General features: G+C 41.2%; 1 protein-coding gene across 7 annotated transcripts; it reads left to right on the top strand.

The window, feature by feature from the left end:
* The first annotated feature begins 48,942 nt into the window (after positions 1 to 48,942).
* On the top strand, positions 48,943 to 117,474 carry IKZF1 (IKAROS family zinc finger 1). Of its 7 annotated transcripts, XM_075704714.1 has the most exons (9): positions 48,943 to 49,239; positions 61,124 to 61,177; positions 68,451 to 68,570; positions 95,993 to 96,052; positions 98,183 to 98,443; positions 104,134 to 104,301; positions 106,295 to 106,420; positions 110,857 to 110,991; positions 115,425 to 117,474. In XM_075704714.1, the coding sequence occupies exons 2-9, from the start codon at positions 61,138 to 61,140 to the stop codon at positions 116,129 to 116,131; spliced, it is 1,617 nt and encodes a 538-aa protein (XP_075560829.1). In that variant the 5' UTR covers positions 48,943 to 49,239; positions 61,124 to 61,137; the 3' UTR covers positions 116,132 to 117,474. The 7 variants fall into 7 exon arrangements, with proteins under 7 accessions (XP_075560829.1, XP_009485646.1, XP_075560831.1 ...); XM_009487371.2 differs by lacking the exon at positions 95,993 to 96,052; XM_075704716.1 differs by lacking the exon at positions 95,993 to 96,052 and having other exon boundaries at positions 110,857 to 110,961.
* The last annotated feature ends 846 nt before the right edge of the window (positions 117,475 to 118,320 follow it).

Genomic DNA, 118,320 nt, shown 5'->3' on the forward strand with positions numbered 1-118,320 from the left:
GACCTGAGAGTTAGGGCTTTCCAATTTACCTACATCATGCTCTCAGTTCTCTTTATATTCATCAATTACACACACACACTCTTTTAGTATGGGATAAGAGCACCTTGCTTTGTAAAGAAGTAAGAAAATCAAGGAGGAAAAGGGATAGACAAAACCTAAATTCTCTCGCTATTATTCTGTATTGAAATTAAAATGCAAGCTAATTTCTTTTCCTGCAAGCTCCACATTGCTTTTGCTGTTTCTCCATTTGTCTAATTCCAGCCCTAACCTGAAGAGCTGTTAGTGTGAAATCTCACAGAACTTCTTAGGCTCATTTCCATATTTTTTTGCTGACAGCCTTGCGTGGGACAATTAAATAATTTGGGTAAGCAGTCACCCCAATCAAAATATTTTCCAGTTAATTAGCAGATCAGATATCAGTGAAAAAAGCATATAATTGTATTAGCCACCACCAGTTTGACACAGTAAATATGCTAGTATGTACACATCTCAAATAATGACACAGTCAGCAGGCTGTAAATCAAACTAATTTACACTTAAAATAATTAGAGAATAAAGGAGAAATGACGGGAATAACTGAAGATTTCATAGAAGGCAAGCCACATCACAAATGTAAGTGATTAAAAAGAAAAGCCTTAATGACAGCCTTGATTAAAGCTGCCTAAATGCAAGGTAACTCAAACTATTTACCTTATCAGCAAACTGGACAAGCTCCAAGCAAAAAAAAAAAAAAAGAAAAAAAATTTTAAAATGTAAAAACATCCAGTGACTTCAGTGCTATGTAAATCAGGCTGCAGCTTTCTAATGGCTAAGGATCAGGTGGGTGGAGGGCAATATATGCCTAAAGCAGAAGTCAGGTGGGATTTAATTACTTGAATCAAAAACTGAGATCTCCTCCCCACAATATACATCAAGCTGCACAACTGCCAGCGCATCCTGAAGTTGACCCTTTGGCCTGAAAGTTCCCTAGGCACCGAGGCTGTGTCCACACTGGTGAATTAAAACACATCAAGGGCCACTTGATGGCACTTGGGTCAAGGAACAGCCAATATCAGTACTGTTAACTTGACGAGACACCAAAACAAGGACACCACCGGTAAGAAGAACTGGTAGCTCCTGCCAATTTCCAAATTTAGTCTGAGATGTTTTTGGGTGGGTGGACAAGAATGCTGTTCAGCACGAACCAAAAATACTCCAGATGCCACGCTAAAATTTTAATAGTATAGCTGGTCCAGTTGTAGACCCAGGAACAGTCCCCAATGGTGTTTAATTTGCTCACATAGACACAGATGCAAAAATTTGCTTCAGAGCTTGCACAGAATTACCTGACATGGTGCACATGTAAGCCAGATCAAGCTCCAGAAACCAACAGTAACAATAAAGAAACAGTTTCTCCAAGCAGCCTGTCCCCTGTGAATCAGGATACGTCCTTGGGAAGAAGAGATATGGGTAGGATTCACAACTGCAATGGGAGTAAGATGGCCCTAAGCCTCAGAAAAGAATCATGGAATCATAAAAAAATGTAGTTTGGAGTGGAGCTCTGGAGGTTGTCTGTATAAACCCCCTGTTTAAACGGAGACCAACAGTGAAGGCAAAGCTAGTGGCTCTGGGCCTTGCTCAGCTGGGTTCTGAAAAATCTCCAAGAATGGAGACTCCACAGCCCCTCTGGGCAACACATTCCAGTGCTTCCCATCTCTCCATGTGAGCATCTTTTCCTTGTATTGTCTTTGCTACAGTTTGTGACCATTGCCTCATGTCACTTGGTTTTGCACCTCACAGAAACATCTGGCTTTGTCTCTTCTGCAACCCTTATTTGGATAGTTGAAGACTGCAATTACACCCTCCCGTCTGACTCCTTTTCTTCAGGCTAAAGTAACCCAGTTCCCTAGTCCTTAGGTGATGTGCTCCAGCCCCATGACCATCTCTGTGGCCCTCCTCTGGACACCCTCCAATTTGTCAGGAGCAACCTCCCCTATCTCCAAGCAGCTTATGGTTTGTCTGGCCTTGGTGAATCCTTATAAAGGAGATGTGGGAAAGAGGGAGGAAAGAAGGGAAAGTAGCTTCCCCAGGTTGTTTTTTATTAGAAAGTCTCTTGCAGAATTTTTTTTTTTTTTTTTTTTTTGTAAATGCTGTAGTCCTCTGTAAACAATAGGGCTTTATACAGACACAGTAAATATGCTGGGGTGTGGGGGTGTGGCGGTGTGTTTTATATATGGATACATATGTGTGTATCTCCCACTGGCTGGGTTAAGAGTGGCTACACACCAAGTGTTTCAGACAACCCAGCTGCAGGTTTTCACCTGCACCTGCAGCTCCTGCCTCTCCTTAGGCACTCTTTCCCACATTGCCATTTTCTAAATTAGGGATGTGGTTTCCCTATGAGATGGGGATACCTCAAAATTTTACCCTTTGCTACCTTTAGGGCACTTACGCTTTTGTTTTAGTTTGGCCCCGAGTGACTGCTCATTATAAGAGAATTTAATTACATATTCATTTTTGCACTGCCCCAGGAGCAGTATGTTACCTTGCAACCCTAAACCCCCCTCCCCAGAAGCAGTTCTGAGGATGGATGCTATTTTTCAGCCCAGGACAGGGTATCAATTGACTTGCAACAACTAACCTGCTTCCACACACCGCTCGCTGGCAGCGTGCTATGAATTTCCTTTGTACCAACTACGCCTCACTCTAATTTACCTTTCAAATTGCCTAATGAAATGCAGTGCTACAGTCCAGCCAAATTAAAAAATAATAATAAAAAAAAGACCCCAATTCTGGAGTAGTGAATAGCAGAGAAGAAGAATCTAATACAACAGAGACAGGCTCCCATCATATTTGTAAAACTTTCCCAGGAAGGAAATCCTGTCAACTTTCAAAAGTTCCTCATCTATCCAGACATTTCAGTTAGAGCTGTGTTTTTGTGTATAATAAATTGCTTCTAGTTGGCTGAAAATCATTTTTTAGCTCTTATCTCTGTGATCAGTTACCTCTGCTGTTCTTTAATGGCCTTCACCTCATTATGCAACTAGTCATTAAAAGCTTAGTATCCAGTACAATGGTAGCTTATGTAAAGTGATCTATGAGAGCTTTATATAGGCTTACCAGCCGCAGCCTTAATTTTACTCATTCGTCTTAATTTTTTGTAATCATTTTTTGTAAAAAGGGTATAATGTCAGGCATGCTTCCCTGCTACTGACAGATCCAATCTAGCAGATAATTACCATAAGGAAATTGATGCTTTAGTGTGCAGGGGAGAATTTAATTTACTCAGACATCCTACAGTACAATGCATTCCAAAAGATATGAGGATTTAAGTTTTTAAGAAATTAAATTTCACTATTTAACATGATTACTTATGTTGAACATCATTAACTAGTTTTTTTTTTTTTTTAACTGTTTGATATAATTACAAGAACAGTTATTTGGTCTAAAATCCAGAGTCATCTTTAAATAAGGGTTAAGGATCCATGAAGTACAAAAAAGAAGGTTGCATTCTTTCTCTCCCCCTGTCCAACACCAGCCTTCCAGCAACAGCATTAAAAAAATCTATAGAGATTAACTGAGCCAATGCATGAACTATAGAGCTTTTTCCAATGATGTTTTAATAGATCCTTTGTTATCAGCCCATTCCACCTCAGTTCCATCGGTCAGGAAACCCTCTTTAGTCCTATTCACAAACACAAATTGCTTATAATGTTTCAAAAATGATAGAACCACGAGGGAGTTGCTGAGATCCCAATTAAGCAAGGTGATTAACTTATGTTTAATTTTGGACATTTGATTACTTCAAGAGAAATTCATGGGATTTAGAATTAGATTAATTTAATTAATCTCTAAAAAACTGTTTACTCTTCATGAGAAAGCATTCTTTCTAACCTACAGCATATATACCTTGCAAGCAGAACACACAGAGCACAGCCTGGAAGGCCCAAAAGGTTGGGTCTTTTGAAAAAAAAAAATTTTAAATCCCAGAAAGCCTTCCTCTATGAAGTCCATAAGTTTGCTTTGATCACTGAACTTCCTTATTAATAGTACTTCAACCAGAGAATTAGAGCAACAGAATTTTGTAAGCCCGCTCTTTTATCTTCTTTTTATTTTTTTAAGTTTTGTTAAACATTTTCAGACAACTTTTCCTTCTTTCTATTTGTCATGAGGTTGTACAGTCGGAGACCAAAAATACAAAACTGTCAAGAGTGTATGACAGGTATCTGTGAGTTGCAGGATCTATCAATAGAATTTGAATAGCATCTGCAGCTACCTCATCCTCGTAACTGTTGCACGAACAGAGCTAATGCTGATTTAAAATATTCTCTTAGGACACTTTTTTCATTCTGGATTAAAGTGCCCTCTCCAAGGATAGGAAGCCCCTATCACATGACACTCTAGAAATTATGCTGGCCAGAACCTTGACTCACACCGCATTAGGAGCATGGTGAGGATGGGGAGGTCTTTGGTTTAGTGTGGAACTGGAGAAAGCCCATGGGCTCCTGACCACCCACAGTTTGACAGGCATTTCTAGATGGTACAGAGGACTTCTGATCAGACACTGCTTTCTCTTATGCTCTTTATGATTTTTAAAAAAAAGGCATTAAAAATAAAGAAAGAATTATTTCAGTAGGGATAGAATAAGGCCAACTGTTGGTGCCTCAGATAATCTACTCAAAAATAGCTTCTGTCTGTCTTCTTAAAACAGCTTTGTCAAAGGCACACTTTTCATATTTGCAGAAGAGAAGCTAAGAAACTGTAAACAGGAGGAGGGAATTATATGACTCAGTATTATTTCTAAAATAAAAGATAAAATCATGACATTTTTAGTTACAGCCATAGATACACGATGTAAAATGGAAAGAGCATAACGTCAGCAATGACATCAGCACTTGCTTCGAAGTAGTTGTTTTTTAGAAGAACTGCACTTGTAAGAATGCCCCAAAATGCAGAAAAGGGCCAGTCAATAACAGCAAAAGCACAGAGGATATGATGATGCATTCTTATGCAGTCTGAAGGGACTGCATGTCACTGGAGTCAGCACCTCTTCCCAGGTCACAGCTTACCTGGGGGGGACGGCTAACAGGGATGGAGCAAGTAAGAGGGAGAGTCAGTGGCTATAGCAGACATTGCCTGCTGTGGTGCTCTACTTGGGTTATTTCTCTTCCAAGTGAGTAGATCCACTTACACTGGAAAATATTTTCTCCTCAGTTTTTAACCATGATCAAGCTTCTGCTAGCAAAAGTCTTCTACAGAATTTCTTAAGAAATTAAAACAAACAGAAAAGCAATAGTTTAAAAGGAATTATTTCACTTTATGAAGCTTGCCAAAAGTCCACCAGCTTACGTAAAAATCCCTTGCTCTGAGAAGAGATCCTGCCTGGTAGATATTTGCCTAAACACTGAGCTTGGCTTGTCTGTGCTTCAGAAAGGAGGGCCTTGGCAGCTGAGCAGATGAGCAGTTGGGGAGGGTACATTTATCATGTGTGCAAACACACCAAGGCTTCTCTCCCACAGGTGTTTGCAGTCTTTAAGAAATCACATTCCTAAAACTTCCAAAAGAAGTAGAGGAAAAACTATTAAATTCAATGGGCCCTCAATCAGTATCTCTAATTGTACTTTCTGAATCATTTTCTACGTTAGACAGTCGGGACAGGAACTTGGCTAGTGCATGACATCCTAGCTGTACCTTTGCCGGGCACTACATCGCCTGCTCTCAAACTTGTGATTCTCTATAGGCACCTTACAAACTTGTATTTATATATGCAGTCTCTGTATGGAGCACAGTGCGCACTTACACAGTTATACACATATTTACTATATATGCATAAACATATAAATAAAGCTATACATAGTGTAAAAAGTATATACTTTAGACACTACATATATAAAAAAGTATATAAACACACACTTCAGCTGTTCACTAAGGCATGCACAGACGCATGTTGCTGTCAAGTCCAACCCAGCAGCCTTTGAGCCTAGGAAATATTCTGGTCTTTTACAAGATTCTTTTTACAATGATTTTTTTTCATCTTACACCATCCCCAGAGCTGTGAAAAAAGCGGTGAGATTTTTTTATTCTGTTTCTGGGGTTTTTTACACACAGAGAGCTGTGTTTTCCTTTCCCCTTATACTCAGAAGACAGTTTTACCTCACATTTCCAAAAAGTTGTAGCTTCACGCAGAGGCCAGGCATGGAAATTTTTAACCTGAAGGGTGAGAGTTTGAGTGAGCGGTTTAGGTGGGTGACAGAGAAGAGTGGGTTAGAGTGGAAATTATTGCACAACTTTAACAGAGACACGTAGGGGGATACCAGCCCTGTAATAGACTGGTTTATTAATGAGAATATGTAACGGGGTATGCTGTACCCTTTCAGCATCTAACAAAAAAACGAACTTCCACTGAAAAATAATCAGAGACCATTTTTTAACCTGGTGGGTGGCCTTGTCTTCTTTCTTCCTTTTTTATTTTGGCTAAAAGAGTGAGCAGTTCAATGTCACTTTTTTTAGTCAGAGGAGGAAAGATGACATCCCCTACACGTGCGCAGAGCCAGGACCAGAGTCCCAGGGATTTCCCTGGGATAGCCAAGTCTCACTTCTCTGCCTGAGGTCTTTGGGCTCCTGGCATTCAGAAGACATGAGGATATCATTCACAAAACAATCCAACAAAGTAAAAACCCATGGTCCAGGATACTCTTTGGCTACAGCTGCGTGAGGCAGAGCCTGTCATTGCACACTGCGGGCAGACAGGGTCAGGTTCGGTGGGAACACTGTTTCGGGTGGAATATGGATTTGAAAGGCAGATTTGGAAACTATGAGAAAGAGAGTTGCCTCTCACTCAGGGGAGAAGGGCAGACAGCTTCTCATCTTGCTTCTTTATAGGGAGACAGCAAATATGCTGGATCTCGGACAAGCTCCATCCCTTGGTGGAATGGTGGAAATGGCAGGCCTCCCTCCTGCCTTTCTGCTGTGCCACAGCCATACAACTCACCCTGCAGGGCCCTGGCTCCTGTTGGTACAAGTGCACAGCCATGACAGTGCCATTTCACCGCTGCCATCTCCAGGGCAGTACCTTAACCGCGGCACTGCGAGACCCCCTGGGCTCTCCTGCCGCCCTGGGAGGCGGCCATTTTGCAGCAGTTCCAAACCCCACGCTGATATTCAGCCCTCGGGGGAGTCCCTATAAAATGATGTCAGGGCCTCGAGAGCACTACTGGGTCTTCATGGCCCTGAGCAGCCTCATCTGGGGCCTTCACCCACCCCTACACCCACAGGCTGGGGCTCCATTGCAGGCACCCAGCCTGCCCGGCGCTGCTGCCCCACAGTGAGCTCAGGCCTGTGGGGCCCGGCCTCCCTCCATAGCGGGCCCTGACAGGGCTGCCCCTCGGAGGTCTGGGCCCGGCTGTGTCAGGCACAGCCGCCACCGGGCCCTGAGTGGCCTCATCCTCCACAGCTGCGCAAAGCCAAGGCGCAGTTTGGGCGGCAGCAGGTGACTCCATGCCAGTCCTTGCTCAGGTGCGGTGGCACTGGAAGCAGAGGGTGGGAGGCTTCATCCCCAGCGGCACAGATCTTCAAGCTGTCCAAAGGTATGTGTATTTTTTTTTAAAGTATGGGGCTGTGAAAAGGTTGCTTAAAAGTTAATATTAAGTTAGTCTTAAAAAAAAATTACCCTATAACAGGTTTTTCCTTAAGGCTTTCTCTGAGTTAAATTCATTTCAATTCTGGTTTTCTTGTCATTAAGTAAATTAGTTTGTGGCTTTTGGTTTAATAATTATGTTTTATTGTAGCTGAGGCTGTCTAATATGATAGAGGATGGGCTGAAGTTTTTTTCTTCAGCTGTGAACCCTGTGTTTTTCCTGGGGTCTTCCGTAGCAGTCATGCCAGGGAAGCGCAGGGCAGCGCCACCATTTTCCAGAGAGGCAGCAGTCGCTGGCTCCCATTCTATGAATGATTATGCATGTGCCTACCTTCATCACGTTAGAGGTTTCTGTTAATTGCAATAATGTTGCTCGTTTCAGTAAATATATACATAAGCAGGCCTAGCAAATTGGCTAGATAATGCCCTTTTCTGATATTTTGATTTTGCTGGAGAGGAAGAGATGAGGGAGAGGGGTGGCCCCAATGAGGCTGCAGGGTTGCATGAGGGAAGGGAGTTTTCCCAAGTGCTGGGGAAGCTCGAGATTGGGACCCGTTGCTGCTTTCCTCCATGACATTATCAGCACAGCCAGGCTGACAAGCCTTCCCGTGCCATACCATACGGTTACTCTGGGAAAAACCCCTGGAGTGGAAAATTCAACTGTGCCCCACATTTGACATAGCCTTCATCACTGAATCATAATTACTTGTCTGCAAATTCCCTACTCAAGGAAGAAACAGTAAGGGAAGATCGAGGTTTGGGGAAGGACAGGAAATGAGCACGCTGACGGTGTGGGAAAGATTGCAACCGAAGCGGCGAACCTTGACAACTTTGAGAAAGAGGGAGATGTGGTTGGAAAATACAATGACTGGAGGAAGAAGTGGAGATGAGGATAAAATGGCTGGTGACAGCAGGGGAACGGTCAAGGGAAGGGGTGTAGAGGTGCACGTGAGTTAAGGGGCAGAGCACAAATATCTGTCAAAGAAGAGAAGCAAGTGCCTGCGTGTGCAAACAGGTAGGAAATAATAGGTGTATGAGGCTATTAGGCAAAAGTTTCTTTCTACTAAGGGCAAAGCCAAAATTCTTATAGCTCTATAAATAGATGGTCTTGGTTTTGCAGAAAAAACAAGAAAAGCTATGGAGAAATTTTGCTACTACTGAATTCATTGATAACCATTGAGTGCAGAGTTGGGTAGATAATAACCACCTGAAAATCCCCCACACATTATCTAGAGACAACTCTACTGAAAAATTTAAGAGTGTCGTCCCCCCCCAAAACCAAAGTAGAAAAAAACCCCAAAACCCCAACCTCACTAAGCTGTCTGAAATGTCATGAAGCTATACACAGGAACTGTTTTGGGATTTTGTTTTGTTTTCTACTTTAGACATTAGCCTCAAAAGGCAGAGGAAAAAAATGTCATGCATATAGGAACTAAAACTGGAAGAGAGTCTGCTTCTGTCCCAGTAACCACCATACTGTTTGGTATGAACATCTATAGTAACTTGTATGCTTACTGTTCTGAACTCTGCCAGCTGATATGAGCAGAGGGTTATTTGATTACCACCTTGCTATTTTTAATTATTCTTTTTCATGAATCAAAACAAAGGCTGTTAAGGACTGAGCAGTCTTTACTTCTAAGCATGCACTGTAGTTAGGAGCTGGAAAAAGAATTGTTTGGATAACCTCTATGACTAATACTTGTATGTAAGGTAGACTTACATTGTTGTGGCCTAAAGCCTTACATCTTCTTCGAAAGGCATGACTTTAAAATGATGATAAAAAGGCCTCCTCAACAGAAGTCTGTCCTTATTTAGCATTCTTACGTCCAGTTAATTATTCTCATTTATTTGTGTTAGAACTTGATTTAATTGTGATGTGGGCAACCAGCAGAAAGGCTGTTGCTGACTTCAGCGGTCTTGTAACAGGCCCATTTGCTGGCAGGTAGGTCAGGTACTTGAACCATGTTTGCATTGAAATCAGAGTTTATAATATCACACTATGATACCAATTGACAAAGCAGACTGCCCAGCTAGTTTCTCACTAAAGTCACAGAATTCAGGCAGTAAAATACCTGGAGCAGTCAGTCTGCTGCAAGCTGTGCAGGTAAGTGCTGTGGTTTGATATTGAGTGGGTGAAAAAGAATCAAACTAGTGGATCGGTAGCTAGATGCCAGAGAGTAAACAGATAACTGCTTAGGATAGTTCTTCCATGGAAAACTCAGTTAATTTTTAAAGTAAATCCATCTTTGTAGCCAAATAAAGGAAAAGATTAAAAAATGTACTAAAATTCTCCTTGCTTTCTATTTCTCCTACGACTTCCCTTTTATATGGGAATTTACTCACACATTCACTTTCTTCCTCTTCTATTACCAATTTGATATCCCAGTGATCTGTTCTTAGATGTCTTATTTTCCAAGAAATTTCCTGCAAGGGAAGACATTTAAAATGAATCATCATAGTCTTCAGCTTTCAGGTACCTAAAAGCACACGGAAAGGTTTCTTTTGTAAACTTAAGTTGACAGTTTAGAGCTTGATAAGAAAGGATATAGTAAATGAATGTTTAATCATTTTATATTTAGTAGCCATTGAGATTTCTCCCCAGCTTGGAGACAGAGGCTCCAAGCTGGGGAGACATCTTTTGACCCACAAATATTTCCCTAGTCCATTGAAAATGGAACATGGAATTAAGACAGCTTTAGATACAAATTGACCTATGGTCTGATCAATAAGGGACTTTCACCGGAGAAGCAGGTTCAAGTCCTCACAGATGAAGAAAAACCTCCACATTCTGAAAGAGTACTGTAAGCATTTAGTTACAAGTAAGGTTGCTCACCTTCTGCAGAGATGCTTGGCTTAGATCCTTAATTCACTACTAGGTAGTGTATTCTCGGGGCAGGGGGAGAGGTTTCTCCTTGTAGGAAAAATGCCTCATGCTCTCCTAGCTGGGGCTGTAGCTGCACTCCCCTCATTGGCAGTTTATGCGTGCTCTAGACAGCTGCTGGTTCTTGGGGGGTCCCATGCTTGAGCACTTAACTTCTCTGCATGTATTGTGTAGGGATTTTGAATGCCCAAGTCAGAGCAGTAAACTCTGCTAGATTGCAAGGTGAATGTGTCAGTGCCTTTGTTCTGCAAATCTAGCCTTTGTCTGCATGTCCTAATTCTCCATCTAGGGATAGACGTACTTTCTGGCATTGGGTATTTTTTGGAGAGATCCTGATTTCTTCCTGGGGGCTTTCAGACAAAAACTAGACTACAGATGTAAGATAAATGTCCCAGATAGTGACTCATTCCAGTTAGGTACACAATGAGGAGTAGCATGCAGTTTTAAATATCAGTCCTTTGTATCTAGTAATGAATATTTCTAGTTTCAAGATGACTAGCATAAGGGCATCTGTGTTTCATTCTAGAGCAAAGAGAATCAAAGGAATATAAAAGAACAAGATAAAAACTGATATATTTAGCAATAATCATCTGTGTTCATTTGACTATGAAAATACTACGTATTTATGCAAAGCACAAATGGCCAGGGCCACCCGGCTTCACAGCTGGCCTAAGCTGGCAGGGCTTCCCATGAAGCTGTTTTGAGAAACACCTTGCCTTCACATGGAACGCAAGAAGGGATCATATGGGATCAAGCTGGTTTGCACCCCCCTGCACCAGAATGCCAAAGAAAGCCTGCAACTCAGCAGTTGACACCAGGGGAATCCTAGGTTGGAGTGGAGCCAGCAAAGTAGCTCTGTTGTGCTATCTGTCTGGCAGAAGCGGGCCATGGCTGGAGAAGTGCTGTATAAAGAAGATTTCTTCCTACTAGCAGAATCAGTCGAGCCCAGAGCAAGCTGCATGCACTCTGTGCACTGCACTTGGGACGTGCTCTGCGTGATCACAGCTCTAGCTCTGCCTTGATTCAGTTGAGCTCAACTTCCATAACCAAGTCAGCAAAACATCAATTGACATAGGTTGTACAGATCTGCCTGAAGTCCCAGGGGCAGCCAGAGCAAGCCTGCGCTGGAGGCTGTGCTGTTGTTGCGGCACTGCTAGGCTGAAGCTGTCTTGGTTAGGTCAGTCCATGCTAGAGGGCTGTATCTCCATCTGCAAATGCAAACACGCCCTGGAAGTTGTTAGAGGGGCGGACAAGCTCCCTCATACCAGCAGATCTGGCTTAATGTCAATGTTCCTCCCAGCTGTACTCCAGCACGAGCTGACCAAAGGCCAGAGCCTGCACTGCAAAATCTCAGGTGTGCTGGAAACGTACTGCTGTATCAGAATGAGGTGTACTCTTATCTTTTCTTTTATTATCTCAATTTCAGTGTTGAAGAAATCTAAAATTTTTGGTTTATCTCTGAGGTTTGTCTTTCTTCTTTGTCATTGTGTTTGTTCTTGATAAATCATAGGAATAGAAACTCTTGACAATGAACTTATCCTTCCTGACTTTTAAATACCAGTTTCCTCAAACTGCCTCTCTTTCTAAGATCAACTTGACATAAGTTCAGAGCTCGTAGTGGACGGTGTAGTGTTTTCTCTCTGTATATATTGAACAGGAGAGAATTAATGAGGAAAAGCATATCTAAAAGTCTCACTGGGACTTTTATTGGAACCCTATCTAAATTTTAATAGTAGAAATCTTTCAAAATCCTGCTACCTACTGAGATTATTACTACTTCCTTCTTTCAAACAGCCCTGATATATTTCTAGAAAAATCTTTCCCACCGTATTTTTTGCATACACTTCCTATTCCAAACCAAAAAGAACACAGCACAGATTTCTTCTCGATAAGTATGTGTACAGGCTAGTTCCTTTGCCTCCCTTTTCAGGGAAATCTCTGCCTTTGTTTAAAAGCACATGTTCTCTAGGCAGATAGTCAATTACATTTTCGGGGTGCCATCTGCACTTTATCTCATATTTCCAGGAAGGGATGAGGTACACTTAAATGTTTGTGTTAAACTTTCAAAACTTTAACATATAAAAGCATCAGGCTGTTCTGTCAGTGAAAATTTGAGATTTTTCCACTCACAGAAAAATGCATTTTATCCTAGGGGTCTGTAATAAAGTTTGGTTTGGGTTGGTTTTTTTTTTTTTTTGTCATGTAGATAAGTATTAATGATAACCAGAAGTAGAACCGAACAAAGAAATAGATTCATATCTCGGCACTCGGAGTACTTGATCTGAATCCAGCAGATTCAAACCCTGTAGTCAGGCCTTTGTCCCTGGTTAGACTTACATTTCATCCACAGTTTCTTGGTGCTCTGTGTTTATGATAGAAGGGTGATAAGAACCTCTGCCTCTGATACTGACCTACCTCTGCAAAGCAGCTGTTTAAAATAGTAAACTCTCACAGCACGTGATTTGGGGGGGGGGGGGGGAAATAGAATGGTATCTTATCAGTTGAGAATTTGATTTCTTTTATTTAAAGAAGGCTTCACTGTTGTTGAACCTATATATACATATATAAATGCAATTTCACAATGCTTCGGACAATCGTTGGCTTTAATGCACTGAAAAAATGTGATTTAATTCAAAGGGGGTTTCTGTTTATGAAATAAACTCATATTTCCCTCTTCTGTGTGTTTTAACATCCACCCTTTGCAGCACAGAGACAGTTTTCAATATTGTGATTTTCCTATTGTTAACTCTCTCACTCAACAAAACTACTGTATGTGAGAATGCTTACTGTAAAATAGAGGTTTCTGAGCATCATCATATCCAAGAATTAGGCATGCCTATATAACGAATGTCTTTTAGTGATCTGATGACCATTACTGTTGCAATGGAGGAAATTACTATATTCCTTACTCAAAACATTCCTATGAAGTCAAGCATGACTATCAACCGTACATTTATTTGTGCAAAAGAAGCCTACAAAATGTAGGTGTTCCCCTTACATCAGCTTATATCCTGTTGACAACTCAAATGACACTAGGCCCATTCATTAGTTTCTAGTGGTTTAACTGACAACTTTTGGTCTCATAAAATGTACTATAAATACTATCTGTAACACAGTTTTGATGTTCAGTGGTACACCAAATGTTCAGATGGTTGAGAATGCTGTTTCCCAATGGGAAATGTGGCATTTGGCAATCATTTGTTCCGGTTTCCTTTGAGGATACGAAGGAAAGATTTTACCAAAGTAATCCCTGAGTAAAAAACAAGCAACAAAATGATTAATACCAAAGCACTGGACTATGGAATGAATGCTAAAGTGCAAACTTTATTATAACTTAAAAGTAGATAGGGTGATTGCATACTTCTACCTCTACAGGGAAATACATGTTTGTTCTTTCCATGCATGAGGTTGGTGGGAAAATTGCATGGGATTGATTTCATGAGTTTGGAAATGAGCCCTGGTGTTGAGAATGACTTCACAGCCCCAACTCTGAACTCACTTGGCAGCGTGGATGTAGGAACCTCTTGCTCCCAGCGAAGTCAGTCCTGCCAGTGGTTTCAACACAAAGAGGGTTTGGCTTGGAAAGGACAAGTCGTGATATAATGAAGTCCCACCGTGGGGTGAAAAAACCTGGATTTGTTTTCATCTGGAACAGGACAGTTTGTAGAGAGGGAGGGAAAAACAGCCTATTCACTTATTTCTCTTGGTTCTTCTAGAGCTATGCTGTTCCTATCTTTGGAAATGAAAAAAACCTGTAAAGTGCAGGTTTAGCCAATGTAAGGTTAACACATTTGCTGAACTTTAATCTCACTTTTCCAGTACCTAAGTTACCATGTTCCTCATCTGCAGAGTGTTTATAGTTGATCTTTTTTTCTTCTTGGCCTTCTTCTTAAGGACATGAGTGTCCTTTTACACCACCTTAGGCAGCAGGCAAACTGGTTGGTGTCTTTCAGCTAAATTTGACGTAATGTAGGGATCACAAGTATATTAAGTTCCTACCAGCCTTCCTAGAGAATTCATGTCTGTATGGAGAAAAGATCCTGAAGTGAGAGAAAGCAAAGAAAAGTTGGCCCATGCCTAGCCTGATGGCAGAGTGCGCATCGCCAGGCTGCCAACACGTGTGTCAGCTGGAGGCAGCCACCGAGCACACCACCTCCCTCTTGACTTAGTGTGCAAGGGATGTGGGAAGAGAGCAGGGGGAGGAAAGAGTGACAGAGAGGCACACGGGAAGGTCAAGGAGGCATATGGGGGGGCTGGGGTTTTTAGGAACAGGGCATGTGAAGAATGGGGTATTTCATTCTAGAGGAAACAATGCTTCATACTCAAAGAAACTTTTTTTTTTTTTTTAAATCTAAACTAAACATTCTGTTTCTTTTTCACAGTTTCTTTTTTACATGACCTTTCCCTGCCCACACTCATTAACCTAGCCTGTGACAACATGGAGTTAGCAGTTTGGGTGGGCTGTACGTTTTCCTCAGGAAGATTTTAACCATCACTCAGAAAAATGAATTAAAACTCTCATGTGAAGGTGCAAATGCAATGAACTGAAACAGTTAAATGCTGATCTCAGAATAAGACATGAGACCACAAAACCATTTTTTTCAGCCTCAGAATAATAGCCTCCCTGCTGAAGCAAACAGAAAATGTGTTGCCTGTGCAGATAAGAGAACCTTAGAGTACCTTTGAAACTGTGATTCAGCACACTGAAGTTACTACTGGTTTACAAGAGGGTGCTGACTCATCTACCAATTTCATGTCGACGACAAAACAATCAAAAAGTGTCACTCTTTTCCTCCAGAAAATTGTAGACATTACTCTCAGTAGTGATCATGAGCAAAGAAAGACCAGAAATGGCTTTTGGGAAGGCAAATGATTCTGTGCTCTCCAAAGCTGACTGGCCCATGTTGGGAATTACAGACAACTTTCAGTAACAAATCTTCTCACTGGTAACAAGCGAGGTGCTTGTTCTTCCATGACTCTAGATGCTTGGTCTCTGGTAGTGTGATGAGGAAGATCTTCATCTGAAGGGGATCAATCCAACTTTGAATGTCATCTTGAGGAACCATTAGAGACAAAGAGAGAAGGCAGTCAGAGACAGGTTCAAAAGGTTCAAAGTTATTCTTTCTCCTGTTTCATGCTTTTTAAGGCAAACTGACAGGTTAGATCAATGATCAGCTTTTTTTTTTTTCTTCACAGCAGCAGAGTCTGTCCCTGTAGAGATCTACTGAATTCAGTAAATGTCCATAACAATGTATTTCTTAAGGTCTTTTTTTATCTGAGGCTAATATTTTTCCATCAAAAATAACATGCTAACTGAGAGTTAATTTCGTTCCAATTTCCTAACAGTGGATGCAGTAAAAATCAAGGAAATGCCAGTTAAGCAGTCATTAGTATCCGGACAGTCAGCCACAGTTGATGTAACATTCAGCATTGCACTCTGATTTTAGCCAGGTCAAGTGATACTGCACTTCCAGCATATGACCACCCGTGCTGCAAACCTCCAGTTACTTCCACACACACACAAATTGACTCCAGCTTCAGTAATGTGAGATGTTGTATAGAAATATGGGCTTACGCTGTGTGAACACACAGTGTACCTGGAAGTTTTGAGCTCAGTGTTCAAATCGGGAGGCAGTGCTTTGGAGTCGTCCCATCACCTGTGCCTTGCTTCCTGATTTCACACCTTCTTACAGGTTAAATACCTGTTCAGTAATTTTGAAGCCCTTCTGTGGCCCCCTTTTACTAGATAATTTAGTAGAATGGATGCCAGAGCAGCACTGTAGAGAGATGCTGGTTATACATTTCTGGGTTTGTAGAGTCGGTAAGGGCACTTTCTCAAAACTGACATTGTGACCATGTGAGACATCTGCGATTCAGTTTGTGTACAATGATGTGGCCCTAACTAACTCCAAAATTGCTTTGGAGAGAGATGAGCTTGATTTTATAGATAACTCTTTTGGCTGAAATGCTTCAGGAATCTGAAAGCAAAGACACAGGTTAAACTAGTATTGATATAACCTTCTCAAAACTCTCAAGATGGGAACAGATGGTGAAACTGCCCCATGCTCCTCTCCAAGAGTGATATATATTTACATCAAACCCACTTCTCTTTCTTGTAAATTAAACCAAGGCAGGGCAGGTATGGAAACCATGAGCAACGACCAATTTGCAAATGTCGCTCTCATTCTTCCTCTAAACCAACGTATGTGCCTCACACCCAGGGAAACTGTCTCCTCAGCAGACCTGGGCAGTGGATTCAAAGTGCTTGCTCTGCATGTCTCAGAGTAGGGTCCAGACTTGCATTTTCTGTATTCTAGCTGAGCAATTTATTTAATATGTGTAAAATGATCCTACTACTGCCATTTGTTCTTTTGTATGGGACTTGCTGTACTAAGAGCCGGTGACCTAGAAGTAATATAAATCCCACCATGACTTGGCAGGAGTGAAGTGCTTAGCTGCTCAGAGGAATTGGGACTCTAGTAGTTCTATGGTGTGCTTGGAGATCAGGGAGCTGCCTGGAAGAAACAAAAGTATCTGTAGGGTTAGGCAGCTGTTGAGTGGAATGGATACCTATAGCACATACATGCTGGATTCATGTACCCCAGTAACTCTTGTGAATCTAGCCCAAAGCTTTCCTGCATTGCCCTGCCAAAGTGCTTCAAGTCTAACCAATTGAGAGATGAGAATCTAGGTCACTTTTTATGCTTTTTGCTTACGGTTCCCTGAAGGGTTAATTAGTATATGGCAATAATAGCTCCTTAGTCTATTTACAGTCCTTTTCATCAATAGAGCCCAACATTAGTTTTAGGGAAACTAAGGCAAAAAGCAGATATTTGCCCAAATTCACACATCTTCTGAGGCTTAACACTAAAGGCAGCTCTGCTTTGTGTATTGACTTTTCTTTCCACGTGCCCCCGAAGTCTGACTTTGGAATTCAACACTTAAAATTTGCCTGTATTGCAAATTCCTGAAGACTTGTACTAGCTAAAAATGAGAAATACCACAAAATATTGCAGAAAAAAAATCCCTCCATTGACATTGGAAGGAACTTGGACAGCAAATTCATTGAAGCAGGATTTTAATCCAAAATAAAAAAAATGCATACTTTCCCATGAGTCTGTATATGGTATATAATTGTAGCTGTATAATTGTCTGGCATTACACAGCCACATGATACAGTGTATAATCACCTAATCCACTATAGGAAATACATAAGCAGAGGACAGTCTCCATTGGAAGTATTTCACACTCAGGTATTTGGTAATACAGACATAGTGGTGCACACAGTCTCCTCTGCACTTGGTTTTTCGTGGGGTCTATTAAAAGACAAGACAGTGGGGAATTGTAGCCCTCCTCCACGTGCTCAGGAGAGTCACAGAAATATTAATCCAGTATTAAATCTGTAGCATAGTGACTTAATTTTTTTGGGGGTTGGGGGGGTAAGGTTGATTTGGAGGTGCATCAATGTCCTCTTTCTATCATTTATTTTGAGAAAACTTATTAAGCACTGATTTTAAAATCTGACTTGTAACTAATTTCTCAGGTGTATGGCTATAATGAAGCTTACTGCATCGTACCCTTGGTCTTCTCTTCCTATGGCAAATTTACTTTTTCTTTTTAATTCTTTGCCCATCATGTAGCATTTCAATATTGTCTCTTTAAATACATGAGCCTGTTGTGGTTCTTATGATGCTTTTAATTCTGCTAGCTGCCAGGAACTGCTCTAAACAGCAGCTAAAGCCTGATTTTTTTCTTTTTTTTTTTTTTTTTTTTTTTTTGTCTGTGCCTTGAAAACAGTTAGTTACAGCTGTGTGGCTTCTGCACATTGTTTTTATCATACAAAGACCTAAAGGTACAGTGTATTTTCTCCTCTAGTGATCTGCTACCTGGCCTTTTCATTCTCTCTTCCTTTGAAAAGCTTCTGCTGCTGCTTCCTCCTGAAGATGCTTCCTCGACACATCCCCGGCAAGTAGTTTCCCACTATGCCTTGTAGCATTTGATCCAGCACAGGAGGCAGTAAAGCTGCTGTAAGGAACAGGAGAAGCTGTTGCCAGCTTCCCGCCTGTGGGGGATCTCTGCGGGGAGGGGGATTCTCTGGGGAGAAACAGCAAGCACCAGTGGCTCCATCTGTGCCGCACAAGCAGTACCAAAGGATGTAGCTGGATGGACAACCCAGCTAAATTTTATCTTTTTGGAGGAATATCTGTTTGAAGAATAATCGTAGAATCATAGAATCGTTTAGTTGGGAAAGACCTTTAAGATCATCAAGTCCAACCATTAACCTAACAATACCAAGTCCACCGCTAAACTAATTAAGAGTAGAGACATAATTAATTTCATGTCTCCTGGCTTGGTGGCTGGATTATTTTTAATGAAAGTGCAGTGGTGATTCAGAATGTACCTCACCCTATTGAGCTGCTTTGGCTGATGCTTCACTGTTGAGTTTTGCTTTCCCTACTGTTTCACATGGTCTCTGTGTGACACTTACACAGGCAAAAGTGAGGTGTTGCTCACAAAGAGTTTCCAGAGCAAGAGTAATGGGGGGGTTTATTTCCTGGAGATTAGTTTATAGTTGGTGTGACTCAACCCTGAGAAGATCAGTTTGTAAGAGGGTAGCTGGTCATGATTTCTGGTTAGGTTTTAATTTTATTTTTTAAAAAAAAGGTCTATTTTTGACCCAGAGTTCTATTTTGTGGCTTGAATTTGTTCCTAGAGAAGCCAGAATGCTATTGTGGTCAACAGCTGAAGGGTTAGATTTTAAAGGATGAGTCTTCATAATCTGTGTATTGCCCTCTCTTTGTCACATGGCTCACTGAGGTGATACTGCCAACATGCTCATATACATACTGTATCTACGCTTCAGAGAAAGTCTGTGTCTGAATGTCTTTGGTCTGCAGGTCACTGGATAGACTTTTGCTTTCTACCTCAAGGAAAAGAGTTGCATTCAGAGGCAAGGGTGTATTCTCAAGCTATGTAGGACCAGTAGCTGGGTACTCTCAAAATCCAGGCTAGGGCTCCTTCTTCCTCAGTGTCGCTTCACATACGGCTGTATGTATGAAGTGGAGGAGTTAAAGGTCTGTGTGTAACGCTTAGAGGAGGACTCTTAGACTGGGAAAAGATTCAGTGAAGTTAGAGCAGAACTGTTTCAATGGGAGCACTTTCAGGCTGAGCGCGCCATCATCACCAAATTTTGCCAGTATTGCTGCATTCGTTAAGGGTGAGAAACTAACCACAGCACTGCCACATATATATGCCAGGGTGCTGCAAACAACCACCACAATCTTTTTTCTGGAAATGTATGTGGTGTTTGAGGAAGGCAGTTTAGGAGTGCTAGCATAAGGGCTCTGTCAGCAGAGACTTTGTAGTGCAGCCAGAGGATTTAAAAAATGTTCAAAATAATTTTGGACAAAGTGGTTAAAAAAAAAATGTGGATTTCTGTTCCTGAAAGAAAATATGTTCAAAGTGTCCATTTCTGGTGAATATTTGGAGCATGGAGTAGGTGGGAGAGAAGGGCTGAAAAAGTAAAAAGACAACTACAAAAAAATCCAAATTTTGAAATCTTTTATTAAAAAGCTTTTGGTTTATGGTGGGGTTTTTTGGTTGGTTGGTTTGGGTTTTTTTATTAGTTCCTCAGGAGGAAAACAGTTTTCCCAGTAAGGTCTGTAGTTGAGTGGTACTGTGAGAATTGGCATGATATGTATAGTAAATGTTGTTTAAGATATGCTCTAAAAAGCAGTTTCAAATTTAGAGCAATATGTAGTTTTTGTTATAACTGCCTTTTCCCTTTGGAGATAATAAAACATTGCATTCATAATTAAAAGACCATTCAGAGATGCATAATGGTTCAAGTTTAAGAGTCGCTCAGTAGATGAGGGTATACTCTGAAGAGTTTACAGTAAAATTGTTGATGCTTAGGTAGAGAAACTTTCTGAGGCAAGTCTGAATGTGCTCCCTACCCAGCAGTGTGCAATGGTCACTGTTCTCTTCTCCCACCCGCTGCCCACCCAGATTATGTGAGAAATGTCTGAGCACCTTACTATATATAGTTAGGACTTTATTCTCTCCTGCCGAGGTCAGTGGGAGGAGCTGAAACTGAGATGGGGGAGTAAATGAGCCATGTGGGAATGAGCTGGTGCATCCTGAAGCTGGGAGGCACTGGGAAGAGATGGGTCATCTTCGGCCATCACATCCAGCAAACCTGTCAGTGGGAGTGCAAGGCAAAGAGATGGTGCAAAAAGAAAAGTCACTAAAGCTTATGTGGAGGTGGAGTGGGGCATTTGTTTTTAAATGAGAAGCTTGAGCTGCATGAATGAACCTGCAGGGGAAAGAAAGGTGGGGCTGAAAGACATGCGTTAGAGGAAATTGTGAATATGCCTGCAGCTCCCCTTTGTGAGCTGGCAGAACGTGTGCTGGGACAATCTCCATATGGGTTGTGCAGGAATGACATAGAAAGAGTCATATATTCCACTAGCCATATGTGATAGGAAAGTTCCCATGGCTGAAAGCTTTGTCATGGCTGGGTTAATCTGTCACTTTTAATAGGCGTTATTGTTATAACCTATATAGTTGACCAAACAATATTCCTCTGAGAACTTTCCTCCCCTCAAGTTGAAATCTGGTAATGGAGAAAGACACAAATTTCAAGTGAATGCTTTTTTTTTTTTTTTTTAACAGTTTTTTTGGTTTGGGGTTTTGTTCGGGTTTTTTTAATAAAGTAAGGTTTTTTTTAAATTGAAAGTTTCTACCTGCACTAATGATTCATTCTTACTTGCACTGAGATCTCCTAGCTGGAAGGGCTGAGTTCTTCACAAACAGGTGCAAAGAAGGAATCCCTGCTCTGAATGTCTCTCAGCCCTGGAGGCACAGAGACAAATGGTGCACCTACTTTGGGGGGAAATGAGTGGTGTGTTAACATTTTTTTAAATAAGGAGTTTAAATTAAACAGTGAAACTGCAGGGGAAAGCTAACACAGCTTTGAATGGGAACTGCAATTTATTCTCCCTGTAGATGATAAGTAAAGTTTGATGGCTAACCATGACCACTGAACAAGGATTAAAGCAACTTCTACATAACTTGGCATGCGCTTTTCAAACAAAAATTCTTTTTCTTGGGTAGATGAGATTCCTTTTGTGAGGAAGGAATGTTCATCATCTTAATTTTACAATGGGAAAATGCTTGTGGTCACAGAAGGAAAGCTAAATGAGGAATTGGACACAGGTTTTCTTAGCTGAAAAACCTTTCTTTTCTGGTTTCTCTTAGAATTCAAGGAACATCTGTGAGTTTATATATGAACCAGGCTCCACTGGGTTGGGAAGTACCCACTTCCAGCTCAAGGACTCTTAAGCAGCTTTAGGATATCAAACAGGCAAAATTTACGTATCATTCATATTTCAGAAGAATACATGTGACTAGTATATTCATTGGGTGAATTTTTCTTTCAAACTCAATGAATGAAGAAAGAGTTGGTGTATTGGACAAAACACTGTGTTTTGGAATTAGAAAAGAAAAAAGGAAAAGTAAGGTGGAAAAGAGGAACTATTTTATTAGGCTGCAACTTGCATTCTTTATTTGGCATCTATTTCATTATCTCCTATTTCCTGATGATAACGTAATGTCCTCTCTTTTCCTGTTACCCAAGCAGTTTGCAGAACATGTGTTGCACGCCTATTGGCAATCATGGACAATTTGACATTCTCAGCTTCTTTTTACATGACTTGACATCAGTTCTTTTTCAAAATATGGCCTCCTCCCCAGCAGAATACATCTCCCCCTTCCCATCACTGCATTACACACTGAAGAACAGTAGATGTTGTCTGCAACAAATTTTAAGGCTACAGATCCATTTGTGTGCACTTGGACTGAGCTACCGTCCTTGGCCTTTACGCTTTTGGAAGTCAAGGGGTGCTCTTGGTGGTCCTGGGGACATGGGGCAGCCTGCACCTTTCCAGGCATTATGAGCAAATGACTCTGTTCCAACTTCTTCCCAGGGTGGGTTTTAAACAGCAGATTTAGACAAGCTGTAAGGCCTTCTGCAATCACTGTTGGTGTCTCACAGTGTTTCACGGGCAGTCTGGACAGGTTCTTTATGCAAGACCAAGAGACGTGTTCCCTAGCTCATGTCAGGCACATTTCCATATGTAAATATAATGCCGAGCTGATATCTGCTCTTAAACCTGCTGAGATGGGTTCCTCCTCACCTTGGAGACCCTATTGCCTCCCAAGCACAGGCCCACCCCTGCTGGGCAGCAGGCAGCTCCCTCCATTCAGCAGACATGGATCTTGGAAACGTCACCAGCTCTGAACCGCTCTGATTCTCCTCTCTCACCTGGTGCTTGGTCGCGCTGTCCGTCCTGGGCCCTCAGCAAGAGACAGAGACATGTTGTCGCAAGGTAACACATCCACTCTCCTTTCCCACAGCCATCTGTTTCTTCGTTGGGAAAGCATGCCCTGCTCAGAGTGTCAGTCATCACTGCTGGCTTGGCTTGACATGGCCTTACCCCTGCATCACAGCATTTTTGTTTCAAATGTGTGGGTTGTTGCTGTGTGGATCCACACCACAGGGACTTCTTTACAACACTTTCTCATAGGTAGTGACCCAATGAATCATCACTTCTGAGGTCAAAGGCAGGACTGCTGAAACTATTACCGAAATGTATCCCTTCCCTATCTTTTTTTCAGGGTGTGACCAAGCAGATGCTTGGTATCTCAACCTCTCATCTCATCTTGTAATCTCCTTTGATGTAATAGGGAAGATACAAGTATCTTATCATCGGTAACAATCAGTGACTTCTTTTCAGTAATTGGTGGCTTTGAATCAATGCAGGTTCATAGTCAACGTCAATATTTTCTGACTAATGAAAGTTTTCTGAGTTCAGTGACACATTTTCTTGTCAGGTTTGACAGTTCATTCTGCAGGGACTCCCGTGCAGGCCGTGAAGTGGTCAGATTTCCTCTGTCACTTCCACTTCTGCCTTATGTCTGGGCATTTTTCTTTCCTGTTTTCATTATTTGTTCTGCAAGGTATATACTGGATTGGGATTGTCATGCACATGTTCTTTGCTGGTCTTCATTTGTCCTGCTACCAGGGTTTCTTTTTTTGCCTGGACTGAACTAGTAGTTATTACGGTTTGATTTGCAGCTTCTTGATCAGTAAAGATGAACGTGTTACCCGGAGTTTCTCTAGAGTAAGGCTTGTTTTGTGTGTGACTCCTCTTTTTAAGAGGAGTCTTTCTGACATCTCCAGTGATGCTGAGTGGGGATCTGTGTGGAAGCTAGCATCCTCAGGTATCTAACATAAGTATCTCATCTGCTTTTTTTGCTTTGGTTTTCAGGCTAAAATAACAAACCCAAAATCCTATATTGCTCAAATGTCTAAATCTGCCAGTGGTCTCTGTACTGGTCAAACACAGCTGCCATGATTTCCTGCTTTTCAGGCATTAATATTGGCAGCGTTCACTACGAAACTACTATGGATGGTAGTTATTTAACTAACTGTCAGTAGGCGCTGAGTGGGCTGCTGAAGACCACACTTCCTATAAAAATGTTTTAAAGAATTAATATATGGCTATCAGATATTACTATGCAGAGCAAGAAGCTGATGTACCCATAGCCAGAGAAAACTGATATTTTATCTGTAATGTATAGAGCACCTATTAATCAGCAATGGTTCCTGAATTGCTAGTAGGTAGAATTTAAATATAATTTAATATACAGTGGGTTCTACTAAATCCCCCAAATTCTCCCTCTTTTAAGCTACTTTCAGGGAGGAACTGCAGCATACACTTACTTGGGTAAGTCCATACTTTTATTTTGTTTATGTAGATATTAACACATACCTTCTCATTTATGTTTCTTATTAAAGGAAGTGATTAGATGTGAGAAACACTTGTGTGGGAATGTGGAGAATGACTTATGATCTTGACTGTTTTCCAGGCAGAATCCTAGGGAAAAAAAATGTTGTATTCCATAAATGGTATCACTTTGCAATATCACATTATGTATCAGCTAAACTACCAAACCTTCCTTTAAAGTGACTTACATGCATATGTTGGGGTTTTTTTGTTAAGCATCATCTTGGATAAAAGTGTTGTAAAGAAACAATTCTTTCACCTTATGATTGTAGGGTTTGTAAGATTCCTCTTGTAATCTTGCTGCACATGAAAACTGCAGTGTTTCAAGGCACGGGCCTTAGCTGAGGGAGATTAATGTCATGATGGTAAGGGTGGTAGAAATGGCCCTCTAAGAGTACGTCCAGCCCTTGCAGCCAGAGTGGCTTTCACGCGTGAATCCTCCATTGGTTCCTAAAGCAGCAAGTGGGCGTGAGTTTGAGACAAACTAGTCTAAGAATAGAGACTGAAGAACAAGAAATTCCTGTTCATCGGAGTTTTCTGTCTCATCTGGAACATCTAGTGCTTCAGAGGGGGAGAAATACTATGGCAATAAGGGGGTGGAGGAGGAGGGCTCTAGCTGCCTACGCTTTTCCCCATAAAAGTATACCAGCCAAGTGCAATGATAGGAATGCGGGAGACCTGAATAAGAGAACCTCTCTTGTCCCTTTTGAACTGTGTAAGCATGGATCTTTGGCTAGAGCACCTATTGTATTGAACAGTGAGCAGCTGCTGCTGATTTGCAATTGAGAACTGAAATCTATTTGGAGAAATAATTGCTTTAGTTTCCAAGATGCTCCTGGAAATAAGATCTAAATTTCTCATTATAGTCTTACCTGGCAAAACACAGTATGTTCTAAACAATAATTAAAAATTCTTAAATTAAAAATTCTTAAAGAAGGTGAGTTAGTCTTCTAGGTTTGTAATGGAGAAAAAAAAAGCAGGAACAAACAATCCTCTTGTAAAGGGGAGAATACTAATTGTGTCCTGTTCTCTCATCGGAGTGAGAAATGGAACACCTGCGCTCTTCCTCTCCCAGGTAGTGCTTGGGACTGTATTTTTCACCTGGAGTATTTTTCCTTCAAAAGAAAAAAAAAAGAAAAAGAAAAAAAGAAAGAGAAAGAATCTGGATACCTTTGTTTTTCCAGTTTATCCACAGGATATGATATAGAGTGCTTTATTGCCAAAATTTATTCCAGATTAACTAGTACATTTGGGTAATTCTTTTTAAGTTGTCCCTTCTTAAATTGCTTTCAAGGGATAGTGCTTTTAAAATGCAGGCAAAATTACAAGTAACTTTTAAAAGTGTAGCCAGCTAGCATATTTCTTGCATCTTGCTGTTAAGTGCCCTTGTTCCTTTCTTATGCTGATGATGTTCAGGATAGTTTTTCAGAATGGCAGAACTGAGAGCACACACAGTGGAAGAACACAGGTAAGGCCCTAAATACACAAAAAATTGTTCATATAAATATTGTCTTAGAGTCACTTCCTAAATACTATCTAATACTGGGAATCAGGACATTGGTTAAGAGGTTACTAATTCTGAGAATTCATCTCCTGCATTTTATAGTTAAGATTTTCTTCCCTTTTTTTGTACTTCACAACAAAGATTGTAACACTTGCAATCTCCCTTTTAAGTGTAGTAGCAGGACTAATAATCTTCTCTAAGGTAGTTCAGTTGAAACCCAAAATTTCCTTACATGGCACCCAAGTTCTGAACCAACCTTATATGCACTATCTTTTCTATATCAAATAAAAATAGATGGCTTAGCATTATAGGGCTTCACATCCTACCTTTTTTTTTTTTTTTCTTTTTTTTCACCCTGTTCCTACTAGCCCAGCTGGGTAAGAACTGAGAACTACAGGATTAAACCATCAGCAACAAAAGACTTATTTCCAGAATTCTCATTTTTTTTGCACAGCTGTCCTTTTAAAAGTCTTTATTTTTAAATTAAAATCTTACAGTGACGTCCTGACAATCCTATCTTACAGTGAGTGTTTGTCTGACTGTTTCCAGAAGTATGGATCACTCACAGGTCTCATGGTTCTCAGCTGAAATGAAGCCCTGTGTGTGATTTTTAAAAAACACTGGTTTTGCCAAGTGAGATAACAAATGTTTAGCCTTTATCTCAATCCACTGGCTGATGCCATGCAAAGATGTGAATATCAAGGGAGAGCACCGACTGGGCTTCTGCCTCGTGAAGCGCAATTGTTACCTTTGCTGTTTATCCCACGGGAGTAGTAAGAACCACTGTACCATCTTTGTCTATGCAGTGAGCCTCCTGATGTGCTACCAGCTGAACACTGGTGCTGGCAGGGTCCTTTGCGGGCTCCTGTACCATAAAGGCTAACTGTGGAGAAAGCATTAACATCTGCTGTCTGGATTCAGACATTGTGCTGAGATGCCTTCAAGTGCAAGGGGACTAATCCTGCAACCTTGTTTCAAACAAACCATATCTTCTGAAGGCAAGAAAAGTGCGGATAATCTCCAAGTAGACTAGGTAAAGTAAATATATGCCTTACTAATGACACTGGAAAAACAGCCTCCCACTACAACACAGCCTGTTCCTGTGACACTGTCTTGGGGAAGGATAGTGACTATTTCTCTTCAGCATCATCAATGTTGAGTGTCAGTAGAGCTGAAGAGTTGTTGCTCACCTGTGTTATGTCACAAAGCATAATTAAGTTATTGGAAAAAGAGAAGGAAACATAGAGGATAATTGATAGCACATTTTAATGGGCCATCTCAGTTATGAAATCTGTTTTCATGGCTTAACTGGTTTCCACTATTGCAGACAGATGAAATGGATGGCTCACAGCCCGTTTTAAAAATTGCTGGGGAAGTACTTCCTTCTGTGAGTGAAATTAGTCTTCTCAATGACTGAACAAGTCCAAGTCTAGCTAGGCCAAACAAGGCAGAAAAAGATGTGGAGGCCTGATCAGTTTCCTGCCATAGTAGTACGGAGGTCTCCTGTGCCTGAAAGTTCCTAAAAGGAAAAATGTGCAGACAGTTATGGGGGGCTTGTTCTGAACAGGGAAAATTGAAGGAAACAGGGTCTTAAACTAGCAACAGGAAGGTAACCTACTGGCTCCCTGATCTCTGGTTAGGTTAAAATCTGTTAGCTTACCAGGCGTTAAACCTGTTCTGTAATTTTTTATTATTCCCCCCATACACACAGTTTTTCATCTCTCAAACTGTTGGAGCATTTTGCAAGGGTGTCTGCAGGCATGGTGAGTTACATCAGCTAACAGTGAGAAGAGTGGGTGATCAGCACCTCATAGGTTTGGGCTCTTCTAAGACTTTAATGATCAGAGGCAGAGAGCAGGTGGAAACCACTTTCACCACAACCTGACACACAGTGCTGACTGCTCTAAGTAATGCTGATAGGGGGCAGAAAGCTATAAACCCACTCTGTGCCTCACAACCCTAGTAGCAAAATTGCATCAGTTTACCTGTGAGCTAAGAAAGACTCAAGAGTAGTTAATGTATAAGCAAGCTGATCTATAATTACCCTAAGAACTAGTTTGAGAGCATTATTACTGTTACAAAATGTAACAGCAGTATTACATAAGCAGAATAACAATAGTACATCTCTAAATGGTTGCAGACTGCCTCTTTTGACAGCTGTGGTAGAAAATGGATCACTGGATGGTCATGAAATGAATATTTTCCCTAATCAGAATGGAGAGCTTTATTACCCTTATAATTACTTGTTTAGCAGCCACTTATTAATTTTTTTTTTAGTCCATGAGTAATAAAATGGGCCTGTTTATTAAATAACATTTTAATTAGGAATCATTTTTAACATGTGCCAAGTTCTTAATGTTTTCTCCTATGCAATTACTTAGATTAATGCTTGTAGTTCTGATAACTCCATTGACACCATCAGCCAAACTAAGCCTTGCCTGGTATACAGCTCATATAAAATAACAGGCTCCAGATGCCTCAGCTTCCCCAAACAACTAATTTTTAACATATTGCAATAGAATATTGCTTATTTTACTAAATAGCTTTTACATACTCCTGCTAGATACTGTGTATTTACAGCTCATTTGAATTCAAATGTACTATTTTTGCTCAGCTGAATTTCTTATTGACTGCACTGGAAAGCTTGCATTTAAACATTTTTTTAGGAAATTTCACATTTTCATTAAAACACACCTCAGAGGCAGTGTTGACAAATTGTTTTGCAAATGTCTACATACTATTTGGCCATGCATAAAACTTGTTTAAAACATTATGAATGTTGATGTAATGTCGAGTAAATATTTTAAGTGTTGATCTCAAAATGAAATAGTCATGATCATTCTGATGAAATTAAAATGTCTGTCTTTTGTCTCTTTCACAACAGCTGAACTTTTTTTTTTCTTTTTCTTTTTCCTTCTATTTTTTGAATGAGGATCAGCAGCATCAGAGTGCCTGCTTGTTTACACATGAGATATTGGCACAGATTCTTCTCTGGTCCTGGAGTTGCTTCCTCTTCTGTTTACAAAGAGCAGAAAAACTCTGTTTCCCTTAAAGAAGCAGAGGGGTTCTCCAGCCCCCTTTTCTGTGAAGTTATTCAGCAGTTTGACTGACATGAGGTTTATTCACAGACTTTGAGGTCTAGGATTGCAGGTACCAGAGACTGAAACACTTGCTCAGGTCAAGAAGAGAGATGGCTGTCTTTTCACTAACATGGAACATGAGTAGGTCAAACACCCTGTGCTTGTTTGTGCAAGTAAAGCCCTATTTTGCCAGCTAGTACACCCAATTTTGGCATAGGAATTAGGCTAATAAAGTATGAATTCTGGTAATAGCATGGGACCTACAGATTCCTTGCACAGTGCCAGCTGATTTTAGTAAGCCTTTGCTGATTTGTGCTCACCAAGTTTTCTTTCTAAATGCATAGTTTCCGCATGCTTACCTACTGCTTCTCTAGCTCTTCTGTACAGGTTTGAGGCTAAAACTGGCCATCATAGATAGCAATACAAATTGTCTTACGTGATTCAGTTTCAGACATGGGCTTGTATTTCAGTCCTTTGTCATTTTAGGAGTTTCAACCTTGTGTCCCAGAGTTATCTGGAACACTAGCCATTCAAAAGTCAATGCAATTTCACCAGGACAATTTAGCCACTGTGAAGCATCCCTATATAAGGGATGCCATGTGTTCCCTGGTTTTCATTAAAACCTTTTCTTTGGGATTATTCTAGTAAATGCTAGTTACCATTTTTCAGTAAACACTGGATGCATAAATCCTTGTTTATAAGTTTAAACCCAGCTTTGAAGGTAGATTGAAGTGGGCTAAGGGTTCAAGCTGACTGTAAATGAGAAACGCATTCTGTTCTGAAATTAACATTTCCCTTCACACACAGGAACAAAGGAAAGAAAAGAAGAAATTGTCCTTTCTTCTGGAAAATTTCTACAGTATTTTTCACCATATGACATCATCAGTGATAAGAACATAAATCTGGGAAAGATCTACATTTAATTTTTTTTTATTTCTGGATTTTGGAGGGCTCTAAAGAAAGCAGTCTTAGCTCACACGTATACCTCAGATCCTACACTTCAGTCACTATGAGAACAAGACTGAAAAAAAAAGTCAAAAAAAAAACCATCCCATGATCACTTCTCCAGGTAGCAAAAAGACTTTGGAGAATGAGGCTTCCCAAAAATGTAAGAACCAGGTGGATTTGACTGAGGACTGGTTTGTGGACCCAACTGATGGCTTGTCTGCACGTCAGATAGATGAAACAATTTCCAAAAATGGAGGAGCTTTCCTTGATTTTGTGCTGCAGATCCTTATTCCTGCAGCTTGTTTCTTCTCTGTTTTTGCTTGGGTTGGGTTCTAGCCAGTCTTGGGTGGTCAGTCTCACCATCCCATGGGATTTAAGATCCATATCTGGATCCTGGGCCTTCTTTGGCCTTGTTGGAATTTGTCTCCAACACAAAGATGTTGCAGTGTTGAATTAAAATGACAATTCAGAAGTTCCCTAGACTGCTGCCACATAGGGCAAATATTATTGTTTCTCGGTCATGTTGCCTAATTCCCAAGAGTAAGGAATCATAGAATCATAGAATGCTTTCACCATCATGTTCTGGTACCATCAGGGCTCTTTGGAGGCTTTCTAAGTTGACTCAGAGGTTAATCAACCTTAGTTTTAGGGGAGATCTGTAGTGTCACTTGAGTGGAAAAGCCACAGATGACTTGGGCAGTGTTGCTAAACTTCTCAGAACAGGATCCACCCAGGTCAGTTCATGAGGAGGGAAGCACCTCAGCTCTGCTCATACTGACTAGCTTATGGTCCTCTTAATCAGTCACATATATAACTCTAGCCTTCTGGGAAACACAAACTGGTACTTGATAGTCACACCCCTGAAATGTCCTTTGATAGTTTAGTTTTACCCTACAATGTCTGCTTTTTTTCTGACAAAAGACAGCAGAAGTTCCTCCTCTCACCCTGCTTCTGCTCTCCCCACACAAATTTTTATCTGATAGTCCTTGTTACAGCTATAGGAGACCTGGGTTCAAGTTCCCCATCTCCCTGTAGGAGGGAGCCTATATTTGCCATAAGAGAGCATTGCCAGTTGATTGGACTGCTGAGGTATTGACCATTCTGGGTAATGCTGTCTCTGTCTTGCCTGTTAAATCCTAAGAGCTTTATACAAGTGGGGAAGAGACTTGAAGCTAGGTCCTGTAGCTGAGTGCTTTTCGTGACTCCACAGCAGTGCATGGGAGTTGCAGAGATTCAACCAGCAGGGTGCACAAGTAAATCTGAGTTTGCTCAGGCAGAGGAGAGATGTCTATGTGGATGTACAATCTGTGTGCATGATCTAGCTGCTGGCTTGTGGGGTAAAAGCAGAGTGCTGACTTCACTGGGGAAACACAAACTGAGGGGCTGCCAGATTGAGGTGGCAGATGAGTCTTGGTTTGAGACTCTGGATTGTTCTACCAAGATACCTAAGCCTATAACAGCAACATAAATGTCAGTTTAAGACCTTTTGTGCATCAGCTTCCTTGACAGTTGGACCTGAGGCTTGGACCCTGCCTGTATCTGAGCTTCTTCTTCCTCTCTGAAAAAGCCTCCTGATGTGAAGATTGCCTTATCATGACAACCTCAACTCAACTGAGTGTTTGGAAATGTTCTTTAGACAAGATAAGTTTCCTTTTTACAAGAAAAAAAAAAAAAGAAGAAAGAAAAATGAGGAACACTGGTGCACTAAGGATTAATAGAAGCTTTTCTACTTAATCAGTTTTAAAGTCTAAGAGGCTGCTACCATGTCTATGTTCTGGTTTCAAGGAGAGAGGCAAACAATGCCTGTCAAACTTGACTCTGAAAAGACACTAGCTTTTTCTGTGGTGGTACCCCTCAGTTTCCATTGCACTGGCTTGTCCTATTTTAAATTTGTAATGAAAGAAAAAATTCTAAAGCTGGTAATCATGTGCTTTCCTTGTATAAAAACACATCTTGTTTTTATCATCAGTAACCTGTACTACACAAGAGCTCTGACACATACATTTCAGGATAGATTAGGAATTGCCTGCTGCATTTACATAACATTAAAATCACTGTCTAGATACACAAAATAAAATTAATACCTTCCTGATGCTCTAGTATGGGCTTGCATGAAAACGATTTTTACCTTCCCCCCCCCCCCCCCCCCATGAACGCAACAGCCCCTCTCTTTATTTAGTAGGTTGGAAGGGAAAGATTTGATAGCTGAATGAGGGGACACCTATGTAATTCATTTTTCTGGCAGACTTGGACTGCAGGCTTACTGCATTTAAGAAAGGGTGGGGGGGGGGTGGGGGCGGTGGCAGGGGGGAAAGTGTTGCAAAAAAGTATATGGAGTGTGTGACAGCCTGGCCCTATCTGACTCCCCATCATTCCTTGCAGCTGCCGGAAGCCAACCGCTCGTCTTTCCAAACCACATGCTCATGTGGGTAATGATATGATTTCCTCTGTCTTGTGTTTTCTGTGTGTGCTTCAAGAAAAGTAACCCCCCAAAAAACTCTACACACCCCAGTTATTCAAGACAGTACTGGCATCTCTCATCCTCCTGAAGTGATTCTTGCAGTGCTGGGACAAGCAGCTGGAGTCTTCATCTTCTGTCCCAAGCAGAGTGTTCACCATCATTCATGTTTTTCTTGATTGCTTTGGGCTTTATCCTTCATCTCACTAATAAATAGTGGCCCCGCCAACTGAAAAAAAAAGGAAGTGGGGTTCATATAATCTGGTTTCAGACTAGCATAAAATCTTTAGTATTTCACTTTGTTGGGAAAATCATTCACATATTACAAGAAAAAAAAAAGCAATATCAAGACTTTTTTGTTGCATTTATCATCACTGTTCTATATTGAGGACCTTTAAAATGCTGCCTGTATGTCTATAAATGTTGGAAATAATAGATGTTTTACCAAGAGAAGTAAGACCACACTAATCTTGTTGGAAGTATCCATATACCAATTTCTTACGATAGGAAATAACACACAGTTTATTCTTCAGACAACTATCTTGTAGTCCACATGAAGCCTTTCCCACTACATTATAACTACAAATTTTGGTGCTTTTATGAGTATTAAAAACAGGCTGTTGGTTTCCTGCAAGGCCATAGATGAGAACTTTGAGACAGTGAAGGAAAGGGTAGAATCAGGAGCTATTCTCAGTGAGAAGCAGCATGGGAGAGACAACAAAGGTTCTTGTTTAAAAAATAAACTGCTGAATGGTGGAGGCAAGTTTCAAAGGCCCACTGAATGTCAGGGCTTACATTTTGATAGGCAATGTGAGATTATAGGCCAGAAAGGGCTCACCTCACCTCCCCTTCCCGCCCCCCACCCCCCCCCCCCCCCCCCCGATTCCTTCCTTTTTTAAGTGATAGAATGAATATCTGATGGAGGTATCTAGGAAAAGATCTAATTTGGTCAAAAGGACAGGCAAGCATAATGATCTCTGTAGCCATATTCTGAATGAACATGACTGCAGCTAGATGTTTTTGTCATGATTAGAAGAAAGACTATTGCCATAACCAAGATACAAGGGAATGAGAACTTGGAGTTAGCTGTTATAACTGTTGGATGTATAGCCGAGAATATTTTTAGAAATGTTCTAAAATAGTTTTCAAGTACTGGCAATAGTCTGAATGTGAAAACCATGGGAGAGTTCTGAGCTGAGGATGAGGTTTTTGGGTGACAGTCTGAGTAGAGAGGCAGGATGCTGATTCGGTGTACTATGATTCAGAAGGAGGTCACGGTCAGAACTTGAAGGAGAGGAATGACACCTGTTTTGGCACTGTTGAACTTGAGCTTAGAGAAATATTCACAAAGACGTGTTAGAGAAGGCTGAAATTTCAGTTTGGACAGAAAATGGCAGAAGCCAGACAGGAAAGTCTGGTTGATAAATCTGTCAATAATCGACATGGAATTGTTAGCTGAAATTGTAATTGCAAAAGCATCTTGCATCTTCTTATTTGGGGGCAGGAGGAGAAAAGGTCTAGGACAGAGCCTATAAGCCTCCCCAGAAAAAATGGTTAAAGAACAAGAGGGGCTTCCAAAAAGCATGATGAAGCTAGGAGGAGGACCAAAAATCAGCACTGGTTTTGAAGTCATCAAGAAAAAGGAGATTATGTAAAACAACACAGACAGGACAAGAAGGAAAAGAGTGAGCAAGTTCTGGCTCTGAAACTTGACTGGAAAGTCATCATTAGAGATTTTGACCAGAACAGCTGGGGGTGGTGGGGAGAATGTCACTATATCCTTGCCCATGCTGGTAACACTTCACAGGCATCTGTTTTCAGCCACTGTGTAAGACAGAATATTAGGTTAGATGGTCCTCTGGTCTGACCAAGTTCAGATCTTCTTAATTTCAGTGGAGTAAAAGGTGCAGAAACTAGATTAGACACTCTAGGGTGGAAATGGAATACAGGAAATGTTATCAGTGCTTGCAGACAGTACACTCAATGTGTTCAGATATGAAGGGGAAATGTAGGAGGTAACTGGACAGGCAAGGGAAGTCAAGGATGGGAGAGACTGCGGCAGAATTGGCATGGGAACGCGACAGATGGGTTATGCAGAAGAGTAACGAAGGAGGTGAGAATGGGTGTGAGTGAGATCAAGGGATCATAGGGTGGATGCAATTACTGGGAAAACTGGAAGAATTAGAGAAAAATAATTGCAAAATTCCTGTGCCTGTGGGAGTGGTGAGGGAAAGTTGCAGGACATGAAGGAGGCAAAGTGGTGCTATTGGGAGTGTAGAGGTCATACTGGGCCAATTTGCAACTGTTACTCCTTTGCAAATTGTGAACAGGAATAGCACAGCGAAGTGCAATTGAAGTCATCTGTTACTTTTCGTACTTTTTATTAATAACAGTGAAATTATGCATGCAATATAAGGAATCTTATGCACTTATAACTTGCAGTGCTTTGGTCAAACAACCAGAGGTGACCAATTGCTGCAGTGGCCTCAGAATATGTAAAGAAAGCATGATTCCTTCAGTGCTTTCCCGTTCACCCTGGGGGCTGCCAGATGGGTTCCTCTTCCTTCACCCCCACCACAGCAGCAGCAGCCAGATTTCCCTCCACTCAGTCCCCACCTCCCTGGTCACTGAGGGACTGGGTGTGTAATTTGCTTAGTCCTGCTCAGTTTCACTCAGAGCTCAGAAATCCAGGGTATAAAAGGGATTGACAAATGCTCAAAGATGTGTATTATATTTTGCTCTTCCACTGCAAAAAAAATTGGGGGGGGGGGGGGGCGGACTATTTCCCCTAAAATGTCCTAAGTGATTTAGGAAGCCTGTGCCACCGTACATTGGCCTTACTTCAGACAGTCTGAAAATTCCATCCAAAATGGCAATGCAATGGCAGACTAGTCATAGAATCATAGAATCATACAATCGTTTAGGTTGGAAAAGACCTTTAAGATCATCCAGTCCAACCATTAACCTAACATTACCAATTCCACACTAAAACAATTAAACCAATTAAGGGTAGACTAGACTAAACCATGTCCCAAAGTGCCACGTCTGCCCATTTTTTGAACACTTCCAGGGATGGTGACTCCACCACCTCTCTGGGCAGCCTGTTCCAATGCCTGACTACTCTTTCCATGAAGAAATTTTTCCTAATATCCAATCTAAACCTCCCCTGGCACAGCTTGAGGCCATTTCCTCTTGTCCTATTGCTAGCTACTTGGGAGAAGAGACCAACACCCACCTCACTCCAACCTCCTTTCAGGTAGTTGTAGAGAGCGATGAGGTCTCCCCTCAGCCTTCTCTTCTCCAGGCTAAACAACCCCAGTTCCCTCAGCCACTGCTCATAAGGCCTGTGCTCCAGACCCTTCACCAGCCTTGTTGCCCTTCTCTGAACACACTCCAGCACCTCAATGTCTTTCTTGTAGTGAGGGGCCCAAAACTGGACACAGTATTCCAGGTGCGGCCTCACCAGCGCCGAATACAGGGGCACAATCACCTCCCTGCTCCTGCTGGCCACACTATTCCTGATACAAGCCAGGATGCTGTTGGTCTTCTTGGCCACCTGGGCACACTGCTGGCTCATGTTCAGCCAGCTGTCAACCAACACCCCCAGGTCCTTTTCAGCCAGGCAGCTTTCCAGCCACTCTTCCCCAAGCCTGTAGCGTTGCATGGCGTTTTTGTGACCTAATGAGTCCTAATGAGAGCACCTTTATTTGCCACATAGCAGTCAATCAAAACTATGTAAAATCCATTAAGATCTCAACTCACTTGGGGAATACAAATTTCAGTATCGTAGCATAAATGTATCAGATGAACTGGAAGGTGTTTTCACCCAGTAGTACTGGAAATTGAAAATTGACATTTTCCTTCAAAAGCCATACTTAGTTACGTATTACTACAGTAGGAGAGAAATGAGAACCCTAATTGCAGTTCTTTAGAAAGTAAAAGTAGGTTTTTATTATTTTACTTAGTTATACATTTATTCATGAGATATATTACAAGATGTGTATGTTTATGAATCTTTTTACTTCCCCTGCCTTAATGTAGTTAGTAATCTTAAGTTACTTTATTTCTGTAAAGCATTTCTGTTCTTAAATTTTCAAAACATAGCAATGATTCTGATATTTAGTTCTTTCTCTAATTCTTCATGGGGAAAAAAAAAAAAAAAAAGGAGCTGCCAGAATAGCCATAAAGATTTTTTGTTACTTTGTTTGAGTTTGTGTATTTAAATAGTATTCTTAACTTTGTTTCCCTATGCATTTTTCCATGAAATATTACCATTTTCAGACTGAGATCTACTAGGCCAAATTCTTACTTAGTATAGATCAAACTAGCACTTTCACAGCTGGCTAGTTTGCCTTATTGAAGTGTGGAATTTATTTATGTGATGGAATTTGGGAGTAGCAAATTTGAGTTCTGGTTTTGGTTTTTTACTAATAATAACCTGTAGCAGCAACCACAAGAACAACAAAGTGGCAGGAAAAGCTTTTGTAGTAAAGGATTTCTGCATGTATTTGGAATAAAGAAGAAAAAAGATGAAAAATCCCAGATTCTGAAAATGCTGAGGTTCTGAAATAATGGTCAAATTCTCATTTCCTCTCTTATTTCAAAAGCAGGCTATCAGTTGCAACTGAACAATAGTTAGGATGCAGAGCTTGAAGATATAAAATCACAAGACAGGTCCCAGGATTTCCTGGATGTTCACACCAGTCATTAAAACACACACACAAAGAAATATTCCAAGAAGTTAAAAATAACCAAAAAAGCAGAGAAATACATGTGGAATATTGACTGCTTCAGCTGAGTTCAGAGAGCACCATTGTTCTCTGATTAGAAAACTGGGTCATACATGTGGATGTTTATTGTATTAGCTCAGCAGATGTGAGTGATAGTATTTTCTGAACCTCATATGCAACATTCTACATGTTCAGTCTGACATTTTTTTAAAACCCTGAGCCCCACAACTGTTGGAGGTAAGCAAGAAAAATGTTCTCATTTACTATATACCCAATTTTGTCCAATTATGAGCCGAACTTTTCCTCTATGTAAGAATAAGTACTTATTGATTTAAGAAGAAACAGGCACATTGATCCAAAGGGAAAATACACTGTACATGTTGATCAATATTTACCTTGCAGGACAAAACATCCTGATATTCACTTCAAGGCAGCAATATATACATATTGCTGCATGTTTGTGTCATTAAGTCAGGTAACTGGGCTAGATTTCCATCTAACAATATAAACTCTTTTAATGATTATTTTTCTAGTCAAATATTAGTCTCTAAAGGGAAGAAGGAGTTAGAGGACCAGAAAAAGAATAATTGTTCACCTCCCTTGAGGTAAGTAATACTTTTCATTAAACTCAGCTGATGCCTATCAAGACTGATTATATAGTATAAGCAATGAGAATTCCTCCAAATTCCTCCTAAAAGTATTTACCTATACCAAGGTAAAATTGGAAATCTAAGCATACGTGTCTGAAGATATTTACATGCCTAGCTTGTAATTAGTTTGATGTCAATGAACTTGTACAAGAAGGAGCTCTTTCCTTTTAATTTCTGAAGACGGAGTGCATCTGAGTTCCCAGAATACCTTTAAAAATTCTGTGCAATCCAGGTGTCACTGGCTCTTCTCTTGCAGTCCTGCCACAGGGCAGGGGTTTCTTCTTGCTGGAATTCATTGACATAGAGCTAACCATAAATTATACAAAGATAAACTAATTATAGTGTAATGGGGCAGTCATGGTACACATTTTTTTTCTCTGACATTTCTTTTCTGTCCCATAATAGCTCTAACACTGGGTTAATCATTTTTATTTAAATGTTTTCTTTATGGCTAATTTCACCCTAATATCACCCATCTCCATCTTGAGTCTCCTGAGGCACTCGCTATGAAGGACACACCCAGGGAAGGGGCAGGCATGGGACAAAGAGAAGCTGTGACAGGTACGCAGTTAATATCTATTCTTGACATGAACAACTCCATGATAAAAGTGTATAATACATGTTGCTTCAGACCACAATAAATAACATGGCCCTCCCTTCAAATCGCCTTTATTGTCTCCTCCTCCAGAGAATATGCCTGAAAGCTGTGGATCCTTTCTGCATGACTTTGCCCAGGTGGGGCCCTTTCTAAGCCTGCCCATAGCTGAAATTTATGTTTAAATTCTCATCACCTTGTCTCTCAGTCACCTTTCACCTTGTCTCTCACCATTGGCAGAGACAAGCCTATCCTGTCCTGTCCTGTTCATGTCCATTCAAAATGCTGGAAACATCATTGCCTTAGCACATGGTTTGGGAGTTTGTATCTACCCCCGGCTCTCCATCCTCGGTTTAATCTACGATTTACTTACAGTACTTCTGCTGGGAAGCTCTTGTATCCCTGACTGCTCTCCCCAGCCTGCTCATACCCTTAATTGGTTTAGTGGTGGACTTGGTAATGTTAGGTTAATGGTTGGACTGGATGATCCTAAAGGTCTTTTCCAACCTAAGCAATTCTATGATTCTCCTTTCAAATTGGCACTTTCTCTGGTTACTTGTGGGGCTGGGAACAATGCGTCTGTATGTACCATCTTGGCTACCTTATTTTGTCCCTTGAACCTGTTCGTAGCTGTTATCCTTACCAAACTTGATAACAACTACAATGATGTTGTGCTTCAAGCCCTGGCCTATTGATTTGCCTGATAATATCTCACTGTTTCCTTAAGTTCCCTGTGTGTAGCTGTTGGTTATCCATTGTCTGATTAATGTGGCACACTGCCACACATGATGGAGCCCTAGACCCTGAATGGCATCTGCTTGTTTCCAGGTAATGCAAATAATAAAAATAATCTGAAGTACAGCTTTTTAGAAGCCCAGGTTGTAAAAGGCTGTTCACCTGCCAAATGGGCATGCCTGCACCTGGATGAAAGCAAGAGATATGATGTTCCCTACCTATGCTGTGCATCTGCTGGAGTAAACAGTTCTACACTAGGAGTCAGACAGACATGCTGGTATCTTCACGCTAGCATCAATGTGGCTATTTGTCTTTCAGCTCATTGGGTTTACATGGCAAGTTTTTGGTAGGGGGGGGGAGATGCAGGGATGCCTTCTGTGAGCTGCCCCATGTCGGACAGAGCCAGTTACAGCCAGCTCTAAGATGGACCTGCTGCTGGCCAAAGCTGAGCCCATCAGCGATGCTGGTGGCACCTCTGTGGTAACATATTTAAGAAAGGGCAGAAAATGCTGCGCAGCAGCTGTGAGCAAATGTGAGAGAAACAGCCCTGCAGACACCAAGGTCAGTGAAGAAGGAGGGGCAGGAGGTGCTCCAGGTGCTGGAGCAGAGATTTTCGTGCAACCCGTGGAGAAGACCATGGTGAGGCAGGCTGTGCCCCTGCAGCCCATGGAGGACCACAATGGAGCAGATATCCACCTGCAGCCCATGGAGGACCGTATGCCTCAGCAGGTGCTGAAGGAAGCTGCACCTCCATGCTGGATCAGGATCCTGGCAGGAACTGCAGTCTGTGGAGAGGAACCCATGCTGGAGCAGGTTTTCTGGCAGAAAGTGTGACCCCATGGGGGACCCAAGCTGTAGTAGTCCATTCCTGAAAGACTGCAGCCTGTGGGAAGGACCCATGTTGGAGCAGTGCATGAAGGACTGTATCCCATGGGAGGGACCACTCACTGGAGCAGGGGAAGAGTGTAAGGAAGAAGGAGTGGCAGACATTAAGTGTTATGAGCTGACCACAACCCCCATTCCCCATCCTCCTGCACTGTTCAGGGGGAAGGATGTAGAAGAGTCAGGAGTGAAGCTGAGCCTGGGAAGAACAGGAGTAGAGGGAAGGTGGGTTTTGGTTTATTTTTTTTATTTCTCGCTATCCTATTCTGTTATTAATTGACAAAAAATTAAATTAATTTCCCCAAGTTGAGTTGTTTTGCCCATCATGGTAGTTGGTGAGTGACCTCTGTGTCCTTTTCTCAACCCATGAACTTTTTCTTCGTATTTTCTTCCCCTGCCCTGCTGAGGAAGGGGAGTGAGGGAGCAGCTTGGTGGGCACCTGGCAGCCAGCCAAGATTAATCCACCACAAGCTCACAGCTGTCTTGTCATCTAGCCAGCTGAAAAATGAAGGCAGAGAATCTTGAGTCTGCCCTGTAGACATGCCCTTATAATGGATTCTTTTATCACACTTCCTGAAATATTCAAAATGTTTATGGTGTCCTCTGTCCACCCTTGTGAAATAAAGAAGTGTTAACATTGCCGTTTTCTCCATAGAACTATGGTACAAGGAGACTGAATGGTTCACTCAAAACTGCACAGCAAACACTGTCCAAGCCTCTTGCTTGTAAACTGCAGCACTAACCTCCTAACCAGCTTGCTTTATTGCTCTCTTTGTTCTAGAAGAAAGCTCCCCTTTGGATTCCTTAACAGAAACTCTTAACTGCTGTTAAACAAAAAAGGTTTCCAACAAGTGATAGAGATCACAACGGCACTTTGACCACAACGGCACTCTGACCACATACCTGTCATCATTAACTATAAATAAGATAATCCAGAAAGGAGATGTACATTCTCAGCTATATTGAAATACATTGGAACAGGAAGGCACAAAGATAAGGAATATAGTTTACTTAAAATGGGTTTGTTTCTCCAGACTCAGGATATTTGGCACATGTGTGCAGCAAGAATCACAAGTTATAATTCATCACTAACTATATACAGGGATCTTAATGGGCAGTCTCCTGAGCCAGGTGGGGCCTGTAGAAGATGGCAGACCTCAGAGACAGGAGTGTTGTTTTCTAGGGCCAAATAAGTATACTTATTGTAAAGCTGAATTGAATTTTATTAATAAAAATGTTCAGTGAAAGCAAATCTCTCACAGAACAAATACTAGATTCAGTAGAATCTGGATATTCTTGCCACTTTCTGGCAGTTCAGAAATGACATTATATGATTCACGTAATCAAATAAAACAATTGAATGTTGAACCACCGTGCAATGCAAATGTTCAGAAATCTTGACTGAATAATTATCAGTAATAAATTAACTTGGAAAAATCAGGATTTGTTATTGAAGTTTTTGTAAGCAGAGAAGTTGGATCAATCCTTCAAGTATTAACAGTACTATTAGTAGCTTACTCTTTTCGAAAATCAAGGATAACATACTTCTGAACCTTTCTAATCTGACTTCATTAAAGCTTTGTGATTTGAAAAAATAACAAGAGACTTTAAGAGACAGATTTAAAACAAAATGAAAAAGCAAACCTCTATGGCCAATACATTGGTTCATTAACACAACTTTCCATTGCTTCCTGTTTCTTAGTAGAGAGCATTGAAACAACAGCGGACTTGTTTCATTTCACCTTTACCAGACAATCAGACAGATGTCTACTTTCAAGTTTTTTAATCTGTCTATATGAATTTTTAAGGAGTAATGATAGGAGTAGTTGAAGAAGAGGATGAACTACCCATTTGCCAGTCAACTATCATTTTGAATTTCTAATGTCTTCCTTATCTTATCAAGTCAAGATTAAGGCCATACAAAAATGGACCTATAACTTTTTCCTATTTCCAGCTACCTTCTCAGGTAGGATTACTTTTGGCAGTAGTCTCTCAAGAGAAACATTTGTCAGCTCTTACACAACTGGAGAACAATTAGTGGAGAAATGCCTGATTAACGATGTGGATCTTGGAATAGATCCAGTATCTGACTAGGCTCAGGGACATCTTCATCCTTGCCTGGCTAGATCAGGTCCTAACCACTGTGATATTCACCCTGTAGACAGACAGGCATAGCACCTCCATGATATAATATGTGTGCAAAAAAAAAAAAATTAAAAAAAAAATTAAATTCTTTGAACTGCTGATGCAATGGATAGCACGAAGGAATTGTGATAATCCCTTGTAGTTCAGCCTCTTTTGTATACATAGAAAAGTTTAACCTCTCTTTTCCAAAAGGAAAATTACTTGAGAAATTTTGACTGCAGTACAGCTATACTTTATGAATTCACAAGTTTAGAAGGGATCAGTAACAAGACAACTACCATGATAGGACATTTCTCTTTTTAAATTTATACATAGATTTAATGATATCTGAAAAGCAGATGATTGCCTTTTTCTAATCACAGGCTCTTGACATCATCTTGTTCAACTCCCCCTTCTCAAGCAGGGTCAGTCAGAGCTAGTTGTCCAGGACCACGTCCAGCTGGGTTTTGAATATCTCTACAGATGGAGACTCCACAACCTCTCTGGTAAACCTGTTCCAGTGTTTGAACACCCTCACAGTGAGCACCACTGAGGAGAGCATGGCTCCCTCTTCTTCATTCCCCCCCATCAAGTATTTAGACACATTGATAAGATCCCCCCGAGCCTTCTCTTCTCCAGGCTGAATAGTCCCAGCTCTCCCAGCCTTTCCTCATAGGAGAGATGCTCCAGTCCCTTCATCATCTTTGTTGCCCTGTGCTGGTCTCAGCATATTTTCCCTCATGTCTGATCAAAGAGTTCTGAAAACCTTATGGATATGTATTAGTACAGAAATTATTGTGGTCCTGTTCTGAGGCATTTTAAGTAAGAGAAATATCAATTAATTTTAAATCTGTAACTCTGACTAAAGAATTTCTGTTCTCACTTTTAATGTTGGAAATCTAGACTAACTATTGGACTTCAGTAGCTGTCTCCAGATGTAACTGGAAGTTGAATTTTGTGTATATTCTATGTAAAACTAGCTATGAAAGGAAGCATAAACTAGACCTATCATTTCAAATAGCTGAAGCAGCAAAACTTTTTTTCCATAGGCGACAGGGGGCATTTCAGAACAAAGTGCCAGAATTTTGGTTTCAGTTACATTACACTAAATCCTACATGCCATGTTCTTATATGAAGAGTAATTGCTGGGTGGTCTTCAAAGCAAGAAGTGTGGTTCCTGCAACTCTTTAGTTGTATCCTAGCTGAGGCTGCTGTAGCACCCTAGTCTTCCATAGTCAGAACTTTCATATTGTAGAAGGAAATTGTGTCCTTCCCTCGTCCCCCAACACACAGGTATTATTGTGTGTAACCAAGTCCCTGACAGGACTGATTAGCCTGTGATCAAGATCCCATTTTGGTAGATAGGCTAGGTAATTCACATTGCCTGAGGAGAAAGCAAATTTCCTTGGAACAGCTTGTGGTAAAGTGACACCTATTAGCTAGAACCTCTGTGCACTACCTAAACATAACTAGCAATAATTACAGTGCGTCTGCCCTATGAAATGGAGTAGTGGTGTGCCTGGTTCCCATCTCCACTGTACTTGTCCTGCAGACAGACCCACTGGCCAGTTGTTCCACTGACAGGTTCTTCACATTCCCAGAGGCGTCTGAGCGAAAATGCCAGAGATCAGCCTGCAAAACAAGGAGATAACAGGCTGGATGCAAGTGAGGACTCTTGGATTTGTCCTGGGTCCGTGTTTAGCTTTGGTCCAGATGTGACTATGAGCAGCAAGTTCTAGAAGGGATACTTTTCAACCAGTGATATGATACAAAGTATAGGAATGATGGTGTCTGTGGTAGGTCCCTTCCCAAGTGTTTTGTGTATGTGTGCATGTATGTGTGCATGTGTACACCCATAACCAGAGTATTTAATTCTGCTAAAATTGTAAATATGTATAAACTTGAGATGCTGCTTGCTGAATAGCAAATGTCATTCAACTTCATGGTTCCACTTCAGTCAGTCAGTCACAGGTCATACAATATGCACCCATCGTTGATGCCAACAAATGTCTGCAGTCATATTCAGACTATTACATTCCCTTACTGTAAAATATTCTTCTACCTTTTTTTTAAAAAAAAAAAAAACACCAAACCAAAAAACAACAACAAAAAAAACCCCCACCTCTCTTTGCATTTACTATTCCTAAAATGGAAAGAAGTTAGCAAAGACACTGATGAAAAACTGTTACTTTTTCTCTCCTTTCACCTACATACAGATTAAAATCTCATGTATCTGATCAGCTGTCATCCACATTTCCTTGCATTATTACAATTATCTATCTTGTGTTTGTGGCACTGTCCATAAGGCACTAAGAGTTTCTCTGGCCTCTAGATAAGAAGCTCACAAAGAAAGAATTGAGAGGCTGAGGTATAGAAAACAACAAGAAGGACTTTCTAATTGTACACAGGTGACTCAAAAACAGTCGTACAGTAGAAGTCAGTGGAAAATACACAGACTGGACAGACCAAGGGACTTAAGTAGTTGAGTTCAAAGAGGTCAGTCAGTGGAGAAAAGTTATGTGGGAAAAAAGCCTAGAGGCAATTGCCTGAAATGCTTATATGTAAATGACAAACGAGAATGATGGGAGAGATCAAGTAACAGACAGTGGGAAGTGGATGCAAGATGAGTTAGGAGAGAGGTGAGTAATAAATACGTTGCAACAGTGGCTGAGGAGTCAGCACAGCAATGCAAAGAGGAAAATGACGTGAACAGATTGATGGGAACGAAAGAAGATTTTGGTGGTGGTATTTTGTATTTATATGTTAGTAGCATAGTTGGTATTTCCCATGATGTGTAAGGAGAGGAAACCATGGACCTTCAAGATGCTTTTGAGGTAAAAGCATAAGAGCTTTGCTAAAAGGTGACAGAGTTCTTTCCTGAAGTCAAAAAATCTGAGACTACAGTTTAATGGATCAAAAATTAGAAACAAAAGAAGATCTATTAAATGTTAGACATTATGTGGAATGGGAACAGCAGTGTGTATTTCCTATGTTATATTCAAATAGCTGCCAATCAACTGTTTAGTGTGAGGTCCATGATATTTTCTTAAGCACTTCTGGCACTGGAAAGTATGAAGAGCCATCTGAGAGCAAAATAGCAATGTGGGGGGTGTTTCTCAGGGTGGGTGTCCTGGTTTCTGCTGGGATAGAGTTAATTTTCTTCCTAGTAGGGGAGTGAGCGAGCGGCTGCGTGGTGCTCAGTTGCTGGCTGGGGCTAAATCACGACAGTGGGGGAACTAGGTACAGCAAGGATTGTGAAACAAAGCCGGTCACACTTAGTATTATAGTAGAAATCATGGTTTGGGGGAGATTTCTGGCTGTACAAAACAATATCCATTACCCTTTTGAGCCTCTGGAAATGAACCACGCTTCAGGTGATAAATCTTCACCATCCTCATGTTGATCAGAACTTCCATTTTCCAAACTGGATGAGAACTACTCACCTGACAAGTTCACAATCCTGCAAGCAAACCCTCTGGACCCCGTGCCAGGGCCATTCTCTGAAGAACTAGGATTACAACATAGATCTTGCGGTGGAAAGGCACTCCAGCTGTTGTAGAGATTATGCATTTTCTGTGCTTAAAACTTTTCTGTTGATTCTCAATTTGCAAAACTTTTCTGTTGTATTTTTGTATTTAATTATCATCATCTGCCTGGTAATGGACTGAAGCAGCATGAATGTGGCATGTTGTCCGTTTTGAGGATTCGGGTTGGCAAGACTGCTGTAGGAAAGCAATAAATGGGAAATGGTAATACGCACCAGTAGAAACATTGTACCTCCTGCAATAACAATTACTACTTGTATTCAGGAATGTATCTGAAGGAAACCATTCACTGTGCTGCCTTGTTAGATGCTAGCCACAATAGAACTGACAAGCAATGGGAAAGTTTCTTTAGTAGATTTAGTCTGAGATAAGAGTTAGCTGTCAATGAATTAGACAACTGTAAGGCCACTTGGGTTTTTTGCTATACATTGCTCTATCCTTTACAGCCCACTTTGGCTCATGCAAAATTCCCAGGAATGTCAGTGGAAATACTGCAAGAAAAGGATTGTAGAATCTGGTTCCTCAGGCAAGTGCCTGAGTGTATATCTGCAGCTATACCTTCACAGATCTGCTTGAACAAGCTCTAGCCTCGGTAAGCATTACTGGGACAGCAGAGCTCTCTCCAGGCTACCCACTGCTGCTCTCCCAGCAAGAAACTTGCTGTACATGCAAGCGGACTGCCAGCAGTGAGCTCAGTGCTGCCGTGACTATACCGCTAGTAATTCTCAAGGGCGTCAGCCACAGAAGGATCCTCACGACATCTTCTAAGTCCTGAGAGCTCCTATGAGCTGTTAACAAACCAAAGCACAGCAAGCTGCAGAAGGTGCTTAACATCTCACAAGATGTTACTTCAGCAGGCTCAGCTCACACATGTCCAAGCAACTTGATTCTGATCTTAAAACTCTTATCAAATGTTTAATGAGGAATTGTGGCTTGTGCAGTGTGAAATCTGCCTTTAAAAATACGTGCCAAATCAGGCTGGAGCATACTCAGAGCCGTGGGCCTGCAGGCCCTGCGGCAGCTGGAACACAGGAGAGCAGCAAACAGCTCCTGAAAGCGACGTTCCTCGGTGGAGTGTCGGTCCTTCTGCTTCAAAATATCCGGACACACGTATCTGTGGAAAGTTGCTGTGTTCCCTTGAGTGCACCAGCTTCCGCTTTTCAAGAGGGTGGTTGGTGAAGCTCTCCCTGCCTGTATTTCCCAGTCTTGCTGAGGCAGAGCTCTTTGGGTTTTCCTGGAGAATGGTACTAACTGCTAAGAGTATGGTGGCACCTTTCTGTGGATCTTTTTTTTCATCTCTTTCTTTTTAATGCTGGGGTGATTCTACTGATCAGATGCTCTTGTTTCCCTATGTGAAAACCTGCTGGAAGACGTGGGGGTATTCTGGAATAAATAAGAGGGGAATTTGGCTCAACCCTATCAGATCCATAAGGTCTACTTAGAAGTCGTAGTAAAAGGAGGGTTCTGCATCTCTGTAAAGATGCAATGAGAAAAAATCAAAAAAATTGAGAAGCCAGGTATACCTGGCTCATCTCCAGTGTACCCAGATATTATCCTAGCTTGTGAAGCACACAGCAATCATGTCTGCAGAGCTTCTCCAAGGACAGGAGTGCCTTAAATAAATCCCCAGGTACAGTCTTGCCATTTCTGTTTCAACAGAAGCCAAACTTAGTGTTGAAGACCTCATTTCTTTGTACAGTGTAAACTTTTAGTAAGTAGTAGAGCATTTCTGTTCCAAAGAGCTTGCATTAAAAGGCCCTGATCTTTCCAATGCTTACATGCTTGCTTAACTTTGCGTCTCTGAATTGTCCCTTTTAAGTCAATGGGATTACTCACGTGCATAAACTTATTCACGTGCCTAATTTTTTTGTAATGTGAGAGTGCAGATAAAGATAGGATGTGAGTAAAGGAAGTATTATTATCCTCATCTTGCAGATGAGGAACTGAAGCAGAGCAAAAATGAGATCCCGATCCTCCACAGTGTGTATACATGCATAGTTCTTAAGCATATGAGTAATTTCCGTCAGGTTCGCTGTGCCCTCTGGACTGAAGCGTAAGGTCTGGATGTCAGTGGCTGGCTCTGCCACCGATTTTAAGTAAGTTACTTCGGTTCTGACCCTGCGGCATTAAATTTAAGTGCTTATAAAGGGTGGGACACGTCCTGCGTGGGGTGCAGTGACCAGGCTGAGGCAAAGGAGGACGATCTGGCCCCTTTAACCTCAGCTCCGAGGCGTTACAGGTGGGCGCCCGCATCCGACGGCGTGCGACATCCAGCCCTGCCGCTGCGCCTGGCGGCTGCCTGCCCTGCGGGGAGACCGCAGCCTCCGCCGCCGCATGAGCCCGCACCCGGCAGCGCCCGGCGGGGCGGCGCGGAGCCCGGCCCCGCTCCCGCGCCTCCAGCGCGGCGCGGCCGGCGGGGCGGCCCGGCGGAGCCCCTCGCCAGGTAAAACCCGCCCGCGGGGGCCGCCGGCCGCCCCGCCGCCGCCGTCCCCGGCGCCGGCACCTGCGGGGCGGGGGCGGGAGCGGGAGCGGGCGCGGAGGGCGGGCGGGCGGGAGCGGCGGGGGAGGGACCGGGCGCGGAGCCGCCGCCCGCGGGGCAGCGCCGGCACATGGAGCGGCGCCGCGCCGCGCCGCCACAGCTGCCGCCCGCCCCGGCCCCGGCCCCGGCCCCGGCCCCGGCCCCCGCCCCGGCCCGGCGCAGCAGGTACCGCGGGGCGGGGGGGTCCCGGGCGGGCACCTGCCCCGGCCCCGGGGGCGGGCGGGGGGTCAGCCCCGAGCGGCTGCGGCGCGGGGGTGAGGAGGGGCCGCGCCGAGCTGGCGCTGCCGGGGAGAAGTTGCCGGGAGCGTAAAGTGGGAGGCTGCAGAGCCCAACAGGCAGGTCCTCCCGTCCCGTCCCGTCCCGTCCCGTCCCGTCCCGTCCCGTCCCATCCCTTTCTTCCCCTCTCCCCCGTCCCAACCGCTTTCTTCTTTTTTTTTTTCCTTTCTTTTTTTTTTTTTTTTTTTTAATTGGAAAACATTGCGCCGCAGTTTGGGTGTAATCCAGGCGTTTTGGAGCGCTGCCTTCAAATTTCAGAGATGAGTAGCCGTGAGGAGCCGGCCGAGAAGGGGCGTTCATTGATTCAAAGGGGAGGGGAGCGGCGGGGCGGTGGAAGCGCTGCCCCCACGCAGGAGCGGGTGCGGGCCGCTCTGGTTTCGCCTCCTCGAGTCACCCACCGCCCTTCGGTTCGTTCAAAGCCCGAGCGCAAATTGCTCGCGCCTGTAATTTGCAGAGGGGAGGCGGGTATGGAGGTTGTGAAAGCCATTAGGAACTTGTAAAATTAGCAGCCCCTGCGCGCTTGAGGGGAACGGCGTTAGAGGAGAAGTTGCTGACTTCCGAATAGCGGTGCCACCAGAAGTTTTCCTCCTTGCGATACAGCCCGGCACAGCTGGAGGTTTTCTTTCACCCTGCTCCGCAATGTTACCCTCTCTGTGAAGGGACGGTTACGCTCCGTAGTCTTTATTAAAGAAGATGCTCGTAGTTCAAAAGTGCGTGTGTGAAGAAACGACTTCCCACTGCAGCAGTCGATTCTAAGGAAACTTTTAATTTTGTGCTTCAAGAAACCTGATTACTTCTTGGATTACTTTTCTACCTTGGTCTAGAAGGTATGGTAACGCTGCCAGATGTTGTGCAAAGCATTCTGCTTCCAAAACCGGTAAAAGTTAATAATACTGTGTCAGGAAAAAATTGTAGCTTATGATAGCAAATTATCTCAAAAAAAGTGATGTTTTGTGGAATGCAAGAATTTTTAGACCGGTATGGCCACTGGCTTAAACTATGTAAATTATTGTAGAGGAATATAACGTTATTTCTTTTTTCTTTTTCTCTTTTTTTCTTTCTTCCCCCCCCCCTTCTTTTTTTCCTTTTTTTTTTCCCCCTTGCACTGTGTCTGCTTACACATATAAGTGCAAGTAGTGTTTTCAAAGGACTTTGTGTAGGGATCAGAAGTTAGAATGAGAGCTTCCTGACTAGGTATTTTTCTTTTCAATAGCTAGATGCTGCCAAGGTTACATCCACATGCATTTACTGTCCAGCCGTCAAAAAAAAACCCCACATGAAATAAACCCGGTGTCTAATCCTGATTATATTTCATGCATTCACCTTAACAACTCATTTGCTAGACTTTAATAGTCTAGTTTTAAAATTGGAAGCTGTAATGCATTGTAAGGGCCAAATCCTTTAAAAGACGCACTCTGTTAGCTTCAGTTGACTGCTCACATCAATTGTAACTCACATGCATACTGGAGTACCATGTAGTATGACTCTCTATTGAACATTATAAATGATCATTGAAATGTAAAGAAAAAGCATATTAATATATTGCATTTAGAAATAAGTACTAAAATTCCTTCCAAATGCTTGGAAAGACTTTATCTGAATCAACTAAGCAGGGGCATGTTCTGAGTGGCTTGCGGCACAGCTCTCTCGCCTTGCTAGTGAATCGCATAGTTTAAGGTGTTCAGAGGCTTAATGAAATAGAGAAATTAAGGATGGGATGGCTTTCTTATATGAAAACATAGTTGCTTCTGAATTTTCCAAACAAAATTTTTGCCCTTAGGTAACTTGGTTTATTCTTCTTTCTCTTCTCTAACGAGGCAAATTGTAAGTCAGAAAAGTGAGAATGGATTTGTTCATGTCACCATGAAAACGCCCAGTATTCCTCTTCATCGGTTAATATAACAGTAGCATACAGTAGTTCATACTATGTCCCTTTTCCAAAAGGTGTCATCACTCACATGCAGAAGCTTCTTTCTAATACTGACATGCATTGCTTTAACTCACAAATGTTTGGTTTAAAAATGAATAAAAAATGCAGGATATACTGCTTACACTGCCATATATTTCCTGACCCTCCGCCCCAAAGATACCTCAATCCTTAGCAAAGCTCTACCAAGTTTAGTTTGATGGTCATATGCCTTATTGCTTTATCAAACCCTTTGAAACTGCTGCATGTGGACATGAGAAACCAAGTGTAAACCAAGTGCAAGACCAAGAACTCTTAAAATGATAGCTGTCCTTAGCAGAAGTGCATGGGGGAAGTGTCCAAAATACTGCAGAGCTCCGCACTTTCCATAGTTCATGTTTCTATTATCCCAGACTCGCTTCCAACCTTAAAGTTTTTCTCACAAATATTAATATTGGTGACTATCCATGTGCTCCTATTCTTTCTTTCTTTTTTTTTTCTGAGTAAAGTAGCCTAAACTCAGAACTTGATACACTGCAAGTCTAAAAAAAAAGTAAGAAATAGAAATCATATCCCTAACAATAACGTAAATGTAATAAAAAAAGCCAAGGAGAAGGCAGGTTTATCCACCGCATGAGAGGACTGACCAGAAGGAAGTCAATGGAAGTTCAATACTGGACACCCTCAGGAGCCAGGATTTCAAACCTAATGCACTGATACCTGCAAGAGTCCTCTACCTCCTGGATACAGCTTCCAGGGGAAGCAACAGGAAGGCAGAGGCATAATGTGGAATTGTATTGACTATCCTAATTCAGTCAAGAAGGACTGGTGGATCCCAGTAATTAAAGAGGGATCACTAATCTCTCTGGCCCAACGTAATGATGGGAAGACAGGGCAGAGAACTCTTCTCTCTTTGCCCTTCATACTCCCAGTGACTGGAGAAGCTTAGACGCTGATCCTCTGTGCATCGTTTGTCCCAGCTGAGTATTTCTCAGGGTGGCTACCTAACTCCAAGTGAGTAAGGTGGGTTGGTGTATTTTTAGTAAGTCCCGTACTCAGGAGTTGCAGTAGAGAGACAAGCCTGTCATACATCTGTGACTTTCCACCTCGGCTCCCGGCTGCCAGTGCTCGCTCCAGGAATGGTCTGGTTGCATGCTTCCTTATATAAGCATGAATGACACCTTTGTCATTTGTGTTACATGCACTGTACAATAAAAAATGCCATAGTGTCCATCTTGGTGTTACCATAGCAGTTTCCCTTTCCCTTGTGGACCTTAATACCAAAGTCTTGGTCTGCTTGCCACTTCCACTGCATAGCAATGCAGAAATGTAAGTGGAGAATCAACCCACGGAGTTTTACAACAATGTAAAACTAGTTTCTCATCATTAAAATTGGATAACTCCAAAATGAAGACAAAAACATTTCCAGGCATACTTTATTTGAGCTTAGGTACTTCTTATACTCAGGCCACAATCTTGCAGAAAACAAGGAAGTGGGTCGAGTCTGTATTTCAGCAACAGAAAACAAGGGCATAATGAATCGTGTGCTGTTCTGGCAGATCATTTTTGGCAACGTTTTCTTAAAAAGTCCAGAGGATATCAAAAGTCATGGATCACAGCCTAATTCTGTGGCTCTTTGTCAGCAAAAACTTCCACTGAAGACTTGTGGGATTTTTTTTTTTTTTCTCCTGTTTTATGTGCAAGAAGAGCTGGGTCCATAGTGAATTTTATTGTTTTTCAGTCAAGATTCACATATGTACTCGATTACCTTTTGACCAGTCATTACTTTCTACTATTATTAAAAGTAATAGAATTAGACCAAAGAAAACATAGTAAAGTAGTAAAATGTAGTGTAGCAATAATGGGATCTTCGGAAAAAGCCGTCATCCTTATGAGTGTAAGGTGGGATGCACTGCTGGCACTGTAGTGGGCTCCCCTGGAATTCCCCTCCCAAGCAACAAACCCCACTTTTCTAGGAAGTATAAAATCACACAGAAGAAAGGTTTGGAAACGATTTTTTTCTTCTCGGAATCCTTCCCCCAAAAAAAGAAAGGGGAGGGGAGGTGGCTGTGCTGCTGGACAAACACCGTTGGGTTAAATGCAGTTGCTAGATACCTTCAGAAGGATACTGGGAATACATTAGGTCAGCTGAGGAGTGGAAGGTAAGGGCTCTCATCAGTTTTTCTGGGACTATGGTTCTTTGGGAAGCGTTTTATATGCTTGCAACTCAGTGCAAGAGTCAAAAGAGGAAAGACCTATTCCTCACCGGTATTTTTTTCTGTAATCCAAAGATTATTTTTAATTCTCCCACTGGAGGGGAACAGCATTTAGAGATGAGCATGAATTCCATTTGAGGCAAGATAGGCAGCCTCGGTCTTGTCAGCTTTATGGCAATTTTTAAACAGGAGGGTATTTTAAATACCTTCCACTCATCCAAAGTAGCTGCAGGAGTTTTATCTCCCGAGTGGCTACCCAGTAAAATGGACTGACTTTGGCTGGGAAACTCCCTGTTTCCAAGGTCAGCTGTGGTTTGTTGTCCCTACGTCTGTAATCTATACATAAACTTAGCTACAACTTGGAGTCAACAAGAGTTTTGTTTGCTCCCTAAATTTAAACAGAATTATGTTAGCCCCCAAGGGTATGCTGTGATGCATCTTTATTAAAAGCCCAAAACCAACAGCCTCACCCTTCTCGTTTTAAGACACACCTTCCTCCATGCTTTAAGCTGGTGAACAAGAAGAGATTGCAGGTTTTTTTGCATTGAGCAAGTCACTACCAACACAGTGTGGTGACTGCAAAGGTAGGTCCTAGTCCTGAAAAGATACATGCAGGTTCTTAGCTTTATTTGTACCATTGCAAATTCATGGGGATAGGACAGTGCAGCTTTGGGACCTGCACGGCACGCTCATGCTTCTTGTATAAATGCCTCAAAAGGCCATTCAGACTGCAGTTTTTGAAGAGCAGTCACACTGAAATTGTCATTTTTTTTTTAAGCAATGGGAACTGTCCACTTCTTTAGCTTATTTTGAAGTGTATTTCATGTGCAAGATTTGCATTTCTTCTTCTGATCCCAGTTGCTCTAGCTTTCTCAGTAAAAGAGAAACTTGCTCTGTAAGGCAGATCTGATTCCCCGCTGCATTGCTTCATTTTTCCGCTTGTGTCAACTCACTGAGAACAGTGGAGCAATTGCAATATAGAGCTGGAATTGGCCATAGTGGATTGGGTCCAAAATATTTGCAAAAACAGAGTGAGTTAACTGAAACATGTAGTGTGGAGAAACTTGCTAATTCATTTCAATTATAGTAATTTTAGGAGTTATTTTTAGGTTTATTTAGGGGAAAAAAAAATCACACAGATCTCTAATATGCTTATTCAGGCTGATAATGTCCTTTAATAATCCGTAACAGCTTGAACAGTTTGAAGGGAAATTAGGAAGCAATTCTATGATCATGAAGCAGAGTTATTGAAACCTCCTATAATTTGGACAAATCAACTACTGATATATTGTTGGGGATACTTGGCAATAACAATTCTAGACATAAAGTATGTTTTATGTTTTCTCTATTGCATATTTAGATATGCTGCACTAAGGACATCTTATGCTTTTTAAATCATATATATATATGGGTACAAGAGGTACAGTTTTGCATCTGCTGCTTGCCTTCTCTCAAGTGAGAGTCCACAAGAATATCCAAGAGCTCAATTTGGCCACTTGCGAATGTACTATGTTCTTAGATTGAGTGCCTTAATTTACACACCTCACCTTTTTTTAAGCAGTTTATTTATATGATGGAAATGTGTGCATTTTCTTTGTCATGGTGAATTTATTCCACTTTTCTGCTTGATTTTTAGTGAATAAAGGTGACAGAGTTTAATGACTTAATAAAATGTAGCCTTAATTAGGAAAATTACCTTCATATTTTTCTCATATTGTGGAAACAATTTATATTGACTCTGGTTGCAATTCAAAAACTTGAAGGAAGAACCTTTTTCATATTTGCCATGATATCAAGACCAGTAATTTGCACACAAAGTCAATGAAAGAACAGATTTTTTTTATTATCTCCTTTTACAATGAATTGTTACATGAATATAGCTCAAACACAGTAGAATGCTAAGACTGCATATGAAAAACACATACATGCATACAAGATGCACTTTCTATCATTTGTCAGTGCTTTGAAAAATAATTCCCAAAGGACTGAGAGTTATGTAGGATCTTTTGAGACAACTTTTTTTATGCCCTCACAATTGTTCACTAACACGGGAATTAATTTTACATGTGCCAGACATATAAATGTTTCACATCTGTACTGTTAGCAGAGTTCTTTTCTTAATCTTGTGTGTTGAATTACAGTGCTTCCTTCATTTTGCAGACAGGAGCTCTCCATTGAAATTTGACTGTATGCTCATAATTGTATTGTCAATTCGTGTAGTTAACCAGAATTTACATTAGGCAGGAATAGAGAAATGACTGAATAAACTAAACATCTCCCTAGACTTTGCAGAAAATGCTGAATATGGAATTAATGTAGAGGAAGAGAAATTGATCCACTTAGTTTTAAGCTTTTTTCTGTTTTAACTCAGTCCTTTAAAAGACCTGGAGGGTTTTTTTTAAAACCAGAAATGGAAGGACACTGAAGTGCTTATTATGATTCTCAGTTATTAGTTTTCAGAAAGGACCACCCCTCATCTTTGTAGTTATTATTTACATTGAGCTGTGTGATGAGGCAGAAATTAAAAATAGAATTAAAATGGTTCTAAAGTAGTCATTCACAGAGATTGTGAAGTCTAGCATATTAAATTACAATAATAAAGCTAATTATCAGCTGCTTGCCGAGATATTGGATGCTTTTAATTAAAACTAGTTTGTAGGATTCTAGCAATTTTCAAGTATTTCCACTGGTTGTGCAATACATACTACCTTTTACCCGTGTTTAACAGCTTTCCTGTTGTGTCTTCAGTCATATGTAGCACACTCATACGTGACGTTAAAAGTCTATTTAGAAACCAAAAAATTAGGTCTTTTGTTTAAGAGGAAACTAAATGTTAACTACTGTTACAGGGGTGTCTTTATTCATCTTCTCTTTCGGTTGTTGGTTCAAACTCATCCTTCAGTGGATGCAAGAGGCTTGGTTCTGCTAGGTCAAGACTCTCTGGTGCAATTGGAAATGCATCTGTATTATCATTCTGCAGGTAGATGCAACTCCCAACTTAAAAACAAAAAGACCGATGACACATACATGATGATACATATGACTCCTAACCTGTTGTTAATGTGCAAATTCTCCCGTCAGGTATGTTAAGGGCTACAGGTGTTCCACTGTACTGTGTTTTTCAGGCTGCAGCCTGGTTTTGCTTTATTAATTTATGTATTAAACTTCTCTTTATATGTCATGGGTTTGTATATATGTATATGTGTCATGTATTTGAATCTGGGACCCATCTTAGGAGCTTTGTTTCAATTTAGGCTGCAAAGTGGGTTGGGGTTTTATGTTTTTGGTTGTTGGTTTGGATTTTTAGTTTGTTAAAGCTGCAGCTCCTGTAAGGAGCCAATGAGACATGTCAAAGACCACAAAGACAAGATGCGCTCACACACGAGCACTCCGTTAGGGCCAGCTGCTCCAATGACCTGTGAGAGCGGTCCCTTTTCCTGCCGCAGGGCTGCTTGCACAAGCAGGGGTTGCGAAACCAGCCCTTTCCCCACGGTGGCTGTGGAAGCAAGGCTGGGGTTTGCCTCTTTGCTTGTTTATTTTATCACAGCTAACCCAGAGCTGCCACCACTGAGGAACCCATGTTCACCTCTTTTTATATTTGCAAGAGCACCTGCAGAACACCAGGTCCCTTGTAGAAGGTTTCTTCTCCCCACCTCCAGACTCTGTGAGCGCTCATATCTTCTGCTCTGAGGCTTTGTGGAAAAGTGTACCTGCCCCCGCAGGGTGCACTCAAGCCAGATGTGTTCCTTCAGGGACCTTTCTGTCTGCTCAGCAAGGTTACACCTACAAATAGTCAGGAAACATGCAGCTGGACGTGGTGTATGTTTGTGGACTCCTTGCAGCACCAGAAATAGAGCTATCTGTAGATGGAAGGACAGCTCTGACTTTAGGTGTGCTGGTGTAAGTCCAAAGTGGCTCCACAAATGTCAAAATTGGTGATTTCATTTCCATACCATAAGTGAGGTCCCATTGTGCTGACTGTGAGGCACATGTTGTCCCAGGGAAGTCAGTACATACGTAGCTTAGGAAACAAGAAAACAAAATAGGTCTTTGGCATTGGATTAGGTCATTCCATTGAATTATATCAATGGCCCAATCCTGTGATCTTTTCATATCCTAAGAGAGCAGGGTTTGTAGAAACACTGACATGCTTACATGTTTGTTTAAATTGATAAAAAACTGTATAAATGCTAAGCATTCATTTTCTTGACAAGGAGGTTTACTTTTGAATTTGCATTGTAAAACAGGAGATGAAATAATAAACCAAGACTTGCAAATAATTAATTTGCTGTATGCTGAAAGATTAGAAAATCTTGACCTTGCAATGACTTTTTCCTATTTACACCTGAAATCCTAAAAAGTCCCAAATCCACTTCTGGTTCTAATTGACACCAGGTGTAAATGGAACAGTACCTCAGTGATTCATGGGGCGTATTTTGATATATTCTTAAGACATAGCACAAGTTATATTGCAGAGAGAGATGCAAGGAAGGAAATCAGTCACGTAAATTTTCTTTGGGCTCAAGATGGTAACCTGGACAAATGCTGACTAATTTAAACCGAAATTTTTTGTGTGAGCATGGTCAGTTAGGTGCTTCTTTATTTAAAACAAAATCAGCGTAGCCTTTCAGGTTTGTGTATTGATTATTAATTAGCTTAAGATTGCAACATTTGATTCTTTTTCCAGAGCATTACTGTAGCTTCATCTGTGAATCTAGTATTTGGAGTCTGAAGAGGAAAAGGTACAGGTTAGAGTTCTGTATCTGAAAAGACTTGAAGAAATAGTTTTATCTATTTTGAAGGGAGCTTTGTAGCTCTTTCAACAAGGGGCCAAACTTTGAAGCTATTTGGATTCCTAAATAGAAGAAATATTTATTATCACCTAGGTGCTGATCCCTTTCCTGCTCCAAATGAGAGCTACACACATTCAGCATTTGAGAGCAAGATTGCTTCGGTCAGCTGCCCACCCAGCTTTTGATTTCTAACTTCAGGCTCCTAAATTAGCTGCTAACCTAAATAGATGCAACTGCATTGAAGACAGTGAAGTCATACACACTTCTTATGCTAGTGATAAATTTGACTCTGTAGATACAACTTACAATGAAAAATTGCAAAACAATTCTTTTTCTTGCCAAAATGGACAGTTATTTAGGGTTTCATGTCATAAACATTTCTAAAGCAGTGTTCTTTTAGATGAAACTGTGTAAAGATCTATTCATTTCCAAATTGATATCAAGTAGATACTTTGGTGCAAATCCTTATAGCTGTACATAGGGCTCTCTTGCTTTATGGGAAGTCAGCAACAACATTTCTGGTAATTCTAGAGCAGAGGAAGAAAGGGAGGAAAAACAGGGCATAGTTTCCTATTCATAGATTTACCATACAAAAGGCAACGAGGTAAATTCTACTCTTAGCACTTAAAATTTAGCACAAGACATGTTATGCCCAAGTCCAGTGTGAAAAACTTTTTTAACAGTCACAGAACCAAAACCAACACACTGTTGTCATTGCAGAATTAGGGGGGGAGGGGGATGTGTGTGTCCCATCATGTATTCTTTGCTGATACAGAGCCTAAGCTGAAGTTAGCTGGGATTTCATTAGCATTTACCAGATACCACAGGATACTATAGTGTTACAGTACAATTTTCCCCTGGGAGGGATTCAAAACACCCTTTAGGATTTTTTAATGTTCTTTTTTTTCGCTTTTATCAATTTGCCTAGTGTTTATGGATCTTAATCTACATTTAGGAACCATGCTTAATTGTTCTAAGTAATCATTAAGGGAAAAAAAATCTTTCCCTCATCACTTCTCCACCAGCTCTGTTTTCTCTCCATGTTTCATCCCCGGGAAATGCCTCAGCTTTGCTGAATGTCCTAAAATCACCTAATTCAAGGATAATCCCTGAAGTCATCTCTTCATGAGATGAACTGAGAACTGAGAGGCAACTGTTTCAGGACAGGCAGTCATCCAACCTCACAGAAAGCCAGCCTACGAGTATTCCACTAAAAAAAAAGAAAATAAACTGTACTCCAGTTTACCTCCATTAGAAAACAACAACAAAAAAAAACCCCAAAACCCCAAAACAATCTGTACTCTAGTTTACCTCTCCATTTAAGAATTGGGAAGTGTTTTCAAACTGAATTCTGCCTGATGGCAGCAAGAGGCAGGAAGGAGCACAGCTGAGAAGTGTGCTGCTTAAGTTGCAGAAATGCTGAACATAAAGCTTGTCATGCCAAAGGCAGGTAAATTCAGGAATACAAAAATAGAAGAAATTTGCTCCTTTGCCACCTCCTCCCCTTGTTGTTCCCAGTCCTGCTGAAGCCCTAGCAATAGGCAGAAGGCAGGTGTGGTCGGAATAAAATGCCCTTCATGAGAGTGGCTCCCTTCTGGTGGGTATTTTCTTGGGATGTTTTCTTTGGTTGTTTGGAGTTCACTGTACTCTGTGGAAAAATGTGTAGTAATCAACTGATTAATAGCAGCCAGGTGACCCTCGAAGGCAGTAATAGATGCATGGGCATTTCTTTTTTTCTTCCTTTGTGTTCAATCATGCTTGCAGGAGAAACAAGGGACTATACCGAGCACTTGTACCATACCACCTGCCATAAATATACCATGTTTCCAGTAACTGAGCAGGCTACCATTATAGGGTTTTCCCTCCTGCAAGAGAAGTTGCATTTCCCACTGAGTACTTCATTAAAAATGGACCTATTGAAAGCTCTTCAGTCCCATAGGAACTGATGCAAATTTTTGGGTGGTAGGTGGCTTTTTGTGTTTTGCACGGCTGTAGTAATTTCTGAGAATTACATATAGATGTTAAACAAATTGCTTGTCTGGAATTAAAGTTTAAGAACAGAATAAGGCAAGACAGAGCATTTTTGGATATTGAGCATTGCTATGGTACATGTGCAACAGGCAGAATGCTGTGCAAGAATACCAAACTTTTTTTTTGTAAACTGCATAGACCAAAATCTGTTCCCCAACCTATCTGTCTTCAGTCCTGCAGTCTACATGCTCTCTTTCTGCAAGTCTAGCATGGACCTGGTGAGGGAAGCCAGCTTTTGCAAGGGGGAGGCAGCAGTATATTGGGTCTCAGATGTACTGATGACATTCAGAAGCAAGTGAGAACATAAAACTTAGGAAATGAATAAGTATTAACATGGTTATTATGCTTTCCCACTGCAGCTTGTTGGGTAGCAGGTTGAAGATTTTTTTGGGGAAGAAAAAAATTTACGGAAGTTGGGCCAAAAAGGTTAGGATAAGGGTTGAACCCTTTCTGTGGGAACTCAAGCCACATACTCCTCTGCTTCCAACCCTCAAGAAAATGCATCTTCTTTAATTCCAAGAAACAGGGTTGATGGGGCAGGTATCTCAGTTATAAGGAACAGCAAAGAGCCAGCTCCTCTGCTTGGTAGAATGTGAAGCCAGCCGCAGCAGCTGAAGACGTCACCTAGCACAGCATGGCTGAACAAAGAGTTTGTAGGCTTTTTGTCCCCTCCCCACCTGAGGCTACCTCAGCTGCCCACACCATACTTCAAGGTGGCGACCGGGTTGTGCTGGGACTACCTGCTCCGGCAGCACATCTATTATCCAAGGGGCCACCAGATGTCTGCAGCCGGCGCTCGAGCCCTGGGACCTGCAGGGTCCCTTTCCGACTGAAAACCTGAATTTTGTTTCTACCCCACTAACCCTCCACATGCTTCTCCCTGGTGCTTGTGGTCACTGGTTGCTGGCTCCTCGGAAGATGGTGTGTCGCAAGTGGAGGGCAGGAGCTTCCCGGTATCGTTTGCCATGCCGTGGAGCCAGCCATCTGTCAGCAAAACAGGAAGGCATGGGTTCCCTTTCCCTCCTGGGCTCGTTTCACTATTTTCGGGAGCTGTACTTCTCCCCCGTGCAGCGCTGGGCTGGTGCGGTCTGAAGGAAGGGCTCCTGGGCGAGTGAGGGGCCAAAGCCTGAAGCTGCTGCTCTGCCCATCTGCTGCGGCTGGAGGTGTATTCATTATTAATGGCAGTAGTGGCGGTTGCTGCTCAGATATGCAGCCCTGCCTGGGTAAATGAGACATTCTTCAGCAAATTGCTTCGTTTTTTGATTGCTGATTGTACGCGTGTCACCAAGCTGACTCAAGGTTCATCGATGCATGCTCAGTAAATTAGAAAGAACATAACTATGGATCAACCAAGAGAATGAATTCTGTGCCTACAATGACCCAGGGCCATTTAATTTTCTGCTTAATTTTGTTGCAGTCAGTTTGCATTTTGGGTTATTATGCAGTAGGAAATTAACAATAAATAACAAATTTGGTCCTCCTGTGCTTGTAATGATATTTTTATAAATCTTTGTAATGCTGTTTTTAAAAGGATCAAGGTCTGTGCCAGTCTGATACTCCAGGAAGTATGCAGGGAGGAAATAAAGAGAAAAATACATTATTCTTCCCAGATAATCTTATAGTTAAATAGCAAAGGGTTTTTTTTTTTTCTTTCCCCTTCTTTCTCCTTCTCTGTGTGTGTGGGGTTGGGGTTTTTTTTTTCTTTTTCTGTGTGTGTATGTGTGTGTTATTTTGCATTAACTTAAGGCTCTTTCTCTCTTCTCAGATAACTTGAGGAAAATGGAAACAGATGAGGTTCAAGATATGTCCCAGGTTTCAGGTGAGGTCCTTAACGAATATTTCTACAAAGAAAATCCTAAATTCCTGCTCATCTTTCTAGCACAGTACAATGTTTTTCTTGTTGTCAATAAAATTGCTTTGGGTCTTTTTTAAAACCAGAGTGGGAATTGAGATATAATTAATGATATCACTTGATATCAAGCCCAACAGTGCATGGATTTTTTGAAAGGAACTGGGTAAATAAAGAAGTCAAGGGAATATAGAAGCATGATGTAATTTTGCATTAAACCTCTGGTAACGTATCCCTGAAGCATGATCAGGTGCACATTTACACTCTTTCTTCTGGGACCAAAATTCTCATTGTTACAAAATAAATATAGAACAAACAAAGTTCACCAGGTGGGAGGGAGCAAATACTAATTAAAAGCAAGCAAACTATATTCACCACATAGGGTTATTTGAATTTTTCCAGAGTATTCACTTTTATTTATAAACATTTAAAAAAAGAAAAAAAAAAAAAAAAAAAGGACTGATTGACATGAGGCTTTATGCTTGTAACTGGTTTTGTCCAAGATGATAATATTTTGATAAAATTTTAAAGAGCAGAGAAGTTAGGTTTCTAAAATTTGCCCTGTAGTGGCATGGATAGGATTTTGCAGTCTTGCCCTATATTGATATCCTATGGGGGGTTTTATTCTTACCTTCCTTGGAAATTGGTTCCCTAAAAAATTGGCTTAGCAAGATCATACGTATTCATACCATTGTGCCTCCAGTTGAAAAAGGACAATTTAGTCTCTTTCCTAGTTTCCCGAGTATGTTGGCAGCTGCAACGGTTAATGGCTTTCAGTTTTCACTTTTAGTGTTCAGCCTGGAGCACAAGGGCCCCATCACCGAGGCTGCTCCTGGCAGATACCTGGGCATGCAGCTCTTTCTTAAGAGGCAGCTCTTGGGCACCGCCAGCTCAGGACCTGGAGGCCAGCTGTAGGAGATCATGAAGGTCTCGGTACAGTGTGGGTGGCTAGGTCACTGGGTTTTCCTGAAATATATGAACCCAATTTTCTTTCTCTCTTCCCCCCACCCGCCTCATTTCTAAAAATGTTGAGGAGTTTTCTCAAAAATTGGAACCCAGAACTTTTAGTGTCATCTGAAATTGAAAATCAAAGATATTTTCTGTCTGAAAGAACAATATAATAATCCTTCATGCCAACAGAAGATTATCAGTTACGTTTAGTTTAGGGAAGTCATTCCTAGTCAGCCCTTTGGAGGCATGTTGCACTCCCCTCCTCAGGTAACAATTTAAAAATTGCGACTGGATATATTTACACATCAGTGTTTTGTTGCACGCTGAAACAATTTGTAAATTAAATAAAACCTGTCCTATACATGCTGTGCTTGGAGCATGTGTGGCCCTAGCAGGAAAAGCAGTGGGGTTTTAATCCTTTATGCAGACAAAGCACTGTGGATATGCTCGGAGCAGTGAGAGGCACTGTGACTCGAGCCTAGCTCCTCTGCCTGCTGCAGAAGTTCTTTCCTGCTTGTGTGAGTTCCTGGGAGCAGGACCGCTGACCTCCTCTTCCTCTGCAGCAGTACAGGTTCCCCTAGATACCCACACCTAATATCTGTGGTACTTTTTACAATGGTGTTAATCTGAGCTCCACACCTGCTACCTGCTTACCAGGGCATTGCTTTTTTTCTCTTTTGACGTGGGGAGGATCAGTGTGGGAGATGCTGCCTTGAGTCAACAAGTGGATTAGAAGGTCACACACTTTGCCTTCCTTATGGTCTGCCTCTCCCCTGAGAGGGAAGATTTGCAAGAAACTCTGTGATTTTGAATGTTTGTGTATATGTAAATATATACATAATACATGTATATCTATGTATATAATTTGTACCTCTCAAAGTTTTCCAGGATTTGAACCACTGTAGTACTTTCCTGCGCCCTTTAGCTTTTCTAGCAAACCATGCTGATGAGAATAGTACTATTCTGTGATGAGAGAGGTTCTCTTAAAATACATATACATATCAGTGTAAGAGGAACTTTACCTCTGACAAGAGGTAGACCTACATAAACAGATTACAGAAAAAAAAAAAAAATCTGCTTTGAACTCTTCCTGCTGTTCCTGCCACTGAGCATCTGATACTTTCTGTGAGCAGAGGCTGTGAGTTGTATTGCATTGTTAGCTGGATTTGTGAACAACTGGCCAAAGAAAGAACTTGCTAATTTACTTTCATTTATGATCTGAGTTGTGTGTGAACTCAGCCTTCTGGAAACAGGAGTTTGTCAGATTAGGTTCCCCAGATATTGGCTCTTTGTAAACTCTTACTAGATCTTGAAAGTAGAAGATCTAAAGGTACAGGGATGTTACCTTCTTCTTTCTCATAGGCTGGTGAATCCAGAAAGGAGTTTTCCCCCTCTTGTCCTCCTCCTGGGGTTCTACATGCTTCTAGGTTGCTTTCTTGCATGACAAGGGATCTCTACTATATATTGGGAACCAGTTAGACAATTGCACAGTTTCAGGAGTGTGAGATTGTCTTGTCATCTGAAAAACACTTTTATTTCTTTCTCCTGCTCTGTGAGTAATGCTCATCAGGTGTAGCTTACTCTCTGAGTCTATGGAATTAGGTGACTTGGTTCACTAGCACACTTGGTTGTGTTTAAAAAAAAAAAAATTAGTTGGGGGGTTTCTTTGGGTTTCTTGCTTTGTTGTTTTTTTTTTTTTTAACCCAGAAATAAAATAGGCCTATAGAAACAGTCTTCTCAGCTCAAAAGCAGTGTTTTGCAGCCATGTGCTTTATGCAGCTGTAGCTGACTCAGGTGTGGCAAGGGCAAGCCAGGCCAAGAGAGTATAAAACTAGTGTGAGCGAGCCAATCCCTGCTTGTGCATAGGCATTCCCGCTTCTGGGAATCCAGGCATGGCTGAGTCCTAGAGGAACTGAAATACCGTGTGACTAGTGCAGAGTTCACAGTTTTTCTTTTTCTCCTGAAAGTGATATTTCATGAGGCAAGCAGTTGCAGTTCTGAAATGAGGAGAGAGCTGACATACATTTAACCAAACGGTATCCGGCACCCGTACAAGACGGTCAGAAAACACAGATAATATCTCACTTAACAAGCAGTATTTTTCCTGCCTTTTTTTTTTTCTTTTTTTTTTTCTCAGTTCTAGGGCCTAACAGTTAAGGAAAGTGAAAAAACAGTACAAATGTTTCCACATCTAACATAAAAAGATCCCCCAAGCACCCACCAGGCTGTGCCGCACTATGCAAAAGCAGGAAGAAGAGTTTTGCATTTGATGTTCTTGCTAGGTCCTGGGAAGGTGGAAATGAGTGTATCTTGGGCTGGTATCTCCCACCTGAGAGCCTGACTCCTGTCCCAGAGGACTCCCTTCTCATTACTGGAGGTTTGAGGTTCCACTAGTGAAAAGGGGATGTGAATTGGGTTGTGACTCTCATCCAGAAAAATGTGTATGTTGTTTTTCTTGCCTAACTTCTCCAGTCATTCTAGTGTTTCCACAGGAAACAACCCTCAGGTATTAAATATACGCAACATTAGTTTGTGAAAGGATAGAGAATGAGATTTCTGTAAGAAATCCTGCCCTAGCTTTCTTTTTAACAGCTGTAGCTCCAACAACACCATCCTGGCACAAACTGAATTGCTCTCAGAACTGAACGGAGATGTTAAAGAAACACCAGGCTGCGGACTTTGGTAGGAATAAAAGATGCATAAAACCTTACTGGCCTGGGCACTTTGTTCCCTTCCTCTCTTTCCTCGTGTCTTTAACTCTGTTGTTAGGGCAGAGATGAGGAAACTCAAGTAGAGAGAAGTTGAGGGTCTTACCAGGCACCGTTGATAGGTTAGGTACTTCTCTGACAATTTTCATATAGAAACGGCAGTGTTTGGAAATCTGAAACCATCTTTCAGAGCTTCAGGATGAATTGGGGGAATGTATGATACAGCCTGCCATTGAAGTTATCTCCATTTATGACTTAACCAATGGCACTGTGAATCAGTGGCAGTGCCAGAAACAGACCTTCAACTCCACAGCTCCCTTGTCTTTTTCATTTGATGAAATGACAGCCACCTGACAGGTGGCTCTTTATAAAAATTAAAAAAAAAAAAAAAAAAAAGACAACACCCCCTGCCCCAAGATTAGATTGCATTGTTTATGTTTCACTTCTTATTTTTGAGCAAAAATATAAAATGGGAATGGAATAAATCCATGCTACTTTGCTCTGCTATGTGACATTTCAATAATTTACCCCAGTACTTGCCACTAGGTGTTTTTTTTTAGCTCTGTCCCTTAGACCAGTTATTGTTCTGTCCATGCCTGTTAAAAATTAAATGGGAAAATGTTCCCTCCTTTCCCCCATCCCACTTCCATTTCTAAATTTATTGGCAAAAGGATGTTAGTGAGATTGCTTATCTGTAATATTACCATGCAGTAGGGAACTTATCATGGTGTAACAATTTAGATGGAGTTAAGGCATGAAATGCAAATATCATGCTCTAGAATCCAAGATACAGAGCTCAACAAATATATCTATTTTAAATCCACTATTTTTACGTTGCCTTTTTGCATGCAGGGATTTCTCGATCATGTGTAACAGGAAGAAATCAAATTATATGAAATGAGTCATTAAAGCCAAGTTTACTAAGTTTCCTTAACTGCAGTTTCCTGCAAAGAAGGAAGCATACCAGATCTCCAGCTTCTGCCCCACCAAGTCCATGAGGCTAGTCTGACTCAGGCCACCTGGGCAAATGGCTATTAATTTAACAAATAGAATATTGATATCTGTTTAGTGAACCAAACAGTTCACCACAAACTGCGAAAGTACTGATCTACTAACAAGCTTCTATTCCAAAAGACTGCTTTGACTCATCTTCAAAGCATCCTACTTGGCCTGCTTATTGTAGGATGCCTAGTTACACACTAAGAAAGTTTTGATTTTGTTTGCTATCTGTCATCTCATAGGTCTGATATTATGCGTTTATATTGTTTTGTAGCCAAAAAAGCCTTCAGTTTTTTAGGGTAAGTGTTCTTCTGAATCTAGACTAAGTCAAAGCATCAACTTCCATTCTTGTAACTGGCAGCACAGTTTGAACCTTGGAAGATGCAGGTGGCTTTTGATTACTATTACTTTTTAACAGATTTCCTTAACCTACATGTAGTGTCAAGAGAGCTGATTCTGACCAGACTGCCTCTTGCCCTCTGATTAAACTTCTGTTTTTTGGGGTTTGTTTTTGTTTGGGGGGGGAAGTGTTGAAAAAGCTGAAATATTTCAGCTGTCTCTCCTCGCCTATGCATCCTATCTGTAAGAGATACATCAGCTTGGCAGGATGGGACTTGCATTGGAAAGTTGCTGGCAGTCCTTTAAGTTCCTTACATCCCATCAAAATAGTGCAGAAAACTACAGAAATAACTAAATAAGGAGCTAAACAGGGAATGGCAAAAACTGTTTTAATGAACTTCCGGCTTTTACTTTCCTCTGCTGTAAAATTCATAGTCCTTCATTTCCATTTACGCAATCTACCTTTGCTCTTGCACTCCCATCCAGTGGGTGTGATTTTGCCCATTTAAGAATACCCTGCAGAAGCTGGAGATGGGAGGAACCTTATGAAATCATCTAGTCAGTCCCTCTGTCAGTGCAGGACTGTTCCTTCATTACCCTCAAGTCCTCTGGCTGCAGTTTTAGATGATTCACCTGATACCGCTCCCACCACTCCTGTTCAGAGATAATTCCACACTCTGATAGACGCATCATTAAGAAATGCAGTCACCCACTCATTTTGTTCATTTTAACCTAGATTCTGCAAACAACTCAAACCAGCTAATTTGGAAGGTGGCTTAAACCTACCTGTCATTTCCCGCTTCCCCCCCACCCCCGGCCATGATCAGTATAGACTGAAAAGCACGATGCTTTGCTCCATCCAGGAGGTTGGGAAGAAACTGTTTTCTTCTTTCAGGTCAAATCCATAACTGGCATCACCAGACTGTTGTCACTTAAGCAAGCTGTATTTGTTTCATTTTTTCTTTTTTGAGAAGTGATTTCAGAATTAATTAATGTTTGTGTGTTAATGAGGGAACTTTCATTAGAAGAAAACACTGATTTGCTAGGCCTTTGTGCCATGAAATTACTGCCCTTGCTGGTGTGCTGATTGCCACAGAATGTCTAATAGATTGCATCAGTGTAAATTGGTAACATCTCCATTTTGGAGACAAAGGTCTTATGCGAACATTACTGAGTTCAAATCCTGCTCTGGGCCTATTCCATTCTTTGCTATGAATGCAAAGACCAGCCTTTTAGTAATAGTTGAAGAAACTAATCACTTAGATAATTGTTTTGGTAGTTGTTTCCATGCCATGCTTTTGTTAGAGGTGTGTGAAGTCATTTTAAAAGAAGCTCTGCAAGACAGGGATAGTACTGTGGCCAGGATATATATGTTGTGCCTGAGACCTAAACCAAGAAACCTCAGCATTTCTGGAAGTGCAATACTGAGCAAGAGAGTTATTTTCCTTATTGTATTGCGTTCAGCACTAAAACAGTTCCATAGTATTTATAACACTAAAGCACCAGACTTTTTTCTTCTGCAAAACCTTGTATACACAAGATACTGGAGTTTGTTTCCTCTTTACAAATAAGAGGCCATCAACCCCTTGAAGTCATGTTTTGACTGACCTCTGCTAATTGTACATGTTTTAGGAAGTCCCAGGAGCTACAGACACTTAATTACTTGTAGGCACAAGGACCAGCCAAAGCTTGGTCTGTCAGTATTAGTGAAGCTTGCTGAAGACATAGTTCAAATTTTCGTTGGAGAGAATATTTTTTTTCTTGGGTAGTTCTGTTAGAGCTCCAGAACACTTGTGGGCTAGACTTCGCTATGTCTTTGAAGCAAATCTGGACGTGCTCTCAAGGACCATTTATGGAATAAAGAAGAGTTTTTACAAAGGATGACCATTTGATGACCTTTGCAATCTGTCGGTCTACGTTGGCTATACTGGATCTTCTGAGCATAGCAGCTGAAAAATGTCTGTGTGTGTTACAAATATCCAAAAGGGTAAGACTGATAACTGTGTATCCAGACCTCAGTAAATTTGGAAGAGACATTGGACATTCATTCGTTTCACAAATATAATTCCCCTGTATTCAAAAGAAGCTTTCTCTGAAGGACAGCAGGTTTTGGTCCTAAGAATGCCATGCTTTTAGTAGCGTTCGCGTTTTTTTGTGAAGTTTTATTTGGTTTGTCATTCCTTTTATGGTAATTTGAAAATGAGGCTACCCTGATGACTCACTGATGCTATTTTCTTCACTACTAGGAAAGGAAAGTCCTCCAATTAGTGATGTCCCAGATGATGCAGATGAACCTATGCCTGTACCAGAGGACCTTTCAACTAGTACTGGAGGACAACAGAGTGCTAAGAATGAGAGAGTTTTGGGTAAGATGACTAGTCCACTCTGATAAGAAATATTAGTACGTAATATAATATGCTAATAATGTTAAAATACTATACAGCAAGCTGGTATACAAGCAGGTCCTGTGCCTTTTCATCTTGTTTGGTACAGGATTACTCAGGTGTTTAGTGTTTTTTGTGCAACCTTCTCTTTGGGAAAGGCATTTTGAAGGACAACAAGCCTGTTCATCCACAGAGAAGTTATAAAGATCCTACTATTTATTTTATTTCTAAAGCATGATTGATTGCATGAAATTCTCCCCAGGAAAGATGGTTTTCATTCTGCATAGGAAATGGAATTAAATATGTAGTTCCAGGTCAAAATTATCTGAACTCAGATTTGATAAATTTCAGTAAACTCTCAGGTATTTTTATTATTATTTTTATTATTAATTTGAATGCTATCCTGAATGTTATTTGCTATTCAGTTTTCTCCAGAAATGCCATATTATAACACACATAGTATTCATATGTTTCGGATTCCAATATCTGATCTTCATTTACCCTTGATTTTTTTAACTGGGAGAACTTTAGAAAACACTTGAATTTTGTTCTTCTAGGTAAAAGTCCACAATTGATAAAGTCTGTTAGATTAAAATAAATTATTGTCCAGAGATGATTTTGCAAAATGCTGATTCTTCTTAGGGATCCCAGACTCCACACCAAGGACTAGCAATGCTGCTGACTACTGTGTGCATCAGCTCACATGTAGTACACTAAAAAAGACTAGATGATATTACCTGAGCATGATGCTTGTTTTCTAGTAGGAAAAAGAAAGAAAGAAAAAAAAGGCAAAAAAAAAGCACAATGACTCCCAGAATGCTGTGATCAATGCCCTATATAATAAAAATATTTCAGGAGAGGAGTGACTATCAAAATATGTTTTTTTATCCATAAATAAAAGTATTATTAATCGTTTTACATTCCTGTTGTAAGAATGATGGTCAGGGTGGAAGACTGTTTACACAGATTGCAATTGCCTTTAAATGTTTATTGTCTAAGGAAGTCCAGTAAAGGACGGTAGGTGGAAAGGGAGGCACAGAAGGCAAAATCACCAAGTCAAAGTAATACAGCAGGATGGTGTCAGGATTAGGAATAGAGCCTACTCCCAAACTCCAGCACTAGCTAGTAGGGAATGCAGCATCTTATGCATCTTCGCTTTATTTACCACTTGATCCTCTCTTACCAAAAATATGAGCGTAAAGTTCAGCTCCTACATGCATATTGACATACCTTATGAACAAATTAATTTAAAAAAAATGCTTTTTAATAATTTGATCACTTACCTAGTGCTTTGCTTCTCAGACCAAAGCTCTTCGGACAAAATCTTGCCTCTACTGCTTATGTAGTAGCAGTACACACTCAGCAGTATCCATTCAGCAAAATGAATTAAACCTCCTTTCTCCCACAGTAACTAAACCCTACAAAATATTTAAGCCTTAATGTAAAAAATAATACTAATTTAAAAAAATACCTTGTTCAAACCCAAACACGCATCATTTTTGATTGCATTGAATTTACTTCACCTCACAATCATACTGAACCAGCAAAGATGAATTTTACATTTGCTGATGATGTAACAATTCTCCCAATAGTTCAATTATATATCAATATAAACACATATTGAAAGTTACTGTAATAAATGAAGGGGAACGTGTTATCTTTGGTGTCCTAAATATGACAAGTTCCATCTGTTGTTCTCATTAGTTTTACTTTGTACACTCACCAATAAATTAGATTTTCCATGTCCTGACTTCCACATTTTTTCTACTGCCACTTTCTGTACCCATAGCTCTTTGGTTTTGAAGGGCCACATCTTGTAGTGAGACATTTACCATAGTCAACAGAAACAGACAATTCATAGTACTCCCTTTTAGGGATGATCTTAACTGTAGGTATCAACTCCAGCACTTGCAATGTTTGTCTTTTCTGTAAAGCTGCATACAGTCTTACCTCTTCTACTGCTCCCTTTTCTACTCTAAACTAACTTTTTGATAACAGTATACTGAAAAAATAATTTTTTTTTTTTTACAAAAAGGGTCTGAACACATGCCCCAAACATATCAGGAGCCGTATGATTGCTATGCACATTCTGGATCATCGTCAAAAGAAAACCTATTATGGATAAACCAATGCCTTAGGAGCTGTATTTGGCCTATATGATCCTATAGATGTATTAGGGATGAATGAGACTGTCTTTCTATGTAGGCAGTGGCATGGCAGTGTAGACAAGACTTGGTGTTCAGTGCAATGCTGTCATCTCCTAAGATCTGTTTCTCACCTCTGTTTATCACCAAACTTAGGTAGAAAAGGATGATCTGAAAAAGTAGTTTGAAGAATGATAGATAGATGGGAGAGTATTGTAAAGACCCACTGATATTATATATATCTCACAGCTGGGAGATAGACTGTGACCTATGATAACTGACAGGTGATGCACATGAGCAGATTTGACCAGGCAACATTTTTTCTCTATATGACTTTCCTAATGTCCCATCTGCTTCCTTTGTCAAAAAGGGAATCCCCCACGCACTTGGCTGTATTTCAACATAGGATTTACAGTACATTCCACTTAATCTGTAACACCCTGAGAGATCAGCTGTCCATACGGCATGCACCGAGGAAGGGTAATTTGAGTCAGACATTTATGGAAGAGGGCCACTAGGCTCTGGAGAACTTTTTTGTACATGTAGTTTTATAGAGGTAACAATGGAAACTACAGGTTTCTTAAATGAAAAGAGTAAGTATTTACTTCATCTTACTAAAATTAGGTGAGAAATCTGTTTTTAATTTTAATCAGCCTGTGAGATAGAAATGTTCAAATGACCGTTTGCTTACTCAGATTTGTAGTAACACTTCATGAAATCTTTAACCCTGGAGTCAAAAGTTTAATTACATTTTTCATCAATTTAGCATTTTAAAGGTCAAAGATTAGGGGAAATAAGCTATTTTTAGAAAAGAAAGATAGGCTCTACCTCCTCTGCATGTTTTCAAAAATCTCTTTTATTGCTTCTTCCAAATCTAGACTGAGACTTGAACATGGTGCTATAGACCTGATAGAGAGAACCATTTGAAACATCTCTCCTGTTCTGAGAATGAAGGTGTAGTAGACTTCAGAAGTTAAAGTACTCAATCTTTTGCCAGATTTTATTGGGTGCCTTCAGCTTTGAGTGGCTCATTTAAAAAGACTAGAGAGGGTGCAAATTTCATAAGGGATGTGTTCAGAGGTTCATGAAATATATGCTTTGATTTGTGTCCCCAGACAGAGGCACCCAATACACGGGTTGTCTCTGACCAATGTAAAAATGGTAAGCAGGTATGAAAAGGTCATTTGTGGAAGTAAAGTCATCAACAGTCTCTAGTAATAACCCCAAGCAGCACAGCAAAGCAGAAACATATTAAAAGACATGTTCTGGTCACTGCTATGTCTCTTCATTTCCTTGATGAGCTTGCTATGTTTTTAATATTGTAACTCCCAGAATGCCACTATGTGTTGAGCAGCTTCCTCCTGCAAACTTCATTTCTGCTGCTCTGTCCAGTAGATCTTCTTCCTTCCTTGTCCTCTTCTCCACCCCAAATTTCCCTCTCAAGCAGATCTGGCACCTGTAACTTTTTTATTATTTTATTTTTTTACTCTGCTCACCCACCTGCTCTATGTTATTTTTTCTAGAAAACACAGGGAACATTTTCAGACAAGCAAAGAGCTAGATTTTCACAGCTCTTTAAGGCACTAAAGACTCTATTTTATTCTCTCCCCTAAATATCCTTTTGAAATGTTGATCTAAGTTATTTAGAAGTACGTATGCCACTGAAATTCCATTCCATTAAGAATTAGTGCTTTGCAGCCTATTTTGATGGTCAGCCCTATTTCCCATGCTAACCTATAACATAGGAGCTGATTTGATATATCTTCTGCCAATTTTTATTGTCTCCGTTCAAGTTCAAGTTTCAGGTTAAATGTTGCGTGCACCTTCTGTGGATAATCAGTACTGAACATCCTGTATGTGGTAAACGGTTGCAATTTAGGGCTGTTTCTGCCCTGGGACTGTATCCTAATTCAAGCCATATGTGGGAAGCTAATGATTCAGTGAGTGTAGGTCAGACCCTACTTCATGCAGAAAAAGCCATTTGCTGCAGTGGTAGCATTTGCCTAGAAAGGCAAGCAGTACCTTCCTTTATCCGTAACTGTCCATAACATAGCTGGCCATTGCTGGGTAAAAAACAAAAAGCCATCACACAGCGTTACTGGCCTCAGAAAGGTACTGCAGGCTCACCACTTCTGCACAGGCAGCTGTCTGATGCTGAAGATGACAATTTAGACTTCCAACACAGAAGTCAAGGGTTTCTCACTGAAAAAAGTGATCACCACCATAGTCACAGATTACAGCCTGGACCTGGAATATATAATGTGTACAGATATTCTTCTTTCTGAGAGGAAGAGATGGGAAGAACTCATCTCACAAAATTGGGTTGAAACTATTGGACAACTGACAGGAGATGCCCAAAATAACAAGTCAAGGTGATCCTAGACATCAATAGAAGATAGATGAGATTTATATGAAGATAGAAACTCTCTATTTGTTTAAAATAGAGGACACTAGCATGGGAAGAGACATTAAAAGGAAAGAGCTTTTTGAGATTTTTCTCCTCCAGTGGGAAATGTCAAGTGACTGATGTTACCTCCCTTCTGCAACCCTGTTATTGAAGCAGAAGCCTGTGTAACTACAGAGCCTTGGTGCCTGGCATCACTGGGAACTTGGCATTGCCTTCACGTCCTGGGGTCTTCCCTCCCAGCCATGGGCATTCAGAGGTGGCAACCTGCACAAGTAGCTAGTTACTGGTGCAGGCAAGTGTCCTTGCTCTGAGCTGCTTCAGTGCTTTATTTCCTTAAAAGGAGCTCAACCATTTGACAGCACGGACACAAGCATTGCTGAGGGGCCACCAGGCCAACCACAACAGCTTGCCATTACATCAATCTGCTGCAACTCACACATAGCTGGGCGGAGGCAGAGTAAAAGTGTGGAAAGGCTGCAGACCAAGGGGAGAAGGGAGAAAAGCCAAAAGGGGAAGTGACCCTCCCCAGCTTGCAAAATCGGTCCTGTTGCTTGACACAGGTCCATCTCACTGCTGCCCTGGCACTTCTGTAGGGCAGGGAAAGGGGCTGAGGAAAAAGACTGCCAGAGATAAACATCTTTGCATGTTCATACTGTAGGAGTTCAGTGGCTATGAAGGCAGTGTGTTTGTGTATAAGTAATAAAATGCACGTGTGGCACATGTGCACGTGGGCATGTAATTGTTCAGGGAACTAAAGTAACCTGGAGGGCTGTGTATGGAAGGAGGAATGTGTTTTCCTTGCTCAGGTTTCAGATGGACATTTCTGTTGCTCAAAGGTATGAAAGTGTGTAGAGGCTGATGAGCCTTTGTAAATAATTGCTGATAATTGCTGTCTCACTTGATGCAGCCCTACTGGCTCTGAGAGCAGAGAGAAAATTTGTTTCAAGATGGTTTGGGGAGCTTTAAGAATTGCCTTTAACCCTTCACAATGAAACAGGGCTTGAAAGTTCAACCGAGAGGCTTCTGAAGGAATTGAAAAACTTCTAACTAAAATATTTTAGGAACTTTTAAAAATAAGGAAGTTGGGAATCTCCCCTCTTGTTTGGTCTGAAGCCCCTATTTCTAGCCCCAAAGTACCAGTCCCCAGAGTGGACTGGTATTGGGTGCTCCAAGACCCTGTCAATATGACATACCTGTTTTTAAGGGGAATACAGGAGATATTTTTGTCAGGATTATTTTCATTTTGTATGAAAAACTCTTCTGGGAATTTGTATAGAGGAGGATGGGGGTGGTTTAGCGGGAGAAGGCATGTGACAAGTTTCATGAATGCCCTTATATGTGCTATATGGGATATACAGTATATACCAGCCTTCCACGGTATGTTTTGCATGTACATAGGTGTGACAGAGTGTGCTAGAGTGAGGTGCAGAAGACCCAGGTATACGGGGCCGTTGTAAAGATGAGGAATTAGCCACACTGCCAGAGACAATCTCTGCTCAATGTAATGACTTAAGACTAGGCAAAATGTGCACAAATTTTTACAAGGCCAGTGGAAAACAGCCCTCTTACTGAAAGCAAATTCCTTTTTTAAATTTAAAAATGCTTACGACAAGTAATGGAGGGTGAACATTTTAAAAACAAACTTGAAAGCAGTTTCTCAAAGGGAGGGTGAACCAGTCTGGAAAGGAGAGCCTCCACAGTCCCAGTGTAGGCTGCACTGTACTAGCATAGTTAACTCAGCCCATGCAAAGCCAGGGCAGAGCCACTGTGTAAGCAGGCACGTAAAAATTTCTCCTCTGATGCAACCAGAGCGCGTGATAAAGTCAAATCTTTGAGAACAGAATAAATCCTAAAAGAGCGTTGTATTTTTCCAGTGATTTCTATTTAGTTTTGCGAGGAGTTTTTCCACTCCTGGCTCGTTCGGTAGAAGTATGGTTTCTGTTGCCACTGTGTGGCAACATGACGTTGCAGTGGGTGGTAAAGCCATGGGGTTTTTTTCCTTATTTCTCCAGACCTGTGTAGCTTGTGGACCTGTGGCCAATTTCATGAGCGCCTGCTGGGTACTGCTATGTTTTCAGAGGGGAACATCAGTGCAAAAGCCAGAGAAAGCCTGGGAGCTGTGCAAGTTTTTTCTTCAGCATTGAGAAAGCGGCGAGCGTTGTTTGAACTGGAGAGATGCAGTGTTTTTAGCTGTGTGGCTTTTAGGTACGGATACTGAGCCTGCTGATCTAATCTGCAGTTAGAGGAAGTTGACTTTATCTGAGCAAAAGAGATGTGCCTCAGAGATAAGCCCCATTCTAGCTCGGGAGTTAAAATTATCTAGCAGGATCTCAGCCGTGGCTGCAGCACAACTCAGAAATACAGGGCTCTGGCTGGAGGGGGGGGGCATATTTTAAGCTGGGGAGGACCTCTATAACTACAGCTTGCTAAACCTCAAGTTATTTTAAGGGAATGACTCTGCATCAGAAGGTTGGATGGACCTCCCAACACCAACCATCCCGCTATTCTCTATTATTTCTTGCTTGCTCTTTGTTGTAGGCTTGCTTTTTCCTTTGAGCAAATTCTCGTTCAACCTGAGTGCTCTTCAGGAGTGCACCCTGAGTGAAAAGCTTAACCACTGGACTGAGGCACAGTATAGGGACCACCTACCTCTACAGAGGCGCCATTTTGGAACAAGCAGCTGTTTTGATTTTGTTCAGCCTCTCCTCACATTTCTGTAATTTCAACTCCTGCTATGGTGTCTCTCTGGGAGGAGACAGTTTCTGGCTGCAGAGGACCTCCTCTCCCCTCAGGTGCGAGCTCCCCAGGCTCTGTCCCACAATAAAATGTGCAAACACTGTCACTGTGGCTGCATCCCCTCATGAGAGATTTGCAAGGAAGGATTTACAGCTTGGCTGCGCTACCACAGGTTTCCCCAGTGTAGAACAAGTCCTTTATGATAAAGAGTCGGGGATAGAGGGAACTGCTTTTTGGAGATGTAGTCCTAAAGCCAGGATCAAACACCACTCATGGCAGCAGGACAAAGATTTGTCCCCAAACCTTTCTCATTATACTCACTATGTGAGGTTTCTTGAAGGCCCAAAAGATGGTTTCTCTGGAAAAATCCTTGCCCCACGTGCAGTAGTAATTCCTAGTAAAGTAACCTATTTGGTGTGTGCTTCTCTTTCTTTGGTTTTTACGCATTTTTAAGTTAGGAATAGTGCCTAGTTCTTGTATCCACTGCCGTTTAGGTACATGTTTGTCAGAAACATTTAGGTGTCTAAGTTATAGGCATAAGAAGAGATCCCAAGAAGGTACCTAAGCTATCGTCCCACCATCAGCCATAGTAACACCACAGGCACCAAATAGGATTTTTGTAACTCCTTTTGTAACTCCTACTCATTTGATGTAAATAAGATTTCGACCCTAACATGCCAAAATCCAGACCTAAAAATGGGATGAAGAACCCCGTTGAAGGTTTGCAGAGAATTAGTAAATGCAGAGCAAACACAGAATTGCTCTCGATTTCCAACCAAAACAGGGCTGATCCAAAAAGAAAAGTTAAGGTCCATGTTTTGCTCTTTGGTTTTCATCTTCCATTTCCTCCATTTCTCCTCCTCCAAGGATAGTCCAAAATTATCTCATTTGAGAAGTGTAATAAATGTAGCAAAAGTGGACAAATGTGACAGAATGAATTGACTTCCACTCTTCCAAGCCACATATCAAGAGTTTAAAGAGAAAAAAAAAGAGAAGAGACTGAAGAGTAAGGAGAACTTTCACATAAGCCAGGTTTTTTTTACCCTGGAAATGTTACTTCTGAGGAAGTGGCTCTTACCAGATTTTTCAGTAACTTCTAGATTATTTTATGGAACAACATAAGAACTTGCCTGCTCCCTGACCCCTCCTTAAAAAAAAAAAAAAAAAAAAAAAAAAAAAGGAGAGAGCTTTAAAAGGAATTGCTAATTTCTTCACATAACAGAGAGTATCTGCACATGATTTAGCCCTCCCTGCTGATTAAGTAACGTAACAGAAATGTTTAATGCAATGGAAAGGTGGGTTTTAACTAAAGTTGGCGACGCTTTCAGCTTGTGTTGCAATTAATAGAAGAGGAAATATTCATTCTCCATATTTCATCATTTAAAAGCATCCTGTATTTGTAAGAAGCTGTGATCAGCCAACATGCCCACTATGGATTTGAACTTCCCAAATCTTTGGTGGTTTTTGTGTTTTGGTTTTTGTCTAGGCTAAGAGCTTTGCATTCTGATTTTTAGTGATGGCTTAGGGGGGGTTTTGAGAGAGATCAGTCCCTTCTCATTCACAGTACTGTGCACCTCAGCATTATATGGACTGAGTTATTGAGCCTGTTTTTTCCTGCTGTGAATATGTGTTGCAATGCTCGGAAGTGGTGGCAGTGGTCGATGTTGAAGCGGGATGGTTTCATTAGCACCAAAATGGCAGCTGCCAGCTAGGGAACGCTCCCATTTCTGCACCCCTCGCACTGCATCTGGGTTTCAGAGATATCTTTCTGTGTCTTTTCATATGAGAACTTATTTTCAGGGGAGAACAACACGTGCACATATAGAATTCAGTATGAAAAATTTATTTGCCTTGTTGTGGGGTGGACTGAGACCCACTGCTTGGTTTTTGTGCCCAGAAATGCTAAGGGAAAGAAACACCTTTGTGGCCGAGGGAAGTGTCAGATTGTCTGTGATCCATGACTACCCCGACCCTCAGCTGGCTGTATTCACAATTCAGGCTGTGAATGTCTCTCCTGAGCGGAGCACCCCTTGTAGTTTCCCCAGGCTGAAGCCATGAGCAAAGAGGTGAGAACATCCCTTCTGCACTGACATGGCGCCTTTCTTTCTGAGTCAGGGTTCATCCTTCTTCCTCCCAGAATCCAAATAATTTTGTAACTGGCACCTCCCATCGCTGGGCATTGGAGGGGAGGAGGGGAAGCCCTGAAGGCCAGCATGGTCGCTGGGACTTTGTCTGCTGCAGGTGTGGCCCTGCAACAATTTATCTAGAAGTCAAATGGGAACTAGGCTTTTCTGTGGAGGGCTTGAGCTTCCTGCCCATTTGTCCACATAATGGCAAGTAGAAATAAAAATGAGAAATGATAATTGTGCTAGCAAAACACTTCAGTGGCTTTGGAGCCCAATTCATGTTAAAGATGAGGAAGGAATAATGGTAATGAGGCATTACCTCTGGTGTAGCAACACATTTGTTTAATCTTACCACCACATTGCTAGTAGATCCTAGTAAAATTGGTATCCTATCACAGGCTTATTGTGGTGTTAAGTGGATTTTTTTTTCTCCTTGCAAAACGAACTAGAGAATTCTGATATTGTTTATTCTGTAATTACACGTTAATGAGTCTGTACATTTGCTATACAGTGTAACCATTGCTAATAAGCTCTTTCCTGTGTGCCATGAAAGAGACTGATTTATACAATGCGTGATTTAACATTGGTACTAAGGAGACAATGCAAAAACACTTTTCATTTCTAAAACTTTTTGTAATTCATTTCTTCTCTTTAATACTCCCTTTGAAGTTTGAAATGGCAATGTATTCTCCAGCCAACAGGAGCCATTTATTCCATTTTCTCTCTTTCACATGTGTAAATGCACACACATACACACACATACATACAAAGATATGTCTGTTAGCACACATAAAATTATATGCCTGCAAAGTCGAATTCCTCTGTGTACGTCTCTGTGTAAAAAAACTAAAAACCAGCACGCATATGCAAAAGAGCATTTATCTTGAAAGCTGAGCTTTTCATTCTTTTTAAGAGAGAAAGAAAAGACCTATCAAATATACACTCTGCAAAATAAATGCATGTCATAAAAATTTTTTTTTTTTCAAACCTAAAAGAGGAAAAGGTTAGTTCCTGCTAATTTGTCTGTATCCCTATAAGAAACCTAAGTGTAAATTCCATTTGGGAAGTGGGCAGCAACTGAGGAAGACCCACTTGTACCCGTTGTGGCTTTTACAGTCTGTGCAGAGCTGTCAGGCCGAGGCGGCTGTGAAGGCAGATGGGGTCATGGTACTAAAAGAACCACCAAGGAGTTCATGAAGAAAGAAGGAGCTGGGGAAAGGGGAGAGAGAGAGACACGCACCCCTTCTCAATCCTTCCCACTGGCATTCCTCTCCCGAGGTGATGCCCTGGAGAGGGTCTCCTGCCTGCTGCTGCTGGCTCAGTGGCGAAAGGGTACATGGGCCCTCAGGAAACCTCCCCCATGGTTCAAAAGTGCTGTTTCTTCCCACATTTGGATGTTTTATTCACTTAATTTCTTACAGTGTTATTCTGGTAAGGCCTGTAATGGAGATCGAGGGATACATTGATGAAATGATTTTTGCAGAAAATTCTTTTACAGTCCTATACCAAATTTAGAATTGCACAGTGAAGCCTGGGGGGACATCTGGTCCTTACAGCAGAGGGATAGATGGCTGACATATTGAAATAATCTAATGGAAAATGCAGATATAATATCTTGTATCTCTCATTTGAGGTACAGCTTTCCACTAAAAGCTGAGGCATGCCTAACTTGATAAGTTTCTTAGAGATGTTTCAGTAGCTAACTGAATAACAAATATAAAAGCATGATTAAAAGAACCACTGTAACAGATGTAGTGATGGACCCTTCTGCTCTCCCATCCTGGAGAAGAGACAGTGATATTCAGGGAATCTCCTCCTGCATATCTCGGGGAGCTACAGCTGAGCGCAAAATATAACCCCTCACAAAGGCCAGGCTAGTTGAGCAAAATGCAGTCCCTGGCCTTCCTGTGTGAGGACTGGTGTTTGCTGTACAATGGTGGTTTTTTCACCCCTCTTTTTTACCTTCAGTGAGACAGAGCACAAATAGTTATATTAGTTGCAAACTTCCTGAGAACACAGTGATCCACACATTCTGGGCTGCGGGTTGTGTTTTTCACGTTCAGGCATAGGATGGGAGTTCATCAGATAGCAATGGGGAGCTCTAGCAAATAGCACATTTGCATCAGCAGAAACAAATTTCATAAGACTTGCTGGGAAGGTTTGCCGCAGCATGCCACGGTCCTGCACTACTAACAGCCACTGCACATTCATTTGATAAAAAAGATGACAACAGAAAATGAAACTTTTAATGTTCTCTTCTACAAACACTTGAGAAGCACATTACCCCGAAGGTGTGAGCCTGTGGCTTGCATCAGTTTTGCTGGGACTCCATGGTGTCTTTGAGGTAAAGGAATTTGAAGCTGTGGATGAGCCATGCTTCATTTGTCCTGGTGGCAAGGAGAGCTCTCGGCACGGCTGTGATGCAGTGACAATCCTGATATCTAACAGTTTCCAACAGTCCAAAGGCCTGCCAGTAGAATACTGGAATCACTGGGATTTGAGTGCTCAGAAATATTCAGCCAGCATGATTTTGCCTTTTTGTGTTAGACAAGGCAGAAGCAACTTTCCTTGAGACGCTCTTCTGCAAATGAACAAAGCATCATTCGTCAGTCCCATATTTTTGTCTCTGGTTGCTGACCAGTTTACCAGGTAAAGGTGGATTTTCTGAAGCCCAAGTCTGCAAATTGCTGCAGCCTCTGACAAACTTGCCTGGCTGTGACCTGGTTCAGCCTGTGTAACCCAATAGCCCAAACTGTATTTCCAGATGTTGCTGGGTGGTGGAGTTAGCAGGATTTCATTTGCTTTCTTGACCTCACACTATACTCAACAGTGCAGCACAGCCACAGCACAGATATCAGAGTTTACCTTGGCTAATAAGAAATAGCAACTTCTGTAGAGGAAGATTTTTCATACTTTTCCATTTGCCTCACTCTTAGTCCAGCCATACTGTCTGGGTGTTAGTATGAAATTTAGGTGCATTACGAATCCTGGATTGAGTAGTACTGATGCACTCTCTCTGGTTTAGTAGCAACAAAGAGTTACAACTTGGTAGTTCATGGGAAAGAGAAGGTTTCCTAATGTGTAATAGCACATTAGGACACACATTTGGGTGTTTCTATGCTTAGAATCCTTCATGTTTGGTAAAAATGCAATGCAATATCTGTTGCTTTGCAATATTTGAAAAGCCCTTTAAACACAAACTGGGTAGATACTTTAAAAAGTGACAAAAGGATTCCCTCAAGTAAAAGGCACTAACACTGTCTAGGACATGCAACTAGGAGCAGAGAGGAAGTTTGACAGAAACTTTGCCTGCTAGATGCTTTCAAATATTCCATAAACACTGAGAGGGCAGGAAATACCAACACTGGTAGTCTGAACAGATCATCAGCCCTTATGGGAGGCCAAGTTTTGATCACTCTCTGAATGGCTGGTGCCAGTTTTCACAGCACAGATGTTGTTCTAGTTGCATATAATTGCATGTCCTCTGTCCATATTAGCTCTTACTGTTCGTGTAAGACTGAGAAGGGGATGAATTAAGCTTTGGGTGTTTCTACTGCCGTTTGTCTCCAATTGTTTTGTTCTTTTTATCTATGAGTTTGTGTTGTGGTACAGAGTTCCTGGAAAAGGAACAGAGCTCTGTTGCTCTAGACACTGCACAAACACCAACAGCACACCCCAAAGAGCTTACAATCTAATTAAGGCTATATATACATGATTGATTAATTAAGCCTTACAAGTCCTAGCCGAGGTAAGTGTGAGGTAGGGCACAAAGAGATGTAATCAATTGTGCTGTGGAATCTAAACCATAAATAGTATTCTGGAGACCAGAAAGCAAATTTGTTTTTCTAATAGCTGCAGCAAAATAGTCTCGTGTGTTCTTCCAGGGTGCAGTGGGATTGGTTTGGTTCTAAGTACTCAGCTTTGTTTTAAACAGTGTGTCTCTTTAGCTTGAAAAGTGAGATAGAAAAAAATATAAAAAGGTAGACATAAGTAAATGAAGGATTTGGTGATGGTACATGAGGGAATAAAATAAAGATTGGCAGAGAATTATTAGATCATTTTGGGAATCGGGAAATAATTAATTTCCTGACTTCTAATTAGTCTAGATCTGAGTACAGAGGAACAATTCACTGTATCACTTGGACTTTTGGAAAAAGGGGAGGGATTTCCAGCTCCATGCCTGATTTGTACAGGCAGGAGTCCCAGGTCATGCCAGTGCAATGAGTGGAATTACAGCCTGGTGCTGGTGTGACAACGCAGTGAGTGAGGCTGGGCCTGGGAGGGTGAGCGGCTGAGAATGAAGTTGGGATATAAGCCCAAAGTTCAGGGGGCCAAATCCATACTCTTGTCCAGGCTTTTCTTTTTGCTGAGATGTTTCTGAAGGTCTTTTGCATTACAAAAAAAAAAAAAAAGTACTCTATCAATTTGTTTTTGGAGTGAGATTTCACACCTCATAACTGAACATGTATGAGAAGCGCTACGAAGCTGAACTGGAGATGACACAGTTTTCAGTATTTAGTCATTTCCTACAAAAAAGGTACAGGCTGAGCCCCCCTCTTGTTTCCTTTCTCAGACCACTGATAACTTCTGCCATGCTGACTGCAGTGTGGCGGGAAATTAGAAACTTGTTTTGATATTTTAAACAGCTTTAGCTTTTTTCTCTTGAGGTAGTTGCCTTTGGGATTTTTACATCTCTCTTGGAACAGAGAGGTAGCATGGGAAAAGGCCAGCTGAGATAAAATATCATTCCTTTCCTGTTTCTGTGTCTTCAGTCTGAGGAAGAAAAAGCCTGCTTTTTGACCTTGAGCAATCCCAGAGAAGGGAGAGCTGGCTGAGGGCTCCAGTCACTTGATATCCAGTATTTTATAGGTGCAACCAAGGTTTATTAGGCTGAACAATAATTCTACCTTTGTATAATTCTGTAGGGCACATCACAGTTTATAGGTAGCATTTTCACAACTACTTAAGTGATGCAGCCTCTTGAGCTACCACTGCTGCCTGCCCCATGGTCCCTAGTCAGCTTCTGTGGGACCCATGCCAGGAGGGTGACAGGTGCATGGCCAATTTCAGCCTCATGTGTTAGGACACTTGAGAGGCATGTACCCAGATGTAGGAATAAGTCTAGACAGCAACACAGATTTTGAGTTTCCCCATTAAAAAAAAAAAAAAATTCTTATCCCCATTAAAAAAGAATAGAAAAATGCGCAGATAGGGAAGTAAGGGCACATGATGGATTAAGTGCCTTTCCCATGGCCACACAGGAAGTCTGTGGCCGAGCTAGGAATTAAACCTAGATTTCCTCAGTCTGCATCCAGTGCCATCCCTCTTTGAGGCCATAAAATTTTGTTTGTTATCAAATTCTCTGTAGGCTGAAGCAGAAGGCTACTGTTTGTGAGGAAGAGAATTATTAAAAGATAAGTACTATTTATAATCGGTGAGAAGCTGAGAATAGTTCTGCACCAAGTATTGCCCATTTCTATTGCTATTTAATGTTCTCTTTTTTCCAAGTTTACATCAGCATAAAAATCCCCTTGTGGTATTGCTCCTTAACCAAGCAAACTACTCATGCCTTTCCTTATGGCTAGGATTGCACTAGAGGCCAATGCTTAGCTGTTTCCAGCTGTCCTGGTTTAACAGTAAGTAACATTATGACTGTCTTGACAGGAAAATGGTCATGTTTCTGCCTCTTTTGTTTGACATTTCTCATCCAAAACCAAACAGAAAAATTGCGTCCATTTGCTGTGGCAGACTTCCATAGCTAAGTTCTCTCTTACAATACTCATTTGACTTGACATAGCATTGGTTCTTAAACAGCTGCATGACTGGTTTTTGTCTTTGGAAATGCTGAACTAAATCAAGAGGGGCTTCACTGAAGTTAAAACCAGACCAGAACTAGTAAAGTCAGAAGAAGGCAGGTCATCCCCTTCAAACCCCAAATATATACCAGCCTTTCTCTGCAATAGGTAGGACATGACAAGCTAGGCAAAATCTTGACAACAGTCATAGTCCCTCTCAAATACATGTACATGGGTATTACGTGGCTTGATCACTCTGCCATCCCTAGAAAAATAATGCAGTATATAAACTATGCCGCTGTGAACTAGAGGTATTGGTGCTATATCTGTATGGAAGTGGAAGAACAGTCAGAGCTGCAGGATGGGACATGCAGTGCAGGTCTCCAACAGTCATAACACCTGAGGGACTGTTGCCGTTCACAAGAGGAAACTGCTAACTCCTTCCTACGCAGGTAAAGTCATCTCTCCTCTGTCCCACATGTCCCAAGATACATTAACTTTAAGCTGAAGAACTAAACACTGATCGAGTGGCCCAGAAGATATTTCCTAATTCATAGATAAATGGTAGGGAAAATAGCTGAGCCTGTTGATATTCTCTGTGCAAGAGTGTTTCAAAGAAAGCAAAGCCTCACTAATACCCATCTCTTATCACCTCGTGACAGCCTCTTTTGTGGGGGAATAGCCATGAATGGTTTAGAAGGAGTTCTTCCAACAGGGTAGCTTTCATGCAGTGATGAACAAATGATTATACCAGTACACCTTTGTGTAATACTCCTGTCTTCATTTACATGTGGGATTTCACCACTATCTTCCTGAGAAACAACAAAATTCAGTTGACCACCAGATAAGATAAAGACTGGAGCTTGACTCAAAAGGATGCATAACTATTAGTGTTGTGATATTTATGGAGGGTAATTTCTGAAGCTTTTACTTTCTACTCAGCCCCTGATCAGACAAATTCTTACTGAAAAGTCCCTGAGAAATGGGAGAGTGTAAAAAGCTGGGTCCCGCTCTGTTCTTAAAGAGGTTCATGTTCTGCTTTGTATCTCTTTTGCCTGCAAATGGAGAAGAGAAAATTCTTCATGTGAATTTCAAACGCTTTCTGCTCCAGCCAAGTTTCGTTCTGAACAAGCGGGACAGAACAGTACATGATCTCAGTGGAAGGACTTCCTAAGCTATCTGGTCCATCCGCTGGCAGCCGGGCAGGATTGCCCAGTTAGGCAATCCCTACTCTGCTTTAGCCAATTTCCTTCTGTACTCTTCCATCACTCTGTCCTCTGTGGCTGCCTTCAGCAAACAAGTCCGTTGCCTAATTGAGCCTTTTCACTCTGAGGCTAGGCATTTTGAGGCCTTTTCTTCATGCTTGATTTTCCTCTTTTCTTTCTGAGAGTGATTTGAGGGGTCCCTGCTCTTGGTTGATATGAAGATAAGGAGGGGGGTGGTGGCTGGTTCAGGTTTGGTGAAGTCCACACAGAGCAGCACAGTTTGGCAACTGTCTTAAAGTAGGTGGGAAGGGGAATACAGGTCAAGTGGGCAAAAGTCAGAGAGGAATAGTAATCTAGAAGATTGCTGCAGAGGCAGAAAAGGCTAAGTCTATATATTTTTTGTTTGGTTTAATTCTTTTTTCTGCTAAGCCACCAAGTATAATTCCTGGTCTGTGCTTCCCTTTCTGTCACTTCTCCATAATTCTTAGCATTTCAGTTGGGCTGCTGTCTCTCAGCTGCTTCCTCTTTTCCTGCTTTCCTATATTTCATTATTTGCCCTTCTTCCTCTTCGAGTGCTTTTACAACAGAGTGAGGAGGATGTGGAAACCCAGTTACAATATGACACACAAACTGCAGTGTCACAACTGCAGCTCTTTGGTTTCACCTCCGGGAGGGCACAGAAGCTGGTCAGGGTGGAGAGGCAGGAGTAGGGCACTGAGGAAAAGAAGGGAAAGGTTTATAAATAGGGAAGCAAAATAACAGAAAGTCACAAGGTTTCCAGTTTGGGAACTTGGGATAATGGCTTTCCACATAGTTTAAGATAATCCCAAACTGAATCATCACTGTGTCCTTGAATGCAAAGGAGAGATGGCAGTCTGTGCCAGTCTAAGAGTCTTCCCATAATACTGCTGCCACACAGAAGATATAGCTCTAACGTGTTTCTGAACTTGCCTGTAGAGACGTGAAAGCTGAGCAGACCTCCAGGCCTGTATTGTGCACAGCTCATAGCATGACCCTTTCAACAAAACAAAAAAAAAAAAAAAGAAAAAAACCCTCAAAGGAAAAATTATTCTTAGTGCTCATGTCTCTGTGTGAGGTAAACCTTTGGAAGATGCCGTGGATGAAAACGAGGAGGTGCTGTATCTTTCTTGAGATATCAGACAGCTGGGAAAACTCACTCCCATGGACTTTGATCCAACTACTTCCTGGGGCACCCATTAATTAGAGGTGCTTTTTTTCTTCCCTCTCCTCTCCTCTCCTCTCCTCTCCTCTCCTCTCCTCTCCTCTCCTCTCCTCTCCTCTCCTCTCCTCTCCTCTCCTCTCCTCTCCTCTCCTCTCCTCTCCTCTCCTCTCCTCTCCTCTCCTCTCCTCTCCTCTCCTCTCCTCTCCTCTCCTCTCCTCTCCTCTCCTCTCCTCTCCTCTCCTCCCCCCTCCCCCCTTCCCTTCCCTTCCCTTCCCTTCCCTTCCCTTCCCTTCCCTTCCCTTCCCTTCCCTTCCCTTCCCTTCCCTTCCCTTCCCTTCCCTTCCCTTCCCTTCCCTTCCCTTCCCTTCCCTTCCCTTCCCTTCCCTTCCCTTCCCTTCCCTTCCCTTCCCTTCCCTTCTCTTTTTTTTTATTTCTTTTTGTCTGGGGTGTCCTAAAAGCCTTTCAACTTGGCTAATTTAAATTTACATCATAGCAACTGGTGTAGGACTTGCTCCAAACTTCTAGGCCATGACAGATGCTAAGGAGATAAACAACTGTGGGTTGGGAGGAAATGGGTAATATGTCCAGACTGTTCTGTGTGTTTGTGGAAGGAGTTAGAGGAACAGTAGATATAGGTTTCCTGTTAAGCCGGACAAGGGGGAAGCTGTGATGTTTCTCAGCTATGGTTGTGATTGGACTCAAGGTTAATAGTATTCTCACTGTGGGTTTGCCGTTTCTCCACCCACCATGAGAAGATCAGGTTGTCTTAAAAATCTAAATACCACTAAAAGTCAAGGAGACTTAACCTCCCAATTCATTTAGATGCTTCAAAATTGCTCTCCACTGCTGCACAGTTGCTTGCAGTCTGTGGGGTGCTGTGGTGGAACAAGGGTTTGATAGCATCCCTCTGCTGCAGACTGGGAAGCAATGCCTGAACCGGCTCTGAGCTTTGAAATCATAATATGTCAATACATGTCCTTTTTGTTAAATACTTCTCCACTGATCCTCTTACAGGTTAAGGCATACAGAATTTGTGAGGTGCTAACAAATGCCTGCCTGCATGTGCATGTTAAACAGGGTGGTCCTGATTTTCAGAGGTGACTGGATGCCCAGAATTCAGATATGGAGCTTGGGACAGTGGTCTGACTTCTCCATGATCAGTGTTTTCCAGGCTGATTTGTTTTCTGACAATCTAGTTTCATTACTGTCTGAAGTTGGAGAGCCCCAAAACATTAGTTGCTTTTGTAAAAAACTTTTGTTGATGGACAAAGGTTAAAATAATTGGTAGGTATATTTAAATGGGTGGAAGAGTTTAGAGAAATTCAAGCAGTATTTGAATGCTGGTTAAACCATATTAGATTATTCTCTTCTATACCTCAGCCAGGAATGAAGGTCTTGATGGAAGAATTTCTGTGGTCTGAGTTATGTAGGTTTCTCCTGTTCATAATAGTCAGTTTTGGGACTACTTATGACAATTTAGTCTAGAGTGGTGCTACCAGAGACCATTTAATTCAGCAACTATTATTCTGAAAGCCTTTTCCCTTGAAGCTCTGCCAGCAGCATGTTGGCTTGGATGCTTTGTTGATCTATCCATGTTAAGAAAACAGTTGCATTTTGATGTAAGATAGTGATACTCAGTGTGGTGATTGTGACTGTTTGAAGATTTTGATCTTGACTGTGTTTTCAGTGAGTTTCAAATGTCGGATTACTTGTCCAAGAGGGTGGTAAAATAATTTTAAAACACCCTTTTACATTCACCAGCCTTAAGCATTGCTGAAGATTTGTTCAGAGTTTGAGGCAGCTGCACCTGAATGGATTGTTTTATCGGCCTTTCTCCTCTGGAGGTATGATGATACCTGCACCAGAAACCCAACTAAACCTCAATTTCTGTGGCATGATTCCTTTCTGATTTTGGAGATAACCTTCAGGACAGGAATTGGAACTCTAAATTCAGTAGTTTCAAATCACAGCTGAGGTGTGCTTTCAGAACAGAGCTAGGAAGTTCAGCTAGGATGCTGTTCCTGATGTAATATCTTTTACATATAGAAAATTCTTTAGCCTGAACTTCTGTCATATTTTTCCCCACATCCTTCTGAGAAACTACGATTTTTTTAATAATCTCTCCTTCTTTTTGAGTCATCTGTTGCAGAAAGCTAGTGAAATCTAGGTTTTTCTCTTAGTATTGTGTTCAAAGACCCAAGGAAACAGTATACAACTTTGCAATTGTAGGATGCCTCACAGAAGAGGCATCCAATGTCAGGAATGACTTCTCATAGCACTAATATGGTCAAGGTTGGATTCTTTTCAGGGAAGGGAAGGGGGGCTTGTTTTTCCTCAAGTAAAAACAAGGAACCAGCAGGCATTAAAAATGGCCAAGGAAGTGAGGAAAGACAAGAAGTCTTTTAAAAATGTGGACTGAACTGAGTTTGCAGACTTTCAGAATGATCCAGATCTCTGAGTGTTTGAGAGTCTCCCAACATCCTTTGGGGTTTTTTGCCAGTTCAGCACAGAGGACTGATTGCCTGAGGGGGACTCCAGGTCCCTGTAGCAAAGCATTGGCTGCAATACATGGTGGGAAAGAACTATTTTTGTCCTGACATTTTTCTCCTCAGGAGCTATCTGGTGTGTCCACATTCAGAGAATTTCTTTAGGATTTGTGTAGAACAACTTATGCCTCTTCCCCAGAAGATGTAGATTAGGATTTCCTTTCACTGGACTGTTAAGCACACTGTAATCAGGTAAACAGCAGTTTACATTGCAAAATGTTCTGGCAATATTTCTACAACCCAAAAAGAAAAAAACTTCAAAAGCCTTAGATGGATACTTCTAGAAAAATAACTGAGCACTCAGGATTAACATGTCTAAAGCAGGCTACCTCAGGATTACCTTCTTTGCACAGTCCCGAGAGACATCATCTACTTTATCACCCATTAAGCAATGACTACATTTGATCTGCTTTAGTCTAAAATAAATTTTCAGTATCCCTGGTTTTTTTTTCCCCTGTCCAGTGAGGGGGACACAGAGGACTCTGCTCTGCAATTTGTTTTCTGAGTAGGCAAGATGATAAAATTGACATCAAGTATTCCCTCTCAAGTGCTGAAATGGCTAGGTTCCTCTCCATTTCATCCTCCAACCTCTTCTCGAAAGAGGAGACTGACAGTGCACAGCCTTGGCACAGCACCCATAGGCACCTCCCCAAACCTAAACACAGCTGCTTGGTCTAATTTTAGGTCTACTGACCCTTTGACAGCTGGGGAACTATGGACACTTGCATAAAATAGTGCTCGAGACATCATCATGGTAGCTAAACAGTCCCTGGTAAAAGTCCCCGTGTCCATCTCACTGACAACGAAGACACAGCACATTACATGTTTACATAGGTGGATTTGAAGGGCCTGATCCTGAGCCGGGGTAGCTCTGTGCCACTCCAGGGACAAAATTAAAGATGTGTAAGCAGCTCACTGAGCCGGAGCATAAAAAGGGGAAAGTTTGCAAGGGCTAACTTTGCATTCAGGGCAAGGCAAATTTAGGTACTCTGAAGCAATATACAAAACAGTTCACCGCCCTGCCTGTCCCTGTGCCCCTCCACGCACCACACTGGCTGTACAGCGAGCCTAAGAGCTGTGTCCTGCCCTTCCTACTGCAGACACGAGGACACTTCATTGCTCCCAGGCGGTAACTTTCTTCTGCAGGTAACAACTGCTGTCTTCAGCTGGTACAGGTCTGACCAATACCTTCTGTACATGTTCAGATTTCACAAGGTTTTCTTTTGGTCATGCAGGCTTAAAATTCCCCCTCTAGCTACAGTTCACATCATTTGTACATAACTGATCGCCTTAAGTGTGTAGCTGTGCTTTACTCGTATTTCTGCATTTGTTAAGCCCTTTGCTTTCGCTAGGGATCCCCACAGTAACCCCCAGGTTTGCAGGAGGGTAAGGACAACTTCCAGCCATGGCAACATGGCTTCATGCAAGAACCTGCCTGTCTCTCCCATCTGTGAGGAGCTTCCTTGGTCTCCCTGTTCAATCTCAACGCAGTCACTCCTCTTCTCCAAAACACTAATCTTTGCAGGTGCATGCTCTTTTCACGTTCTCCCAGGCTGCCATTAGCTAGAATTCTGTTGGATTCACTGAGGACAGGCTAAGAGCCATGAATTTCACCAAAGCATGCTTTGTGGAAGGATTAGAGAAGGAGGATGACTTATAAATGTTACATTGTCGTATGTCTGAGGCTCTGCTTCTCTTGGGTAACTGTTGGTGTGTGGGGAAGAGCATAAGCCACAACGTTTGTGCCTAGAGTGTTTCTGAAGAACGCAGCTTCACAGGTGCCAGACTCTGCACATAAGAACATGTATCCACACAGATATACCTGTGTGAGCCGGAAATGTTTTTATATATGGTAGTGTTTTTACCTCACTGTTGTGTATTGTTACTTGAGGTTACTTTGCTTTTTAAAAACTTCTTGCTAGATGCCCTTTTGCTACTTCCTCATCCTTTAATGCCCACATTAAAAAAATCTGATGGAAGCAGAAGAAACAAAGAGGTTGAGGATGAGAAGCTCTGTTCTTGCCATTCTTTGTCAGCAAACCTTTCCCTCTAGTTTGAAAATCTTCCCAGCTTACTTCTCAAAACAGCAAAGTGCCAACAAAGTCTGTTACCGGCAAGCCTGCAGCAGTTCCCTTAGCTTCTCCATCATGCACCCAGTAAAAGACACAGAGCACTTCGTACAGAGGAAGCATGGGTTACACATACATGTTGGACTTGAGAAATAGGTTTAGCATGGCTTTTCTTGATAGTGCTCTTTAAAACTTAGTTTTACTGGTTATTCAGGTGATGAACATCAAGCAACCAGGTAGTTAACAGTAGTTGTTTGAAAAAACAACTTGAATCCAGTACAAAATGTACCAGTGAGTAGCACAACAAAGACAATTAATATGAACTAGATCAGCCCCTTGACTTGGTTACAGATCATTTCCTGCTGAAACACAAATTCAGAAAGATACATAAAAAGCACCTAGCTTCAAGTGTGCAAGTAGGTTTCAGGGGCATTACTTGAATCTGTCTTTAACCTGTCCGTCTTTACTGGTGCATTAGAGGATTCCCATAGGTAACTAATGGGAGGTTACTGGGAGTCTGCACCCCAGTGGAGCAAGAGCCCCTTTTTGTACCTAGAGAGGACATACTTTGTTGGTTGTTTTGTTCACTTGTTTGCATTCCCTATGGTTTGATCTCATTGCAGCCCCCAGAAAACCATGTTGATGTGTTTTGCAAGGCAGTGAGCGCAGCTCCCTGCTCCCTGCAGCTGAAGCCGAGCCGTGCACGCCAGCAGGCACTGGCACAGGCTCTGGCATGTCGGGCACCTCCCCGCAGTCAGCAACGGGGTGCCCAGCAGTGGGAGGAAATGGCAGTCGCTGGCGATGACATGGGTGGAGCTCCTCACACCGGTTGTCTCGTGGGAGATAGCTTATCTGGGGACGCCTGTGTTTCTGGAATAATACACATTTGATTGAAAGCCAAAATTACAGTAGGGAAGAAATTGGCTGCCAAGGGCTGATTGGCACTTGGAGTCAAAGGAGGGGCAGCATGGACCCCACAGGGAGGATCTCCTTATCCGTCGGCACCAGTCTGCTCTACCTGCAGGTGTGTCCCAGCGGTTCCTGCTACTACTCTTCTTTCTGTTATTTTTGTTTCCCTTTAAAAAGCCAGCTGAGAGCCTCTCATTAAGAAGCCTTCATTTTTATCTGTTGCCCCCTCTTCACTGTATTGCAGCCTGTGGTAAAGACTTCAGGTCTCCTAAGCAAAACGATAAGGTGCCAGCACTGCGTCACTGGGATGCCTTGCTGCCCTCAGATGTTCGCCTCCCGCTGTGCTAGTGGTCTCTCTGTCCTGTGACACAGTGAATGCTGGGTCCTGTTTTAACAGAAGCCCTGCGTAACAGCTTGTGCAACATAGGCTGCATACAGCCCCTTTTATTTATTGATGTGTTTCCTTTTGTCCATAGCAATTAAGTTGCATTGTAGGCTCTAGCTTTTTAGGCAATTCTGAGCTGCCTCTAACTTTCAGCATTTTACACACACAGACACCACAAATGCTTGATTAACTGGGCAATGCAGTGCTATATGTAGAAAGGAGAGGGCAAGCCAGTCATTTTTAAGAGCACTTGGATGCATCTGCTTCTTCTATAGCTAAGTAACTAGTTAGTTTGAATCGGTCCTACCTATGTTGTGTTATGTCTTCTGAATTTTACCAAAGAAGAGCTGAGGGCATTGCATAACTAATTATGATTGCTCTGCCCAGGCTTTTTGTCAGCCTTTTTTACATCTACATGATTCTTCATGTCACTTCAGAAACTCATAAGGGGAAGATATTATTAATGGAAACATAATTTAGGTTAAAGACTTTGTCTTTATTGTTGTCAAACCTAGCCAGTGAATACTGACTCCTTAAATATTCTGTGGCCAAACAACTTGCTTGTGTGCCTTATGTTTCTGAGAATGGCATCCTCCACCCACAGTGCTCTTCTGTGGTGAGAACAGAGCTGATGCCACAGTAAATGACCATGACGTAAAAAGAAAAGGGGTAAGGTTTGGATTTCAGGTCATAGCCAAGCACTAGAATTTGGTGCACTGTAACAAAACAGAATAGCTGTTATGTCTTATATCAAAAATAACAGGTGGAATTGCTGGCAATATTCTGTTTTCTGGTTTTTGCATCAATGTAAACAGGAAGAGATTCTGGCTGCTTTTCTTGACACATGTTGGCATGCTGAGGTGATTTATTTTGGTCTGATAGGCTTTTTTCATCTCATTCTGCCTTTTTAGCAACATTTTCTATAATTTATTAGAAAGGATGGTGTTAAAGGTTTTCTCCTCCTCACCATAACAATGCTAATCCACTGTTCAAATCAGTCAGGTATTGTTGCAGCTTCATTTGTCTGCTGCTTGAATAGTTATGGTGCCTTCATGAAAAACTCTTGTTGGACTTTAAAGCTACCATTTAAACATCAACTAACATCAACAAAATACTTCTGACTTGTCTTGGAATAACAAATGTGCCATTCAAACAAAAAATTACACACACAAATTACTTGAAGCAACTTGAAGAGAGGTCTTTTCTTCCCTGTTGGCTGCAAGGTATAAGCAAGACATTGCATGGACCAAAAATCAGATTATTGTGGTTATTTTCAAAGAAAGTCTAATGGATAACTTCTTAAAGGCAGGTATATGCTGTAAGATGCAGTTAAGTACCTACTGTGATAAAAGTACTAAAGATGTTCAAATGCCACTAAAATTCAAAAGGGGTTAGGGGACTCTGTTGTTAAAATGCCCCAAAAGCTTCAGTGTGATTATCTTTCTCTGTTACTCTCTAAATTCCTTTGATATCCAGGTCTTATGCTTTTTTCTTCTTTAAAAATCCCACCAGAGAAGAATATGACTGGGAGGTGAATGCCCCCTTCCAAATAGGATTTTGACCCAGGTATTTAAACCTGTGCCACTGCCAAAGTCTCATAAAACTGAAAGGGTTTTACATCTGGGAGGGAGTCCCATAGCTATAAGAGAAGGTAAATTGGCAATGGATTGAAAACAAGTTACTAATTCTTCACATGCCTTTTTTTCAGCTGCCTATTTCTCTGTCCTTTAAAAGCCACCCTCCACGTCCTATTTCCCAGGAAGTCCATTTGGTTTCTCCTTTCTCCCCATTACCAACTCTTTCACTCATTGCACAATGCCTCCCTTCCCTCTCCACATTGCTCAACTCTTTCCAGGGAAGGGTTACTCTGTCACTCCATCCTGCCTTCCCAACTGTCCCAGCCTGAGTCTCATGTTATGCTGCTCTTCAGTGATAAATCGTTATCATCATCCCTTTCCCCTTTGACATGTCTTTTTTTTTTTTCCCCCAAAGACCTGCATAAACCACCTTTAACCATAGAATGCAGAACAGTCTTTGTAACATAAATTTCAAATGCTCTTCAGAAAATCCTGAGTGAAGCTTCCAGTAAACACCAGAGAGCACAAGAAACCCACCCAGTGCCCTGCTTTTGGGTAACTTTTCCACACTCTGGGTAGGTAAAAAGGGAGTGGGGGAGAGCTGTCAGTTCAGTGACACTGGTGCACTCCACACTCCTTGCACAAAAAAAATGGTCTGGATCAAAGTCTGCTGAGTTGCAATAATGTGTACAAAGAGAGTAAAATACAGAGCCTTTTAAGGTCATCTCCAACCAAACTGAAGTAAATTAATTAATGAGTAATGTATTAATGGGGTTAGAAGAGCCAATGAGAAATTATTACCAGGAATTATTGTAGAGCTAATTAATGTCTGCATGTATGTGTACATAGACATGGATATGCACTGAAATTATTTCTGCGAAGACTATACCGAGTAACTGTTTGAGAAACCTGTACAAATGCTGAGTATGTTCTTGATCAGTGCATCTGAAAAGTCTGATTCCCAGGTATTTGTCACATCATCAGTGCTCCAAGAGTGATTTTCTCCACTGTAGAAAAGGAGGGACAGGAACCTGTCTCACAAAAGAAATAGAAAACACTGTTGATGTTTATTTTCAGTCTAAGTCTCCAGGGGAAAAAAAAAAAAAAAAGTATAGCCTGCTTTCCCATTTCGCATTCAGATTTAAAAAAATCTTTAGTACTTCTGCTGGAGCTATTTCTCTCTCTGTTGTGTCTCCTACATCAGTGGGGCTTTCTTCACTAGTTTTCATTTGGAAAACAGGTTCGCAAAAAGTGCTAAGCTTGAACATGAAGAGATTTTGTTTGTTAATTAGACCTATAAAATCTCCATGAGGACCCAGGGCAAGGCAGGTGACCTCACTATCCATCAGCTCTCACTGGCAAAGCAAGCTCCGCACCTGAACCAAGACCCTGCCGTGAGCTGTGCTGCTGAATGGATGCGCTTGTAAGGGCAACCTGGATGCTCGGCCTCGTCTGCATGGGGACATTCATTGAGCAGCACAGCTACAGCAGTCCAGGGGCATAGCTGTGGAGAGCTTTAGTGAAGACTGACTGGATCAATATCCCTATCATTGCTTATGTCAAGTAACGAACTCCATCATTACTTGTACCAGTGTGCCCCATGGCATGTTAATTTGCATGTGGCTACTCATAATATGCAGGGTATAGTGTGTTCGTGCAGCTACTTTTGTGTAGATACATTGTGAGGACAAGCCTTAGAAATACAAACAAAAAATATGCCAATATACACAATAATATATCTATAAAATTGAACTCCCTCTTCTTCCATTGCATAAGAACAGCAGGTGTGAGAAGAAAACCATGCAATTTCACTTTTTATAACCACTATGACTAGAAACAAGGATGTATAAAGAAGAGATCTCTGAGGCCAGGTTGGCAAAAAATAAATTCTGAGAGGAAGCTTGCACTGTAGGGGCCAGCAGTTTCCCTGGGGGCAGGCGAAGGTTGTGTTAGGTGCTCTGCTCCTGTTGACCCTTTCAAGACACTTTAGCAAAAGTTCCTCTTGACTTCAGCAGGAGTTAACCTGCAAGCAAGGGGAATAACCAAGAGAGGTTATGCATTTAGAAAACATGATAAAACTTGTTGGATTCTTTGGAAGAAAAGGGCATTTTTACAAATGGGAATTGTTCTGGGCAGGTCAGGATTCCCCTGTCAACTGTCCTGCTGCTGTTCCTGCTTCATCCTAAACTGCTTGTGTTGCTTCTGTGATGATAGTTGTGTCTTTCTCCTAGGTATTTCTCTTATAGCAATAATGCCATCTTCTTTTACATTTACTGCTAGCAGTGCCACAAACCAGCATCCTGTTTGCCTTCTTTATTGCAGCTGCATATGGGGCAGAAGGCTTTAGGGACTTTCATGCAATAATTCCCAAATCTTTTCCCCGTAAGTATACTGCAAACTCAACTCACTACAAAGCATTTCCATCTAGTTCCTACTTTTGTGATTTTTTGTTTGTGTCATTTTGCTTCTCAGTAATGCATGTTTGTCTGCATACGCTACCAAAGGGTTTAAGTAGTCTGATCTTTTTGCTTCGTTCATATGTATTTTGTTTTAACTTAACATAAAGCCTACGTCAAAAGCCACCTTCTCCAAGTCCTTAGCAGGCAAGGAGCCTGTAATTGTTTTTTATAAACATATTTACATTCAAATTATTATTCTTATAATTAAGAGAAAAAAAATGGAGTGTGAATTATGGAAAATCTGTCATATGCTCAAGTCAAATATTTCTATTGCTTCTGTTTGCCATGGTGAAAACAGCAGTAGGGGGTTCTAGTCCACTAAATTTGCAGAATAGTGTAGATCAGTTCTGTTTAGCCAGTCATACCATCTTTGTAAATCACTGTTTGGTGACTGATTATTTTTTCTCCATACTTCTAAATTATTCCCCTTTTTATGGCATACATTTTAAAGGAAAACCTGCGATTTATGATGTGCACTCATTCTGTCTTACATATGATTTCTATTAAAAATGTAGTATTTGAAAAGTCATTAAAATGCCTAGATTGGTAGACTTTGTAAAAGGTGTCCAGTCAAGCAGTGTTCAGAAATGTGAACACCTTTACGCTCAATGTGTTGCCCAGTAGGATTTTGAGTCAGATACTCTTGTCAGTCGCATCCATGCAATCCTCCTGGGACACGTGGGAGGTTGCAGGGTATAGCACAGAAGAGTTTGCCAAACCTTTCAATTACAAATGAATGTCAAGGTCTTTCATCTCTTGAGGTAGCTGCTGCCCATAGCTTAATTACGTCATTGCTACACCACCAGTTATGAATAAGGCTACCATGAAACTACTGTTCCACAAAAGGAAAAGACCTAGTCTTTATTGAGTGAAACAGACCCCTTGTGTACTCAGCTAGCCACTAAAGTAAATGCTCTCCTTTTTGGGGTGGGGTGGGGTGGAGTGAAGAAAGAGGTTTTTCACTGAAAGGAAAATGAGATTTGGGGCAATGGAATGGTCTTTTTCAGCCTTAATGAAGAACTATTTTTTCACCAAAACCATCAGATTAGAAAAGAGGGAAATAACTGTAAAGATGATTTATTTGACACAAAGCATCATACAGTCCTGTGGAGAGAAGAGGAATGAATACTGGCATTAACTGATCCAAATCCTGGACCTTTTTCATAACATTTATGTTTGCTGTGTTCATATCATATCAAATTTACCAACCTACATGTTATCACATGTAGTGAGGCTATGCCAAATTTATACCTGAATTATTCTTCTAGCTGCAAGCGATTGTCACCTATGGGATTATAACACAAAGGACTTACCCAATAAAGTCAAAACAGTTCTCCCACCCACCTTTGTTGATTTGACTGTTTTTCAATAGTAGCTCATGGCTGTAGAGATCCTCTCCTCTTACTCAGCGATCCCAATCCTGCTAATCCTAAAAACACAGTTATCATTCCTATAATTTCCTGTAATGCTAGCTCTTGCTCTTAAATTCTTCCTTCCGTCCTTTCCCACCCTGGTTTCTCTATCGCTTTTTGTACTCTTAGCTTTCCCATTGTCCTTGCTTACCCCACAGAACTGCAAACCAAATATTTGGATTCAGTACAACCCTCGGGATCTTCCTGCCAAGTGGAGAATGTTGCATTTTCAGTTCATTTTCATCCATTGTCTTTGATGAGTTACTTACTTTCACAATTGTTTTGGACAAATCCATGTGAAGTGGAATCATTTTAAGTTTCATTCCAATTAGCCTGAATTGTCAAAATGAACATTACAAATGCAAAAATCTCAAAGTGACCTAGGAACAGACTTGTAATGTTGTTTGGGTTCCCAGCTGCCTGGATACCTTGTATTTGTCTTACTGATATTCACTGTTCATTGCTCCATGTGTTACAAACTCGTCGCATTGCCCATAGAAATGTAGTCGTGTTTGTAGCTTTTGTTATTTAGGTATATTGTACATGCTGTTTAGACATTATCTCCTTTGATGTGATTGTTTCTTTGCCACCATATTTACTCTGTAACAAAACTGAGTGGCATCCTGTATTGTTTTTTTCAGCTGGTAATATTAAAATAGAGACTCAGAGTGATGAAGAGAATGGGCGTGCCTGTGAAATGAATGGGGAAGAATGTGCGGAGGATTTACGAATGCTTGATACCTCGGGAGAGAAAATGAATGGCTCACACAATGGCCCAGGCAGCAAGGCTATGTCAGGAGTTGGAGGCATTCGACTTCCTAACGGAAAGCTAAAATGTGATATCTGTGGGATAATTTGCATCGGTCCCAATGTGCTCATGGTTCACAAACGAAGCCATACTGGTAAGGCCTGCCATAGTTTTTCCTTTAGTTGACAAGAACTGGCCACGTATTAGGACCTAAGACTTATTTTCTGTATCATGTACATGTTCCCTCTTGTAAGATAATGCAGTATCGGTGGGCATTTGGAACTCGGTTATTTTGTTATGCCATTTTGGACAGCACAGGAACTGAGATTTCTTCTTGATAGAAGTCCATCTATTGGGCTAGAAATTGTGCAGTTTGTTTGGTTTGAAGCTACATCAAAAAATCAAATTTAAAAACAAAGTAAAGAAGTCTTGCTTAATTTCTAAGAAATTTCTAAGAATTGCTGAAGAAAAACCCATTTGTGGCTGACTCTGAAATCGACCCAGTTCTAATGCTTCCAACAATGCAACAAAGATCATTATGGATCAGTGATTATGAAAGTGATTAGCTAAATAAATGTTAAGGGAATGGTACTGGCAGTCTTAGTAAAAAAGGGGTTAATTTTATGTCAAATATTTCATGAAGTAAAAACAAGTATTGTCACTGGTCAAATCTGGACGAAAGGGTTTCCACTGGGACACTAAAAGAGACGTGTAAAGATGTTGTGCTCCATAGGGATCGCTTTTCATTATACAGTGCTGTGAATCTTCTTGCCTCAATTTTCTAATTCTAAATAGTCTCAGAGGGTGCAAAAAATGAAGAGGCTGAAACAAATGAAGAAGTAAAAACCAGGGTGAGTGTCATCTTACCTGATATAAGCTGTCTAAAAATCAGGCTTCCAATCTAAGCTCTAAGGTCATCCATAGTCAAAGGAGAAGAACTGAACTGTACTGTTGTGCTACACAAATTACTTTGAAAATGAATAAATAAAGTATTTGGCATTTTTGCATGAATATTCAAATGAGAGGGAATTGTGAAGTGTTTTTAAGGTAAGAACGACCTGTCCAATGGTTAGATTCCACTGAAATAGTCATGCTAGCGAACGCATAGATACTTTCTCCCTCCCCATCCTCGCAATCATGCTTAAATGATTTCCCCAGAATTACTAAGGAGTGAGATTAGCAAAGTATTTTCAGAGTTTAATGAAAAAACCCCGAGTGTTGTCCATCCCCCCCAGTGCTCATGTCTGTCATTGTAACTGTGGCTGTTCAAGCTCTGCAAGGGTGTGATCTGTTAGTGTAACGTAGGTTAGCCACGTTCAGAAGCAGTGCTGCTGATAGTTAGCAATGCTGTTACATTGCCTACTTCAAAGTAGTCTTTAATTCAATATGATAAATCCCTGTGTCAGAGAAGAGCAGATAATTATCTTTATTGGAAAAGCCACAACTAGTTCTCAGAAGAGAGGCTGCAGCCTACTTCCTAGATATAATAAAGTGCTTGTTGGTTTGTTGTTTCCTTTTTTTTTAATTGAATGTTAATGTGATCCTTTGAAAGTTGATAAAATATATATGGAAAATGACTTGGACATGAGGCCTTTTAAACAGGCCCATGGGCTTGAAGAGGATGCTGTAGTAATTGAAATAATGTTGCAACTTAAAATGCATTTAGAGGCAGAAGTCTCTGTGGTTGTTTAAGGAGGCCGCTGTTTCATTAAAGTACGCTGTTGCTGCTTCAGAGGAGCTGTTTTGGGTCCCTGAGGGTCAGAGGCAGTGTTTGCACCAGGACTGAATGGCCTTTGTGGGGACACACCTGATTTTAGGGAGGTGGCAGGCAGAGCTGCCTTCGTTTCTAGTGCACTGGTTGGCAGCCGGCAGGCTGAGCCTCCGGAGGATGAGCTGGGCTGCCAGCTCCCTGTGGCAGCGTCCCCGGGGGCCACCTCGGTGGCTTCTCTGGCACAGACCTCCAGCTGCCCAAACTCCCTGCCTGGCAGAGGGGCTCATGTGCCTGCCAAGGGTGCTCGGGTGGCTACCAGGCAAGCCTGTCACTCTTGAGACTTCTCCACTCTTTGCAGAGCCTTCCCCTTGCTAATGTGACCCTCTTTTTCATCAGGGAACGTAGTTAAGACCTACACACGAGCTGCACTTCTCTCAGCAGGACCCCCTTCTTTTACACTTAATAAAACTAAAGGGTGTGAAGTTGCGCCCCTGAGTCCTTCCATGGAAAGAAAGCCTTTGCTTTCCTTCCCACCTCGCCCTCATGAGCAGCTTCTTCGGGTGAGCTCAGGCGCTTTGTCGGGGGCTGGCAAGGGAGTGGAGGCTCGGAGCTGGTAGTTTAAATTAAAGGGACGTCATGGGGAAACAGTGGTGACTGCTTTTCCTTTCAGCTGCACTGTGAAAATTAAAGTGGAAATGGGATATACTATTACAGACATTTAACTGACTATGCCGAAGCCCATTTCAATACGTGCCTGGTGAAGGAATAAGACTCACAAATGAATTACTTTGCTGCTAATTCATGTAAAACCTGCATATTTCCTTAAATAAATATTTGATAAGTGAACAAAACTCTAGCATACTGAAGTGCCAAAATAAAATGACTGCCTGACCTGATAAAAGGCATAATTACTTTTAATGAATACACCTGCCAAGTGCAGATATGCAGAGCCGCACCTGATATTTCTGCCCCCTCCTGTCTGCAAGCAGCTGTACAGCACTGACTGCTCCGTAGCACCTTACCTGTTGCTCCTGTCTGCGGAGTGAATCCCACTCACAGATGCCCGACTCTCCTCACTCTCCTTCCCCGAGGCTTTCAGTACGCTGATTTTCTCCAGCTTGCTGCTGTCTTGCTTGGTGTTTAGGAAAAAGGAGATCTAGAAAGCAGAGAGAAACCCCCTCCTGCTCCCTGGTGCTGAGACCTCAGGGTATAGATTCAGGCTTCGCTTGCGCAGTGTACACATATGTGTGTGTATGAGTATACATGTGCACATATATGTGTGTGTGCATAGGTGTATATATCCCCTCCTTATATGTACACTCCTTTGACTTAAGTCACCAGTTAGTTCACTTATGTCTTGTTAGTTGGGTCCAAATGTCTCAAATTTATTTAGAGAACTAATGCCCATTGAAGAATGAGCATTAAAAAGAGAGCTATGCACATCTCTGAGTATTAGGTGATTTTGTCATTATATTGTTTAAGAAATAAGAAAGATTTCAATTAAGATGATAAATATTTTTCACTGAATAAGTAGTCCAGGGCCCGTGCTCCCACTAAGGCGTTCAAATCACTGCAATGGTGGTTGATTCAATTCAGGGTCCCATTGCAGTTTTTGCTCCTGGGCCCATATTCGTCCATAGCTACACCCCATCCAGTGAAATCTGCCCAGGATAGAGATGTGCTGTTCAGAACTGGCGAGAAAATAACACACAAATCTGACCGTTTAAACAAGAGATGCATTATGTATTTTTTCTTCCCGTCCTGCCCCTTCCCCATTTTGGGGGGATAGCACCACACCAAGTAACCTTCCATCAGTGACCGTCTCCACCCTTGCAGGGCCGGGAGCTTTGCTGGGCTCGCAAGGCAGGCGTTCCCCACCCCAGTAGTTTAAGCTTGGACAACCAAGGGCCGGCCAAGCTACACGTAGTTTCAGGGTCTTTCGGTGGTGGTGTCTTTTCCCTTGTACAGCAACGTGAGTGCAGGTGCCCTTACATTTGATCCCACTGTAAGTTTTGTAGAAATATTTGGTACGCAGCAGTCTCATTTGAAATGCTCCATCCGTCTGTCTTCTCCACCCAGTGTCAAGATTTCACACTGTAATTGTGAGAGCTGTAGGCTGGAGATACATTTTGTTCTTACTTTGCTTTACATTTCATTCCTGGAGTACTTTTATGATCCTCATTTTCTCCTCTTACGCTCCTCTGAGTAAAAATAACAGAAATGAATGCTAGAAAAGCTTTTTAGTAAGAATTAACCATTTCTTCTGAATTTGTGTCCCCCATGACAAACTGACTTCTTCATTACTGTTTCAGTCCATTTATGAAAAATACCTTCCACGCTGAGTAACTGCCCCAAAGATTAAGAGGTAAAGCAGACAGACTGTTACCCATTTTCTTTTTCCCAACAGCTACTGTGCATGGCTTATGAAGTACATTGCAAAATCCTGTAAGGCTAATGCTGGCATTTTTGCGGGCCACCCCTGTTGAACCAGTTGCAGATATAGTTTAGATGAATACAGTCACTTGATGGACAAAGAAAGTGAGCTCATTTGGCTTGACAGGGACTACGCTGACCTGCTTGAAGCTGTTTGACCAATGGAAGTGTCTTGCCATAAAGTAGATTAATTTTACTGTTTGCTGAATGCTAAAGCTGCCAGCCCTGATGGTATATTTTGCAGATTTTGGGGTTGGGAGTGTGCCACTGTCTATTGATTTTCAGCTGTTCTACTGCATTACCCAAAAGTAAAAAATGATCTTGCTGCACATATATGCATACATATGGACATGGTCCTAGATGTGCAGAAAAATACATGATGATTAAGTAGGAGAGAAGAAAGAAATTGTTTAACTTGTATTTATTTCTTTTATTTTTTAACTTCAGCGCTGAAATTTTAAATTCAGTATTATTGTCATATAAAAAATAAAAAATAAGAACAAGTCATCTCTTGGCTGTTTCTAATATTGTTAATGCATTATAATTACTATAGCAGATTATATTTATGCCTAAGAGAAACAGAATTCAGCAAATGAGTTTCAAAGGCTGGTTTGACTTAGTTGAGGGCTACAGAGAAACAGGCATGCAGGAGTGGTTCCTGTTGATGGAGTGCTCTCATGTATAAATTTTCCTTTAATATTATCTGGTACAACTGGAAAGATATTTTATTTCCCACTGACTTAAGAAAAGGCCTCATCTATCTTAAATTTTTAAAAAATAGCTAAGCAAATAAATGAGCATATTGATTCTAAACAGCACTAAAAAGCAAACAACAGCCATATTAATTTTTGCAAAGGCTAGTTGATTCGCTCCCTTGATAACAGGCACCAGTTTAGACAAATCAGTGTTGTGTCTCTTCAAGTTTTATCCTGTGTCCGTCCAAAGTGCAGACCAGCAGAGCCTGTTTGTGCAGCTCCTCTGTTCACACCTTACCTAGAGAAGGGTTGGGACTTCGGCAGGGAAGTACAGGGCTTCCTTTGCACTGTCTTAACTTGTGTGATTTTAGCCTCTCTCTTTCTCTCTCTTTCTCTGTCTCTTTCCTGATTTGGCTGCTTAGGGACAGACAGGTAATGGAGAAGAAATTGAAAGGGAAAATACAGGGAAAATGTAAATGAAAAGAAGTTATTATAACTGTTATAATGAAGTGCCTTTCATTTAAATATAAGAATGTAACGCTGAAATGAACTTGTGATCCTGAAATGCATTTTTAATGAGTTTCCTTTTTATTTTGCTGCTTCAGTGGCATATTTTAAAGACCCTTTGAAAAAAGCCACATTAAAAACCCCACCAAATGCCACAACATGCAAAATTGGATATTGGTTTATTCCAAAACTGCTGATCAGGAAGAGTGGCTCTTCAACACAAAATGTTGCAGTCACTTTATTTAAATGAGTTTGAATTTGCATTGTGATGTGCCATTCTGATTTAGAAAAAAAAAATTAGATTTTCAGATCAAATTGACCTAGCCAGTGAAGCATTAAGAAACTGGCAGGTTTAGTCTGAAAGCCTCATGTTATATCAAACCTGCAGCCGGTGGAAGTCACAGAGCAGCAGTGAGAAAACAACTTTCTCACTGAAATCTTTCTCTTGTTACCACGTAAGATTTTTTGTTCTCACATATTCTCTCCTTCTCCCCGTAGGAGAACGCCCTTTCCAGTGCAATCAGTGCGGAGCCTCCTTTACACAGAAGGGCAACCTTCTGCGCCACATAAAGTTGCACTCGGGCGAAAAGCCCTTCAAGTGTCACCTGTGTAACTACGCCTGCCGTCGCAGGGATGCCCTCACGGGACACCTGAGGACTCACTCGGGTAAGTGAAGGTGCAGGACCCTCCAGGGGCACTCATCTCTGCGCCCACCGAGGAGATGGGGGTGTTTGTGGCCACCTGAGCGTTCTTCTCACCCTGGGGAGGCGAGTAGCCCCGTGTTGGGGTTAACCAAGCTGTGAGGTGGCTGCAGAGTTTTAGCAGCAAAGAAATGACTAAACTCATCTCACGCTCATGATCCTTCACCAGAACTGCGTTTTTTCCCACACTTGGCTGATTAAAAGGTTTTATATTAAGGTTTCACCTAACAAGCCTCATGTGAGTAATCCATTTCATGGAACTACGAACATGAATTAAAGCAGAGGAATGTTTTAGGGTTTGGATGGCATTTATCCACATGTAGAGATAATACAAGGTCTAAGCACAGTAGGTTTTAAGTCATGAAGTCTCAAAAACCTCCAGTCTGGTAGTCATTCTCGTCCTAAGGAGTGAATACCACCTACGCCATTTAGCAGCTATTATTTGTTGCACCTTGTTATTACAAGTACTTTGAAAGAGAAAGGGTGGGGAGGAGGGAGAGGGTGAGAGAGAGAAAGATAATAATCTTCCAAAAAAAGGGACTCTGCTAGTTTTTCAGTGTTTTGCTTCAACTGTAATTTGGAGATCTGGATAAATATTTTTTAATAGCTGCGTTTTTCCATTACCATGAACCTCTCATTGTTTGACAGAAGCTGTAGTCACTTACCTTCTGTGAAGCAAAACCAATTTAGCACCTTTAAAGTGCCTTTAAAAGCAGAGTGTTCCCTCATCTAATTTCCCAAGCTAAGCTGGAAATGCAGATTTTTATTTGAATAGGAGACCTCCAAAACACACTGCTGGAACTGACACTAGTAACTTTACTTGCAAAAGTTGGCTTTGGGACCAAGTTCTGCAACAGAAGGGGAGCTCTCAAAGTGACCTTTTTGTATTGCACAAAACTCAGGAAATTCCTCTCTAGCACACACATTAAATAATAAGATCCCTAGTGTTGGTCCCAGATCTCCAAAATAATTTCCACTTCTCCTGTTCGGTCCTGGCCTGAATCAGGAAAGCACATCTTTAAAATACTGTTTTACCTCCTTCTTCCTTATTGTTACTGATTTTCATGGCTGCACAACTTTTTAAATATATTTTTTTCATATACACATGAAATTACACCTAGACACTTTTGGCAAACTCTGAGGATTCCATAGCTAAAGAGACAATGCATAAACTGTAGATTTTGATTAGTTCCTGCAATTGGCAAATTGACATCAATACATCATAAAACAAGTTGGATGTGTGAGTCTGATTTTCACCTGAGAATTTGTAAATAAATAAAATTCAAAAGTTAAGCTGCGTAGCCATCTAAAATTGTGAAATGACATATAAAGTGACATATAAAATGACATATAAAGACAGAAAATTCAGGTCCAGAAGTCCATGAAACCATATTATTACTGTGAAATGCCTGGAACTGCCTACATCTGGATTGGTGTAATACAGAAAAAAATTTGTCAGGGCATTTCTCTTGAATTTCCAGAAGCAGAGGGCAAGAAAACATGTGAAATCTAACATTGTCCTAAAAGGGTTGAACTGGTTCTGGTTACATCAGAACTGACATCCAGCCGTGGGCAGGTGTCTACCTACACCACCAGTTCCCCTGTTGGCAGCCTCTGTGGGAGCTAGGCACTAAAGCAACTATGCTCAGACCTTTGAAGGTGTCTCAGTTTCTAACTTGTGTAGATGCTGTTTTTGAAGATTTAATGTCGCAGTCCTTATCTGATGTGAATCTTCTGAAATCAGCTTGCAGCACCCACAGAATTGGCCTGTTGATGTAAAGATATACAACTAGTTTTCCATTAGGGTTTTTTTTTTTTTTTAATTGACAAAATCTTTCTTCAGTTCACCACAGCATGGGTTTATTTTTGGGGTGGGCTTTTTTCCTGTTGTTCTTACCATTATTAATATGCTGTTGAATACCTCATCTAAATCTCCTGATTATTTTTGTTTTCTCCAGTTGGCAAACCCCATAAATGTGGATACTGTGGTCGCAGCTATAAGCAGCGCAGCTCTTTGGAAGAACATAAAGAACGCTGTCATAACTACCTGCAAACCATGAACATCTCAAGCAGCCTTTATTCAGGTAATAAATGTGTCTGTCTGGGGATTAACACTGTCCTGTCACGTATGCAGAAAAAGGAGTGCAAAAGGAACAGTAGTACCATTTGTGGCATCTTTTGCACCGGGGAGGCACACACCCACCCCACCCCCCCCCATATGTATGATATTGCATCTGGACTTATTCCGTATTTGATAAATAATTGGCTCATCATGTTTAGCTCCAACAAAAAGCCAAAGTAAATCTCAGGCATGTAGCAAACTTGCAAGACCTGGGAAATTTCAGTTCACCATCTCGAGACAGTATGACTACATCATCTCACCACCTTTCCCTTTTGCTTGGAGTCATATATTGCGGTACTCTTCTGGATGTATTCTTAATAAAGACTTATACTAATAAAGTGTTCTAGGTAGGGCTGCAGAATCTTCTGCATTGCACATCTGCCCTTCCCAGGCACAGCTTAAGGGGCTTACTTGACCACTGGGACCAGCTCATCTAACAAGGATGAGCCATCTGTCTTTGATCTTACTGTTCCAAGCAAGAGGACATAAAGCCAGAGGCATTTAATTTAGCCGGTTTGACTGAGACAGTCCAGAAAGGCTAATAATTTGTTGACAGCCTTCTTCCCAACCTCCCCTTTAAAAGAAAACTGGGGGAGGTGAGGATCTGTTTTGCTTCTCTGAGACGCCAGTCTTATGATGAAGGTAGAGTCCATTTCTTAGAGAATATCAAATCTAAAACTATGCCCAGAAATAGAGCAAGCAGATAGTGGGGTTTGGATTTTTTTAACAAAGATCCTAAAGATCTGTATGGGATCAATCACAGTAAACAGCCATACAAAATCCCCTTGCATGTGTAGTTTTAGATAGAGAATATAAGATCCAGTTTCTGTGCCAGAGTTTAAGCCCATCCAGTAAGTTACATTTCTTGCATACCTTTCTGATCCTGTCTGTATATGTTATTTGGTTTGTCAAATGACAAAAATTGAAGGTTCTCGCCGACCTATTTGCAATGATGCCTCATTTAATATTTTATATCTGGACAGAACCTGAATATGTCTTTACATGCTATCAAATAATGTAAAGTATATGCACATAATGATAGCAGTGAATACAGCTGAGATGCTTCTGGCAGACAACATGTTAGAGCAGCGCCCTTTCTAATTTTATTGAGGGTCTGGAGAATGTATAAATAGAAAAGCTCAATGTGATATACAGTGGGCAGCAATACTTATTCCTCAGAAAGGTGATAGGATTTAGAAGCAAATATTCTGTCTTGGGATTTGAATTTTCAGTGTCTGGTACATGGATTTGAACACCTGCACGCAGAACATGAAAATCTGTGTGAATGAGTAGCTGAACTGCTACTAAAGCCTTAGTAAGGAAAAATGCCCAGATGAAACTGGTGTCAGGAATCATAAACTTTAATAGGAAATGATACAATTTTAGAGATGGACCTTTGTTTATAGCAAATCATGACGGGACAATTTACACTAGCTTAGGACTGAATATCTAGTATCTCAGTGGGTTGAAAACTTAGGGAATTCATGAATGCTTTGGAAGAATTACTTCTTCCTTGCATTTACTGAAAGTATCATATAAATCCATATTTTATATAATAGGAGTGCTTTTACAAATTAGAAGATTAACTTTGGGTTTTAGACCTTGTGTCCAGCCAAAGACTTCACTCTTAAAAAACTTTAGTACTCAGTTAATAAATCAATTCTTTGCTTTTCTAAAAAAGTAATCTTTCCTGCATTTTTCCTAGTATTTTGCATTCTAATCTATTCTGCTTCACTGCAAACATACCATTTTGCCATGTTTACATTATTTCCCTTACAAACTCAAAAAAGAAAATGTACAATGAAACAGCTGAGAATGAGTGGGTGTCCTTCTGGGATTTTTAGTGCATGCTACATTGTATCTAGAAAAGCAAGTAGCTATACTACCACTGTTACAATATTTCAGGGTGTGATATGGATCTATTAGAGCCATAACTCAGGCCCCCTTTTTTTTTTTCCAGACTCAAAAAAGTTGGTACAAAAATCTGCTAGGGCATCTGATTTGACATTCTGCTACAGCGGGGTTGCTTTTTACAGCATTTATAAAATACAGTATACATAGAAAAAATGTCAATTGAAAGGACCTAAACTGGTAGAAGCTTTCCATCAGCTTATAAATCTAACAAATATAACTGAGAAAGTACTTATAGAAGGGAAAGATCCAGCAAAGAGGAGTAAGGAGGGGAGGAAGAGATTGTATTTATATTTTAACATTTGTTTGCATTCTTTAAGAGAAGGAGATTCAGCATGAAATTAGGAGCCTGCTGAATTTAATGGCAAAATTTTTATTTGGGAAGACTAGAATATCACTGTCCATGTGAAGTTCTTCTCTTAGAGATATTATTTGAAGTTTTGCATTTGAGTTGAGTAGAAGTGTGCTAAAGTCTTACCAGGCCTATATAAAATAACAGAAGAAATAGTTTATGAAGTTTGAAAAGGGTCAATTACAATTCTTCAGTCACTTGTGGATTTTCATTTGGAAAGATAAAATGGTTTTTTTTTTCCCCATTCACAGACACCAAATTACAGAAAAATAGTTATCAGGTTGGTAGCAAATTTCAGGGGTTTTCATTTGCAAAGGCTGGAAAATAGTACATAATTCTATTTGCCCTTTTTTTTTTTTTAATAGCAGTTTTAAAAGTTTGAAAGTTTGCAAGTTGAATAGATAACTTACCCTCTCTTGAGTTGATTAGAAATTGAATGTTATTATATCCTAAACAGATATTTCTTGATCACTTCAACATATAACTAAAAGATCACTTTTATTTTTCCCTGTTGAATGGGTTGCTTTAAAACATTCTCTGTAAGTCTCTTCCTGAAGTGGTATCTGGAAGCCTTAGCCAGCACAAGATGCTGGCATGTGCTTGTTCAATGATGACGAGGTACCATCAATGCCGTTTACTCTTCTGTGCCTTCATGACCAAATTCTGCTCATATCTTGCACTGGTCACAATCTTCAGCGTCTTCTGGGGCTGAGGCATGATTCCATAAGACTCATTGTCGCTGTCACTGTCTCTGTCACTGTCACTGCAGTATGTGCTGCTGCAGCAGGGACTCAAGAACCAGTTGTGTACTCTTCAGTTTGGTATTGTGGAGTGTTGTTGCCTAGGACGCTTCACCTGCTCCTTCCAGTTATCCATCAGGCCCCGATTTCGCATCTTTCAGGAACAATGAAACTTTCACAATCATCCTTTTATGGCAGCGGTATATTGCCAAAATAGCATTGCAGAGGAACAGCGTGTTCTCAACTATTGAGAAACACCCAGGTACCACAGTAATGGGTTCTGTGAACCAGCAAATCCAGTGATAAAACAATTTCACAGCAGGCACAGAAGGCAAAACATAGCAGAGTGGTGCACCTCATTGAAATAGCTTGCAGAATCGAAGTCTAAAAACCATCTTCTTCTTCTCCCTTTAATAGCAACTCACAAGTTCAGGAAAAAAATCCATATCCTAGTAGAAGGTAAAAGTAAAATTAACCCCTTTCTCTCCTGTCTCTGACCTCCCTTGCCAAAAAAAAAAAAAAAAACAACCCCAAAAAAAAGAAATGGTGTCATCTCACTGCATATCACCTTTCCTTTAGATGTTGGAAGTCAGAAATACCTTTCCATACATTTCTCATAGTCATTGTTTTGACAGTGCATTTTCATACATCCCTTCTGTTTCTGCAGGAAAGTACTGAAGTAAAATGTAGTGAAATAGTCTCCCTTCCCTAGAACCTCACAGCTAAGCTCCTTTCTAATTCTACCATCTCAGCAGCAGCAGGAGGTTGGGAAACAGGTTTGAGTATTGGAAATCAGTGCTCCATTATAGATATGACTTCAGCAACTTAAATTGTCCTTTAAAGTCTAAAATTGCATCAAGTATAGAAATATTGACTAGGGGCAAAAAAAAAGGGATGGGGAGAAGGGTTACTGTAGCTTGCAAATACATCTTCCACTGCTGGAACTGAGCAGTTTGTCCATATTTTCTGGTAAAGAAGCAATGATCATACAGGCGGTTCCACTGGGAGAGGTACAGAGGGACAGTGGGGGGTGACAGAGGGAGGGGGAAAAGATGAACAGCCTCATGTCCAGCATAACGTTAGGACCTCATTTATTCACAGAAATGCAGAGTGGCTGTAGAACAAGGGTGGAGTGATTACATACAGGCAGACAGCTTGCAGTTGCAATCTCACTTTTGTGTCCTAAGTGAGGGAAACACGAACATGTACATAGATTAATCAGCATGAGGGACTTTGTTACCAAGAGTCAGAATCGTTCTGTGTCTGCAGTGGTGAGCTCCTCCTTCCAGCTGGTTGGGAGCTAAAAACATTAGCTGAGAAACAATAACCTGAAGACAATAGTTCCATTAAAATGGAACAAGCGTGCCTAACCCTTCTGATGTCATTTGATTTCAGTCATAAAAGAGGAAACTAACCAGAGTGAAATGGCTGAAGACCTGTGCAAGATAGGGTCAGAAAGATCCCTCGTGCTGGATAGACTAGCAAGTAACGTCGCCAAACGTAAGAGCTCTATGCCTCAGAAATTTGTTGGTAAGAGTTAAACGTTTGCTGTCTCCTAAAAAATAAAACAAAACAAAACCCAAAACACATCTCACAGGATTTTTAATTTTGCTTTATGATTTTACTTGTTTTACTAAATTAGCAATATCTATCTCTATAGAAGCAGATACAGCGATGTATTGGGGGAATAAAAAAAAAAACCAAAAAACCAAACAACCAAACTTCTCCAGAATACATTTCTGCATGTTTAATTTTCCACATCTGGAGATTGATTTTAAGTCTTTTTCCTGTCTTTTTCTAATACTTATGAACCAGATCATTACAAGATCTGGACAGGCTCTTGACGTTGCCTTAAGAACCTGAAGATAGGAATAGAATTTTCCTATTGGGAATGCATTTGACCACACTTTCAGGGTTATTTTATTAACTTCTTGGATGACATCCAGATCTGGGCATATTGGTGTTTGTGAAAGCATTTGTGAATAGTTGAGCATCGGCTGGAAAATATTCTTCACCCATTCATAAAGTCTGTATACTTTTACAGCGCAGAATGATCATAGAAATAAATAAAGCTAGGTCTGAGAATAATACCTAAATGAAAAGATCTTTGGGTACATTCTATAAATGATGCAAAACTTCATGCCCATTTGCACCTAGCAGTTTTTGTCTTAACAATGAAAAAAATTGAGGCTACACCTATAAAAATGGAGGCTACACCTATGTTGTTCTGTTTGGTAAGCCGGTACTAAGTAGCGGCTACATCAGTCTTGTAATAGTGAGATCCACAGACAATATTTTGTCAGCTATGTAGAGTTAGTCTTAAATTAATAAAAACATGGGAGATCAGAGGACAGCATATACTCTAGTTAGATGCTTTTATAATTCTCTGCATATTCATTTATAATATTATTCTATAGGAGACAATCAGAGAAAACTTAAGTCTTTGAAACAAAACACACATTAAGAAGGTCTTCAGTCCAAAGTCAAGGCAAAAAAAGACCAGTTTATGGGACAGAAATTCCAAATATATCTTTCTCAATGAGGACACAAGGTTGAAAGGAAAATCAGTATTTCTGAGACAAGGAAAAGGGAATCTCAGCTACATCAGGAGGTGCAACAAAAGGTTTGAAATGAAAGTCCAAGATTATTTTCGAGTCCAAAGGCAACAATTGCAGGAGGTAGTCAAGGATAAGAAGTTCTTATGCTTACAAAAGGACAAAAGTTGTAGTAGAGGTAGTTACCAAAAATATGTCAGCTAATGTGAGGCAAACCTGATATGTTTACACGCTCCAGTAACACATGGCATTAGGCAAAATACTAACTCTATGAAAGCTCCAGGAAGACCAGAAGTGTTAAAATTCAAAAGGTACTAGCAAGTATCCTATATGTGATGTATCCGTGGGTGTGGACTAGCTTTTTTGTTCTCCTTTTCTCTCTTCACCCTGAGAAACAGTAAAGACAGCCAGTTTAACTACGAGTTTTAGGAGGGCAGAGTTTCCTGTCAGTTAGTTATTCAGGGTGCGGTGTAGGAAGACAACCTACTGACAGCAGATATTTATGGAAATTTGCTAACTTTCAAAAGGACGAACTTTTCTGACAAGAAAATGCCCCCAAATCCTTTCCTTTCCAATCCTCACCTGCTGCTTCATGTAATAGGTACATTCCTGATTAACACAAGGTTGGGCCGGCTCATCAGGAGACCCTTTGGGTAATAAAACATGTTTATTGCTCCTGTAGATTACTGTGTCATCCCAATCCCCGTGCTGAATTCCAGGGAGAAGGAGCAAATGCCATCCTTCACATAAGGGAAAGACTGCTGCTTCACCTGTTTTTCTCAAGGCTAAATTCATTACCTTTCAAAAGTGAGATTGTTCACCAAATTAGCCAGTTATCTCTAAAATTCTCTCTGTATTCCAAACTGGAATAGCTCCCACACCCAAAAGCAGAACTGGGCCATCCAGACTAGAGAGTGAGAACTGCAGGTGAGGTTGACACGTTTATCATGTTAAAATAATAGGCAGCAGAGAAAGAGAGCAGTTACAAACAACAGAAAAAATAGCGCCCACATGCACTGGGTGCAGTTTTGCTATTTAGGTACCTGCTGCAGAATGAACACTGAATGGTGCAAAGCTTGAAGTGCATCAAACCATTAGCAGTTTAATTTACTTATGCTCTAATAACCACAGAAATGAGCTATTATTTTTAATGAGTGCAAATATTGCCTGCATTGCCCAGATATAGAAATGATACCTGCCTACCTCAAGTTTGTGTCTGTTTCAGACACTCTGCTTGGAAACAAATTTTTCTTATGAGCACTTGATCCTCTCAGTCCAACTACCACCTAGTTATGCTACATAAAGCAAATACAAACCAAGAAACAGCTATTAAAATCATGCCTTCTGGATGCCCAAAATTTTATGTGTAATGAAGACCTGTCCCACTTTTCAGTGGTATATAGTGCCCATGTAATGTAAATGATTTTGACCTCATTTTTTCCTCCTTGAGTCAAGGGTATACAGTCATATTAGGAGAATTTTTCTGTATTTAATTCAAGAGTCTTTCACAATGCCTATTTTGAATCTTAAGCCTCAAACTCTGCCTGAAAACTATAGCATTAGAAAGGGTAAATCTGGAAGAGAAATGAATGCAGCCCAGTAGAGGGGTGCTCAAATTGGCAGAATAATAGGGAAAGGAAACAAGGGGAAGTAGAAGCTTGTGCAGGGCTGCTGGAAGGTGTCTGTACCCTACATCCCTTGTAGGAACTTACGCAACGCTCCGAGTGCTTCTTTCTCTGCTTGCAGAGCATGGACAAACTAGTATGAAACCGTATCTTGTGGGAAATGTAGACAGCAGGACTTTCTACACTTTAGCCCCATCATTGCAATAGTGTCATGCTAGAAGTCTTCTGGGCTCTTCACTGGCTTTGAATAGTCAATTTGAGTAGAAAGTGGGTGGGGAATTGTTGATAAATTAATTTGCAGATCTTCTGGTAAATTTTCCATGCTCCTATTAGCATTTCTTTTAGACAAATCAGGACTTTCCAAGGCTTAACAGCAAATGTCATGTTGATTAGGAAATGGTGATAGAACCTCATAGAGATGTTTGTGGCTTTCAATTAATTTCCCAAGATGTGCAGAGCTAGAAAATCCACCCGGACTGTAAACAATGTCTTATTGGTAGTTCCTAGGAACCTGTGGCAATTTTTCACTCTTTTGCATTTGCACAAATTTATTAGGGGCCTGATAATGACATTGATGGTTTACACTGTTTGAGAAGACTGTTAGGTTGATAAAATCAGCATCTGTGCATTTAAATAGTTTCTTCCACTCCTAACTCTTACCTTCTATGTTTTCCTTAGTCCTATCTGTCCAGGAATTTTGAGAAATTGTAGTGAAACTCAGCGTTCAATACTAGGGCATCCAGCTAGAGATATATTAGTGCAGATTTTTAAAAAATTAAGAGTCCCCCCCCTTACTTCTGGCATCCCAAATCACAGAGTCAAAGTTACGAGTAACAGGTAATCTTGTTCTGTGTAGGGCTTTTTACCTCGTAGGAAAAATATATTCCAACTACAAATGCACTTAAACTTTTTCCATGGTTCTTGGCTGCTCCTTTAGGTGATAACTTTTTGACAGAAAATTTCTAGGAACATGAGTAGCTTCTGGTAATGTGTCTGACATGGCTTATTTAAAAAACAAGGCGTCAGGGGGAGATGGCAATATGAAAAGTTAAGTTTTTGTTGATTTTTCTCAAAAGTGACATACGACCACATTGCCGATGTGGGTTATTTGTAAGAAAGTGAAGGTCTAAAACTAAAACATACAATTTCCAGTCTAAAATTGTAATAGTTTAGGGGAAAATACTGATAATGTGCTTCATGCTCTGAAGCATGAAGGCCAGGCTCACTGTAACTGTGCTGGTAGACTGTCTTCACTAACCACAAGGGCATTCTTCAGCTCACTGTAGGAGGCAGATGAGGGAGTCCAGTTAGGAAGGAGAAAGAGAGGCTGAAGCACTCGATCTGCAGCTCCCACGAGTCCCTGTACAACTATTTCCAGAATCAGTTTTCATCCATTTGCTTTTCCAAAGACTTGAAATTATTTTGCAGGTTAAAAAACCACCAGCAACCAACCATTTTTTTGAACAGCTATATTAGAGAACTATGAATACCTCAGGTGAATTTCAGGGGTGGATTTGATCAACCCTTTTCTTCCATGTTGCTGTTTATTTAATACATGATCATAGAATCATAGAATCGTTTAGGTTGGAAAAGACCTTTAAGATCATCCAGTCCAACCATTAACCTACACTACCAAGTCTACTCTAAGCCAATCAAGGGTAGACTAGACTAAACCATGTCCCAAAGTGCCACATCTACCCGTTTTTTGAACACAAAAAATGATGTTCGGTTCCTTAATTGTGTAGAAATCAGCCCTCTAACTCCTGACTGTTTTTCACTGCAGGTGAGAAATGTCTGTCCGATCTTCCTTACGATGCCACCACCAACTATGAGAAGGAGAATGAGATAATGCAGACGCACGTTATAGACCAGGCCATTAATAACGCCATCAGTTACCTGGGGGCAGAGTCCTTGCGTCCCCTTGTCCAGACACCGCCAGGTGGTTCTGAGGTGGTGCCCGTCATCAGCCCCATGTATCAGCTCCACAAACCTCTCGGGGACAATCAGGCTCGCTCCAACCATACAGCTCCGGACAGCGCAGTGGAAAACTTGTTGCTGCTTTCCAAAGCCAAATCCGTCTCCTCCGAACGAGACGCCTCTCCCAGCAACAGCTGCCAAGACTCAACAGATACAGAGAGCAATAACGAGGAACGCGGTGGTTTAATTTATCTGACAAACCACATAGGTCCCCATGCAAGGAATGGCATCTCTATAAAAGAAGAAAACAGGCAATATGATGTCTTGAGGGCAGGTACTGACAATTCCCAGGATGCTTTCAAAGTGATCAGCAGCAATGGGGAGCAAGTGAAAGTTTACAAGTGCGAACACTGTCGAGTCCTTTTCTTGGATCACGTGATGTATACAATCCATATGGGCTGCCACGGGTTCCGTGATCCTTTCGAATGCAACATGTGTGGCTACCATAGCCAGGACAGGTACGAATTCTCCTCCCACATAACCCGAGGGGAGCACCGTTTCCACATGAGTTAAAACTCCTCCGGCACAGATCTAGCCTCAACAGCTGCGTTACTGGAGCTGCACGAGCCACGACAGCAACAAAGCACAAGTCAGATGGACAGTAAAAGTAACAAGAGAATCAAAAGTTCAGCTATCTTCTCCCACAAGAAAAGATTTTTTCCTTTCGGTAGCATGCATTGCAACTCAGTTTTCTAAAATGAATACTAAAGTTTTTACTGAAAATGTTTGATCACCAAAAAACATTTAGTAATGTAAGTAGGAGCTTTTGTAGTCACATAGCTGAAAGCCCTTCCCTTAACTGATGCTTCTTGCAAACCTCCCTTGCCAAAACTGTTAACCATGCGCAGGATGCAGCACGCTGACAAGGATGCAACAGGCAGGAGTGGCTGAGCTTTCTTAACACCCTGAGCGCAGGCCTCTTACACCAGATTTATGTTTTTTTGACTTCCTGGTATTATTTGACTCTTTTAGGAAGATTAAACTCAACTAAAGATGGAGGGGCCCACCTCAGATGACTTCACAGACAGCTGGGGTGGGACGGGACCCCCAAGCCAGAGGGTTCTGAGTTGCTTTGGCGGTAAAAAGTAGAATGTTTCCACCTGCAGGGGTGCTGCTGGTATTGACATCATGGCATGCCTTGTTTGTGTCACTAGGCAGGCGAGCAGGTATGTGAAGAAACACCCTTGTAATATACTCTGTGAAGTATGAACTGCATTTAATGTATAGAAAAATGGTATTGTTGCCTCTTCTTTGAATAAACATTTTCTCGCCCTGTCCAATAAAACCCCATTTATCGTTAAGCAATCCCTCCTCTCTCTGCATAAACAAGTCATGATGTATTTAATTTTTCTTTCTTTCTTTTTTAAGTTTTAGTTATTTAGAAAAGTATGATGTGCAGTTGAGAAAAGCACTAGCTAGAAATACGTGTGGGGAAAGTCTCCTTATGCACATTTTTCATCTTTTTAAACTGCCTGGGAAATATCCAAATGTCCCTCTCTTACATATGAAAAAAAAAATCCCATTTTGCTTGCACAGATGATGTCCTCTTGTAGATTTTGTGGTTCTACTCGTAACTGTTGCACTTAATTATTTTTAAAGCTCTGAGCTGAATTAAGCCTGCCAGTCGAAATTTGTAGCCTTCTCCTTTTTTCCTGGCACTTGCTGTTTAATGAGGGACCAAGCACCTGCAAAGGTGCTGAGAACCCTGGCTTCCTAGTCAACAATTCATTTCACCATGTGCTTTAAGTTACTTTTACTTCGGTGGAACTAATCTTAAGGTTAAAAAAATGGTGGTTTGCTGGATGGAGACCAGAGACTGCAACACTTTGCAGAGTGCGGTGAAGTCCACCAAGAGCTTTCTCCATGGCGGGTTCTGCTGCAGATACTGAAACTTCAGTTAGAATAAACACTTCTATGACAAATAGATTTTAACCCCAAACACAGCTGATATAAAAAAAAATACCTTTTTTTAAAGCTTGTACTTAACTTCCTCTTCCAAATAGTTCATTCCTCTCCCTGAACACCCTCATACTTTAAGATTGGGCAAAAAAGAAATTTTTGCAGCTGCATAAAAATCTGTCATCGGTGCTGCAACACTTCCTGGGCAACACTTGTAAGAATAACTTAATGTATAAATACCTCCACTTTGCATAATAAATGGATATTCTGCAATAAACACAATCGTATAACCAACAAGACTAGCAGTCTTGGCATACGGTTACACATTCTCCATTCACAAGTGCATGCAAGCACATATATTTATTATAAAAGAGACTTGCTGGAACCATGAAGGCTTGTACCTAGGCCAGTTTGGCCTGATGTCTGTAGCTATATTTGATATACATTTCCTATATATACATACTATTACAGGCACGCAGAGTTCCTCCTTCTGCTTTCACTTTTGCAGGTGTAAGTCAGGAGCAACAACACTGAAGTTAGAGGAAAGATACTGATGAAGTGAAGAATTACAAATATACTCTTTACAATCTCATATCTTAGCTTTTCACGCCAACTGTAAGACACTTACCTCATATGACACGCGAGCACAGAGGCGTTTTTACATTGAAAGTGCACGCGTGTGCGCCTACTTAGTAGCTTTGCCGCCAGGTGTGAATGCCGTGTATGAAGGTCCATAGACTGATGCCTGTACCCACAACAGTGAAAACAAACTGCTAGGACATGTTGGGTAGGCCAGCACATAC

This window comes from Pelecanus crispus, chromosome 2 (assembly GCF_030463565.1).
Source record: "Pelecanus crispus isolate bPelCri1 chromosome 2, bPelCri1.pri, whole genome shotgun sequence".
NCBI lineage: Eukaryota > Metazoa > Chordata > Aves > Pelecaniformes > Pelecanidae > Pelecanus > Pelecanus crispus.

Excerpts from the sequence above, each read along its gene's own strand:
- IKZF1 (XM_075704714.1), top strand. The coding sequence starts at position 61,138 with ATGGAAACAGATGAGGTTCAAGATATGTCCCAGGTTTCAG. Across the intron at positions 98,444-104,133 it reads TCACAAACGAAGCCATACTG|GAGAACGCCCTTTCCAGTGC; the intron begins GTAAGGCCTGCC and ends TTCTCCCCGTAG. Across the intron at positions 106,421-110,856 it reads CTCAAGCAGCCTTTATTCAG|TCATAAAAGAGGAAACTAAC; the intron begins GTAATAAATGTG and ends ATTTGATTTCAG.